Source organism: Lipophrys pholis, assembly GCF_963383615.2.
Source record: "Lipophrys pholis genome assembly, chromosome: 16".
NCBI classification, from domain to species: Eukaryota; Metazoa; Chordata; class Actinopteri; order Blenniiformes; family Blenniidae; genus Lipophrys; species Lipophrys pholis.
The window spans coordinates 20963993-21108171 of NC_137634.1; the positions used below are offsets into that span (position 1 = coordinate 20963993).

General features: G+C 41.5%; 1 protein-coding gene across 1 annotated transcript; it reads left to right on the forward strand.

Annotated features, from left to right (window-relative positions):
- Positions 1 to 10030: 10030 nt before the first annotated feature.
- On the forward strand, positions 10031 to 119038 carry rtn4rl1a (reticulon 4 receptor-like 1a). The gene is made up of 3 exons (XM_080483784.1): positions 10031 to 10617; positions 115134 to 115588; positions 116256 to 119038. Exons 1-3 carry the CDS (start codon positions 10605 to 10607, stop codon positions 117153 to 117155), a joined length of 1368 nt encoding a protein of 455 aa, XP_080339910.1. The 5' UTR covers positions 10031 to 10604; the 3' UTR covers positions 117156 to 119038.
- Positions 119039 to 144179: the final 25141 nt, after the last annotated feature.

A 144179-nucleotide genomic window follows, 5' to 3' on the forward strand; every position in this document is an offset into this window, starting at 1 on the left:
AAATTTGACTTTGACTTTGATATGAACGTCCAAACAAGATGGTCTTGTTTGGACGTTCATATGAGTGTCAGATTCATACATTTGTACAACAAATGTACAAAGGTACCAAATCTGTTTGATCTAAGATGGTTTAAGTTTTTGTCAAATTGACAGAAGTACACATAGACTTTTATACACTAGATGTATTTCAAGGTTACTACAAACACCATACCAGTGTTTTGTTACAGTTACAGAGTGTTACATTTATTTTGACACCATGATTGGTAATACAGTCCTTGTAGCTCCAGAGATAAACTCAGTTCAATTTGGAAATGTAAGTTTGGAGCATAAGCCTCCAATAAGAGTCCAGGGATGAAGAGGTTAGCTGAGGATGAAGAATTTTGCTTATCGAGGTGACCGTGGTGTACACTGCCTCTTGCAGAACAACAGCTGGGACTGGACCCAGAACCCAAAGTGATTAATCAGTTCGGAAGATGAACGAATGAGTATGTGTGACTTAATATATTGTTTCCATTACAGATTAACAGCTTGATAGTTGGTCACATGGACGATGCCTCTCTTATGCCACTTTACCATTTAACAAAGAGAAAGTCAATATGATCATATTAATCAAACATGCCTCAGTTGATTCTTTTGAGTGTAATTGTGTTTATTTTTTCAACATTCATACAATTCTGTATGAATGTCTGCAAAGAGACTGAAAAGGAGGCCAGCAGTGTTTCTTCCTCTGTTCTGCCCCCTCCACAAGGACCGGATTCTGACTTGCTGGCCAAGTGAAGAAAGCCGTGGTAAGTACTTTGACTTTTTCTTCTGTTTTTGGGATCCTCGGAACGCAGCAAGCGGCTCACCTCAACGCAGCACAGCGCCCCACCGCTCTTCAGCTGAACGCAAAGCCCCACAGTTCTGGTTCAAGACGTCGAATCCAGACCAGGTAACGGACAGGCGAATGCAACGTTCAGGCGCACCGTCACGAACATGATTCTCCGCACCTTCGCCTCAGACACCGGAGAGCCGGGTGTGCTCTAAAAGCCACTCGGATCTCTGTGTGAACAATCCAAGGTATCGGAATCTTTCTCGTCAGAACCCTCCGTCTTTCTTCTCTCTTTCATTAACGCCGACTTCGGGCACACGTCCGTCACCGCTCACTAATCGAGACAAGATAAAAGTGCTCACACACACAGTCGCACGTAGCAACCAAACTGCTACAGTTTTGCCGATGGATACCTCCGTACGGCAACCAGAGTTTTAACTGTATGTTCCAACATCTAGTTAAACTTGTGCTTCTCAGAAGCGGGTAAAATATAGCCGCCCAGTACCTCATGTGAACACGGAAAGCGTCTTTCCATCGTCACGGCAACAAGCCGCTGCGAGAGGCCCAGTGACATCATGCTATCCAGAAACAGCTCGTCAAATGGTTCTAGTGGCAGAGTGGGTCATTGCCATGTCTCGGAGTACAGCCGCCCGGTGGTCACACCGAGTCTTCATGTGCATCGCCGGGCGCCCTGTCATTACACTGACCCTCTGACGGCTGCCTCCCCCTGGTGGAAGTTTGTAGTCATTACACCCATTCTAACTCAATCGCTCTCTCTCTCACACACACACACACACACACACACACACACACACACACACACACACACACACACACACACACACACACACACACACACACACACACACACACACACACACACACACACACACACACACACACACACTCACACACACACACACACACACACACACACTCTTTGTATATGGCGTTTGGTGTTTAGTAGATTAGATTTCCGTGTTCGATGACGTTTGCTAATTAGATGTGTTGATATATAAATTGATTTCAAAATTATTTATGAATTAATACATTTTTGTTAATAAATACCTGTCAGTTGAATTGAACGATTCCTAGTGATTATTGTGTATTTGTTGTTGACATTCACTGGTTTGTAACAGTCTGTGCTCAGATCTCACACCTTCTCTTTTATTGAAGTGTTATATTTTGCACAGAAATATTAACAAACATAAATAAACTCTTTTTAAACAAGACTGATATTTTGGTAAGTAGCTATTTCCGAATTCTCTGGTGGCGCCAGTTTTATTATGAATGACAAAATAACAAATTTATAAAGATTCATAATTTTTCATTAATAACTTAATTTGATAATTAATTTTTTTAATTAATCAATTACTTTAGGAGTTGTTAATAAGTAAATGACAGTTTACTTCCATTTATAATTTAAAATTTTAATAAAATTACTTACAGTAATCTGTTACTTACAGTAATTTATTGCTAATAACCAAACATAAATCCCAACAATCCACACATGAAGTGAACCCTCCAGAGCAATAGTGACCACCTCTCATCAGAAGATTTCTTGTTAACGGATACCATACCTATCAACATTCTCTTTATGCAACACTGGACCATCTTCGCCATCACACCATCTCCCAGCTCAGGATACACGTGACTAAATCATGAAACATTCACAGAAGAATTAATCCCAGGAATCTTAAAATTTGGCCAAACATCATTTCAAGTGAAAATTGTATTGTACTTGCAACGAGACTGAAAAGGAGGCCAGCAGGGTTTCTTCCTCCATTTTGGATGGGGGCGTGGCTTAAATTGGAGGTGACGTCATGGGGCGTGGCTTACATTGGGTATGAAGCCACTGGGTGTGGCTTGGATCTAACGGTTTTGATCCCAAAATGAAAGGTTGACGACATCACTTGATATTGTAACTGAAGATTGTGCCTTTGATGTGAAAAGAAGCAGCTATATAGACACACAAACTCTCTCTCACACAAACACAAAGAGACGGTCAGTTTTTACTACAGCTTCATATCAGCTGAACATATCGGATCTGCTATATTCTGTTTGTGTCCATTTTAAGCACAAATATCTCAACTGCAAGGAGGTAGCACCTGCTGACACAGTAGTGACCACGTTTATCATATTTAAAAAAACGTGTTTGAGAAATGGATCAAACTCACCATCCCAGACACGGAGGAGGATTTCGCCAGGACCCCTACTATGGTACTCAACCTAATTTGACTCAAGAGGTTATGGCGATGCGCCGTCATATCGATGCGCTGATCAATACACTTAAACACCGCGACCATGAAATTCAACACCTGAAAGCTATTCGGACGTACAATCACAGCCAGAGTCAGGAATTTCTGCTAATTCAAAACAAGCTGGAGATAAAAATTTCCAAACTGAAGGAGGAGCTGAGGAATGAGAAGGAGATGCAAAAACTCAAAGACAGCTCACACAAGGAAGATCTCCAGAGGATGGCTGGACTGTTAGAGGCAGAAAGAGAGAAGAAGACTGGGGCCTCTTCAAACAGCCAGGAACCTCAATGGAGAAAGAGAGACTTCAAAGAAGGAGTGACCAAGTTGAAGGCGACGCTAATTGGCAGAGAACACACCATTTCTGAACTCCAGAAGACAAATGAGAGTGTTCTTGCAAGGGTCGCTCACAAGCCTGAACAGCTGAGTGACAGAAATAGCCTGGATCTCCAGAAAGAAGAGGACAGGAGGGTGGAACTCAGAGCTCTGGAGATGAAGCTCCAGGAGGAGGTAAAGGAGAGAAAGGCTGAGAAGGAGACTCTCCAGTCTGAGAAGGAGACCCTCCATGCTGAGAAGGAGTCTCTCCAGTCTGAGAAGGACACACTCCAGTCTGAGAAGGAGTCCCTTCAGTCTGGGAAGGAGTCCCTCCAGTCTGACAAGGAGACCCTCCAGTCTGAGAAGGAGTCCCTCCAGTCTGAGAAGGAGACCCTCCAGTCTGAGAAGGAGTCCCTCCAGTCTGAGAAGGAGTCCCTCCAGTCTGAGAAGGAGTCCCTCCAGTTTGAGAAGGAGACCCTCCAGTCTGAGAAGGACACACTCCAGTCTGAGAAGGAGTCCCTCCAGTCTGAGAAGGAGACCCTCCAGTCTGAGAAGGACACACTCCATGCTGAGAAGGAGTCCCTGTTGTTTCAGAGTGAGAACCTGCTGGCTCTGAACAAGACCGTCCAGTCTGAGAAGGAGGCCCTCTATGCTGAGAAGGAGGCCCTCCAGTCTAAGAACATGACCCTGGAGGAAAAGAAGGAGGTCCTCCAGTCTGAGAAGGACACACTCCAGTCTGAGAAGGAGTCCCTCCAGTCTGAGAAGGAGACCCTCCAGTCTGAGAAGGACACACTCCAGTCTGAGAAGGAGTCCCTGCAGTCTGAGAAGGAGTCCCTCCAATCTGAGAAGGAGACCCTCCATGCTGAGAAGGAGTCCCTCCAGTCTGAGAAGGACACACTCCAGTCTGAGAAGGAGTCCCTCCAGTCTGAGAAGGAGACCCTCCATGCTGAGAAGGAGTCCCTCCAGTCTGAGAAGGACACACTCCAGTCTGAGAAGGAGTCCCTCCAGTCTGAGAAGGACACACTCCAGTCTGAGAAGGAGACCCTCCATGCTGAGAAGGAGTCCCTCCAGTCTGCGAAGGACACACTCCAGTCTGAGAAGAAGTCTCTCCAGTCTGAGAAGGACACACTCCAGTCTGAGAAGGAGACCCTCCAGTCTGAGAAGGAGACCCTCCAGTCTGAGAAGGAGTTCCTCAATGCTAAGGAGACCCTGCTTGCTGACAGAGAGTCCCTGCTGTTTCAGAGTGAGAACCTGCTGGCTCTGAACAAGACCGTCCAGTCTGAGAAGGAGGCCCTCTATGCTGAGAAGGAGGCCCTCCAGTCTAAGAACATGACCCTGGAGGAAAAGAAGGAGGTCCTCCAGTCTGCAATCAAAACGTTGCTGGCTGAGAAGGAGACCTTCCAGTCTAAGAACAGGACCCTGCAGGATGAGAAGAAGGCCCTCCAGTCTAAGAACAAGAGCCTGCTGGCTGAGAAGAATACCGTAGAGTCTCAGAACGTGACCCTGCTGGCTGAGAGGAGGACCCTCCATGTAGACAACATCATGCTAGAGAAGGCCAAGAAGGTCCTAGAGAAAGAAATCCAGGCCAAGAAGGTCCTCGAGGAGGAAATCCAGGCCAAGAAGAACAAAAAGAAAAGCTTCTGGAGGCTGTTCTCCAAGAACAATGGCAACAGAGAGAAGAAGGAGGCTAGATTGACGAAGGAGTCCAAGAAAGTTGCTCAGCAATCCTAAAGTAGTTTTCCACATAAGACTTTATCACAAATGACTGTTGTGAAGTTAATAAAACAGTCATCCTGTGCTGGTCAGTCTGTAACAGTTATTCTAGTGTATTTCCAGCTGGTTGGAGGCTGTTTACCTTTGCATTCAAATAAAAACAATTGATAAAAATCAATGTTGCCTCATTCTAACAGTTGACAATCATCATTTTACACCAAAGACCAACTACTTTTATTCACCCTTTAAAGTAAAAAAGGCAAAACATTAAGTTCGATTCAGAACATGGGGGATGGATTCAGGAGAATTAAAGGACAAAGGCCATGTTTACACATACCCAAGTTCTTACAAAAAGTGATATTTCCCTCTCTACGTTTACACCTAAAGAAATATTTTACATGGACCAGCTTATACATCTGGTTCAGACCGACTATGAGTATTCCAAACCAGTAGGGGGCAGTGCAACGAGAAGCATGAAACCATGATAGCCAATTAGAGTCCTGGAAAAAACACGATGAAACGAAAGGCGCAAGTTATTTCCTTCTATTTCAGCAAAACTGTTTGTTTGTTTGGACCGATAAACAAATAAAGCAGAAAAACAATCACTGCTTTCACTGTATCTATTTTCATCACAGTGTTGAAACCGCAAACACCGGTCACACTCAGATGACACCGACGATGTTTCCGTTGCATATCGTGACGAAAATCTCCGCCTGCTGTTCTTTAGAGGCAAACAGAAGCCACGTTTACACGAACCCAGGTTTTTACAAAAACTGACATTTCGCCCTCTACATTTGCAAATAAATCTTAATTGACACAGATCCGTATATACACCTTGTTCAGAGCTACTATGAGCATGCCAAACCTGTAGGGGGCAGTGTAATGAGAAGCAAGAAGCCAATCGGAATCCTGGAATAAAACAGCATTTCACGAATTGTGACGTAAATATCTACCTACCTGCCTTTAAATACGTGTTAACGTGGGCAAAAACTTCAGTGTGTTTCCTGAGAGTTTGGTGAAAGGAGTAAGTCACCAAAACTGAAGTGTTTTTTGGGCCTAAAATTTAACAGTGAATCCTGACAGTGTCCCTTCCCCACATGTCTGCCTGGAGACAATCCTGTCTCTGACACTTCCTTTGACTTCGTGCTTGCTTTGTGCTCTGACAAACACGGCCATCTGAGGCCTTCTACAGACGGTGTGTGTCTTTCCCAATCATCCTCACAGCTGAATTTACAACAGCTGGACTTTAATGAAGCTGCAGAAATTTTGCAAGGATAATGAAGGCTGTGAAAACTGATGCACACGTCATCAGTTTTTGATTTTCAATGAATTTGCAAACAATTTAACAACTTTTTTCACCATGTCGTAATGGTATATTGTGTGGAGAGTGTTGTAGTGGGGAAATTGATTAAATCGATTGTGGAATCTGCATTTTGAATGTCTGCCAGACACCATTTTTATTGCGTCCTGTCAGCAGATCAGCTTCAATACGTGTAGAAATGAATTAGCTTTTAAAAAGGTGACATTTCACTGTATTTTGCACCTGAAGGTTTCATTAAAATTGTGGATTTATTTTGAGATTGTAGTCATTTTCAATAGTAATCGCTTGTTTTTTGTGAAAATATAGACATTTTCATTACGAATACTCTGCGCCAGTTTTAAAGAAAAATGTTGAAATTTAAATTGAGAGGTAATTGTGGCACTATTTCAGCAGTCCAGCCCACTCAAGAGGAAACTAACTAAACTAAAATTGATTGACAATCAGGATCTAAAGGATTTTTGAGCTTTACTACAAATGTATCCTACATTCATGTTAAACTTAACAATGCAAGATGTTCAATTAGAAATCTAGAGGCTTATTTGCTTTTTGGTAGAACTTAATTGTACCACGATGGGTTGAGAGGATCTACTAATATTTCATTTCTGTTGTGCTGCAGTGAAGCAAACTTCCAATTGACATCCTCTTAAAGTAGGATAATAAGTTTGGGTGAAGTACTGGTTTTAATCACTCTATATTTTTTATATATTAGCAAAGAATACTATTGCTTATAATGTATCCTTTGATATAAAATGTGTGATTTCATTACTACTCAAAGTTACCAGGTGAACACAGTCAGTCACATAGTTTTCAGTTGTCTTAACAAAGCATTTGTTCACAGTAAATTTATATGTTCTATTTCCACCAAATGGATGAGAACAATTACATAAAAAAAAACATTTTGTTTCCTTGGAGTTTTTCCCTTAAAGGCAATCATCTGTTCAAGCGGCATGCCCTGTGAACAAATACATCTTTATGTTTAACACTGACGGCAGTCACGTCCAGCCGTCGTAAATCTCACGTTTAATGTCGCAACTGAGACATAAATCATAATATGTTGTCCCGCTCATTTATAAGTTATCCCACTTTGCACTTGCAGATTAAAAGGAAACACAGTAAATCTGATAAAAAAAAATCAGAGTTAATTGAAAACAAATTCACTGTCTTCGCAAACACTTGCACACACACACAAACACACAATCTTGCAAACAGTCACATCCCACACTCGTGCATTTCATTTGCACGTTTACTCCAACTCCTCGTTTTTCTCCAGTTACAATTAGTTTACTTCATAATTCAGCCAACATTGAGTCATCTTTGGACTGGAGTATGCATTTAAGACAATGCTCACATGTGATTAGAAAGAAATGGGGGAAATTTAGGCTGAATGATATTTAATCAAATAAGCACACAAAGCATCCAGGGAGAGAACGGCTCTCCAGGGACGGCTAAATATATCGGCGTATGCCAGAAACAAAGATAAAAACATTTCAGGAACACATGAAAGCTGTAATTACACTCCCCAATGTTTACCCGTGCATTTGATTTGAATGGTTTTCAACACATTCAGTACCAGTGCAAAGTGTCAACAGGATTGAAATTGCAGGTAGGAGTGGGTCATAATTGCGTTTTTCTTCGTAGGTCGGGCAATTAAACCTGCGGTTGTCTACTTTTTATACGAAATGCAGGACTTCACACAGCGATCATTACAGCTGTGGTATAGGCCGTCTTTCTGAGATTTTCTGCAGGACAAAACTGGTCTGCTCGAGCAGGGGTGTCAAACATAATGTCCAGAACTGGTCCAGAAGAGGCTCCAATCCGGCTTCTGAACCCACCTAATAAATTGTAAGAAGAAAAAAAAGCTTCAAATTTTTTATTTCGAGTCACATTTATTCATATGTAGTACTTTAAAACAACGACAACTGAAACTAAAGTGATGTCCTTAAATAGGTACAGACATAGGAACCAAAAACCATAAAGTGCAAGGAATAAAACAATAAAATACGGTAAAATGATACAATGGCAACAGTAAAAACAGGAGCAGAGTCTCAAACTTGGTGAAAAGCCAGGGAATAACATGCACCTTTCTTTAGAAACGAGCCATGATAGTGAGCTGTAGCTCAGTGCGACCGAGAGTTTTTAAAAACATGCATGCAAAATGCAAAATGCAACAGTTATCGATGATCTTATGACATTTCACTGTATATTTTGCATTGCTACAATTAGCTATATGTTCAGATTGCAGTGATTTTTGGTATTAATTGTTCAGATTTGGGAAAAAGAAAAACATAGACAGTTTTCTGACATTAATAATTGCCACCTCATCGTTAAAGTTGTAATTTGTTTCATGACATGATTAAAAGTGATCATCCAAAAACATGGATTTATGCAACATAATCTAGAGGTTGATGTAACAAACACAACATTACTTTATTGTGTTTTTTTTTTCCATTACAGCAAGTAAAATGAGTGTTCAGTCCAAACTGTGGTGGTGAATATGTGAAAGGCTGCGTGCTGAAGGCGACAGGAATCCTGTAAGCAGGAGGCTTCTGGCAACATTAGTCTGAGGAGTCTGAGCAGCAAAACTGTGGCAGATAGGATTTCTGATCTTTCAGCAGAAATAAAGCACAAAGTCAAATCATCCCTTCTAGTTTGGAATGCAATAATAAAAATAAAAAATAAAAAAAAGTCACTGAGAAGATTCAAGCTGAAATACAGGACTTGGTTTTGGGACATTTCGGTGCATTGTGCAAAAAAAGAGGGATTGTTTAAAAAAAAAAAAAAATGGCATCATGAAGAAATTATAAATTATAAATAGATGTTTAATTGAATGTAGCCTTTCATCACAACATATTTAAGAAAAAACAAAGCAAAAGTTATTATGTAGGAATTGTACTAGTCAAAAAAAATGTAAGTGTAATTATGAGTGCGTGTTTGTTTTGTGATGGACTGGAAACCTGTTCAAGGTATATAGATATGCTGTTATGTTGCTGGTCTATGTGTCTCCTAATTTAAACTGTATTTGGAAGCACAGCCATTAAAATAAAACTAGTCAAAAAAAAAGATGGTTATCTGAAGTTTGTAGTCTATATTTTACTTTGAGAAATGTCTGTGTCTTAATTGGATTCGTTTGCAACAAAACTGGCTGCGCTCTCTTTTCGGTCTCAGAATCTCTAATTCTGACTCATTATGCTGGCATTGTAAACCTTGTACAAACGCCACACTACTCCATTCAATTACGGCTATGCAAATTTAAATCTGCATTGGAGAAGCAGTGAGAGAAGATGAGTGAACATAAGAAGAGCATGAAGAGGAATTTGAGAAAAAGGGGGTTAAATTAATTATAACCAAAAGGATTTTGTATAATAGTGTCCTTGTCTGGATTGATGCAATGTAATTGAATTGGGGTGGAGATTAAATAATAAAATAAAAGAGAAGAACGAAAGAATGTTTGCGTGTGTGCATGGAGTGATACAAAGAGGATTTTGGTATAACTGCCGCGTAAACACGCAGAGAGAGAGAGAGAGAGAGAGAGAGAGAGAGAGAGAGAGAGAGAGAGAGAGAGAGAGAGAGAGAGAGAGAGAGAGAGAGAGAGAGAGAGATGCTCTGGCTTTCATCACTCACATCTCTGGCTGTGGGAGGGAGGCTGGATGGAGCCTCGCAGCTCTCGGTAACCGAGACAGTAGTCGGCACTGACTGACTCACACCGGCGATGCGCACACGGAGCGTTTTTCTTCCACTGTACCTGATCTGCAGCTTCACCTACCGACAGCAGGACTGACAGGAACACATAAAGGAACTTTCCTCTCGTTTCGTAAAACCCCTCTCCCCCACCCAACCATCTTTGATTGAATCTGGACCTTCAGATGAAGTGAGAGTGTTTCTGGCGCATTAACGGCAGATGGCGGTGAGTTGAGGGAGAGCCTCAAACACACCTGAGTGTGTCGGGACCGGACAAGGTGGTTGTTGTTTTTTAATCCCCTCACATCTGACTCATTGAAAAGGGGAAAACTTGGTTCGGATCTTCTATTTTCCTCCGTCTTTTTCCTCATTTGATTGAAAGAAAAACAGCCACCGAGGAGAGAAGTGCGGTGAAAGGGAATCAAAACAACCAAGTGAACGGCTCTGGACGCGCACAAGGATGCTACTCCAGCTCAGAGACGACTAGACGGTCCAAACAGCCGCTGCCAACATGTTCAGGCGAGGTAGGAACAGGACCGAGCTGCTGTTTCATTACAGTGTCTATAAGTGTGTTTCTGTGTGTGTGAGTTTCTACAAATCCTTGCGGTAGTTTTGTTTTGTTTTTGAAAATGTGGCCAAATTGAGTTGCGGATGAGTCTCGCAGTGTCTTCGCTCCTTTAACAACTTCCCAGTCGCCCATTATTCGCTCTGGCGGTCAGGGCTGGAGAGACGAATTAAATATTTATCCACTTCATGTAAAAATTATTCTTAAAATAGCGAAGCGCTGCCGCACTGCAGTTTGTAGTGACTTGGACGCACGAGGACGGCGGGTGCTGCGCGCGTGTGTGGTTCAGAAGAAGGAATAAGACAGAGTGTGGATGAGATTTTAAAAGAGTGGTAAAAGTTCACGATTTCAGCAATTTTGGTGAAGTTTCACACATTTACACACAGTTACGCGTGTGTGCGTAATGATGGTTTTGGGTAAATCTTTGTAACAAAAAAACCCAACAAAACACAGCCGAAACAGGTGAGCGGTGTATTTTGACTTCTGTCTGCATTGTCAGAGATGGTGGCCCTCCCACTGCCCGCCCTCTTCCCGGGGAGGTCCAGAGGGAATAAAACACCATCACAGCACGCAGCAAGCGCCCGCTGTTTACACCGACACTGACACGCATCTGTGTTGTGGTGAGAAAGAGGTATTAAGTTTTTACCACATTGACCTTGTCTGTATCAAAAGCTCCCACCCACAAAACCAGCCGCAATAGCCCCCCCCCCCCCCCCCCCCCCAAAAAAAAACTGCCCAATATCTAAATTGTGATATATATGAGACCATGTACATGTCTTGTGAAGTCCAACAGTGCTGCTGTATCACAAGAACAAAAAAGCACAATAATAATTCAGTGTGCCAGTATTAACACTTTATCAGGCACTCATCTTAATACTATTATAGACTGCAAAACTTTGAGACGAAAATCATCATCTTTAGATCTAGAAAAATCCTCTGGTAAGTGGAAAATTGACAAAATTACCCATATTTTGTCATTTTCAGTGAAAAAATATGTGACAGATTATTCAGAATTTCTGTAAAAGATTGTATACACATGAGTGAGTCTCACTATCCGACAATATAATTACAAAGGAGCCCAAATTTGATTTACTACATGCATTGAACATATGTTTAAAGCTGATATGCACTGACACTTGCACCAGACAAGAAGAAAAGCAGTCATTACTAAATATGGTCACTTGGCTGAGAAATGGTTAAAGGGATTTTTTCAGAACTACATATTTTTCAACTATCCCCCAAAAAGTAATCAGTGATTATTTGCGGCATATTACTGGGATCGTCCCCGTCTAAAGATTTGTCAGCCAAATCCGATTTGGATGCTCAATGTGAATATTCATATCAAACAATGCTTTATTAAAGTGAACGTTTTTTTTGAAGAGGTGGGACATTCTGGGTAACGTAAACAAGCCAGTTCTGCATCTTCATTCACAGATATTATTTATGTAAATTGCATTCAAAATAGGTCTGCCCAAGTCCAACCCACAGACCAAAAACCAACCTGGCAACACTTCAAAAGTAGCCCAATTCCTTGGGAAACCGGCAGACCTGGCAACCCTGCTTCAATCCCTCCTAACAGCCTTTTATCTTTCTAATCACCATCAACAGTACACATTTATAAACACAAGCAATCATTTCACTCATTTACCTTCCATGTTGAAGGAAAACACACACACACATACACACACACACACACACACACAAACACACACACACACACGCGCGCGCACACACACGCACAGACAGTTCAAAAAGAAGTATTTTTAGCGTGGAGTGGTGGTGACTCATCTGCCAATCGCCCCCCTAAAAAACATAGTGAATGTGGCGGGGAAGGCAGCTTGTCAGGGAACTGTTTTGTGACGAGCTCGGTGCACGGCTGACTGAACCCCGAGAACATAATAGAAAAGCATTCTTTAATAGAGACACTGGAAGTCTGTCATTTGTCATTTCAGCGCGGCCCCAACGCAGAGAAAGGAACACGCATACGTCCGTGCACATGCACATCATAATCTATTAGCTCACTCGGTTGGCCCGAGCCAGGGCACAAGCTGGGCGATCTCCTCATTAAGGGTCGGACCTAATGGGCTTGACAGAGGGCTGATTAGTGCTGTCATAGTGTGTGTGTGTGTGTGTGTGTGTGTGTGTGTGTGTGTGTGTGTGTGTGTGTGTGTGTGTGTGTGTGTGTGTGTGTGTGTGTGTGTGTGTGTGTGTGTGTGTGTGTGTGTGTGTGTGTGTGCGCGTGTGTGTCACATAGCAAAAGGAGAGACTGGGAGAGCTTGCTGGCTTGAGGGAAACCAGCTTTAATTTTAATCTTCCTGTAATTTCAGACGAATAGCACCCACCCGCACACGCGGCAATAAGGCAACGGTGACGGCTGATGCGTTGCCTTGTATCTCCTCCTACAAATATGAGCTTGTCACAATGATGAAAAAAAAAAAGAAGAAAAAAATTCAGAGTAATTGTGCAGTCTGCATGAGATACAGTTATCTATGTCTGTCACCTTTACCCACAGTATCTCTCTGCGGCGGGATAAAACAAGACAGAGCGAATGAGGAGAGGAGGATAAGTGTTTTTGTGTAATGAAAACTCTCTCTCCCTCCCTCTCTCTATCTCTCTGCTTGGCCAGCTCCTGCTGCCAGCTTCAGTTTGAGGGAAGAGAGGCCTGGCAGGCTGAGTGGCTACTAGCTGGCCACTTTTGGGAAGCTGCCGAAGCTTTGTTTCCCAGCTTGTTTGAAGCTGGATCTGTTTCCCTTACTTGACTTTGCTTCTCCTTCTGCCTACTTATCACATGTCTATTATTTTATCTGCAGTTTGTCACAGTGACATTGTCAACTTTAAATCGTCAGATTCAAATAAAAAATGAGTGTCTCTTTTACTGGAAATCACTTGCGATGAACAGAGGATTAGTTTTTGATCAATCGAATACATTTTTCAGAAAATGAAACTAAAATCCAAGTGCAGGGGACAGTTCTCACATCAGGACCAACACCTGTGGCTACAACTTTACATCTTATAGTTTATGTCAGTCATGTGTCCATCTTCTGTCCCACTTGTCAAACTTCAGGTTAGGGGTAGGAATATATATAGTGAAAGCAGGGAAAACCAGTGCATCTCAGGAAAAGCACAGAGAGACAATGCATACAGGCAAGTCGGAGCAACACATTAACTTCAAATGCACATTTTTTAGACTGGGGTAAAAAACTCATGCATGCACAGGATAAACTTGCAAACACACAGAAAGCCTCCTAAACTGGGGAACGTCTTGATGTGAGGAGCGCCATGCAACTCAATATAATACACATACAATTGCAAAATGCAAATAACAATTGTTATTGTAAAGCTTATTGTTGTTTAGTCACTTTGTACAACTGTTGTCAACAGACTTTCTCCAAAGCACCTCGATAAATCAAATCCGAAGCAGGTATTAGAAGATAAACAGATTTCACATTTTAATCTGTTCATCTTCTAATACCTGCTTCAGGTTTAACATTTTTTTCGATACCTAACGTGACTATGAAATGTCTCAATATTTCAATTAGCGGAGAGGTCATATAGACACTTTCACCCAAAGCTGAACGGCAGAAAGCAGTAAATCTTGTAGTTAGATCAGTGGTGTCAAACATAAGGCCCATGGGCCAGTCGGCCAGTAAGAGGCTCCGATCCGGCCAAACCACCAAGAAAATAGTACAAATCTCAAAGAAAACATTGATTAAAGAGTAGCGGACACAACACTGAGATACTGGTGAGGCCATGCTGTCAGGGTGAGTTTGTAAAAACATGCATAATGCAACAGCTATAGGAGAAGATCTTCGGAAATCTCAATGTACTTTGAAATGTTTTCGAAAGTTTTACAAAATATTGTAAAAACTTGGGATTCTTAGGTTATTTTGTTGAGATTTTTTACGGGTCTGGTCTGATCCAGTTCAAACTGAGCTGTTTAAAATGAATTCCTGGTCATGATTTCACAAGTTGAACCCCCCCCATTCTAATCATATCTCACAGCGAGGTCCAAGAAGCTAAAGGGATGGTATTTTCAAATCTGAAGGACAAACACCCCCCACCCCCCCCCCCCCCCCCCCCCCCCAAAAAAAAAGAACCTTTTCAGAAATATCTTAGGAGTGGAAGCACACTCCACTTTTTTTTTTTTTCTTCTGAACTGAGGTGGCGACCTTCGTGTTGAAACTGATGGCCGTATTGATCACTGGCTGCTGGTTTGAAGGTTTACAAAGCATCAAGATTTCAACACTTGCGGCTACGGAGCAGGGGCAGACATGTTTGGTACATTTCTTCAAATTCTTCTCTTGCATCTGGACAAAGTCGGCTTTCATCAGATCTGTTTGTCCTTGTCAGAGGCACAGAGTCAAGTAATTGTAGTTTAAAAAAAAATTGTCTTTATAAAGGAAACCGACAAGGCTTTGATATTCATCTGGGAAAGAAGCAATCCCCGTTTTTTCTTCCTTTTATCAGTCTTTTGCCCATTTAACTGACTTCTTTTCCATTCAAACAGAGGTAAGCCCATGATTTGGTTCAGTAAACAGCATAATTGCCAATGCCGGCGAACACAAGTAAGAAATGTGTCAAAAGCATCTTTAGTCTCGAGGGGTGAATCAGCTCTATTGATCAGAAATATCTTTGGATCACTTTGAAGGACAGATGGCATTGACAGAATCGCAGTGAGCACAGAGTCAGGACTCAAACATTTGGCAAACGGGCTGGAAAAACCATTTATGTGCTGATGGTTGGAAGAAATAGAGGTGGTTGGATTTAAGTAGGTCAATGCAACAATGGTGCAACTCTTTGAATTGTGATTGATAAAACTGACGCTTCTACTTGAATTCAATTGTTTGCTAATATGGATGGAATATTACTCCCTCCATAATGCTTGTGGGGAAATGCGTCTTAAAATGTTGTAACAGTGATTTTTATTTTCCAGTTTTTTCAATTCGTTGACAATTCAAGTTATTAGTTATTAAAGTCTGACAAATCAATGTGCCATATTTTCCAGACTATAAGTCGCACCTTAAATGTAAAATTGTGTAATAAAGAAGAAATATACATCTATAAGACACATTTATTTAGCTCAAACGGCTTTACCTATAATATATTAAAAGGAAGTCTCCGTTACTTTGGAAGATACGTTGATGAGCCAGGGCCAGGAGCTCACCTTTATTTTATTTTTTGACTTTTCACAAATCCTCCCTGCGAATCAGTTTGACTATTATCTGCACATTTTATGACATTCAGTTCAAATTCTGCAACTTTTTTTCTTCTCGGCAACATTTTACCTGCACTGTCAGTTGAATACGGTTGAAATTGAGCTTTAGTGGTCCTAGGTGGTATACGTTATTGTTTTTTGATATAGAAGTTGCTTCCTAACAAAAGTAGCATTACCAGTCAAAAAAAGTGCAGAAAATATGGTAGTTATATTTATATTTTTGAACACACTCGCCTCAGAGTGAGAAGGTCATGGGTTCAAATTCTGACCGGGCCCTCCTGTGTGGAGTTTGCATGTTCTCCCTGTATGTGTGGGTGTTTGCTCCAGGTACTCCAGTTTCCTCCCACAGTGCGAAAAAACATGCATGTAGGGTTAATAGGTGACTGCGTATGAGTGTGTACGGTTGTCTGTAACCACAGATTTTCCATACATCCATTCAGATTCTGCGTCTGCTGACAAAGTGTGTGTCCGAACAGACGTCGATTAAGATGCAGGATGCGCACCAGGTTGGACAGGTCAGAAAAAAAATACAAAAAAAATAAATAAAGAGGGCAAAAGCAAACTCCACAGAGAGAGAACTGTTAAATGACCCAGGCTGTCTTGCTGTGAGGCGACAGTGCTGGACACTGGATGCACAAATGTTGTGATTCTCATGCAAGATCTGATGGGACGCTTTTCCTCCAGTGATTAATGGTCTAATTTAGGGATGTGTGTTTGCAGCGAACGTGAGGAAAAACAATGTCCCGGGGAGGTGAAAGTCACAATGAATCTTCCTCTCTGTTTTTTATGTTTGTGTTATAAATTGATCGAGCCGGGACGTAAACAAGGTTTGATGCTTTCATTCTTCACCATCCTCTGATCCACACTGCAGCCACCGCGCAGCGCTACATAGGGTCGGTGGTTTTCATAGAGTTTGAGTCACATAAGTTCAATCTATATGGCTGACAGCATGATTTCATAACTTCAGCTTTTAAAGGCACATCACTGTCTCCTCTTCTTTTCTTCTTATCACGACTTCTTGATATGATTTCATCCTGTCACTTTTATTCTTGGCCCCATCAGTGAATATATATGAAATATATATATATATATATATATATATATATATATATATATATATATATATACTGTGATCCTCGAAAAATTTGCAATATCTGAAGCCCAAGAATGTTCTGTGGTATTACTGTCTGCCATGATAATCTGTAATGAGCTTCAGCTCTGGACTGAAATTCACAGATCAATATCAATATACGATGGTAAAATTGCAAGTCGCTGTTCATTCAGGATACGGCCTCAGCTTTGCTCGAGGGCCAGCGGTTTTCTCCAAGTCCAACTCTTAATACTCTTGACTTTTTATGAAACTACCATTTCTGCTCAACCTGAGTTTAAATTAATAAGAAATTTGATCCAGGTGACCATGTGATTGTTTTATATATTACACTTTCAGTCGTGAGCTTGGGCTCGTACAATGGCACTACGTGTGCGTGTGTGTGTGTGTGTGTGTGTGTGTGTGTGTGTGTGTGTGTGTGTGTGTGTGTGTGTGTGTGTGTGTGTGTGTGTGTGTGTGTGTGTGTGTGTGTGTGTGTGTGTGCGTGTGTGTGTGTGTGTGTGTGTGTGATTTAAATCCAACTGAACTGCCCTTCACCCCGCAACCTCGAGTCACAAACATGCAGATCACAATTCTTGAGCAGAGTATTCAAAATGTAAATAATGTAAGACCGATTAGCACCGTTGCCTCACAATGACAGGACCACCGGTCTGATTCCAGGCTTGAGACATTTCATTTTGGAGTTTTTCTGTTCTTTTTTTCTTCATGTTTTGAGTTCTTTCACTTAAATCCAGATTGAAAAATTCGATCTCTCAATCTGTAATAAGTGTAATTTTTATCCATCTGCATGAACCGAGTTTGCCCAACCGTTCTCCAGAAGGCAGCAGGGTTGGTCTCCACATTGATACGAACACAAGATGTGTGGATGGATGTTCATGAAAGAAAGCCTTTATAATTATTGTCTTCATTAAACTTGCTTCTCTTAGCATGAATTTAATCTTATCCAGAGTTTAATCTCATGCTGTGAGACACAGAGTATCGTACAGAGAATCTGATGACAGACTGGGAAACAACCAGTGTCACATCTTTACTATCTCTCCCTCCCTGTGCTGACAGTTTCTATGACACACATACATTTTGCCCGCAGGCCATTGTCAAGACTACAGTCGTACAATTAGAAACCACTGCTGCTCTTTTGCCTTGCTTGTGTGTGTGTGTGTGTGTGTGTGTGTGTGTGTGTGTGTGTGTGTGTGTGTGTGTGTGTGTGTGTGTGTGTGTGTGTGTGTGTGTGTTCACTCGTGTCTATGATAGTCTTGGTGGATGATAATAACATATGGATTCGTGACAAAATGTTTATTCGGGTCGTGAAGCACCAAATGGTGAAGTAATTGAGCGCTGAGATTGATCCAAATTTGCTCTCGCAGCACTGACGTCCTGAGGCAGCGGACAGATTTTACAGATTAGGAGACGACGTAGGAACAGGGCACTTTGTGTAGATCCTGTGGATGTATTCCATTAGAGGGCGAAATCATCTGGGGAGTCCATGACTGGGTTGGAATTCATATGATAATCAATTACATCTCTAATGCAAGTCACAGTGGAGAAGAGGATGAAATGCATCGCTCCACACACACACACACACACACACACACACACACACACACACACACACACACACACACACACACACACACACACACACACACACACACACACACACACAGTGAATGTCCATGAGATGGCTGTGCATATCAATGACCTTTGCAACCCCCCCCCCCACCCCCCCCGCCTGAGCTCAAGGTCAGCCACAGACTGCTCCTTTCTTCTGCTGTATCCGGAGTGTGGTGTGGTCTGCCTGCTCAATTCTTCTTTATGGTTAAGTCGCACAAGAATTTCTTTCAGAACGTGCAAAGCATTTTCAATGGATACGCCACGTGTTACCACGTTAAAATAATTAACAGGCGCTGATGTTTTACACCTCCGAGCTTCTAAACTGGTGAAGTCTCACAAACAACAATGGGAAAAAAACACTTAATGAGCAGAAATTGTTTTGATGCTAAATAAACAAACACCAAGTGCTACAAATTATGCAGTGCGGAGCATGAAATGGCATTTCACAATGGCCCCTTTGGTGTTTTAGTCTAACTTTCCTGCCAAGTAAAGCTTTATTATGCACTTGTACATTAAAAAAAAAACCTAAACACACTGGTTTTGCTCCTTCATTAATGTTTTACTAGGTTAAAGTGTAAGGTTATGGAGCCAGCCTGCCCTTGTAAAGGTAAAGTTATTTTATTTTTACATTGTTCAATCTGTCAGCTGACCTGCAGAAAACAATAAACAAAGCAGAAGTAATTTATTTCTTCATTTGCTCTAATTAGTCTCATACTACCTCTTTAATTTGCCACTGCAGTAAAGTGTTTGCTGGATTGTTGGGAAATATGGCACATTAATTTGCTCATGAATCTCTGTGGTTTACCTTCAGAGCCGGCTGCACACTCAGCAGGAAGGTCCTATGTGAATAAAATGCCCAATCAAATGAGACGTTATTCCCTATCAGGAGTCCCGTGAAGGTCTGTGATTGCAGGTTCGCTCGGCAACAGCTGGACCTACTTGTGCAGCTACTGCGTGTGTGTGTGTGTGTGTGTGTGTGTGTGTGTGTGTGTGTGTGTGTGTGTGTGTGTGTGTGTGTGTGTGCGTGCGTGCGTGCGCGTGTGTGTTTGAGCCTCAGGAGTCGTCAGTGTAAATGTCAGTGCCGGAGCAGTAGTGAGGAGTTATACTGTGGACCGGACTGATGCTGGTGCAGATATGCAGGGAAAAGGGAAGAACAGGACATAAAGTGCCAGACAGACGCAGATACAATGGACACAGACATAAAGTGAGTGATTACTTGTAAACGGACTTCATCTGCAGGATATAGGAGTGCCCACGCAGAGAGCGGGAGAATGAGAGCTGAAGCTGGGGGAGTCCATTTTTGTGACTGGTTGAACCAGCAGCATCTCTTCACTCCACAGGCAATATAGAAACAGTTTGAATTAAAGAGTCACATGACAATATACCGTATTTTCACGACTATAAGGCGCACATAAAAGTCTTAGATTTTCTTCAAAATGTGCGGCGCGCCCTATGGTGCAGTGCGCCCTATGTGTGTGTTGTTGTTGTAAAGCGGACGTAGTAGTGAACACCATGAGAACGTTAAAGGGGGAAGTGTGGGCGTGGATTGTATATAAATGAACGGGTATGTGCGTTATGCAGAACATCGTTGTTTTAACAACCCTGAAAAGTTCGAAGATACACGCTTATGAAGCACAGTTTAAACTGAAGGCCATCAGCTACGCGGAGGAACATGGAAATCGAGCAGCCGCGAGAGAATTTAAGATTAATGAATCGATGGTTCGCAAGTGGAGGAAGCTGGAAAACGAGCTCCGACAGGTGAAGAAGACGCAGCTGAGTTTCCGCGGACATAAGGCGAGGTGGCCCGAGTTGGAGGAAAGACTCGAGCAGTGGATCATCGCACAAAGAACGAGTGGGAGAAGCGTTTCCACGGTCACCATTCGACTAAAAGCAGTAACGCTAGCAGAAGAAATGAAAATTGAACATTTCCGCTGGACATCGGTGTGAACCGGCCGTTCAAAGTAAGGCTGCGCGCGGCGTGGGAGTGATGGATGACCGATGGAGACCACAGTTTCACTAAGAGTGGAAGGCAGCGCCGGGCGAGTTACGCCACAATATGCAAATGGCTTGTAGATGCTTGGGCTAGCGTGTCTGCTGGCACTGTTGTTCGAGCTTTCGCAAAAGCCGGCATCATTTCCAAGGAGCCGCACGGCACGGAAAGTGACTCTGACAGTGAAGAAAATGAACCTGGTTTGTTTGATGGAGATTTAGCGCAGCTGTTCAATTCAGAAACAGAGGACGAGGAGTTCGATGGGTTTGATTGATGACGATTACAGGTAAAAAAAATGTTAGTACTTTGTAATCAATACTTAAATAAAGCACAACCAAACTCAGTTTTGCTCCCGCTCTATTTTTAAATACGCACACTTGTATGCTTGTGTTGTTGTAATGCGGACACCATGAGAACGTTAAAGGGGGAAGTGTGGGCATGGAACCCGCGCCCTATGAGCAGGTGCGCCTTATGTGTGTGTTAAATGCAGTAATGGCACACATAACTGAGACAGCGCCTTTTAGTACGGTGCGCCTTTTGGTCGTGAAAATACGGTAGATTGGATATAGTCATATTCTTTTAAAAACCTGCTTACACATCCGAAAGAGTCACTATTTGTGAAATTAAGGACCTTCACTCAAATCAATTAAACCGCTTCCATCACCTAGATACGTTTTTTTTTAAGTATAATTTTTGAAGTTACTTTCCTGCTCCCCATTTGAACAATCCTACCGTACACATCCTTGGAGCAGTGGGTTGCCGCAGTGCAGCACGAGGGGATCAGTGCAGGGCTTTAGGGCCTTGTGTGAGGGTCCACAGTGTCGGTGTTAAGGGTGGAAACAAGTAGTGGCTTTTGCTTTCTCCACCCAAATGTCACTGCAGGTTCAGGGAATCAAACTAGTGACCTTCTAGTCACAGGCTCCCTTCCCCATATCTTAGTCCACAACAGCTAAAGAGCTTAAAAAAAAATCCCCTGAACCCCCTTAAAGGTTGTGGGTAGGGATTCAAACCCCGGTTCAGGTAGATGGTAGTGTGAGGTTTTACAACTGTACCTAATAAACTGATCAGTGACCAAAGATGCTTCCAACACTGAACCAACTGTTCTAATAGCACAGTAGTCCTTCAAGTACCCAACTGAGCGGTAATTCGTTGCATGCAGGCACAGAATTGATGGGAATATAGTTTCTCATGACTATTATGCAAATCACAACGTACAAGTGGCTGATTGTGAAAAACAGCTGCTTATTCTTCAGGTTTTGACCCTCTTATAATGATTTATTTATGATTGTTTAACTGTCACAAAATGTACAGTGAGTCCTCATTTGTCTGAGACGGCTTTAAATATCTTCCTTAACATTACTGGGTTTGTTGATAATGAGAAGCTCATGTGAGAAATAAGATCAATCTTGTCTATAAATGAGTGTGGGGCCACTGCAATGACTATTATATAGCTTTATTTCTTCATTTTATGGTAGTTTTTGAATTTTCTCAGTATCTGACTTTACAAATATGAATGTTCGATCATGACGACATATTTGCAAAAGTCCTGATTCACATAGGTTTGGATGCATATTTTTTCGAGAGAATGCGGTAAACCTGGAATAATTATGAACATATGAAGACATACAAGTTAATTTCAAACAGTGTAAACAGCACTGCATCCATTGCACTGGAATAATAATAATAATAATAATAATAATAATAATAATAATAATAATAATTACTTTGTTTATATAGCACTTTACTGAAACATGGTTACAAATTACTTTACATTAAAAACCACAATAAAGAGCGGCGTCTGACTGCGTGCTCTCGCACAGTTTCTCTGAAAACTTCTTTCATTTTTAACTCAATTCTAATCTCAACATGGCCGCCACAACCCTACGTGGTTTGGTCCGTATCTGGAGGAGGATACAAACGCAGACATAGTGGATCTATGTGGATGTGTATCTAACATAGTGCATACATGAACAGGTGTACGCTAGAATAAATTCAAGATACATCATATGGTTACTTTTTATTGACAATTTCCCAAACTCTGCACGATCTGTTGGTAGTGGAGGTCTGATTAGCTCGCCAGCAAGGCCTCATTGCTGTGCTTATTTAATGAGGGCTACATTTTGACTATGGACGGTTCTATTACGGCAGCACTTTATTTTGTCTTTATGTGTCTTGCTTGTGTCCTGCTGGTGAAGTGGCACTGATTGCCAAGAGGACGGATTTAAGTTGGTCACAACTCGAATGAACAAAAGGAAAAACCCGACTAATTAGACCCCCGTCCCGACATATTACACCCTGTATTAGAATGAAAGCAAAAGTTGGACTGAAGTCGCCCTTTATCAGCGCATGCTTCTCAGAAGATTCATCCTGGAGAAACAAACCCTTTGTGTCTAACTCCTATGCAGGAGAAACCTCCTCCGCCCCTCTCCCCTCAGTCCTCCTCTCCTCCCATGTCTTCTCCTCTGTAGCCGGTTCGCTCTGTACCTGTTGAATAATTGATCGCTGTTTTGGTTTCCGATAAGGCGTTTGGGGTCCTCGGCTCTCAGCAGTGTGGGCTTGCTTCTTCCCTCTCGGCAGATCACACAGCTCAGTCCATCTCTCCCCCCCCCCCCCCTTCACTCTGCTTCTTTTCTTATTCCTTATCTCATCCGTTCTCTGTTGGTATGCGGTGCTCACGTTCTTTTCAGCGTGTTGCGTTGTTTTAGAGCAAACAGCTGCAGGTTCCTGTTCTTGATCAGCTCTTGACGTCCATCGTCTCCTCCTGAGTACAAACGACCATGCAAACACAAATAAAAAGTAAATGGGAAAAGTTTTTTTTTAGCATTTTAGCGGTTTATAGCAGCCATGTTCCCAAACTTGCGGGACTGGAGTTGCACCCCAGTGTTTACTTGACAACAGGAAGGCCTCTTGTGAAAGTTTCAGCTTCTGAAGTGGCCGATTCATCATCGCAAACACTTCTGAAAATGTCTGTAAAAAAAAAAAAAGATTAAAAAAATCGGCTTCTTGCCAATTAGCAGAATTTACAGACTTTCCCTAAACTGTCAATCACATCCTGAAGAGTTTCAACCTGACAGTGTAATTAGTAGTGTTTCGAGACTGCGCTCGAGAGAGAACAGCAGCATTAGTTGTTGTTTATTCCACAAGCCTTAGGCTGTGTTCCCAATATCATTTCAATGGGACTCTGTGTTGATGCAATGTGGGTACCAATGCAGAGGGCTTTTGTAAGAAAATCCACAGCTCGAATTCTATGTAATGCAAATGTTTTATAAAGTGCCAGCAAGACACGAGGCGACATAAAGTGCTTCAGAGAAGCGTAGATTTACATTAGAAATAAGACATTAGGGAGACATTAAAACTGTATTGAGGACGATACAAACAAGGTGATTCAAAGTGCTTTACAGCAGCGTGTTATGCATTTCAAGTAAGGCATTTAGAAAACAATCATACCTCAGTTTGAAGACAATAAAAACTGAAGAGATTGTGTTAATAGTTAAAGATTAAAAAGGGGTAGAAGCAAACATGAGTTTTAAAACTAAATGTAAATTAAATGAAAGCATTCGTGGATGAATAACTTAATAGGCAAATATTTTACAATCTGTATTTTCACACACAGGAAGCATCGGTACCTGCATTTAAATGAGATGCAGCAGGTAGTTTAAACTGTCTTTATGTGGGGGATGAAGCTTAAACTTAAAGCTGCACCGGGATTTCAGGCTTAAATTACAGATTTTAATGGCTTTATTCTTTGAGTCCACAAACATGTTGATTTATTTTACAAGTGAAAGACAAAAATCGCACTGATCTGTTTAACTGCATCATGATTTGTGCCCAATTGAACAGGTAGAAGTCAATCAATCAGATTCTCAAGTAAACGGAAAATAGTAAAACTACAAAATGGACTTATGTTCTCATTAAAAACTGGCATGTTGTTACAGAAGAACCTCGTAAGATGTTAGGAGGGACGACTGCATCAATAAACCTGTGACTTGGCATTTTTTTCTTCTATCAACATTTAAGTTTTATATGTGTATTTGTTGTCTGTTATACGCACAACAATGTGATTGCTGGCAAATGTACCTGGAAAACACAGACTTAGGAGTGAGCGATGCATTTTGTAACTACCTTTCGACTGTTTACTGTGATGGATCGACTCATCCTTCTGACTGTCACTAAAGAACCTGCAATATGGACTCCATTGAGCTTTGCACTTAAAACTCCCAAAATAGTTTCTCTCTTATAATTGTCAATGGCTGTAATTCTTTCTCCTGCTGCTCGATCTATTCATGCTGAAGCGGGGTACATAGAGTTACTTGAGAGCTAAAAGTCATTTTCATTCATTATTTATGTTGTTTTGTCTAGACCCTGAAAACACTTCTCATATAGAGTGCTCAAGCATCCTAAAACGTGTATTAATATGCATGCACACAATCTACTTTGCAGCCTTTCTGCGTTCCCTTGACTCTTGGAGCTGTCTGATTTGCAGCTGTCTCTCTTTCTCTCTCTCTCTCTCTCTCTCTCTCTCTCTCTCTCTCTCTCTCTCTCTCTCTCTCTCTCTCCCTGATGTCTCTGTGCAGTAAAGTGTTAAGTGTCTGTATTGGCTGTTACTCAGCATGTGGGGAATTGAAGGAGATGGGTTAAAGAGGAAGAAGAGTTCATCAAACCCCGGACAACAAGTCAATTCCTCCTGATTTACCACATCAGTCCAATCTGTCCTGCAGAGATCACACACACACACACACACACACACACACACACACACACACACACACACACACACACACACACACACACACACACACACACACACACACACACACACACACACACCTGCACGTACATAATCAGACACAGACACATGCTGACTTCCTCAGAACCCCCTTTTTTCTAACATTTTCCACCTCTCTCTCTCTCTCTCTCTCTCTCTCTCTCTCTCTCTCTCTCTCTCTCTCTCTCTCTCTCTCTCTGCAGTATACACAGGCAGGAGAGGCAGCTCTAGCAGCTCTTGCATAACTATATCACTGCATTAACGAGCCCATCTGCCTCTGACTGGTGTTCGTACTTCTAGTTGGAGTGCTGTTTCAATGAAATACTCTTATTACACGGGCTCCACCACCACTAAGACCACCTCAGCCGTCCTCTTAAGCAGGATCACCATCTAAAAACACACTCAAGCGGTTTGATTTACTAATTGCTTCTCTGTCTCCGACCCTCTTCGTTCTGATTTAACGGGAAAAGGGAAGGTCTTTGTAGCTGTAATATAAGCATAAACACATTTTCTATAATTTCTTAGATTATTTATTTTTCTAACTTATTCATATAAGGACAGTTTGAAAAAAAAGACAAAAAACTATTCATTGGTCAGTCCACAAACTAAAATGTTTTTATTGAATGATATAAGATATTTCATGTTTTTGTATCAATTTCTGGAAAAATGTGTTGCAGTTTGAACGATGGCATGGCAGGTTTCTGTCCGCACACTGCACGCCTCAGCTCTCCTCAGTGTTTCTCAGCCTTCTGGGGACATTGCATTGATTGCATCCACTTCCTGGTGACCTTTTCTCAACTCAGCCATAACTACAACTGGTCCAACACTTACTCTTACCTTAACTTTACTGTCCTCGTCTCGGCATTTTGGCTCAGGCCAAGTGCAGTATCTATTCTTATCAGGTCATTACCTGTACGCCCCCTTCCTGGGGAACAGTGTACACTTTGTGGGCCATGCTGGCCTCGAGTTTAGAGAAGCATACTTGGAATTGGAGGTTTTCAGGTTAGGGTCCCTGGATGCCGCTCTGTGGCAGCCCACTGCTCCAAGCATGTGGAATTAATAAAGTTAATAATGAATTGGATGGGTTAAAGACAGAGAAGTTATTTCCCCAAGGATTAATCAATAAAGTATGTTTTTCTTATTTTAAAGCAGCTTTTCGACTGCAGGAACCTTCACCCAAGAACTGGAAAAAATCTCGACAGCTTTCTGCGTTTCTCTGCTTCGATCACATTGAGGACTTGAGCTGTTCTGGTGATTTGGATCCGAGTTGCTATTAGAGCTAGTCTCCCTTCCAGTGTTGTCTCAATGAATCTCTTTACAATACAATAAAGCTCAATCAAAAACAACACAAGTTCAATTTCCTCAATGTGTAAACCCCTTGTAACGAGGATGGCAGCCTCTCTATTGCTTTTATGGAATCATTGTTAGTCTTCTTCCTATTGCCGCTGCTAGATTGGAGGTGTATTACATTTACATTCATTGCTTTCCCCTTCATCAAGAGCCTGGAACACTGCCTGAATTTAGGATAAGCGCAAGCAACAATGACTAATAAAAAAATCTTTCGCAAGTTTTGGGGTCAAAATGAGGCTTGACATGAAATAACTGAGGCTCAGTTTGCAGCGTTTCAGAAAAGAATCGCGTTTACACGACAACATTTTGAAAACGATACTTGTTTTCACATAACAGCAGATATGGTGCAAATGATGTAGTTTTCATGCCACTAGTGCTTGTAATGAAACCACACACAAACACGCACATGCACGCGCACGCACACGCACACACACACACGCACACGCACACGCACACGCACACGCACACACATTAACAATGGTACAGTTGTGTGTGTGTGTATACACACACACACCGTCCCCCCCCTCTCCCCCCCTCCCCCCTTCAGTGGCTCGAGGACCATTAATAAGCACTGTGAATGGACACCCACTATTTTCACTTAAAAACATTGTCGTGTAAATGGGATCTAGGTTTAGGCTGGCCTTAAAACATGCATTCAACAAAATAAAACAATTATGATTTTCTCTATAGAGCCCCATAATGTAATTATGTAAACAGATTTTTGTCCCTTCAAAAGCAACACACACACACTCCTCTACCCAAAAGTTAGTTCAATTATCTTCAGCATTGCAGTTGTTCCGTTTTTACTGATACCGAATCAAAGTCCTGACTAAACTCCTAAAATAGCCCTCAGGACAACAAAATACCAAGAAGTCAACAATGAGCCTGGCATGACAAAGCTCCTGCATAAGAGTACTGGCACAAACCACACAAAGACTCTGACGCATGTAATGGCTGAATTTAGATGAAGTATTTGGTGGGAGTCTGTGTTTGACGCGTGCACCAGGGTGATGAGCGGAAGTACAAAGATGGAGTGATGTGAGAAAACAGGAGATGAGGGACGTGTGAGAAAGTGTTGTTTGTCTGCTGCCACAGCTTGTTTGTGTCTTCGGTCTGCATCTCATTATAACACCGAGACACGGTGCGCGTGTATTCACAAGAGTGTGTTTGTGTGTGTGTGTGTGTGTGTGTGTGTGTGTGTGTGTGTGTGTGTGTGTGTGTGTGTGTGTGTGTGTGTGTGTGTGTGTGTGTACGCGTGTCACACTTAGCCTTATATAACAATCAGATGCTCAGCTGGGGACACTGTACGGATAAGTCCCAGGATGGCCTTTTATTTGGAGCGAGCTTGGAGGTTTTTTTGGAACACAACTAAAAAAGTAATCAGAGGCAAACTTTAACAGAGACAGAAGAAGTCACAAATGAGTACTCACACTAATATTCACACACACTCCTGCACAAACCTGCAGTCAAAGCTTAATGATATTGAATTCACAGTTTAGGAATGACACTTGTTCTATTCCAGTCCAACAAGCTCTTCCTTTTCTTTCCTGCTGCAGCTGTTTTTAACAAATAGAAGTCGAACCTTTGTTTTCTTTTAGCTGAGTTTCATATGTGTAACTTTCACCAAAACACATAGGACCTGATCTACTAAAGTGTGACAAAAAACAAACGGGAAAATTCAACAGATGATGTGCTAACAGGACACACTGAGGATCTTTCAAAATAACACACCAGGTCCATTTAACAAGTTTTTGTTAAGGCTGTGTTCCAGATCGTACAAAATACTGGGAGGAGTTTATGTTGACTGATCAATGCACAATGTGAATTGCTACTTGAAATCCCTCGTGTTGTTTATGATTGGTGTGTTTTTAACCATGTTTGAAAAAGCTGCTGTTTCATCAGCTGGCTTGTCATGAATAAAAAACTTCCCAGTATGTCTTTCTAGTGCAAACAGGGCCTAATGTACGTGAAACGCTCATTTGAATACTCACACAAAGATGGAAAGTGCAATCTTTTTTTTGTGCAAAAACTTCGTACAGGATTCTAATAAATCAAGCCCGTAAAGTGAAGTCCTCAGTGCATTGTGTTTGTTGATGGCATGATTAAAATACGGAAAATGTGTTTCAAGGGATTAAATTCAAAATACTGAATCTACGCCGTTGCTGGCGGCTCCATGTTCAGCAAATTAGAAATGATTTGTGCATGATGGGCTCAAAGTAGTGGCTGTTATAATCCATAGTGAATTTCCCCTTTTATGCAGCGAGCTTTGATTTTTATGTTAGTAATCATTTAAATGGAGGATTGTAGCTGGAAATGAAACATCTCACTTACAGCATGTTCACAACGGAGCGGTGCGTTTGCTCTTGAATTATGGGCAGAGTATTACAGGTTGATATCGTAGGAATGAACCCGAATCTTCACACGGACCCGCTTTATGTGCTGAGACAGACAACATTAAATATAGCGAGCTTTAAATAAAAGTGTCAGGACGGTATAGCCTTTGTTGATAGAGCTGCTTTATGGGTGTGCTGCTGTCCTATGTAAGTGGTGTTTATGGGAAGCGTGTCCCTGGAGCATCTGCCTCCGTGGGCGTCGGCACAGTTAATGTTGAGGGTTAGGGTCTGTTAGAGGATGATTGCCACAACACAGAGACGGACGCGTGCTCGCTTCACAGCCGAACAGAGCATTACAGCGGTAAGAGGAAGGAAGGGTGAACGTCGCAACAGTGCACCCTCTGAACTCCCTCTCCCCCTTTAACCAATACCGCATTAATCTTCTTAAGCTGTCAACATGACCTAAAACCCATGATGCACAAGTGTGAGGAGAAGAGGAAAAAACTCCTGCCAAGCAGACAACAGCTTGTGACTAACAGTGAGTTTAGCACCGCTCACCAGGCTCATAACGGAGTTGGAGCACCATCATTTCTTGCCCAAATTTAATTACCGCCATGAAAAAGATGCTTACCTCAGTTGTTTGTGCTCACTCATGAGTCAGCCCGGCTCATCACCTGGAACGTGTTACCTCTCTGTGAACCAGGGCGGGCCACAGATAACCAGCTTTCAACACGCCATTTCTCCTCAAGCGTTCTCAATTTAATGGGTTGCCGTCCCCACTTTCTTTCGGTTCTGATTTTGTTTTCTCAGTTTTACCATGTAATGAATAATTTCACATGCCTGTGTGGAAACCTAACCAGCACTTTTGGCACTTTTTATTTTTTCATTCAAGTTGTCAGATTTATTTGTTTTCAGGTCTCCGAGAATCTTTTTTGAATTCCATTTTATATTTTTATTTTTTCAATTCAGACAGTTATAACCGGTGCCCCCACACTGGTGTAGTGGTACAGACTTATGCCTCACAGCAAGAAGACCCTGGTTTGAATCTGGCTTCAGAGTGTGCACGTTCTCCCCGTGTGTGTTTTCTCTGCATTCTCTGGGCTCTTTCCTCAATAAATGAATTGGGTGGTACTCCAACCTCACAACAAGCATACACAGCCAATTTGATTTCACATTGTGCCTGTGAAAGATGAAATCTGCCTTGTGATGGCCAGGTGATTTGTCCACAGTAAGATTGCAGAATAGATTGAAAATGAACTGTTACACAAAATACTGATGCAACTGCGTTAAATCATGTTTATATGTAATATGCATTCATGCTCATCATGGCCAATCAGATGGAGCCCTACTGGCCACCCAATAAATAGATGTGTGTCTGAGGTTGCACATTATGGAGGAAGGGATGAGTGATGTGTGAATTAGGGGCAAGAGAAGGAGCACTGTTATGTTGAAGAACAGATAATAAAGCCACAAAGGCACTGATATCATCAACTCAAGTGTTTGTCCATCTATCGATCTCCTATACCCAGGATCAGCACCCCCATGGTTACATGGGGCTTTTCAGCCCCTCTGTAGTAAAGCTTTCACAACATTTTCAGAATGATTCATATTTCTTAGATAAAAGGAAAGAAATGGCTAAAATTGCTCAACACAGCTAAAAATGGTTAAAATAGTCAAAACGCATGAAAATGTGTAAAGGAAAAACATTGAAAATGGCTAAAATCGCTAAACAGGAGAAATAATACTAAAATTGCAGACAACAAATTACATTTCTGAGACAGCCTGATTAATAAAAGGAAAATAAACATGCAGAATTGCTAAAACTGTTGAACATTCTTTTGAAATTACTACTAAAAAGTGAAACTGGTGAAACTGCTCAACAAAGCTACAAAAACAGTTAAGCATCTCATACCATGTTTACCATTCCAAAACATGTAACATCAGTGCAACAGGAGACACAGTTTTTGCTCATATGGCCAAACTTTACGCTTTTATAAGCTGCATTATTTCCATTTAAAAGGTTGAATTTGATTTGCAGCTCTAGATAAATTTCATTTGGTGAAAAGTGACTTTTGTCCATAAAGGTTGCACAACCCTGTTCTAAACAAATCATAGTGCTATACTCAACAACATTATCTCATGTTCCCCTGTATTTTTCTTTTTGACAGAGCCATATAGTAGATGAATGGATGGAAAGTACATGTGTGATTGTGTGTCTTTTTATTGTGCCTGCCGAGGACCGCTGGGCCGTTTCCCTCACTGTGCGCTGAGACCGGCTGCAGAGAGAAAGATTGATGGACTCATACCATTTCATGGCACTAAACATTTAAAGAGAATATCGAGGAAAAAAAGAAAGAGAAAAACTCAGTAAACTTAGGTGAGAGTGGAGATTAAAAAGCTATTTTAGGGGAAGAAACAACAAATCGATGTTAGGCAGGCAGAACCAGATCAGAAGCTTTTAGCTCCTCCGTTGACATTTGCGTTTGTCCTCAAGTTTTTTTTGCCCTTTTGCATGCTATCTGTGTTTTTGTTTGCCAGCGACATCATGACAAAAAGTTTGCCCATTGTCTCGAATGCCCAGATTCAGATCGGCCACTGGCTGGAATGTTACAAGAGACAACAACAGACAAGTTGTGCTTTCGCAGGTGTGAGTTCAGGAAAAAGTGTACATGCAGAAGCTGTGTGAAGCATGTGCCCCCACCCGACTCCAACTCCACTGGGCGAACATGTGAGGGAGGAAATAAAAGAAACAGTGGCGGTGGCGGTGGCGGTGGCGGTGACGACCACACACATGATCTTCACAGGACGTTTCACACCTCAACTCGCACCTGTTATTTACTGATATAATGACCTGTACGATTGTCACAGAATAACAGATGTCCACCTAATGATAGTAATAATAATAATAATACAGTGACTCCCAAAAATCCACCATGACCTGTGTTGTTGCTATGATCACGACAGTGCTACTGCCCCACTAAGGATGTGGGAAATACACTGCGGCACAGCTGTCATGAAGATGGGCTGCCTGCCCAGCTACACCAGCTGTGCCAGCCCAACCATCACTGAATCACCTTGGGAGGGAAAGAGGGACGGAGGGAGGAGGGATGAAGGTGAGGAGGTTGGAGTGAGAAGAAGAGACGAGGGGAGAGGAGGGAAAAGGGTGATGGATTTAAGTAGGAAGAGATGCAAAGGAGGAGGGGATGCATGTCTGAAGTTGGCGAAGAGGTACGGGAGGCGAGAAGAAGACGAACTAAAGCAAAGTGGAGACAAATGAAGACGGGGTGGAAGGTGAGCGCTGTGAAAAGAGTGATGAAGGTGAGAGTGATAACAGGAGCAGAGGAGATGTGAGAGAGAGAGAGAGAGAGAGAGAGAGAGAGAGAGAGAGAGAGAGAGAGAGAGAGAGAGAGAGGGGTAGAGCTTTACGAGGGAATGGAGAGCCGAGGTGAAGGAAAATGGCCCTCACTGTAGAATGATGAAAAGCATGCAGGGCATAGTGTGAAAGAGATAGACCAGCCAGGAGGAGAGGATGATGTCAAACATGCTTTAGGTCGATTTCTCTGCTGGTTCGATCGATAACCGCCGCAATCAGTCTTGTAATACCAACAGCGGTGTGCAACTTGCAAAAAACAAAACAAAAACAAAAAAACAGCACGCTATATTCAGCAACTTTGGACAAGAGTTTGGGTACCCGCTTCAATACAAGCAGTCATTCTGGAGGTCTGACTGCAGCCAACGTTCAGCCGCTTCAACGACACTGAATGTCAGCAAACATTAAACTGACGGTGAATCTTCTCTGACCTTTAGTATAAAAACAAACATCACTGAAGTGCATTTTTGTCTTGTGTTTGCTATAGAGACACAAACAGCCATGTGAAAAAAAGAAACCATATTACCATTGAATTTGAACCTTTATAATTTATTGAATGAGTACATCAAGAACTGTTGTAGCAGTATTTACCATTCAAATAGAAAACAATATTTTAAGGTTGTTGCACATGACTATACACCAGCTTTTTGTCATAAATCTGCAAACTGTGGTAGAAGCATGCTTTCCGGTGATGTAAGGGGGCATGGTGGCAGCAGGATGCAAAAGAGCAATAGATAGCACGAAAACACAATATTAACCCACGTTTAGTCAAAATGTACAACTTGACAAGAGGCGAAATGGTGTGTAGCGTGAGTTCATAGCTAATCACTATGCAGAGGAGATATATTTAAGCCCACCACAGTAATTAGAATACAGCATCTCAAAATTCATTTCCACCGTCTACACATATTCAGAAAGTTGCGTTTTCCACATTTTCACCATGGCAAAGTCGGAGCGTTGTCAAAAACGTCCACCTCGGGAGATGTTTTCAAAAAGTTGACTGTCGTTTGAAATCCATCAGGTGTATGTGAAACAAATAAAGCATTCTTAAAAATGTATTCAAAATGTCATTTACTCTTATTGCCCTATCAGCATTGCTCGTCCAAATATTCCAAAAAAAGCAGCAAGTTCCTCTGGATGTGCTTCGTTTTTTTTATGATTGCATCTAAATATCTATGTTATTCTTCTAATGCCTTTTCTCTTCCTCTTCTCCCTCTGGAAATGTGTGACTAACCCCATGTTCGGCGATGACTCTCAAAGCAAATCATTCGTCCCCGTGGCAGATTTGTGCTGCAATGCTCAAGATTTAGGGCAACCAAGTTGAGTACATTTGTCTATATTGTAAAGACACATTATGGTTTATCTTCACAGTGACTGATGATGAATCTGCTCCCGGTGAAGAGTCAGTGATACATGAATATTAAACATGGCTGCGAACATAAATAATGTTTTTATTGCCAGGATAAGTATGTCCCATCAGTTAAAGTGAGTACTTTTTGCTTAACCCAATCAGTGAGCAGTAATTCTTCCAAGCATATGCACTCCTGGAAAAAGTCTCATTTAGTATTGCACAGAATCTGCTTCACTACCAGTCATTAACTCAGACCTTGGAAGAGTTGATATATATGGACAGCATCCAGATTTTGCTGTAGAGCTCTTTGATTTAATCCAATAGAAGGGTTGGTGTGGCTGCCTGTATGGTGGTGTATAGTGGTTCGTACTCTCATCTCACAGTGAGAATATCCCCAGCTTGAGTTTGTGTTTTAAGGGCTTTTGCATGTTCTTCCTGTGCATGCGTAGGTTTTCCACTGTCCCAAAACATGCAGGAGTGTCAAACACCTTTTAGTTCAGGGACCACATACAGCGTGTTTTCACCTTAAGTGTGCCGAACCGGCAGAATAGGGACATAATAATCTTTAAATTTAAACTTTGAAGGTTTTTCTTTGTTTTGGCGCACTGTATACATGATGAAAATCTCTACATTTTTGAAAAACCAAACAATTACTCGCAAAAATGACTGCGATCGCAACATTAAGTCAACTTTAATGAAACCTTCTGGTGCATATAGTAAAGTGAAATGTCCAAAATGATTGTTGCATTATGACAGTTCTTACACACTTTGAAGCTAATACTAGTTTGCTCGCTGTGATCTCAGTGTCCCAGTGTTGTGCTGTGTCCTTTACCCTTAATAAATTTGTTTAAAAAAAATAAAAGTATCTTTTCTTCAGATTCTTTGCTCGGTGGTTTGGCTGGATTGGAGGCCGGTTTTGGTCCGAAGGCCTTATGCCTGGCACTCCTTTAAAGCATATTTATGTCTGTATATTACCTCAGTGTGTGTGCATGCGTGTGTGTGCGATATAAAAGCTATATGGATGAATGTTTTGTGCGGCCATGTGGGCTGCAAAGAAAAATAATGGTTGTTTTCAGCAATAATGTGGATCAAAATTAACAAGGTGCAATTATTTTAATCTCAGAAAACCCAGGACTAATATATTTTCATTATCTAATATAAACGTAATGAGCAAAAAAGGAGTTTTAACGCAAAGAGGAAAACAACAACTAATGAAATAACAGCACTAAAAATAATGACCCCATCTAGATAACAGATGTTTGCATTCAGTCACAAACGTAAAAAAAAACATCTTTATAAATATGACACTAACACGGAGTCCCAGTTTGCCCATCTACCTCTCAGGATGTGTTTTGGTCTGCATTTCCCACTGCCTGCTCCTACCTGCCCTGTCTCTTCCCATCTGTCAGCAATGCTAGTCTGAGGGACCGCGGACGCTCGGGCACGGCAAAAGCTCAAGACAGCTACATCTTCTCCAAATGTCATTTCACAAGCGTTTCCCCAGACACGTTCACGGAAGAGGTTTTCCGTGTAGTCACTTGTGCATGTGTGCTGCGTGTGGGAGTCGAGTCTGCTTCTAAAAGATGGCGTGTTTTTTGCCTGGATCACTCGGAGTAACAACTGATTAGGTTTCATGTGTATTTCATCAGTGTGTCTAATAGATTACCTCTGTTTGCAGACAGAGAGGAGAGAGGTAGGGTTTAAGGTAAACAAAGTATGTTGTCGTCGAAGCGGCGGAGTCGGGGATGGATGGACTTAATACCTCCTTAATCACCTTGAGATGTCCCCAGAAAAGAGGGTAATAACATGTAATCCACTTCTTCAATCCCCCCCTCCCACTGCTGCCAGTTGTTTGGATGCTTGTTTGATATTTTGATAGCGACATGGGCACTTCAGAAAAAGATGACAAATGGCCTTAAATGTGAACACTGCTCAAATCCTCGATGTTGCTACTTGCTCCAACCCCCACCGCAACTGCTGTACCCCAGTTTCCCTTTCTGAATCCAATCCCTCCGTGTTAACCCAGGAGCCCCCTGTGGTGTGGAGAGGACGGAGCCCCTACTACCTTAAAGGGTTAGCGTGGTAATACCTCCTGGAATCGGAGGCAGTCGGCCCGGCCAGAGCAGAGTTAAGCTGCTGCTCGGCTCACATGAAAGGGGAGAGACCATCCACAGCAATCACCTGGAGAGAGAGAGAGAGAGAGAGAGAGAGAGAGAGAGAGAGAGAGAGAGAGAGAGAGAGAGAGAGGGGGGGGGGGGGGGAGACAGGGGAGCGACAGGAGAGGGGGGGGGGGTGGGTCTGCCATATATTCCCTTTATCACAAGAAATTTTACGGTTCAGATTCGTGATTCTGAGGGGAATTTTATGGGTTGACCAAAGATGGGCAGCTTCAATTCAAAAGCAGAGCTGTCTCATCACTTCCTCAGGGGTGTGTATGTGTGTGTGTGTGTGTGTGTGTGTGTGTGTGTGTGTGTGTGTGTGTGTGTGTGTGTGTGTGTGTGTGTGTGTGTGTGTGTAGGTAGTTTCTGTCAACCTTACCTTTCTTTACTTTAAAGGTATGCTCCATTATCCTGACAGCTTATTGTTTATCAATCCTGCTTTGTACGAGCTCATTCATGCACTGCTGCTGCCGTCCACTCAAGCCCCTCCATTTTTAAGTGAATGCTTTCTCCGTGGGGGAAAGGAAAAAGGAAAAAAGAGATCAATTCAATTTGTGTGAAAAAGTTGTTTTGCAAGTTGTTTCTCCGTTCCCGGATATCAAATACGTCACTTTGATGGCGACACGCTTGGCAAACGTACCCGCCCAGTGAGTGTTACGTGAATGGTTTATCAGTCTGTGCACTCTGGAGGTTGTTTCATAGCCTCACAGATATATTATTGCAAGACGATGCTGGCATCATTACATGTCAGTGTTGGAGTAAACACAGCAGTTACATTGCATAAATGAAACATGTTCGCTGGAGATTATTCATATCCTGTTTTAATTATGAGATGGTTTCACTACACGATAAGCTTCTTATCTGACTGCGAGCATCAGTCTATTTCCAAATGAGCCACTGATATCCACACGTGTTCAAAGTCCACAAAGATGTGCGAGCGCTCACACAGGCCCACACACACACACACACACACACACACACACACACACACACACACACACACACACACACACACACACACACACACACACACACACACACACACACACACACACACACACACACACACACAGGCAGCACCTACAGCAGCCATTTCTCCTGAGACTGGTCATTACATGCAAATGCTTAGCATTAGCGTAACGCCCCTGAAAATCTATTTTCTCTCACAGTGTTTTACTGTGACTGAGTCCTAATGAACCGCTGTGTTCTCCATGTACATGCGCAGGGTTCATCCGGTTCTCCGGGTGTTCCAGTTTCCCTCTCATAGTCGAAAAACATGCGCTTGAGCTTAATTAGTGACAAAGAAATAGATGTAAGGATAAAAAGATAGGATTCAATAGAGGTAACTGTCATAGACCTGTTCAAGAAGGCAGGACTCCAACATCATGAAGGCTGCCGGGGACAGTTATGTTTAGCCTTTATATAACAAAATGAAAAACTGAAAGACAGAGATTTAAATATTAAATCTTTATTATATAAAGTATTTCTACAAAGACAACAATAGACAGCAAGATGTGAAATGCTTTCATACTGAAAAGCAAGAGTCCAAGGTTTTCAAAAGTGCGTTCTTTAAATAAATGAGGATTTATTTATTTTTCTTTTTTTGCTTGACTGACATTATTCTGTGAATCTGGTGCTACACACCTAAAATCTTTAATTCCTAGGTCAGTTCCAGTGTTTTCCCGTCCAGAAGAAAGGATAAATAGGATGGAGTTAGACCTAAAATGGTTTTGTGGATAGAAGCGTGTACCAATAAATCAGATGCGGACGCCTACAAAAAAAGCAATTCAGCTTTGAACTAAATGCACAGCGGTGAGTTAAAGATCCCCAGTTGTAATGAATCTTAGTGTGTTGTGATACACACCGACCAGCAAGCGAAGACTCTGAGGCATTCATGGAAATAACCTCTCCATAGCCAGTAACATGTAAAAAAATTTACTCGAGCTGCACAAATGCCTCATTTTTTCATTTTCATTTATATTGGGACATTTTCTCATATTTGAGACAAAGACTGATCAGATGTTGCTACTGTCAACCAAATGTGATCGATCGACACCTTTGCAGGCTAAATGGACAATAAGCATGATCATGTCTCTTTTAATTGGACTTTTGAAGTCATGCAGTCGGAAACATGGCACAGATTGCCTTTATTTTGTTAACATCAGCATCACCTTTGCTTTAAATATTCACTGCGTCTACCCACACTTTTGGAAGAAATGCTCATGCTGACTTAACAAAATGCAGAGAGACAAGGTGATGAGTTCCTGGGAGAATGGATTTCCAGATAGACACTTAATCACACAGAGGTGCAATACACTCAGTGTAATAATTGAAGTTTTCAACACGCCGCGGCTTTGTGTCCTCTCAGAGTACCTCTGTGCCTTTCAGGTTCCTTAATAAATCCTGCATCAGTGGCAGATGTCTGCGTGTTTCTAAACATAATTAGTTTAACACGGGTATTGATGATGTATCTTCACCATCGGTAATGCTCCCAAACAAACACCCAATCATGAACGAAGGGGGAAAAAAAACGAAACCCAATCCTGCAGTATTTCCAGAGTAGTTAAAGCCTTCGGAATAATGTTTCTCCATCCGGCAATGTCAAGTAAATATATCGAAGGGCAAACTGCTTCATACTAAAGCCTCCATTTGTGACCTAAATCCTTCAAAAAAAAGGGAAAAAGTGGCAGAGGAGTGAAGGCATTAATTCCTGCCTTAATAACTTGACTGTAATGTGGCATTATGCAGCCACAGTTCACAAACTGTATGTGTACTCGTTAAACGTTGGACATCAGCCCACCCGCCTGAACTGAGAGAGTTTTGCTGGTCTTCGTAAAAATAATACAACTGATGTGGGGAACAAGCTTTGCGCTGTTCAAAACGCTGCACATTGTAAAATTATACCATTTATAGAGAGGATAACGCAGTAGATATTTTATTCATGAATTTCCCCCCAACGTACCAATATGATTTCAATTTTATAGCAACATTTTCACCTGCGCCTTTTACTGGTGTAACAATTAAATTTAACACAAAGGATGCCAAATTACAATAAGCCTAAATTGCCTATAGCATCATAAAACTGAAAAGCTGTGAAAAGACATAATTACTAAGCTGAATTTAAATGAAATTGGAGTGGAAGGAGGTTTCTGATTAATTTCCCGAATGGAGTGGGACCTCGTTTGATCACCAGAGAGTCGACAGCGAGCGCGGCCCCACAACCAGATCACGCGTCCCCGTGACACCTGATGACCCACATGTCCTCAAACAGTTTCACCTCTGGTCCTTTGCGCTGCATGGATGCGGTCATAGTGCTATTTGGAAGGTGTAAGGAGCATTATGTCAGCAAATGTTACATGCGCTGAAGTATTCTCAGAAGAGCGGTTCGCTGTGCTTGTTTTCCGTTACAGAACAGGCAGCATCCCAAAAAAGTGCTGCCTTATTTTTAGCCTTTCAAACTCCCTGAGTCAGATTCTCATGCAGACACACGAAAGAGTCCCGGCTAGTGAATGAAGTTCACTCCGCTGGGTCTGTTCATTGACTCTGTCACCATGGTATCTGGGATAAACCAGTCAATTCTCCTTCATCTACAAGGAGGCTGAAGAGGCACTGAGCCTGCCTACGGACGGGCAGAATGCATTATGGACGGACCAATTAAGAAACGGAAACAGAACTCTGGATAAGGATGAGGAATTGAAGCGAAAGACTGAAAAATGGGAAGGAAACTGCACAGGGACTCTGCATAAAGTCAGATTGATGATGTTTAACAAAGAAGAAATGGAAAAAGACTGATGTGAATAGATGAAAAGGAAGCGACCTATCAAGCAAACAGAAAGAGATCGATGTAAATGAACAACTTTAAAGTCAGCAGTGTATTGGAGCAGAGAGTGGATTTTTGCAGGGATATAAGCTCAGTCCAATAACCATCACTCATCCAGCGGGAGGGGAGGTGGTACAGTGAAGGGGTGGCTGCTGTTTTAGAATATATAAGCACAGCTGTCGCCTACAGCTAAAGCAGAACGATTACAGCTTAACTCCATAACATCTGCTGCTCCCTGGTCGCGGAGAGCAGGCCGCCTCAAAGTACCTCAGAGAGAGGAATTAAAAACAACCGGAGTTGCAGGGCAGGGGTTGTTTCCACTGTGTCATGGGGTTCAGGCTATCTGTGTCACTTATACTTGTGATATGCGTTGTCCCACTTTCCACAGGCTTTAAACCCACAGGCACATTCATGCAGGTCTCCTCTGAGAAAATAGTGGAAATGGAAAAAAAAAATGTTGACAGATGGAGGGAAGATCTTGGGCCGTGCAACGCCGCACTGAGAAGCGAGCGTGGACCAGTGGAACCGCACGTGGTCGTGTGCACGCGCGTCTTAGGTCTGGCCTCATTAGGAGCTTGTTTGGGGAGGACAGGGCGATGCTACCGTGAGAAGAAGGATCAAGAGGGAGCTAACAGATAGCTTGAAGTACAGTGGGGATTGAAGGAAGATTGAAGGCGAGTTTCTGCAAAGACTGCGAAAAGAAGAACATCAAAGAAATGCAAGAAATACAAAGTTCATGAGCTCACTTACAAGCACAGGGCCATCCATGTAGACTTGAGTGAACTCAACCTTTAGAGTCAGTGAGGAAATTGTCGAGATTCAAAGACAATAACATCTTCTGAATCATTATAGTGATTGCACATTGCATATAGTAAAATATGAATATAGTTATTCAGTTGAGAAGTGGAGGAACTTCAATAACCGAGTGGTTAGACTATTCATCATGTGGTTTATGGTGCTGAACAGTGTTCTGCCTGAACAAGTTCATTGAACGCTCGTTCATGAACTCGTTCGTATTCTGGGCGAACGTGAACTGAACGTACTGTATTTCTGCCTGATGAACGTTACTGTGAGCGCACTCATTCTGGCGTTTGTGAAGGGCGCTTTCAAAGTTCAACGTTGTTTAAGAGAGTGCCAGATTTCCATAGAGCCTTCCAGTCGAAAACCCGGCTAAAGTACACCGCAAACGGCTGAAATTTGTGTGGCGTTTCCACCGCAGAGGGCAGGGTTAAAATGTTGGCGGGGTTTAGAGACATGTGATGTTGTAACAGTAAACTCAGCCGGGGCGACAGATCCGGACCTTATGAATCTTCTGTTTTTGTTTACATACTCCGCTTTTCATTCGTTGTTTAGTTATTTTATTTTTATTTTTAGCAGCCACAGAGCTGCGGCTGCAACTTCTGTGTTGGTTCCGAGAGAGCGAATGTCGCTCCGGAGCGCACTCCGGTGTCACAAAGCCGGTCGGTGCCACTTCCGCATGGAGGCAGAGATCGCGGACGCGATGTCAGGACAGACACCGGGGCTCGAGGCTCGGACTAGCTCCGGCATCCCGGTGCACCGGCAGATTCCAGCATCGGGGAACCGGAGCTCCGGGGCGGCACGCGGCAGTCCGTGCAATGGAGCACCAGACAGTGACGCGACGTGACTCGATGAGTGGACTCGGTAGATCATCGATTACGACTGTGGAGTCTGCTCCCGAGTCCCGGTCTCCGTCCCTGCCTCGCGTCTGCTCTTTCGCAACCAACATGAAAGTTGCGCAGCAAAAAACTAAACCAAAAAAAAACAACCAGTGCAAAGCTGAATATGTTTACAACAGAGGATTCATACAGCCGACGTGTAGTAAATTACTGACCAATCAGCAAACGGCTCCTCAAAATCAGACCCGTTCCATGGTCCTGAATATCCAGACGAAGGGCTAGCGGAAAAGCGTCCACCTTCGGAGCGGTATTTTCTGAAAAATCCCAAATTCTTGCGGTGGAAACCCGAACCGTAACAGACTATACCAGTCCATTCCCGCACAAGTGTAGGGGTGGGAAGCTGCAGCTGGCGACTAGTGTGGACCGAATGGGTGGCAACAATGGGGAAATGCCAGTATTCTGAGGGTAATAGCTCTCAGCAACATATTGAAAAAAAAAGAACTATGAACTAGTTCATTTTTGGAACTGTGAATTCAGTTCAAAATTTTGAATTATGAACTAGTTCATTTTAAAATTTGTGAACTGAACTTTGAACTTGTTCATGTAGAATCTGAACTTTCCCAACACTGGGGCTGAAGTCTCAGCAATTCATCCACTCCATGTCGAGCAAAGGGAGAACATGCAGAGTCCATCCAGACAGAGAGGCTCTAACCTGGGTGTTTTTGTTTGGTTCTCTCAAAGGCGGCAATAGAAGAATGTGTAACGTGCAGGACTGTTCATCGAGACACGGCTGACTATCGAGCTAATTAAAAAAGCAACATGGATTTAAAGGAAAAAATATTTAATGCCTCTTAAGCTCTATTTACACAACGAAGTCTTCAAGTGAAAATGCAACACTTTTGATGTGTTTTGAGTGTCCGTTTACACAACAACTGTGCCCGGAGTCACTGAAAACACAACTTTTCGAAAATGCTGCTACCGTGCGTGCGCACCACGGCCATAGTAAATAGTTGTTCTGCACATATGCGAGTAGAGGGACATTAACAACAATGTTTTCCTCCAGCGTGTCATGACTCCCAGTCCATATTCTCCTGGGTCTTGGTGGTTTTATAGTTGAGAGTCACCAGTAACAGCAATCCAGTTTGGTCATCTGTCCACTAAAATGTCCATTGAAAGGGTCTTAATCTCATACAGTGGGATATAGGGACTTTAAATGTGTTGGTTACATCCAAAGGGGAAACGATACAACCTGGACAGATCACCAGCTCATCACAGGGACTGAAAGAAAGAGAAAGTCACCCTTGCAAGCGTGTCTCTGACTCAATTAGGAAGATGTTATAGGAAGGAAATCCAAGGCGCGGGAAGAACATGCACACACCACTCCTCGACCTATCTGCAGAGTGTAATTTTAACACGTGGTCTAAATGCAGGGATACACGAAAATAAATGCTCTCTATGGAAAAAAAAACAATTTCGTCTAAAAGAAAGTTACGAGTTTGAACAGAGTATGACACTTGAATACAAAATGGAGCCCAAAATGTCAGCTTTCTCTGATGTTCGATGAACCGGCTGTGACACCCCCGTCCCCTGGCACGGGGTGGAAAAGTGAAGATTAATCAGCCACATGAGTCAGTGTGAGACAGAAGTTAAACCTCCGCGCAAGTAATTATTATTTTGGTGTGAGCTGGTTTCACTGCATAAAAGCAAATTAGAAGCAAATGAAAGCAAATGAACAATGGTCTTGAGTTTGAAAAACATGTGTTTAAGGTTATTGGTATCATGAAACTGCCTTCAGAGTTACTCATCTGGGATCAGCCCGAGACCCCCGCAAGCCAACGTTGGATAAAGCGAGCAACTTGGGGGTTTAGTGGCTTGCCCAGGAACACTTGAACACACAGGGAGGCAGAAGTGGGGAATCAAATCACCAACTTGAGATCAGAAGACGCCGCACTTGACCGCCTGAGCCACATCCACCCACAAAAAACATGTTCGAACACGAGTTTCACTCATGGCAGGTTCAGCTGATAATGTAAGCATAAGAAAAATACTGCCGTTCTGTTGTGTCATGACTTTTACGCCTACATATTTTCACAAGGGTCGCACATGCATAGTGATCACAAGAAGGAGTCGGAAGGAGTAAATAAGGTCAATAGTCCAGAATCAATTTGCAGCAACACATTTTAGCTTAGGTTCTCATTCATCGCAAGTCTTTAGCCGAAATAGTCAAATAGAGTATTAAGACAAACAAATTAGGATTTAGGAGGGAATTTCTCCCTTTTATGTGCAATTAGCAGCAAAACTTCAGCCATTTACCAAGAGACTTGACCCTGTTTTGATGCATTAAATGAATTCAAATTGATTTCTGCTGGGATGTGGTTTCAGAATGCAGGTCCAAATGCTGCTTCAGTTTTGATGGCTTTCTCCTTTCACACCCCGCTGCACAAACCACACCGACGTTTTCATTCTCCACTGTCCTTCAGTATAATAAAATCATTTCTCTGGGTGGTACCTGTGTTTCACCCAGCTCACTTAGCACATCTAAACAAAGTTTGTTGGTCTTCTGTGGTGTGAAATTAAGTCAGTACACATTACAAAGGCATTATATCGCTGTTTATTGTTTAGTATAAAGAGATGACAGACAATGCTCTAATATTTTTATATTTTTTACATGATATTCTAATAAAATGGGCCACTTTTGGGTCGTGGCCCACAAGTTGAAAGTCACTCCTGTAGTCTTGAAATATTGTAATTTATAGCACCTAATCATAATATACTGGTCGATGCAACTTGAGTGGAAGTTATTATTTTGACTCTGTATGTTAAAAGTTTGCTTAGACTTTGTTTGTTTTGCCCCTCGAACAAATAAAAAACAAAACAATGCGTGAAACTTTCAGACAATTTAACATATTTCCTTTAGTATGCTCTTTACTGCAATTGTAAGCATTTTCAAAAATGCAACAATAATAACGTAATATAATGACTTTTAGTGCTATCTTAACCTTTTCCTATTGTACACATTATACTGGCACTATGTGCAGTCAGATCAAATTCCAAGTCTGGTTATCTCTGTCACAGAGGCTAAGTAGACGGTGAATTAAAAACCACTGCAAGAGAAAAGAGAATAGAGGAATTTGGAGCAGAATTGATGAGGTGTAAAAAGAAAATGGGGCTGCGGTGGCTTTGATGTTTTCACACAGCATCCCTGACAGCCATGCTGCAATGGGACTAAGACATTTTCCAATTATTTAAGCTATGAATGTGCATGAATATGGAGAGTCTACCTACTTACTGGGAAGCAAACCTCAAAATAACCATTTGGAAGCAAGTAAAAGTCCATGTATGAGTGAGGCTCTTTGGGTTGGAAAGTTTGCTCAGTTGTGTCCTTGCATGTAAAGAGTCATTAAGGGAGTTTGATTGCACTTCTTAATGAAATTTTAGCAGGTAACTCAGGAACAGTGTGATTCACCTTTGTGGGTTTAATTCTATCAACAGATTATTTAATTCTTCCTCTTTATTGTATTTCTTTGGAATGTTTCCATTAGAAAAAGTTGTGAAATAACAATGTGAATCAACCATAACATCTGAATTAAAAGAAAATATAAGGGTAGATTGATTATCTATATAACTACACATTTCCATGGAGAACAGTATTATATATAGGTTATTTAACTTGGTGTGAAACCAAGTCAATTGATAAACAATGTAGTGATATGTACAACATGTGTATAAATGTGAACAGGATATTGTTTAATTGTTGTGAATTCATTTCAAGTGACACATTAATTCCTCACAAAGCTTTTTCACTTGATTCTAAGCAGCTTATGAATACTAAATACCCTGACTTGAAGTTGTAAAGCTACAGCTACTTTACAACTTTGTAGTTTCATCAGGAGCAAAGCTCGAGTGCAGCGGACGCTCAACAAATTAAGATGTATCCAATTGGTATGTGCGTCTACAAAACATCAATGGTTTTGGGTCTTTGGATGTTTCAGGTCTTAAACCCTTTGATGCTCTCAACCTGGCAACCTGAGAGGGAGTGACCTACATCCAAAAGGCATTAAACCATAGTTTGGCCATTGTGATGCACATCAACAGCCACAGGTTTCTGGGTCGCTGCTGGACGTCCTCTGATGACTTGTCTTTTAGTGCATCAGTGATGCCCTGGAGGATACAAATGTAACATGCCCGCCAACCCCCTCCTAACCCCTTATACAATTCCTGTCTTTATTCCCAGTAGCTTCTTCTATATCCTTCTCCCAAGGCAATGGCAAAAACCAGAGTGACCATAAATTCAGATACTTCACGGCCCAGCATGAGAATGCCTTTTGCCATATATCTTCTGGTAATGTAACTCATTTTCTCGGTCTTCTCTCATTTACTATTCATGTCCATGGGGGTCCGTATGAGCTTGCTGGTCTTGGATTGCCACTGTGTGTCTTTTGTGTCTGGAACTCTTCATTCTTGGTTCTGCAGATTAACTCAGTGATTACTGTTAGCCTGTAGCAGTCATCTTGGCAACAATCATCATGTGCTTTATGACATCTGCTGAGGATATGCTCCATTGTTCTTTGCCACAAAGGGTACATTTATGTTTCAACTTTGCCCCACTATGAAAGATTAGAAGGGATGGGCAGATCACCCAGAAGGGAAATTTGACCCTCAACCAAGAGAACTTGAAGTGCCTTTTGCTTGTTCCCATCTGTTTCAGGAACCCTGCTGCTCCCTTCTCACTATCAGGCCTGCACACAACCCCCCACCTCTGGCTTTCACTTCCTCCTGGGCCAGGTCCTGCCTGCCTTTGCCCTTGGCTTTGTGGTAGTGGTGCGTTGGAAAGATGCCTAAGCCCGCCTGGCAAACAGCCACAAATCTCACCAATGCTTTGTGAGGCTGCCGATATTCTGCCTGGCCCGCCGCCTTGTTTACCCTCTACTTTCTTCCAGTCCTTTCCTCCGTGTCAACCTGGCAGACTCTCGGGTCACTGGGCTCCATGTTCTCCATCCAGCACCTCCCTCGCTTCAGTAACCGCAAACTCCTCACGGCAGTTGAAAGCATGAGGTTAGCGTGTTGCTCCTACTGAAGGAGACAATGACAATCAAGTTTTTGGGGGCTATCCGAAACACAAACTGTGATAGCCCATGTACAAGCCCCTCAACTGCAAATACTGGGAATTCATGATTTTGGGTTGGATAGTAATTTCAAGTTGTAAGATACTAATACATTTGCCTTAAGTGTGTTGGAGGAAGGATTATTTGAAACAAGTGTGTCAAACTCATTTTAGGCTTGTTGCTCCTCACAACGTATCCTGTTTGCATTCTTTAACACCATGGTATGGCTTCGATGCTCTTACTATTTCATTACCAATGAGATAGCTGGCTTTCACTGCCGCATCTCTTGGAGGAAACAGTGGAATAATTAGAAACTGTTACTTTTAACTTATGCTATCATCGAACCCTCATCTGAGCTGATTTTGGCCCTAGGGCCATATGTTTGATCCCCCTGATCTAAAACTCAAAGCTCCATTAGGAGCAGGATATTTTAAGTGTAATGTAAGTTAGTCACAGGAGTTTTTGCCTCATATTGATTGGATTCGGGTACCGCCAGTCAAGAAGGAAAAGTGGTCGATGAACTTTGTCACTTCAGAACTGGAGACATGGATTTTTTTTAAGCTTGAAGTATACCCTAATGGTTAGCCTCGCTACATCATGGAGGATCCAGTGGTTTTCTGGGATGGATCAATCACAATCACAAACAGCCATATTTGTCAGTAGTTCTATAATGCAGTGATGTAGAAAACGTTTGAGAACTACTGCTTTATTGAATTATTTTTCTCTTATTTGCATCAATGTAAGATAAAGGCACAGTAGGGATAATTCAACCTCTTTAAAACACCAGGAAACACTCTTCTACAATAGATTTTTATTTTATTCTACTGGCCCTCTGCACACACAGACAGGCAATACAAATACATCCATTTACAATCCGATCCATTATGTACATCCCTTCATGTAATACACTAATCCATAAATCCATCTGTCTTTGAGCCCACTTTAACCAAGTCAGTCAAAAGGAGCTGGAGCCAATCCCAGCTAACTCTGGGTAAAAGGGACTACACAACCTGTGTAAGTGCCATTTTTCACAACTGTTCCCTCTAACGGTGAGTGCCATTATGGCCTGTTTTAGGTGTTTATCTGCCACACTTATTGTGCACTAACACACAGTGAATTTGTTACAGCACAGCTATTGATAGAAAGATCATAAAAACATTTTTCACTACACACTTCAGCACTCTGGCAGTTTATGTGCTTGATATTTCTTTAACAAATCGAAACATCACCATTATTTCTACTGTGTGGACCTGGTATAAAAACATGCATAATGCAGATGTTTATGAAATTTCACTATATTTTATCCCAGAAAGTATCATTAAAATTGGCTTGATGTTGAGATTGTGGTAATTTTTGGTAGTAATTGTTTGTTTTTACTTAAGGGTTAATATCACACAATCTTACCAGTCTCGCCCACTCAAAATGAAATGGGGCTGTGTGTGGCTCCTGAACAAAAATGTGTTTGACAGCCCTGATTTATACAATACAGCTGCTTTGATTTCCTTTCAAAGGAATCTGCTAGATAAAGTTCAAGGTTGTGAGCACCTTGGCCAGCAGAGCAACTAATTAACTGAAATCAAAGGTAAAGTTTTGTGCTAACTTAGTGGAGAAAAGAAATGTAAGAAAATAACAAACACATTTTATCACGAGATCTCAAGTCAATTTAGGGTTCGTCTCGTTTTTATGAGGCCCCTTTGGAAGAAACGATTGCACACCGCCCATTTTGAGTAGCCATTCAACACGTCGAGCTTTTGGATTTTTATAGGACACCAGAGCACCATGAGAACATGCAAACTTCAACATCCAAAAAAAAAGAAGAAAAAAAAAGAAGAAGATCTGGAACACTCCCTGAGTCGTTATGAGATTCCTTTGATAAATGGCTGGAACAATATCGAAGTGAACTCCGGGAAAGCTGTGCTGACACTGCGTTTACCCTAAAACCCCGTGTCACTGCGGAGATGCCAGCCACAGTCCACAAGATTGTGTGGATTACAAAATATCTCACCGCACGCTTTCTGCTCTGCCTCTGCTCAGACAGTTTGAGAAAACGGGCTAATGCCATAGTCGGGCATAATTGGAATAATCAGCCTTTTAGTCACAACACTTCAAAGACACTGGGTGGCACTTGCAGTTCCTGAGGAAGATAGTTGCTCAGACTTTTAGTGGCTCCACTTCGTCTACGCATGCATGAACGCATACTTGTGTGTTGTGTTTGGTCCACAGATGCTAAACTCAGCTCAGCGCTCTGCAGCTGACTGAATCTTCTTTACGTAACTCTGTTTCATATTTCATACTCTTGCTATTTCAGCTTCTGCGCTTGACGTTGGATGCTCGGTGGATGGGAGATGAAGAAATGGCCGAGTTGTGATAGACATGTTGTGAGAGAAGAGGGGGGTAAAAACAGGGAGGAGAGGGAGCGAGAGGGTGAGAGAAGCAGAGGCTGACAGCCGACATGGGAGTGGGCTGAAGTGACTGAATGAAATACTCAAGCGTACACACAGACCTGGGTCAAACCACATTTACAGAAACTTTCCATAGTTTGGTGTGACTTTCTGAGATGCCACATTTAGGAGAGTGGAGAGAATTCAAAGGCCATTTCAGCACACTTTACTGTGACTGACTAAGCGCCTGATTTGACCCGACGGTTTGATCCGCACTCATCTGCTGAGCCTGAACTGAAAGGAAACCTATACACGCATAGGTTACTCCTGTGTGACTTGTTTGGCCTTTTATGTAGAAAAAAAGTCACAAGTGCAACGTGGCATGATGCCTATAATCCAATAAAAACATAAGCAGGAAGAGGCATAACCTTAAATCCTGAGTGATTATTGTTCATCTGTCAGGTTCATCCGTCTGATCTCATTCGCCAGGATCAACACCCCTGGAGTCTAATCTCACGATAATCGCTCTCTGTTTAGAAACAAAAATATCCCGGTGTTTAGATCAAAAGTTTTTGTTTGTGGTTTGTCGTAATAGACTCATTTTTTTTTCCCCCACTTGTGCCCTAATCAAAAACAGCTCTTCTGAAATACTATAATATTGGCGATCTAATGCCTTTGCCTGAGATGCTTTCTCATCATCTTTTAGTTTCCATCGCTGGGAGCTTCATATTAAATCGTTTTCCCATACGCCTCAGACAACAGCCAACCACACACACACACACACACACACACACACACACACACACACGCAAACAGAAGAACCTCAGACACAATCTAATCCTCCTTTATTGTCCCAATCCACATATCCTTTCACAAGGCCGCGGGAAGAAGGCAGTTATGCAAAACAAGCCCAAAGCACTAATACCGATACACACCGTATATATGTGCAAATCTACACGCATACATAGAATCTTCAACTCTGTGCCAATTATTTAAGTGGTATAATGGAGGATTTCCTTGTTATCACCATATATAAATTCCAAACTTATACTAGATATGTCCCTTCACATCAAAAAAAACGATTTGCTCACCTTTCCCTATTTTCATCACACACAGCCGCGCCACAATCAGACAATCTCAAGAACATCAGCACGTCAATACTGACAAACTATGAGCGGTAGCAGCAATACAAAAAAAAATCCATCCAAACTGGAAATGGCATGACAGCCGTGGCAGCACATCACAGCAACCCCAGCACACTCATTTTGTAAGTAGCCTGCAGAGACACAACAAAATGTGTGAAGTCTGTGCCGTCCGGGAATATGCATGTACACAGGTGTGTGGCGTGACGCGAGAAGAGGCAAAAATTCATAGATCAGAATTTAGCACGCTGAGCTGAGCTGGTCTGAAAAACAAGACTGGTCAAGGTTGGAAACTTGGTCTGCAATCAGTGACAATTTTAGTTCGATCTCCTGTTAGAAATTTCAATTTGAAATAGTTCTTTGAATTACAACTTCCCCCCCACCAGGGAACAACTACATTAACGTCAAGAGAGGCCTTCTGATTTTAATTTAAATCCGCAGAACATTTTCATCTGCTTTTGTTTATCAGCAAGTTTTTTTTTTTTGTTGTTGCCTATTCAACTTTGTGATTGAAAAAAGACTACACAAGAGATAATAGCCTTTGCCTGGATTCACCTCATTAGTGTACTTGATGAAAACAGCCTCCATCAATAATGCGCTTCACATTTCGCTATATCCCCTTTGAGACTCAGACACAGGCCAGGATCTCTGTCGGCTGTGGCTGCTCTGTCCGTTCTTGCACGTCCACTGAATCACGCTCTGGAAATCTTCGCTATTACTATTGACAAATGTAACTCGTGTCCAGATTTCGCCACGCCAGCACAGACACAGCTGGCGCAGCCACTCGCCTTTCTCCTCCATCCTCCCCATTCCTGTCAGATTCCACCTCCGTGACAAAAACTCTCCTGTTTTCAAATCTGTGAGGTCTCAGACACTGACCACGACAGACTGGTTGCATTGAACGTGAGAAGATGGCAAATGCAGTCGTGACCTCAACCACCTGAGTCACAGCCTTTCGTCCAGCATCGCTCCAGAGATACAGCAAAAAAAAAAAAAAACACAAAAAAAACCCCTTAAAATTCTGCTTCAGTGTGACCAAAGTTCTTCCATCCAACTTTTGCTGTCAGACATCTTTGTGCTCAGTAAACATTTTTGAGAAGCTGCTGAACACGTTCCACTGCAGGTCAGCTGGACCACATCCACCTCTATACATCTTTTATATCACTTTAAAATCACTGGCAATTAAATGCCCCGTTTACACAACGACTTTTTTAACGTAAAAACTGAAAACATTCGTTTGGTTAGGACAGTCCCATATGGCATGAAGGAACGTGTCCAACTCCTTATGACATTTACAGCATTTACTGTCCTGAGGTAATCCTATTTTAAAACAATTTCACTGGTGTAAAATAAAAACTGTGTTCTATCTTATAGTGGATGAACTTACTCCTTGCGTCCCTTGTAGCCGAGGCGTCATTTGAGATCACATCCTGCCACACTTCTTCACTACTCTCACCACCAAGATCCCTTTTCCATATTTAGTCTCAAGTTTTCACATGTTCTTGTTTGAATAATCAACATTTTTCTATAAAAGAGTGAGGCGGAGTGCAGATAATGATGACATCTGAGAAAACCTTATGTTCTTCTTCCTCTGGCCATTCTAATCCAAAAGTAGAACTCACACTACTCCTCAACTGTAAATACTTCCAGAAAAATGTTAATTACTTGTGTGAATGTGTGAGCTGTTGTCTGTAAGTCTTTGTTTGCCCTGTAATTGATTGGCGACCTTTCTAAAGTGTGTCATCGTCAACTGGATCGGCTCCAGCCCCAGCAACTTTCACTTGGAGGAGGTGATATAAAAGAGAGATGAATGTACTTGTTTTTGCCATTTTGAGTGATTAATCATCATTAATACCATTGATGAACAACAATCCTTTGTCTGCGATCGCAGAATAAATGAGGCTCAAACAATAGAGCAGCAGGTTTGCTTGACAGAGGTCGGCTGAAGTGTGGGATGTGTTGAAGCTCTGTTTAAATATTTTCATGGGAAAGGTAGTTTTGCTGAGACTATTAAATATTTAGACCTTATAAAATCTCACTTGCTGCCTGTAAAGTTTTAACTGAGGTGAAAGATGTGTTTACTTCACTACCATAAACTTTATGTGTTGATCCATGTGAAATATAAATGGTAAAACCGATCTGTTGTCGATCAGCCTGTTTCTCAGTTTCCACATAGCATTCATTGTAAGTGAAGTTTTTAGTAAGAATTATCAAGATTATATTGGAGGAACAAATATTTGTAAGTAAGAACATAAATGAAGGAGCTGTCTCGTTGCAAAAAAGGACAAAACTGCAAACAGAAGGAAACTCTTTGAGGGCGATAATGATGATGATAGTTCTTTCAGCACTCAAGGGTTATGAACAAGGCCAAACCCATCTCAGTGTCTGACAGAATTTTCTAAATGACCTTTCCATCGCTCAAAGAGAGTTTCATCAGGTGGGAAAAAGAAAGGAGAGCTGGTGAAGCACAAAGTCTGACGCAGACTTCTGTAGATCAGGTGAACCTCCACGTGTGATCAAAGTAGACGACGATCACAATGCAAGGCAATCGGAGAGCATCGACTCTCCTACTCGGGCCAGCTGCTGTACAGTATTTTGATTAAAGGGTTTTATCCTGCGATAAGGCATAAAGAAGATATTCTCCAGCTCATGAGTTTCTTATTCAACTCAGGATCAGACTCGTCTGACATTTGGGAGCAAATGTTTCCAGACGTTGAACTTGCCAACTTTTTATTCATGTTGTGCAACAAAAAACAGCTTCCCTTTCATGTGTTTGGTCTGTCATCTCACTTCAGAGGACAGCCACTCACATATACAAGGCTGTCAAACCGTGATGTCATATCTTTTGAAAAAGGTTTAAACAAAGTGACAATGTCTGAGAATATGGTTTTACACAACCTGAGTGTGAAGAGAAGGAGCAGCTGTGTGACCTGGATCAAGACCGTGTGAATCTGCCCTGAAATCTACCTTTAAAATGTCCTATAAATGTGAAAAAAAGGGAAGCTTGGTCGAAATTTTGAAAGGTCCCAAACATGTCAGGGCTGATGAGAGTTGGCAGCTGAGTGTGGCAGTTTCCATCAGACTCGGTGACATACTCTGGCTGTTGATCTCCATTTACTTGAATCTGGACAGCAGATTCACAGCAAACACGTATTGCATGTAATCTCTCACAATTTGAATGACTCTCCCGAGGCCCTCCGCTTTATAGTTTGCTCTCTTGACACCATCAGAGCCATAATGCTGTTAGTTAGTGTAAAAGTAACATTTCCTATTGCTGCTGCCTCGCAATGAAAGCCTTGAATGACCAAAAAAACCAAACTGTGGCTGGTATTTATTAAGTAATTGTGAATATTTATTGATAAATGAACCTTAAAACAAGACACTTATAGACAGTAATAGAATCAAATGGGAGATGCATGTAATTCTTAGAGTTGCAGGAAGATTTTAATTCATAATGTTAATGTGTGCCTTTGTTTGGCTGCATTAAATAAAAACAAGCATTTCCTGTGCTATTAATTTGTTGTGCTGTTTTAAGGTGTTTTGAACCAAGTAAAGTCTCAAGTCTTTGAAACACAACCTGAAAGTCACAAAGCAAGTTTTTTTTTATTTTGTATTCTCTTCTTGCATCAGTGCCTACATGAAAATTACAAGAGCAGAGCGGCCAAAGTCACACCAAGTACTTGCTTTTTTTAAATGTAAAACAGAGCATCTGCTGTCCAGTTTTAAGTCTGAATCAGAGCAGCTGTAGCCTCATGATGAGCGCTCTGGTCAACGCTGATCCTGAGTGCAACATTGCAGTCAGAGACATATTCATAGAGCAACGAGGGTTCACACACAAACCTGCTAAACCGGTGGGGGAAAATCAAGCTTAACTAGCATCAGTATAACTAAAACTTAAGATGGTATTTCAGTGGAAATTTCAGTGAGCTTGTCACTTGGGTTTTGCACAAAAGCTGTGCTTCTTTTCTCTTTTCTCGCTCATGTCTGAAAAGAAGCTGTTACTATTTCCCGAAACTTCTTTTTACAGGAACAGGAGTTGCTCATTGCCCCTGAGCTAAGAAAGCATCATGAAAGATGTCAGACTCTTAAAGCTTTATAGGACGCCTCTGCTGCTGTGTGTATGATCGCAGTTGTTTTCTTGTTGCAACTTCGTGAGTCTATTTGTGTTCAGAAAACTCACACAAGTCATAAAGCATCTTCCTTTCATTGAGTTAGCTTCAGCTGGAAATTAATGAGTGAATGAGGCATTATTACGCTATGACCCTAGCTGGTGTGTCAAAGCGACACAATAGTAATACAGCCTTGTGCTCATTAACTAAGCCGGTACACCTGAAGAAGAAAATCAAGTAATTTGAGTCATTTCTCAAAACCATCTCTGCTGTCTATTCAGTCCACTATTCACATACATCATGAATGGCGAGTCAAAGCTAAGTAATCATCTAAATACCATTTTCCAGTCAGTTGGACAAGTGTTTATTCAAAAGTCAAGTTGACATGTATTAGATGTTTTATTATTTTGTCTACAGCTACTGGCACAGTAGGCGGCCCCTCGGATGTGTTGTTCAAAACAAAATGGGTGGTATAAGAAAACATTTGCCCTGAATAATAATACAATAAACAAACACATTGCAATGATCTCAAGTCTGAAAAAAAAAAGTACCAAAATGGCAAAAGTTCTTTAAATAATTAAAAGTAGAAACCAGTGCTTGGATAAATTATTCATGGTTGAGACTGATTTTCACAGTTGCAGAAAGATAAATGGGGTGGATTCACTAGAAACCGCGGAGCTGTTTACATGTTTAGACATTGTTACACTTCCTTCACTGACTTATGAGAGTTTTTTTTTTTTTTTCCTGATGAATTTTGGATGCAGCAGTTGTTTTACAATGTGCTTATTAATCATTGATGATAGTTTGGTAGAGTTCTCTTAAAGGTAAAAAGTCCTTTCGATTGAGCATTTTGAGGTCGTTAAAGCAAGTTTCTTCTGCTGAATTCAAGTTTTAGGTCGACGCTTTGTGCATTCAGGTCTTAAGTCATCCAGTTGTCATTTCTTAAGTCTGTAGCTCCCGTTCCTGTCACCAATAACCACCAATGCTACTAAATTAACCAGCAGTGAAACTTGCACACAAAAGGCTCATTTAGGTCACCCTACCACATAGATTTTACTGTTACGCTGAAATTCATATTGTGGATGCCACTGCACAGCGGGGATGCATTAGCACTAAAGATGTAAGTCAGATCTGATGAATGAGATTAACACCAAAAGAGAAAACCCAGACAGAGTCTTGAGAGCCACCGGGCAACATTTTCCCGATATGTGAGTGGATGTTTTTGCGTGTGGCTGTCTCCTTTCAAATTGCCATCAAAGCTTTGTGCCATCGAATGGTTAAAAAATGTAAGAGTTGAGAGGCGAGCAAGAATACATTCACAGATGGGGAGAAGGAAAAAAAAAAAAACCGATGTCCCTCCGCTACCTCATCAGCATCCTACAGCGCTGTGGAAAAGGCCAGTGCCGCTTATGCACGAGTGGCATGGCGGCAGGCGGCAGGCGGCCTGTGCACACATCCCTTTGAGGCAGAGCCACAGCTTATTCCTTTGTTGCAGGGCAGCTGTAACATTTTTTCCAGATAGTGGTTGCTTTTTGGTCAGAGGAACTGAGACACTTAGCAGAACAGTAACCAGGAAAAAAACAAAAAAAACACTGAAGTGACACAAGGCGTACCGCCGTCGCATTGAAACTGCAGCCATGCATAAAAGCACTCTGTGGACAGAACATCATACGACCAACAGGAGAGCCAGCAAGGCTTGAAGTCAACGGAGACAGAGTGTTCCCCCTCCAGTGCCACCATCAGTGAGACATTGATTGAGAGAGAGCGGCTCTGATGTGTCGGTCGCATGGGCTCCCTTGATCCTGCCTTCGTGGTGCGGACTGCCAAACAGCTGGAAAGTGTCCTATGGATTCTACTTAACCCTAACATGCTGATTTGCTTCCCAGCGCGGCAAAGCCTCGCTGAGTACAAACCCTTTGTGGCAGAGATGATTACAAAGTACAAAACAAGGTTTCATTTTGTTTGCAGCACCCCCCGCTGCGGTGGGTGATTGAACAGTGAAAGAGAAGTCTGCACATCCTGATGAGCATTTGAAATCGTAAATGCCGCATAATGCTAAAGGTTTCCAGCCACCTACATGCACGGCATTCATTACAGCCTTGTCTTGTGATATAATTAAACAGAATAGACGTGTTCTCTCTCATCTGATGCATTTGCGCTCACATTTTCATCTCTGTTAACAACGGGTGATTCATTGGCAAATCACTTCTGTCTGACTCAGTCTTTTCACTAAAACTGGCACAATACACACTCAGGTACATGCGAGTTGAAGTTTACTGTGTGGACAGGAACTACTGCAAACAGGCAAGTATTTTACTACACGTGTATGTATTTGCTTACTCAACTTTGTGTTTTGACACAGTGTGAACCACATGCACCAAATGAAGGATAATTATGCAGATTGTACTTATGAAAGCAGAACCGCAATTACTCATCAACATGGCAGCCGAATGTTCCTTATGAATCATGTGTATTTTGTAACTCGCGCGCTTGTGGTTCAGCTATTGACATATATTGTGACATTTGTTCTTTGTTTATCCGAGATGAGTCAACACAGTATTTTTGCAAACAGCTCAGATTTGTACGCATCCAAGTTTTTGATACTGTGTATCCCCCTCACTCCTTTTGGAAAAAGTCTTAAAAAAAAATCAAGATTTAACCAAATGCGATTTTCTTTTCTTTTTTTTTTAATATAGTAAGACACTGCACCCTGGTGAGAAACAACTTCCTCTCCCTCTGTTTTTTTGCACCCTGCAGATTCATATGATTCAGCATTGGCTCTCAGCTGAAGTTCACCTCAGTGTTCCCCTCAGAGGAATCAAATTCAAAGCTTGGCCTTCCTTTCAAATGCATGCACACTTGGCTAACATGTATTTGTAACACACTGTAATCTATTCTTCAAGCTATTTCCAATGTTCTATTGTGCTAAAAAGAACGTGTTTGGGTTATTGTTACTCCACTTTGCTTGGTTGACCTTCGCTGTGCAGAATGATGTATGCACAGTTTGATACCACAAGGCTGTTTTCACATTCATCCCTCCGAGCAGGGACGTTTCTCACAGCTAACTCTAAATCTCAATTTGTCATGCGTGTACGAGCGTGTTTTTGTGGCTGGAGGCCGATTATAGTCGGGCAATTTATGGAGTGTGAAAGAGTGACGCGGGGACACGAAACATGTTTTGATGTTAAGATGATTAAAAATCCCTATAAGTTGTGGACGTTTTAATGAGGTCATTCTATAAGACTGCACATTGGTGTAGTAGACAGCAGTGGAGGTTTGGCTGTGTGTTGGGCTTGGGGGCCTTTCTTTGCATAGTTTGCGCACAGTCCACAAGCATGGCTCTTCAATTGAAAATGCAAAACTATCGTTGCATTTTGTGAGGCCGTTTACATGACAGCGGTGCTCAGAGCCACTGAAAGTGCAACTTTTTGCAAACAAGCTCCCAAGGTGGAACTTTTGCTCCGACTCCGACTTGTGTAAAAGTCGGGGGAACGCAACTTTCTGAAAACACCAGAGCTCCATTTCTGTGTCAACAGGGGGGCTGCTGCTGTGCATCTGCACCACGGCTGTAGTAAATAATTCTTCTCAAATACATGAGTAGATGGACAATAACAACAACAATGGCGGCTTCCAGAGTGTTTGTGACTCCCAGTCCATATTCACCTGGGACTTGGTAGTTTTATGGTGGAGAGTCACCTGGAATAACAATCCAACTTCGTCTGTCTATACGAGTGTCTGCGTATTGCCATTGTTAATGTTTATAACGGATTGTTCTGTGTCTGCATGTGTGTGTGGTTTTATCATAAAAACAAACAATAGCACCCACTAGTGGCCCTACAGGAAAACCATGTTGTCCTTAGCCATTTCCACCATTTCTGTGTAAACAGACATCGTTTTTAAAACTTTAAGTATATGCGAAATTGTGTGGAAATGAACAAGCAAAATTATGCCTTTTCACTTCAAACATAGTCAGATGGGTTGGGCTCCTGCGACCCCAAGTTGAATAAAGGGAAATAGATAGATAGATAGAGAGAGAGAGAGAGAGAGAGAGAGAGAGAGAGAGAGAGAGAGAGAGAGAGAGAGAGAGAGAGAGAGAGAGAGAGAGAGAGAGAGAGAGAGAGAGAGAGAGAGAGAGAGAGAGAGAGATAGATAGATAGATAGATAGATAGATAGATAGATAGATAGATAGATGGGCAAATTGATGAAATAAAGGTAAGCAGTGAGGGTGCAGCGAGTGGAAATAACAAAGAGACAGGGGTTTAAGTACTCAGGTCAACCGTCCAAAACAGTGGGAGGTGTGAAAGCAAGGTGAAGAAGGGTACAGGCAGGTGTCAGGATGAATCTGTGATAGAAGGGTCCAAGCTGGGTCGAAAGGGAAAACTCTACCAGACAGTAGAGTGGGAGCAGCTCTGTTGTGTCGTTTAGAGATGGTGAATCTGACCAACAGGCGAGGTGCTTTTCATTGGAATTGAGCAATATTGGCAAGATTAAGAATGAGCACATTCGAGGGGAGGGATCATGTTTGGTTGTAAAGTGAGAGAGACGAGGTAGAGAAAACAGGAGTTACAAGATGCAGTCCATATTGTCTCCATATCTCTGTGGCAGCGGACGACAAATTCAGTCTTTTATTAATCAGCTCGGGCGTGATGCGTCCCTCGAATGTGCCAGCGTAGGCATTTAGTACATCAAATAAAAAGGAAAAACTGTCCTTGAGCGAGACACTGGATCTCCAAATGTTTTATTAAAACCTGAAGTGACTGTCCTGCTTGTGCATTTAGGGTATTTGAAAGTAAATTGCAGAGTATGTGTCATCTTATTTTTTTTTCCCCCTTTTCAAATTTTCTTGGTTGTCAAAACTCTCACACAGTCATCCCGTCCTCGGGGCATCCTGCTGGCTCAGTTGGCTCAGCAGTTACCATGTAATAGTGATGTCCTGGTTTGTCTGCGCTGTGACATTTGTCTCGTGTCAACCTCCGGCTCTTCCTTTTTGTCTCACTTTACAAAAGTCTGTGAGAAAAGAAAGAAAACGGCTATTAAAAGCCACATTGAAACAGGCTTTATGTGCTTCACAAAAACACATTTTCATTCGCCTCTAAACATTTCTCCAACACAGGACTCCGCTTAACAAGCAACTCAAGTTATTGTGGCTGTAACAAGGTGCTGCAGCCTTTTCACTTCTCTCTGTTGCTGTAATGCTCCACAAGGACCTTGCATTTAGTTTTGCCCATGCTGTTGTAAGCGGTGACCTTTTTAAGTCTATTTTCATCCAGCGGATCTGTGTCTTTGGTGGTTAATGTGCACGTCTGGTGGAGCAGAATGCATATGCCTCAATAAAACCGAGAGAATGACACAACAGTCATCTCACGCTTGCGTTTACCGTGCACTTCTTACACTCTGTGCTCACATTGTCCGACAATTCACACGATTCATGTTCAATTTGGTGCGCCCCAAAAGTACCTGGTCAAGCTTAAAAGGGACTGCTCGATTACTCAAGAAGAAAGAAGAAAGTCGCTCTACTTGCACTGTTGTGCAGGTCATTGAAAACTTATAATTGATTGTAATTTACTTCAATAATAGTTACTGAAAATACAAAGTAACTAGTTCCTTGGGGAAAGCAACTTTTGCTCTACTATTTTTTCTCTCCTTTAGTGAAGTCTGTTTTAATAATGTGCACAAAGTGGTATTATTGTAGTATTGCCTTCAAATATTAAAGTGCAGATGGCACTATTTTTTGACCCATATTATCCAGCTTTTCAACACTTTCACATGGTCTTGTTGATCCAAAAACATTGTGTTCAAAGTTTATTGGTCCAAAATCCAGCTTTTCCTCGATTCTCATCCATTTGAATATTGGATCATAGGAGCTGCATTCAGAATCTGCTGTGTCAGTGTGAGCTGGACTGGCTCCGCCCATACATGCCCATCTTGGGAAGAGGAGGAAGTACTTCCTCTCGTGGTGCCATGTGCCAAAGCAGAGCTGCTTAATTGTGCGAGAGTCAAAAGGGAGAGCCTACCTTGATTGCAATTGGCTAAACCCCCAATGACACTATATAGGGTTTGATTTCTGATTGGCTGGTTGGAGCAACACACTTTTTAAAAATTTAAACAAGCCAGGGAGAGAGAGGACAGACTTTCTTCACTTCTGGGGCATCATTCCAGGTATGGGGACAATTATTACTGTTAGAAAACCATTAGAAAGTGAATTTTACGTAATATGACCCCTTCAAAAGCATGTCCTGATTTGCTCATCTCGATAAACGTTGACGTGATTCTGTTGGATAGAAGAAACATTTCCTCTAGAGTTGGTGGAGGAAGCCGTAATAACTCCACTAATCCCCTGACGTTTCCCCTCATGCTGACATGAAGGTATTTTGCTGATTTAATGACCTCATTTTGCAAAAAAGAACACCCTCCTGTCTGTACTGTACTCTGTGCCTTGTTGAAAATTAGTAAAGGTTAGCCTGCTCCGCTAAGAAAATCAATGCATCTGATAAATATCAGCTCTGACATGTTATCCCGAGCATGTTAGCATGCTGACATTTAGCTCAAAGCGCTGCGTAAGAACACACTCGCAGAGCTGTTGTTCACTATTTTAGTGACCTTTATAGAATTGATGATTAATATTTTGATGAAAAAGAATCAAGTGCTACGTTAATAATGTCGTTCATCATTACGTTCAGCCAGAGTTAAGTTAAGGCGAAACCTGGCCGGCTTCATTGGGACCTGAGGCGAGTTCATCCCATTCATCTCTCCTCTGTGCATATCAAATTCATAGTTGCCCTCTCATTTTCATGTGAATAAATATCCTTTACATGACTCTTGAACCTCATTGACTCCTGTCTGTCTTCTTTTTTCCAGCTCTAGCTCTCTCCTGTCCTTCCATTGTATCTGCTGCCGTTGCCCTCAGCTCTTAGCAGTCAGGTAGACTCATTATTGCAAGGCCAGCTGGTAATTAGCGCTGTTTTAACAAGCTTGTGAGCTGCTCCCAGTCTCACGTGTCTCTGTCTCTTTTTCTTAGACCGTCTCACACCTCTCCCCCCCCCCCCCCCCCCCCCCCCCCCCCTACAGGCCCCTGCCCGGTGTCCCAATTTCACATTACAGCCAAAATCGGATAAACAGCGCAGATGTGAGTCGCTGTAGTGGATGTGGCTCAACGCTCTGCATCCTCTTGTGATTGTTCGATTATCATGCTACCGTTGTGCAATCTGCAATTAAAAACAGAGGAGGGGAATTTTCATCACATCCGCTGCATCGTGTCATATCATGATTTTGTTTGTCTCCTATGAGCCACTCGCTTTATTTGATGTCCTGCCACTTTTCTTTTCCAATTTGATCTAATCTAATCGCCCTGCAACGTTACTTGGCTTCATCATGTCTCCCCTGACTAATCTCCCCCCCCCCCCCTCCCTGTGGCTCCTCCATCATTCTGCTTGCTATGCGACTCACACAGACCTGTCTAATTACAGTGGAACAAAAAGAGAGAGAGAGAGAGAGAGAGAGAGAGAGAGAGAGAGAGATGGAGCAAGAAAGAACAAGACACATCCCTCTCTCCACCCCCCCCCCCCCCCTCCCAAGCTTTTCTCTTCTTCTCTCTGTGCTTACTTTCATTTTACTCTCCGTCGTCCCACTCCTCACAAACACACAGTCTAACGCAAACACACTTTGAGTTGTGCACTGTGAAAATATTGTCCAGATGGGCGAGGAAGCGTGAGCTGTTGTCGTCAGCAGATTTGAGTTACTGCGCAGAGAGAAAGCTCCCAGAAATCAAAACAAAAATCATTGAAGGGAGTGTGTGTTATCTTAAGTGTGTATGTGTGCATGTGTGTGGCTAAACTGGGATAAAGTATGTTAACTTGCACTGTGCATTTATGCATATTAAAAATCACATAATCTAAAATACTAAATGAACAATTTTTCACAATAGATAAACATAGAATTTGTGTGATTAACTAGTTTAGGCTGCCATGATTATTTCATACCTTCTTTAGAACCACTGCTGGTTGCAATGGGGAGGAAAAAAACAAAAAAAACATGGCCCTCTCACAGCTGGTATAAATTCAGAGAAAGAAAGCGCCATCTCCTTGTACTAAATCGTTATCGAAACACTTAACAGGAGTCACATGTTGAGCTCATATCTTGCAGCTCTTGCACACACACACACACACACACACACACACACACACACACACACACACACACACACACACACACACACACACACACACACACACACACACACACACACACACAAATTATGGGGATTCATCTGAAATACTATATAGGGGTAAACATTGAGTCCCCATGATGATAATCATCAAATCGGAGGCGCTGACACGTTTTGAGGTGGGACTGATTTCAGGTATAGGCAAACATTAGTTAAGGCTGACGTGAGCGAAAGCATCCAGGGAGAAAATAGAAGTCAATGTAAAGCGCTTTGAAATCCGTGCCACAAAAGTCACATTCCTTTTGTGAACTGACAACCTAGAAAAATTCAGCAGAATCATGTAGGAGCTATATAAACGTTCACTTCTTCTCTCCTTCTCCCACGCACACACACCCACTGAAGTGTCCTTGAGCAACGGGCAGTATCTGTGGCAGCTCCAGGGATCCTGGACTGTTCTGAGCTCTCCTCTCTGACCCTCCTGAGCCGAGGAGAGGGCCAATAGTGATTTTTTTTCACTTCTTTACTACAGGAACTGAAAACAACTGCAGCAAAAACCGAGCTCCCGAAGCTCCAAAACTCATCTAAAATCATGTTTGATGACAGATCGAGATGCGTGTCCAACCTGCTGTTATTGCCTTTTAAGCTTAACAGACTGAGCTTGAGCAGCTCGATTAGCTTGGCCTTTGTCTCACATGGGAGACCTCAATTAATTTAGGCTGCTTGGCCAGGGCTGGTTGCCATGCCAATTGGTGATCAAATCACACCGGCGCTTTTATAACCTCTGTTCTTCTTATTGCTGCCGATACGCTACATTTAGCCCGACATGAGGCTGTTATTGTGTTTCTTGGCCACTGTTTGCTGCAAACAGACACGATGTTCTCTTCATAATGCCGCTCATTTGTTTTCACCTGGGAGGATGAATCCTGTAAAAGAAACTAACTACCTGCTTGGGAGGTCAGGAATAATCAAAGCAAGTCGCTTTCCGTCCTTGGTGGCTTTATCATTTTCCTTTTTTCCCCCGTGAAAACCAATCATCGAGAATTGAACTGTTTGCTATGTATTTTTGTACGTTTCCTACGTTCAGCAAAACTTGCTACGTCGTCTTAAAACTCCTATTCTTGCTTTAAATATTTTGTAATCATAGGTTTGAGGGCAAAAAGCTTCCAGTTATATAAGTAAATGATTGAACATGCGTGTGTTAACTATTTTTGGGGATTATATTAAACATTATTTGAGCTTTTCTGGGATATTTGCTGTTGAGCTTCAAATGATTGCCCAAAGAAAGTTTATTCAGGTTGCCAGTTAAAATCTAAGGTTCGATTTACATGACAACAATTCCAGTGAAAACACATCATTTTTGTGTCAGAAAAGTTTAGCGTTTACACAGGAATGGCAGCAAATACCATGGACGTGAAGCGTTTTCAAAAAGTGGTGTTAAACTTTTCACTGACTCCGTGTTAACGGGGCCGAAGTGTGAAATGTTGGTGTGAATTTGGGAGCTGTATTTGTAGAAAGCCTGCCCTCAGCATGAAACTGAGGCTGTATGAAAAGTACTGAGAAATTATAACACAAGCATTATTACTTTTACATTGATTCAATTCCAAGTACAACTATTCTCAAAACACATATAAGTAAAGGTATTTGTGTCAAGACTTGCTAAAATTATTAGTAACATTTCAACCACATTTAATCACATCGTTAGATGCACTCATTCAATTCAATTCAGCAGAATAAAACATGTAATTTTGAAGTACATTACAAGCAACTTATGACTTTAAAAGCACTAAAACAGATTACATGGTGAAAATTCTACTCAGAAATGAAAAAAAAAATCATGTTCTAAAATAATACCATTTATTTGCAGCAGAGTGAACATTTGTTATTCATGCATTCTCCCTCTGCTTCATAATAGGGTATGCCCACCAACTGAATGACATTTGTATCAAATATATTTTTTGGAATAACATATATACTCCAGCTATTGTTTGCTTCAATAGCAGAGTTTAACCTTCCTGTATCAGAGACAGGAGCCTCTGTGGGACAGGCTTTTAATTTTAAAAACTGATTACTTAAACCAGTCTAAATACCGTATAACAATTACTAGACTATCAAAAAACATCCATCATTTGATCGTCATCTGATAGAGCGAGAGAGAAAGAAAGAAAGAGAGAGAGAGACCTCTATCAAAACTCCTGCAGCCAACCTGAGAAATGATGAAGGCTTCAGATAAATGCCTTATTTAGAGTGCTCTGTCTGTTTCCTGTCAAAGTACCTCAAAATCCCTTGGAGACAGCCAAAAACACTTGCAGACATCCACTGCCTGCGTTTATCTCTGGAAACAAAAAGACAAAAGTGGCGAGTAAAAAGAACCTGTTTCTGATTGGGAATCTGGTTTTGTTTGTCTTACAGGAAGCACTTGTCCCAAAATTCAAGAATTAAAGAGAGAGACGCTACTGGCTTCCGAATAGATTTGAACTATTTGTCAAAACACGTTGCAGTTTTATTAAAAATGACAGAGAATGCGTATCAGCCGCTTCGATTTACTTTAGCAGATTGTGACCCTCATGTTTGATTCGGTACCCGTTTTACACCAGATGCTCTTTCTGATGCAACCGGAGCATTTGGGGGTTAATAAGGGTCGGGAACACCCGGCCGCGGGAAAGGAACAAGTGAACTACTGATTCTAGACCTCCACTGCCGCTCATTCTTAAAACATGAATGGCGTGAGAAAGATTTGTAGAAATTCAAAAATTCAGTTTGTAAGTCGTGCAGGGGGGAGTAGTGGTTAGCGCTCCAACCTCTATGTCAAAGCTTTTTCCGTGCATTTCCTCCCTGTGCACACACTGGTTTTTCTCTGGTTTCTTCCCACAGTCCAACAGTTTTGTATTGAATTTAAGATGAATTGGTAGATGTGGATGTCAATATGTGTGATTGCACTCTACTAGCCTCCATAGTTAGTTCGACTCCAGCGCTCTGTGACCTTAAATTGACTAAAGTATAGAAGATGGATCGATCGTATTAATAGATAATCTTGTAGATGACCAAAATTCATCTGTTTTCTATATTGGCTTTATGCAAGTCAATATTTACATGAGAACTCATTGGGAATCAAATGAAAATGTATTGAAGAAAATCGGAAAGTGTAATACTCACTCAATCTAAACATTTCGCACTAAAAAATGTTTGTGAAAGATTGTCAATACATTTACATTCAGAAATTCTACTGTAGAGGCCAAACCAATGCTGCCCCTGAGATACTACACCATATCTTCCCCAAACATCCAGACGTGTACCCATTTCCCCAATACCTGCCAAGATAAATAAGTGTACATTCTGCTCCGACACCTACAAAACCATCATCTGACAGTGTTTCACTGTTTATTCATCTATTGTGTGACTGTTAAAGGGTTAATGTTGCATGGAGCCGAGTGCAGCTTAGTACAGGCAATAGTCATCGTACCCCTTCAACAAGTTGCTGGAGCATCCAGAGCACACATGCAAAAGTCAGGGTGTTCTCGCTCTGAGGAAAGAGTGCTAAACACTTTGTGGTTCTTATTTATCACAAGTGCGTGTTTTAGCGTCTGTAATGCATATTTATGGTTTTGGCAGGGTTTGGTATTACTGTCATAGCTGCTGACATGAGCCACTGATAAGAGCGTGTGTGTGTGTGTGTGTGTGTGTGTGTGTGTGTGTGTGTGTGTGTGTGTGTGTGTGTGTGTGTGTGTGTGTGTGTGTGTGTGTGTGTGTGTGTGTGTGTGTGTGTGTGTGTGTGTTTGTTTGTTTGTGAATTTCGCTGTGATGGCAGAAGTGCTGAAGATGAAGGTTAAGGTTGAGCTAATGGTCGTTAAAGGCCCCAGTGTTTATCTTGTCCTTGTCAACATGAAATATAACCTCTCTCTCTCTCTCTCTCTCTCTCTCTCTCTCTCTCTCTCTCTGTCTCTCTCTCCAAAGTCTGTAGCTGTGTGTTATTGCTGTGGGTCTCGGTCGTCTGCTCACCTCTGAAAGCCGGATTCGTGTGTTGCCACCGCAGCGGATCATTGGGAAATTTAATTACCCGTCTGAAAGCTCTTTCAATCAGACAGATTACCTACTCTGCGTGTGTTTATGAGAGCGTGCATTGCCGTGCGTATAGGCGTGTACGGTCAATGCGTGTTAGCGCAGGCTGCCCACTGAACAGCACTTGTGGGAACCGAGAGAGGCTGCAAGTGGAGAGGTTTTCTTTCTTTCTTTTTTTTCCCCTCACACATGCAAGAGTAAGATTAATAGAAGGTGTATTTGATCGATTTCCATCACGCAGAGACTGAATTCTCACAAAGAAAAATCAAAAGAAAACCGAACCTTTGATATCCCAACACCAGACTGTTATTTAATAATGCTGCATGATACTAAGAAGCTCACAAAAGCAAAAGATTCCGCACCTTAGGCAAATAAAATGCTCGGACGTTTTAAAAAGATACAGCTGGATGGAAAATCAAACACAAATCAATTTGGTATTGAGGTCTCAGGATTCGTTTCTTTATGTGGTAAAGCACTTTATTACTCTTCCTTGGGTTTCTTTCAGCTTTTTGCTGAGGCTTAATCCTTTTGTCATGTGGACTGACTATATGATGTGTTGCCCCCCCCCCCCCCCCCCAACTGGAACAAATAATTCTAGTGAATGTTAAAACACGATGAAGCCAAGGCGTTCGGTTCCAGTGCAGAAAATCGTGCTATGTGGAAGCAGCACTGCAAAGACAATGAGAGAGGGATTTAGCGCTATTGTTTGCCTTTGCCACCAAAGATTTAGGTCGTTATAATAATAATGACTGAAATTTCCCCGTCAATGGTTGCTCACAGGTATGCATTGTACGTATTGCATGATTGGGGCACTGAATAGCCACAGCCTTGGGGATGGACACTGTGTGCACTGTTATTGTTGTACGACCTCACTGATGCAACACGCTTGATAAGATTGCACTCCTTCTGTTGTTTCTTTCATTTCTAAGTCGATGGAAAAAGTATCAGTCTGCAAACAGATGTTTATATCCCTTCATGGCTGAATAAATCCTCCTTTTTGTGCTGTGTCTGAGACATGTAAGCCAAAACCGTTGGTAAGCGCTGCCCTATTTCATATTTCTTTTGCATCAACTGTTTAGGTTAGTCAGAGAAAATAATGGCTTTGTGCCCACACAGATCTTCATTTGAAAACCCACACAGAGTTGTATCCCTCAGGAGCCATGACCTCCAAGTCACTGAGCGTTATCAAGAAGTGGACAGCGGTCAGTAATTTTCTCAAAATGACAAATGGTAAGCCTACATGTTATAATCTAGATCTAGAGACTCAGAGATGCAAGTGACATTACGATAAAGCAACATGATGATTGTCCGTGAGTTTAAAAGTGTTTGCTTCTGATCGTGCTGATAACATTTACCTGTAAGGTTTAGACTCCTGCCCTAGTATCAGGCCTTTTAATCCCCCACCGGCCACAAATCCACAGAGGCGACAGCCCTCAGTCCTCTGAAGTCAAAGACAAAAGGTTACAGTTTTCGGAGGCTTCGGATGAGACGGCACAAAAAGTTGAGGAAAGAAATCGCATTACCTTCGCCTCGAACTCAGACACTGTGTTTTTGAGTGTTTTTTATTCTTTTTATCCTTACCAATAAATCATTGTAGTCATAGGAGGAAGTGAATGTAGTGCTGTATGTTGCTTTATCTAAACAGGGGTGTCTCTAAAACTTTTAATTAGATTTTTGATTGAAGTTGGTGGACTGATAAACCTTGAAAGGAACAACAGTTGATTAAATTTGTGATCTGGAAATAATGCACTGTTGAAAAGACTTGATTTAAACATCCCGAGATTAAAAGTACTGATTTTCAATAGAGACATAGTTTTGTGTTGATACACCTTACATATTCATTTTTAGTAATGAAATACTGTTTTGATTCTAATCTAATACGTAGATAAAGTCAAATAGAAACGTTGGAAATTACGTAGTTTTCAAAATCATATACACAGAAAAGACACTATACGTAAGCATTAAAAATAGTGAGTTCGACAACGAAGCTGGATTGCTATTCCAGGTGACTGATTTGTTATCATTTTCCCTCTTTGAAGCCCACTTATCGCCTTCAAATGGTTTATTTAAATGCAGTTACGGACAAACACAATTTCATATAACGGTAGAGAATATACTGCTGATTCAGGCTCCCACTGATCCATGATTTTCTGAGCTTGTAAAGCTACATTATTAATATTTTTTTTTAATAGCAATAAAGTACTGGAGTAGATCCCAGCTCTGTGTTTGAAGTGCAGGAGTCTGGAGTACTCTATATGCAGAACCTGCAAACTCCACACAGAAAGGCCCCGCGATTTGGCTCCAACCAGGAATATTTTAACCATGATGTACAGAGGTTCGATATCTCTCGGGAAATGTTCTGGTGGTCTGTGTGTGACGTTTACCGAGTCCAGCCGAGACTCAGACAACAAACACAAAGCCCTTGCGAGCAGAGACGGAAGGAACAAGCTGCACCACGATATGAAAATGCGTGTACACCGTCACCAGCTGGATTACCAGCAGATGAAATTCAGGAATATCAAATCTGCTCACTGTGCCTGACTGATCTACTGTTTGCCTGCTGCTTTGCAACTCCGTGTTGCCTTGGGCACACACAGAAACAGTGCGGATCAAAGAGTAAGCTAATGTGCAATGTTGCAACAAGATTTTAAACAAGATTGTTCGCGACTTCTCATTTGATAAAATAGCATCATCTCATGACGGAGTCGGAGCCAGAAATGCATTCGTCTATATCTGAGCAGGCTCCCACGGTGAGGGAGAGCTACAAAATATGATTGACACGGCAGACGCAGGACAGAAATAGAGCAGATCTATAATACAAACCTCAAAAGAAAAGTCTAAAGTGCTACAAACTGCTCAAGATGTGAGGCTATTATTAAAAAAAAAAATTGAAAATTCTTCTCTGGGTTTTCGACTTCTGTTTTAACGAGATGTATTTTAAGGATTCTAGTAACAAGTGCTAACATATAAAAACGGGCAATGATAAGCAGAAGGCTCTCGAAGTTAATGAGGTTCATCGTTAATAATTTGATGCTGAATTTAGAATCTCCTCAAGTAGCCTCTGGAGAGCTCCAAAACTCCTGAAGGTACACTTACCCCAGTTTGGGAATAGTGGTACTACATACAATGTGCTCCTCGGTATAGAGAATATTCAAAAAAAAAAAAAAAAAAAAACCTTCAAAGATGCAGAGGCTCCATATCAGACTCCTCCTCACACATTTTGTGCTTCAAACATCCCAAAACTTTATAGTAATTCCTGCTGCGCACTGCTGAGTTGCAAAATTTGCCAATTTTCTCACTTTATTTTTTCTATAAATGTCAAAAGTTCCCCTGTTAAACGGCTGCTTGCTACGTTGCTGCCACTGCATATTTAATTCCCAGAAGGAACTGGCTGGAAAAAACCCCGAGAAGGATATTGAATAGTCTAGTAGCTGTAGGTTTCAAGCTACATGCTTACAGCGTGCCACTCCAGCAACAATAGCTCTGTGCGGGATGAAGGCATTAACAGCCGGGGTAGAGCATTACTCATTCATGAAAGTTACCCATTCACTTTCTTAGCAAAGATATTCTCAACGAATGTTTCAAACCAAAAAGCCCGTGTCACAAACCAGACAGGCGGTTTCTCAACTATTTTAACAGGAATCATTGGCTCCACTTGCACATAAAAACAAGATATTCCCTGCCCCCCCCCCCCAAAAAAAAAAATGAGAGTGATTTTTTGACAGACGGGTGAGATGAACAGAGAAAGAGCCCAAGCGAGTGCGGCGAGAGACGAGACAGTGCTGGGAATTGTTAAGAAAGGGATATTATAGAATTATTATTGTTCCGAACATGCGCTGTTGCATAATGCAAGAGTGGAGGCTTTGATTCCTCTAACTGCCTGCATGCCTTAACTTCCTGCTGTACAGATGCTGTCTTTCAGCTTAAACCAGTATGCAAATGTTCTGCTGGGAATTAAGTGCTTTTTTTTTTGCTTTTTTTTTAACAGCATAAAAACACACTTATTATTGCTCAAGCCTGCCTTCAGTTAGCACTTGTACTCGAATTAATTTGCTTTACAACCCGTCTCCAGCCTCAGCGCAACCATTATTCAATTTTCACTCTCAAACAATGGCATATTTGCATTGTTTCCCGTAATTGTTTCCATATTCATATCCCCATTTTTTTCATAATTGTGAAAAAGCAGATTTTCTCTCGTCAGTATTCACGCCTTTGCCGTCCACCTGCAGCAGTGAAGCAAACGGAGAATGGACCGTTGTGTTGAGATGATGAAGCCTGACGTACATATTTGTGTCTGTATGCATGGACTTCACGGGCTGTAATTATGCACATGCTCCACCGCGTTGCTCCATAGGCGTCTCGCATGAGGTTTGACCTGCAGCAAGTCAGTCTGCAGTTCTACCCGTGCGTCCTCCTGCTGTACACTTCAGTGATGTACAGCCAGAAGCAGTCATAGCTCAGCGCTGGGGTTTGATGCGCTCTGCAAATGAGTCACATCATTGCTGGTTCCTGCCCGTCACAGTGAGCCTCGTCGGCTCCGCCGCCGCACATCCAGTCTTTAACTTACTGCGGCAGCTTCTGAAATCCTGTATGTGCTTTTACACTGATCCGTCTGCTGGTATCGCCGACTACCAGGTTGGTGTAGTCTCTCTGAAAGTACTCCAAGGAAGAGTACAGACTGAATAAGTTTTCAGCACAACATACTTCAACATGGGATATGGCGGTGGAAAAAGGAGATGCAACATACATTTTTTTTGGGAAAAACGGATAGAAATTTGGTTATCGAACTTATTTATTCTCTTGTCTTCTGAAGCAAATATAACAACAAAAAATTTGCAAAAAAAAATGCAAATAAACTAGTGGCAACAAAATTAAGTAGCTTACAGTAAACACGCTGAGCACTACGCTAAAACAAAAAAAAATGAAAGATCGCTGTAAGATGGGTAAATATGATATAAATGCTAAATTTGAAAAGAAAATCACTTAAAATTTGTAAAATTATCCATCCATGCAGCATGTAAATTTCACTTGATAAATCTTGAAACACAATTTTAAATATCTCGGATTAAGATTATACTGTAAAATCATGGACTTAAAAATAAATAAATGACTTTTAACACAAACCACATAATCTATTATGTCTAAAAATTAGATTTTCAACTTTTCAAAGTGCTAAAAAATTTGCAGCGAAAAGGTACACAATAAACCGATAAACGGGAGGACTCTCATCAAGCGGCGATCACACACTAAGCTCCCTACATATTATGATGCCCCTTCAAAGTATATAGCAAATATCAAATGTTTCAGCCACAAACTCCTCTCCAACCCGAGCTACTAACGCTCTCTATCCAAAGGGGCGTGGCTTCAAAGGGGTTCAAGAAGGCCGCCAATCAGTCTCCCATGCTGAGCAGCTGTCGTCCAGGTCCACGGCCACACAAATCAGGCCGCGTTTACACGTACCTGGGTTTTTACAAAAATGAGCATTTCCCCCTCTACCTTTAATAAAAAAATCTTCATTTACACAGAACTACTATGAGCAGCTAAACCTGTAGGGGGCAGTGTAGCAAGAAGCATGAAGCCATGACAACCAATCAGAATACTGGGAAAAAAAACGCCACGTCACAAATTGTGACGTAAATATCTGCCTACCCCTCTTTAGCTGCGTTTATGTGTAAAAGCGCGGCCTAAACGCAGAGAAATATCAGCAATTTTTCAAATCCCCGGGTACATGTAAACGTGGCCTCAGTGTCTGGTCCTTCTTCAGCCATGTATGCCCATGGCAACCTGTCGAATCCCCCGCACAGCTGACATCAGTACAAGGTGAGGGGAGCCTGCTGAGGGCAGCACCCAGAACAATACACCGGACTTAACGCCTGAAGGCAAAATTTAAAAAACCTTAGAAACATCCAAACTTCTGAAATCAAATTAAGGTCTTTTTGTAACATTGAAGACACATATTAACAGTAACAACAACCGTAACTCACTTATTTTTGATTGACAAATGAGGAAAACCTCAAAATAAAAGAAGAACATTACACGTTACATTTGTAAGTAATCTCGTGACTGTGTAGCTTGCAATGTAGGCTGACAAAAATATGCTATTTCCTATTGACTCAACAACGCCAATCACATTTAATTTGAAGCTTCCCTTTTCAGGGGTTTTTATCCCGGATCGTTTCCCATAAGTCTGAGATCATTGCTAATTAAATGTCCCGGCTTGAGGAAAGAGGTGCAGCCGTGTTCGAGTTAAAGGATCGATCCCAGTTGAGACACGTCCCTAATGACACAGAGGGCAAAGCTGGAGAGGAAGATTCACATGAAAAGACATTTGAAGAGTGCACTTGTAAAAAAACAGAACAATAATTTGATCAACACTAATCAACACATCTTAATAGTTGTAGATGTAGAATCACAATTAACCTCAAACACTTGCCACGTGACTGTGAAGAGGAAACTATGCACATGCAATGTGAAAAAATGCAAACGCAGCACAAAAAGTCCACCAGCCAGACTCAAACCTGGGGAGATCTCGCTCTGAAGTGAGAATATCGAACCACGATATGACTGTGTTGCAAATACAATATATTTTCCAGACTACATTTTTTTTTTCATATTTACATAAATCAATGACTGTAAAAGTATTTTAGCTGCATGAAAAGGAGAAAAGCTTGCGTCTAATATCAAATTAAAAACATTGAAACCCTTTAGATCATAGTCAATGAAACTAATCTTCAGTGAGAAATATATCAGTCTGAGCCACAGGCCCTGTTTACACAATGTTTTCAAGTGATTGATGTTTTCAATGTTTTCAAACACAAAAGTTCCACGTGGAAACGGGGGAAAAGGCAACTTTTAAAAAACGCCTAGGCGACGGAGATGCTGCTACTGCACATGCACACCATGGTTCTTCTGCACATGCGCGAGTAGGTGGACAATAAGAGCAATGTTTCCTCCAGAGTGTCACGACTCTCCGTCCATATCGTCTTTTATAGTTGACAGTCACTTGTAATCCAACTTGGTTGTCTGCCCATATGAATGTCCGTGTACTCCCATTGTTATTGCTTATGGCGTACTGTCCTCTGCACGCGCGTGTGTGTGGCTTTATCACAAAGACAACCAACAGTACCCTCTAGTGGCCCAACATGGAAAACTACATTGTTGTCAGTGGTTCTGCCGTTTCCGTGTAAATGGACATAGTTTTCAAAACGTTGCTATGCAAACACAGTTTTCCGAAACGAAATCACAAAAATGATGCGTTTCCACTTGAAACGTTGTCGTGTAAACGGTGTGTGTGTGTGTGTGTGTGTGTGTGTGTGTGTGTGTGTGTGTGTGTGTGTGTGTGAGTGTGTGTGAGTGTGTGTGTGTGTGTGTGTGTGTGTGTGTGTGTGTGTGTGTGTGTGAGTGTGTGTGTGTGTGTGTGTGTGTGTGTGTGTGTGTGTGTGTGTGTGTGTGTGTGTGTGTGTGTGTGTGTGTGTGTGTGTGTGTGTGTGTGTGTGTGATCTTTGAATTTTATTTTTGCATTGCTGATGCAAATGAGAAAATTGTGATTTTTTTTCCTCCTACAAATCTTTGATAAACCCCTTTAGGCTAATTGCATCAATAGTTCTCCCTTGAGAATTTTGTGCCATTTACTTCTGTTCAGACAGCACTTTTTGAAAATTCTGCTTTTGCAATTTTATTTCTTGAAAGGCTTGAATAATTATCTCAGAAACGTTAATTGTGCATTTGCATGCGATGGTTAAAAACAAAGCTAAACAAAATACGACAAAAACCTAAATAAAAACATTTCAATGGTAAAAAGACTAAAGTTATTAATGGAATTCATGTGCAAAAAAAAAAACTATTCTATAATTTTTAAATAAGCAGGAAACATTTAAGATGGAGCTCAAAATAAAGAGACCTCCAAGGGATTTTACGTTCACATTTTTACAGATTTACATTCCTGTGCTCTTGTGGATAACTAATATTGTCAGTTCTTTCCTGTTCTTCTTACACAATCTATAAAAAAAAAAAAAAAGAATGTTAAATCTCGAAGGCCATGTGCTCCGTACTTCTGCACCAACATTGGTCACATGGATGCAGATTTCTTCGAGTAATCTGAACATTTGGGACTCTTCCGTGGAGCTGAGCGATGTGGAGTTTATAGAACACATGTTTCTTGAATCCCTACAGCGTTGCAAATTATTTCCATGTCATTGCATGTCGGTTCAAACTTATGACCGTGCTGGTACTGAATGTTCATTTTGCCGCGTGTCACGTGTAATTACTGAAATGCTCATTGTAGCGCGTTTACCTAAAGGCCTCATACCCGCCAACATGTTTACACTTAATTATATCCAACATTTATCTACATTCAGTTGTTTCCCTCTTTTCTCCCACCATCTGATCATTATTCAGATGTCAGCTCCTCCATCTTTTATTTATGCTCTTCCCACTCAGCCTCCTCCTGGCGCTCTCCACCTCTCACCTCCTCGCTGTATGGCCGTCCAATAACCAATGTCACACTTCATTACGTGAACATGTGAACGTGTGCAGGAACATCCTGCTCTTACAGGTATCCTCAGTGTTCACCCTCAAGTGTGTCTTTGTGTTTAGCCTCATGAGTTTTGTATGAGCTTCACACACGCACTGGTCTGCTTTTCCACATAACTTCCCGTCTCTCAGAGTCCCTGCAGGGTGAATGGAGCTGCATTTCTGGGGAAAAGTGGCTAGTTTTACTGGACAGCTTTGATTTCTGTAGAGAATTATCCTGCATGCTTTCAAGGAATGAATTTGTGATGTTATTTTTTTTTTTTCTCTCTCTTTCATAAGTAATCTCTCAGCACAGCAGCAGCAGCAGCACATTTAACAGGACACCATGTGCCTCAGCTGTTGGGTTTTGCTTTGTCATTATAGGGACTTTCCATGCTGGCATTATTAAGCATTATCTAACATTTTATCATACCAGTTAATCTTACTTGACTAATACCCGCATGCGTCATCTATTATATCCTTCTGTGTTTAAGGCTTACGGCTTTATCGAAGCGTTTTTTTTATTTTATTTTTTCTAAGTTTTCTATTCTTGGTTGAGAAAACAACCTCGTGCACTGCACAGAGCTCGTCTGTGGTTTGAACTGTGTGCTGTGCCTGCAGCTTGTGCAGGATGAAGTCAGGTAATGTGCTGCACTCACAATGGGGGAAGCGTTTGATGCCACTGCAATTAACATTCACCATTAGATGCACTTGTCATTATGAAATGTGAAAAAAAAAAGAAAAAGAAAAAGTGCCTGTGTGCCAAGAGGCTGTGAGTGTGTGTCTGTGCCGCAGCACACTTACAGCACATTGGAGGCCTCTTGTAGGATTGGGAATTTTAAACTTTCCAATTAATTTCTCCCTTTCATGATGACTTAATTTTATGTTAAAATCTGCACTCTCCACTCACTGCAGTTTTATCCTGCTCTAATTCCCGTCACTACCTGACGAGCGGTTGAAAGAAAGAAGAAAAAACCCCACAGTAAATCCTATTTTTCTCTATCCTTGATAACCTCTAACCTTGGCTTAGTCAGAGAGAAGCCTTCTGGGAAATGAAACATGAAGCCAGTTATTCGACTCCTCTGTACAGATCCCCGCACACTAACATTCTTAAGAGACCAAGAGACACACCTACAGCTCATATAGGGGCCGACCTCTACACCTGATTGACTCCTGGATTGGCCATTTACACATAAAGATGATCCTGTGACCCTGAAGTAACACATCTACTCCTCCACACCTCCGCTCAGTCGTTGGTATTGATGCAGATCTTTATCTGACGACTGATAATGGAAGGCCTGTGTGAAGAAGAAGTCTTAAAGTGGGGGTGGGGGGTGGGGGCGTGGCGACTGTCATTCCCAGGAGAGCAGTTATTCTGAGAGGGAATGGATGGTGTGTCACATTGTGCTGCGTTGGGCAGAAACAGCAGTTTTAGTAATGGCAACCCACTGACCTCCCCACTAATGCCTCGCACCCCTACTTCCACAAACATTTGTAGTTTGACCGGTGCACAGCAATACACTGCTCTGCGCTCGTGGCTTCATCTCATGTCAATAGCTCACGTAAGTGGACGAGTCAGAGTTTCCAAACCACACCAAAGATCGCTTGTCATACACTGTCTATGGATCATCACACCACTGCATTGTCATTTACCACCCGCCCATCCCTCGTGTCTCACTGTGCAATCTATACAAGTGTTTGTGAAGTCTTTGTCGATGTTATATTTAGCGTTATGCTGAGAGACTTTAATTCCCTCACCTCTCAATAACATAACTTGTCATGTACCACGGCAGCTATCTGATAGGTGCCAATTATGTGCGGGAACTTTCGTGTGTTTTTGAGAACAACTCGAGTCAAGATCTAATCATTGGAATGCATTTTGAATTATTTCAAATGAGATTTTTCAAACAATCACAAATCTGCAAATGTGGTCCCTGATTAACCACGAACAGGGTGTGAATCAGCATAACATCACAGACTAAAAGTTTTGATTTCACGGTCTCCAGCTGTGGAGGAGAGATATTCACACACGCGAGGAGCTAATGCCGATGTCCTACTTAAGCAGAGAGAAACATATCTGTGAGTGAGTTCTGTTGAAATGACATCTGTTTAATCATAGTGATTTATTAGATACTAAACTGATGTATTTTTTTTTTTAACCTATGGTCACATTCCCATGGTGGTCACCTATGATCATCATCATTATACTATGATCATTATGAACGGCCTCCCTCACAATAGTGCTTTCTCATTCAAGGTGTCCTTCACATCACTGTTACAATTGTGGGGTTTTTTTGAGGGGGAAAACAAAATAAGCTATTTTATCATTTTAAGTTGTTGCTATTATCCATAACATACATTGTAATTCAATTTTAAAAATGTACAACCTTCATCAAGATGACACCTCTTTATCAAATCTACTCAACAATGACATCTCTGAGCAGTCAGAGGCCAACTGATAAAAGTGATTGAAGCAGTGCAAGTAAAGAGGAAGAGTTGACAAAATCAACAAAACATTTCTAGTAATCCAACAATATTGTCATGGTAACACAATAATTTTAGCTAATTTAAATGTAATATTGACAACAATAACGAAATATCTCGTCAATGATGTAATAATATAGTATATATATATATATATGTATAATTGAGAGGAATTGCTGCATATTATGTATCCTCAATGAATGAATATGACGACTTTAAACTACTATGACAACAAACTACACAAATACTGAGGGAAAAAAAAACTTTCTCGCCAAGAAATTGGGTTGTAGATATGATATTATTAATTAATATCTGCAGCTTACATTTACACAATAAAAAAAATGTATGTCTTTTGATTAGCGTTTCATATATTCATACAATAATTTATGTTTCTTTGTATTTTCTCTTTTACTTGTTTGTGATACCCAATCATGTATCTGGATTTTCAGTAATAAGATAGAATTTTATCAAGAGTTATAAAATTTGAGAGGAAGCGGTCCAACAATAAAAACAAATCTGCAGACACTATGAAGAATTTACTTCAATAAAAAAAGTTGTATCTCCACAACTTTTTACCCTTCATATCTTAAATGTACTCTGTAACGTTTGCCCAGCATGAAAAGGCTTCTTTTGTCACTATTTTGATGGTAGATTTTTAGTTTTTGGACAGTTTGTTTGACAATAACATTAATGTGAAAACCTGTTTCAAGATTTAATCCATTCCCAAGTGCACAATTTTAGTAAGCAGTAAAGAAATCGATTAAAACATAATGAAAAATTAAGAAAGAAAAATCCCACAATATGTCACGTGGGGTGATTAAAATAGCTCTTTTTTAATGGTCTGTACCACCGAGAGTCTGTTCCATCATCACAATTGACCATTTATGCCAAAGGAAAGCTTGAGGTAGAGAAATAAAATATTTTAATCACATATCTCGGCAATTTTGGAATCGATCCGTCCGTGCGTTGTCTTTCTGGGCTGCTCATCAAACACAATCCTCCTGGAAATTAGCGGGACGTTATCAAAGAACTGTACAAATCTTGCGACAATAAAAAGTAAACGCTGCTTCAAACTAATCATTACAAGAGTCCGAAATTACAGTCATCTTGCGAGAGCGTCTATTTTCCTCGTCTGATTCTCTTGAAAACACAGACAATCAGAGCTGGAGCCTCATTTACAAGACCAACAGTGGGTTTTTGTCCCCACCTCCGTTCGTCCTTGTCCCTTTTTTTCTGCCCTCCTGGCTTCAGCAGCATGTCAAATAGATAATCAATAGCCTCCTGTGCCTTTCTTGCCCTGCATGCTAGATAATGGTTAGTGTTGCCAGTGTGCTGAACACACCTCATTAACCACTGGTTGCAGTAGTTTGGCTCCTTCCGGTGCAGCTCCAGCCCCTGGTCAACACTGAGACTAATGCATGTGACAATCACCACAATGACGCACATATTTCAGGCCTGCCACCGCCACCGCCACCGCCACGTGTGTCACGCTATTCCCACCACACCTGGACTCGCTCCACACAGGAGCAGAAAACCCATCAGCACTTGTTTTCTTGCTTGTAAACATACATACTAAAGAACGTATATCTTTCTGCAGCAGGTACATCTGATATCTCACGCAACGCACCTTCACGCATGCACACACACAAGATGTGAAAATAAATAAATAAGTGAAATAATGTATGTGGGAGTGTGCGTGGGGGGGGGGGGGGGGGGGGGGGGGGTGAACAGGAGACAAAGAGAACGGAAGAACGGACAGAGAGCGACAGTGATGCTTGTGTGAATTGTAAAGACGGATGGAGAAGCTCAGAGATAATCCACAGACTGTTGTCAGCAGTTCTGCCTCGGCGCATTTGTGTGTGTGTGTGTGTGGGGGGGGGGGGGGACGACAGAGAGAGAGAGAGAGAGAGAGAGACCGACATAATGAGCAATCTAAAGTCATGCAAATACACACCGGTCAGTACGTCAGGTCGATCTGCTTCGTAGCAGGTTGGACCCACTTTTCTCTTGGTGACTGAACATCCATGATGTGATCTCTTCTTCCACTCCATCCCAGAGATGGAGAGAAATCCGTTAAAACGGGATGGACATCAGCAACAGCTTTCATGTTGTTTATTCCTTTTTCTCTACAAACCCTGTTGTGTGTGAAAATCTCAGTACATAGGCAGTTTCTGAAAGACTCAATCAACAACCACGCCATGGTCAAAGTCACTCAAATCACCTTTTCTTTCCCATTCTCATCCTCGGTTTGAAGAAGCTCACTTCAGCATGTCTACATCCTCCTCGAGTTCCTGCCATGTGATTTGTTGATTTGCACTAACGAACAGTTGGAGAGGTGTACCAGATGAAGTGGCTGGTGAGTGTATATACTAGAGAGCTGTAGAATAAATAAAGCTGACATTCTGTTTATCGGCCTGAAAAACCTGAGTCATATCTAGACAAAGACTGCCGACAGTTCAGATCAAACACGGAAACAGCCAATTACAAGACAGAGTTACAGCATGGAGCAACTAATGAGCAATCAGAGATTATAATAATTATCCACAGTTATTACAGAAGAGTTTTGTGTGTGTTTTTTTTTCCTCTTTCAGTTCATTTTGTTAGTCTCTCTTACTGTCTCTTCACCCTCCTCTTATGGCAGGTTTCAAGTTTTTTTTTCTTGCAGCTAACCCCCCCACCTCCTCCTCCATTGGATCAGCTCCCTCACTGGAGATTGTGATTGGCTCGAAGCCTCGCGCTGCATTGTTCCTGTGTCTGATAGAGACACGCTGAGGCGTCTCCATTGCAGATGCACAAAAGTAGACACACCTTTGAATGCACGTGCACACTGGCAGGTTCATTTTCCATTTTTTCTCACCATTGTCACGTTATTGAATCAAAACCAAAAACGGAGTCATACCTGCTTCTACTCCCGGAACTAATTATGCAAAGCAGAAACATGGAATCAGGCCCATCAAGTCATCACTGCAGTCATCTTGTTCATCTTGTTTCATTTCCCGCAAGTGATAACATTTTGCATCCAAGGCCAGCCCTCAGCAGAGCAAATATCTAAGTCAAGATATTGTTTAGTCTCTCAGGTCATTTCGCGGCGATGTCGGGATACGTTTTGAAATTGGAATCGCTCGGGGAAAAAAAGGCATGAAATGTCTTTTTGTATTTTGATCATTTGAAGAGATGATCTGATGATCTGTGTTTCCTCCCAAAAAAACAAATCCCTGCCGGAGTCAGCCAGTCAATCTCTGCTCTTCTTCCAACATTAATGTTTGCGAGGTCGAAGCACCTGTGAGCACAGTACGGAAGACGCTGCCTCTGTCACAGCTTCATATGAGGCGGTGATGATTTCTCCTCCTGAAAGCGTTGATTTGTTATTACTTTCAGCCCAGAGTATTATCAATCTTCGCATGCAACTCACAGGGCTGCATAAAAGATGGATGAGGCCTTTCCATTCTTGTACCAGAGAGACGCCAGAATATCTCAGAAACAGTCACTATCATCTTGCACTGGTGTCGCACCATGTGCAACCAGAGTCTGTGCAGTATTGATCCGGGGCAGATGTGGGGTCAGTTACTGCTCTGGCTGATCAGACCAACACAGGATTGTAGTGCTCGTTTCTGAGATATCATAGCTTTCTTCTTGAGGATTGTTAACACCAAATAATGTGATAATGGCTCATAACATAATACCTGCCAATAATGGAATATTTTATTTCAATGTGATAAAGCCACTTGCCAATAGTATAATATGATATTTTAGCTATTATTGTAATCACATTTTGCCAGTAATATAATATGTTATTACATAATTAGAATACCATCAAAATAATTGAATGTTATAATCTTACTCAATAATGTAATATTATGGAAATAATAATCCTTTTTTTTTAAATCAGTTTCAATCAGCTTTAATCATCTTTCAGGACACCCAAAGTCTGTGTACATAATAGACATGTTAAAATACAGTTGAAACACAAGAACAAAAACTGTCATAGCATTAAAGAAAACATTCAGAGATTCACAACAGACCAACATTGTTAAAGATATATTTTAAGGTAGGATTTAAAAATGTCTGGGGATTGGATGTTTTGGATGTTGGATGGGATCGAGTTCCAAACGTTGGTTACCGAGTGGCTGAAGGCTTTGGACCTCATGGTGATCATTTGCTGGAAAGGTAGAGCTGGGGGAGGAGATAGATAATGAAGAGGGACCGAGGACAGAGCTCTGGTGAACACCGGAGGAGAGTGGAGATGGCTGGGATGTAAAAGATTTTGATTGAAGGAACTAAGTGCGAGCAGGGACGTATGGCTTGAACCAGTCCAGAGGCGTGTTTGACGTTTGACGTCCCAGGTTTTGTGCAGGTATTATCAGGAAGGTAATACATTATTATCTTTATTACATTTAAAATGGGCGAAAACATTACATTACTGATTGTTACAAGTAGTTATTTTTATTCAGTCAGTAAATAATTTCTTTGTTCATGGATCATTGTTATGAAAAGGCAATACAATTTCATGTTGCCATAGAAAATAATGTGATGCATTATATTTGATTTACTCGACAACAAATGTCAATGTGAGGCCAGTAAAACGTTCGCATGCCGAGATGCAATCACAGATCAGTCCTGTAATTAAAGAAACCAACAACAACTTTACTTCTTGATTTTTAAGTTGAGTTTAAACCACAAAACCATCATTTGAAGTCGCTGAATATCAGCACAAAGGAAGCAACAGAAATGTCCCAGCAACACTCAGTTTGCATTTAACTGGCACTTTCTTTTCCTTTTGCTCAACAAAAGTGATAATCATCCCTCCGGCCTGTAGAAAAGCTCTCTGCCATCTCCTGCAGGAGCGAATCTCAGAACGATGTGATAGGAGGTCAAGCTAATGTTGTACAACTGCACCATGACTGTGCTTAAAAAGCAAGTACCACATAATGACAGCGATTATGCAGAAAATTTAAGGAACAAGATTTCAGCAGAGGTTGCAAAATAACAATAAAATGCAAATGCCAGGATGTTTTATGTCGAATTAGTAAACCCTCACTACAAACACCACTGCATACATATTTTTGTCTTACAGTAAGACAGATTTTTTATGTGTTTATCTTCAACACAAAGAAATCAACACCACGGTCTTTGCAACTTAAACAAACACATTTGTTCTAAGCTGCCTGTGCGTGTTGTTTCGTTCCAAAAACAACCAACAGCTCCCACTAATGGTCCAACATGAAAACTACACCATTTTCCGTGTTCCTGCTGTTTCCGTGTCGTTTTCAAAACGATGCTCATGAAAATGTGAACATTTTCTGTAACGAAAATGCAAAAATTAAGCATTTTCACGTGAAACATTGTCGTGGCAACACAATGTCCACAATGACGACACTATCATTACAGTCTGCCCTAAAATGATTACATTATCCACACATGTAAATTTCATCCTGAGTAGACATGTTTTTAAATATATTCAAATATTTTCACCATAGTTCCCTTTACCTAACTAAAAATGGCCTATGTATTCCCAAATGTCTTGTTCTATGTGTTGGCATGTTAATGCATGCAACAACCAAAAAAAAGTAAATTTTTGGACATTAGAACAATAAGCAGCTTCAAACTCATGCCGGTTAAATACAATTCAAGTGAAGTCTGAGACACACAACAGGATATAGATTATGAGCCAAAGCCATACACTAAACCTATTTCAGCTGTTTTATATATAGTATGATTTGTTTGACCTTGACTTGTCAAATTGAATAAAATGCATCACATTTTAGCTGAATCGGGACTTTCACTGCATTCCGACATGGAGAGTATATACAGCGGATGAGCAGCATAAATTAAATGCAGAGATGAATTATTTCCAAAGTTGCTGCATTGAATTTTTTTTTCCAACTTATCAGTGCTGTGAGGCTTCGTAGAGCATGTTTCACTCCACTGTACATCAGATGGCCAACGAACAAAGCTCCTCTAAGTCGTTCTCTTTACTGTACATTACATTACCTTACATAATCCCCTGCCTGCACTCTCACCTTTTCCTTCAAACACCTCTAGTACCGTCGCTACACTGACTAAACCCGCAGATTATTTCATCGTAGTGAAATGGAGAGATGACAGGTGAAAGACATGCGATATCAGCGGGACATGGCGGGAGATTAGGGACCGATTGAGAGAGCGGAGGAAGAGGAGGACATGCACAGATGGGTTTGGGATGAGGAAGGAGAAAATGACTGCGATTTGGATTTTTCATGACAGACGAGGCGAAGGGAAAGAGGTGGGGAGTTAGGAGGCAGAGAGAGCAAGGCTACGTCAGAAAGAGATGAATATTTCATCAAATTCGTGAAGACCTGGAACACAGTGAGAGAGAGAGAGCGAGAGAGAGAGTGAGAGAGAGAGAGAGAGAGAGAGAGCAAGCGAGAGCAAGCGAGAGCAAGCGAGAGCAAGCGAGAGAGAGAGAGAGAGAGAGAGAGAGAGAGAGAGAGAGAGCCTGGGTTAAAAAAGCAGCAGAGGAGCCAGTTGTACCAGCTGTTCATGATTTTAAACTTGAGTCTATTTTTAGTGTGTTTACTAAGGAAAGACTTTAGCATCATTAAATTGGAAAAGGTTTCCAAGCGTAAGTCGAGCCCTCCAAACCTAAAACATTATGCAACTCGTTTACCTTCAAATAAACTGCTTCAAATTTATTTTAGTGCCACAATGACTCTTAACTGGGTTTTTTTCTTGTTTTGTGTTTATGACTTGTTATGGCAAAGTTAAGCAAAAACAAAAATATCCACAAACAGAGATAATATAACAAAACCCAGACTTATTGTATATGTTAAAGTGCAGGTCCAACACTTTGAGAATTTGAATATTTATAGAACAAAGTCGCAAAAATGTACTGTGGAATCCACTAGCGCAAAAATAAATGACACACACACACACACACACACACACACACACTCACACACACACACACACACGCACACACACACACACACAGGAGACAGGAGGGAAATAGAGAGAGAGAGAGAGAGAGAGAGATGGAGGAGAAATTAATCATTTATGGGCAGGTTTCCAGTCTTTTCTCCAGCTTTAGCAGGTTGGTGAGCTACTGGTCAGCCAACATGGCAACCTGCTGTTTAGCTGCGCAGAATTACTTCCGTGGTCGTTACATTACTAATTTACTAAGTCTGCAAACAACTTTCACTTTCTCCATCGAGCCATCAGGCAACTTTTTAAAATAATCTGTCCCCCATCGTTACGAGGTATGTTGCTGCTCTGCGGCCGGGTGGCTCAGTGCGGCTGCACCCGCTACTCGTGTGACAAAAGGTTAGAGAGTAAAGGGAAAAAAAAACCCGGAAGTAAACAAAACTGCATTAATTGCTTTATTTTAAATGAATCACCACAATTAACGCGTTAATTTTGACAGCACTAATTATAATGTAATTATTTACAGGTCCGGCCCACTTCTGGTCAAAATGCGCTGTATGTGGCCCCTGATGAAAAATGAGTTTGACAGCCCTGATCTATGGAACGCAACATGGTATTCCAATCATGTCAACAGGTTGCAGGAGCTGAAAGCACGGCTGATGTCGGTAGATATGTAGAGAAAACAGACGCAGAGTGAGCTTGAAGACAGAAGCGCTTTGAGATGTTGTTGTGTAAATGTGAAGCTTTCTTCTTACAGAGAGGTTCTGGTGTGGGAGCCCTTCCCGGTGGAGTTTCCACGTTCTCCTTATTGTTCTTCTTACTCACAGTTAGAAACATGCTAGTTTGAATGTGAGTAGGTGTGGCTGTCTGTCTCTGTGTGTTTGTCCTGTGATGGACTGGTGACCTGTTGAGGGTGTAAACCTGCCTTCACACATATCCTGCTTTGGATGGGTCACTCTAGAAGGTTGAACATTGGTAGTATCTCACTGTTTTTAATATGTTTCGGATAGCATTTCCCCACTGATACAAGTTGCTGAAAACACCAGTGAGAAGACGCTGGGTGATAATTTTCTGTGTGTGTGTGAGTGTAATCAACCCCGCACACTCTCAGACATTCCATCCATTGTTATTATTCCCATATTGATTTCAGAGCAGCTAAGTTTTAATGGTGTCACCCAATGTGATAAATCACTATTTTATAACTAGCTAGTAAAGAACTTTACACACAGAGGCAGAGATTAATGTACAAATAGCCGGTGCAACTCAGACCTGAGCACATCCTCTTTTCTCTCTTCTATTGTGCTTTGTTTTTCCACCTCGCTGATTTACACACCACCGCTCATGACAACACTTTGCTCCTCAATATTTTCTCCCTTCCCAATAAGCTCCTTCTCTCTTTGCCTCCTTTTCCCTTATTTCCTCTTGAATACAGTTACCTCCTCTCACCCCTGCACACTCTCGCAGGTTTATTTTGGTCGTGTACCTGTTAGCTCAGCGGTGTATCGTGGTTGTCACCGTTTGCTGCCCACCCTTCTCCCTGCCTGAATAATTTCTTCACCTCATGCTTTTCACTTTTTGTGGATCTTTTGTTTCCCCTCCTGGTTGATCAGTTCAGCCTGCTGGCACACCTTTCTGTTGTTTATCTTCTCCTCGCCCGGTATGTCTCTTTTTTTTCCTAATCTGTCATTTATACTTTGAGCTGAGGAAGGCTGCGTTTTGGCACCATCCTCGGTGCCGGGGTTCATCAATGCTCCGGTGCAAGGACTCAGCCTGAGAGGTTGCGACTGGGGTTACTGCCACTATGGAACTATAATTACCTCAGCTGTCAATCAAACAGCAGTGTGGCCACGCATGCATGACCCCATACACACACATACACTCTTGTGAAGAAAGGTGGGATCCGAACATTTATCGGCTGGAACTGCTGTTTGTTTGTGAGCCGACCTGGATGCTAAAACAAACAAACAAAAAAAGGCTGACTTATGAGTAACTAAAAAAGAGAATTATCTGGTGTGTAGTATGCAAATGTATGGTAATGTTTGCCTTCTTGTTTTTGCATGTATCTGCTTGATTTTAGTTTTAATAACAGCTCTGTGAGGCAGTTTCATACACGCTGACTTGTGCAACACTCTCCAGGGTTACCACAGGTCAATTAAAAAAAAGAAAACTCTTCTACATATGATCGTGTTGCTTGAGGAAATCTTTAAACCAGAAATACTGTGCTAATTAGAAGCTCAGATGACATTTTTGAAGGAAATTTCCTATAAGCCTGCGCAGGGATGTCGGTGGGTGTACTACAGAATAAAATCAAATATCTGTAGGCCAAGGATTTGGTATTAACTTAACGGTGTGGAGGATTTTACACCGAGAAGCATCTTTGGGGTATGGCAACAGTAAATGGGGAAATATACAAAGGAAATTAAATCCCTTCGCGCACATTTCTCAACAGATTGGGAAAATAACCCGTCAGTCATCAGAAACATCCATCATGCCAAGTAATAATTTGTTAAAAATGTCATTCTCATGTTTGTTGTTAGAAAAAAAAAAAATGCAATTTCAGTTGCCATCGCACACGGGTGCAAAACAAACCAATAAGCAATTATTTTTTTTTTCATCCAGCAACAGTTTCCAGCTGTGACAAGTTCTTCAAATGTTTGTCCACATTTCAGCAAAGAAGGCATCTGTTTCCGCTGGAATATATTTAGTTTGTCTATTTGGTATCAGGTGTCGACTGAGTGTCATTTTGCTCCCGTTTGCAGCAACCTGGTCTCAGTTTACTCAGCCACGATGCAACAGCTGGGAAACAAAGATGTATTTTTAATGCTTAATCAGGAAAGTACCTATATTTGGTAACTTGTGCATGACTTTACTCAATACATCTAAGTCATTTCTAGTGAACTATTTTGTAAATAACTCATTGTATTGTTACACAGTAGTACTCAACGAAGAATAGGCAGCCTTGAAAAAGGAATTGAAGCCCATTTTGAGAATTTCTTTTACTGAGAAATTATGACATTTTTGGTGAGTTTTGCATCACTTTTCAGGAGCTGACTGCATATTTGCCATGTAATAGTGATCCTGCACACTTTTGAGTTTTGAAGTGAACAAACATAATTCAAACAACATTTCAGGGTTAATTTATCCACGACCATGTATATTTTTGTGGGTTAAAATCAGTTTTTGGTCTTGAATTGGTAATGACGAATACGGGGAGTATAGGACGGGTAGAATAACATTGTTTTGCAGTGATGTTAATGGTACTAACAGTGCTGCTTGTATGCTGAGTGTGGATTCAGGCAGAGCTGTGCTAAATATTTCAGTTGATGCCCTCGCAGGCGTTTGCTGTGCTGAGAAAAAGAGACTATTGATGTGGTTAACGGCTGAAAGATGGATGAGGAAAGATCAAACTGAACCAAAATAGCAATAATAATAAGGCAATAACGGTTTCTAATCTTTGTTTTTCTACTGTAAAATCGCACCAGGGCGTTCAGCGAACGTGTCTCAAGCTCAAAGGTTTTTGGAGTGAAATGAAAAAACTGAGCGAGTCCTCAAGTGCTGAGTGATGTGGATCCCAGCTGAGCCAATGTGGTAAAAGGAATCTGTTGTTTGTTTTAACCCTAATCTCACATGTGCTCCTCTTATTATCTCCCTTATCTAATCTTCCTGTTACTTAACCGTGTTTGTGTTCAGCGTCCCCGTCACTGAACTGCCCTCGATGAGAATACGTGTTTGTACAACTCCGGGATTTAAACCCAATAACCAGAGCAAATCTGATCCACAAAGAAAGCGTGTTTTCCACCCCTACCAGCCTCTTCCCTGTTTTCTGCCTCAACAACAAGGTGGTTTTAGCCTCATACGCCAACACAAGAACAGAGGGATGGCTGCAGAGGCCGGGCTATTATTTCCAGCTCGCTCCATGTCTTAATACGCCGAGCGCTCTGTTTTGATATGTACAATAAACCTACCAGAGGAGCACCGCGGGAGGTCTGAGCAGCACTGGGAGTGGCGCGGTAGGGAAGGCAGCTTAGGAGCTTATGGACAACCAACACAGCAGCGGTAGACAAAACATAGCAGGGCCGGACCATTGTGCATTCAACACCCGGCCTCCTGCCAAGCCCAGCAAATCACACAGCACTTCGCTCTCATAACAGGTGCAAATGTTTATAACTAACAACAAATAAAGAAACGGGAGCACAAAGAGAGCTTCCTTTAACTGAGTGTCGGCCTCTGCAGCCACACTTATTGACGATATTGAGTTTAGAGGCCGTAGTTAACGATTTTCACGTTTGTGTTGCAGTAAATCTCAATCTTTTACATGGCTTCGTTCAGCTCAGGGTCACGGGGCACTGAGGCTGATCCCAGCGGACTGTGGGGAGGTGCGGAGTACACCCTGGAGAGGTCACCAGTCCATTACAGGGCTCACACAACAAGACACTCACATTCACACTTACAGGTGTTTTGGAGTGTAAAATTAAGCTCAAATCCACGTTTTTGGACTGTGTGTGGGGATAAACCATCCATTTTCGATATTGCTTTATCCTGTTCAGTGTCTCGGGGTGGCTGGAACCGATCCCAGCTCACTGTGGGTGAAGGCAGGTTAGAACCTGGACAGGCCGCAGAGAGACACAGCAAAACACACAGTCACACACTCATGGCCAAAATAGAGTCACCAATTAAACTCATATGCATGTTTTTGGGAGGTCAGAAGGAAATGAGGACCTGGAGAAAACTGAAACGCGTAGAGAGAGAACATGCAAGCTCTGGAGGAAACCAGAGTATCTGAAAAGCAAACTCATTATGAGAGCAAACACTTAGCCACCGTCTGCATTTAAACCATCCTCATAGTTAAGCTTGACTTGTGGCCAATCCCAAGTCCACTTTGCTAACTTCTAGGCCACCACTCCTTAAATTGAAAGATCAATCCAAGTTCTTGATATTGCTTTATGTGTACTCTCAATACAACCAGTTCCACAGTTAGAACCCTTTGTACAAACTACACCAAGTTTGCATTTTCTCCCTGCGTGTCTGAAGGTACTCATACTTCCTCTCGCCGTTTGTAGGACATGTTCCCTATAATATGACTAAACAATTAAAGAAAAATGTACAGTCCATATTTCTCCTCAAAACTCTTTGCTTTGCTTTATCATGTTTACTGTTGAGATACTTTAATCTGTGTTTGCTACTTCAAAACCTTTGTTGCTCTTGCTGGTTTCAATATTCTCCAATTGCATGCTGGAGTTTCTGCGGGTCCTCGGATTTCCTCCCACGGTCCATGTGTTGAAGGTTGATCGGTGACTCTAAAGTTGACCGTGGGTGTGAAAATGAGTGTGTGTGACTGTCTGTCTCTCTCTGTGTTTGGACTGGTGACCCGTCCAGGCTTCTGGGATCAATCTCAGCTCCTCACGACTTCAATTATGTAAAATAAAGAGACGGATGAATATAAAAAAGGAAGCATAAACAGGAGCTAAAAGTTCCACCCTGCTCATGTGTCCTCACCCATTTATACGCTCCCGTTTTATATTATTGTAAGAATCCTGTCATTTTTCCCCCCTCTGTCATCCCAGACTCTTCTTCCTCTCCTCTCTCCCTGTTTTACATCGCTTGTCCTTTAATCTGACTTTTTGGAGAAGAGGAGAGAAGAGAGAGCGTCTCGGGGAGATTTGAGAAACCCATAAAGTAAAGCGGCTCTCTTCCAAAGGCAGCTAAGAGGCTCAGGGGAGGATGGCAGTCGCCGTCTTCTTCCAGAACATGTGCCTCAAAGCGGTGACATGGTGTCACAGAGAGAGAAGAGCACAGAGGGAAGAGGGAGAAAGTGAAGCAGCAAAGGGAGGCGAGGAAAATAAAAGGGGGAGACGGAAAGAGAAAGATGGAGAGAGAAAGAACTTGGTCAACTTGTCATCCATTATAGATTGCCTATTATTCATTCAGGCCCATCCTGGCTTGTGCTGTGCTGTTCTCCCTCTTTCATCTTTACTCTCTTACTCAATCTGTGTGTGTGTGTGTGTGTGTGTGTGTGTGTGTGTGTGAGTGAGCGTGTGTGTGTCTGTCTCTAGGCAGAAAACCCGCTGTGCAGTATTTTAGGATCTCCATAAGGCCAATTCTACCGCGTACAGTTGAGCGTAGCACTGTGCAGTTCCTACAATACGTGGATCATTGATCCGCTGGACAACGATCCCGAATAGAGAAATAAAAGAAGAGGCAGGAAAAAGACAAAGAAAACTAAACTCACTGCTACTTCTGCAGATTTGCCAGAACATTTCAGTGTTTCTAGTGCAAAGTAATGCTGTAAATTCCCCATATCGGGATAGATGTTTTAATCAAAAAGACTGTGCAGTGGATTGCACTTTCACCTCGCATGCAGACGACTCTCAGTTTGGGTCTGGGCTTTGGGAGATTTTTCCAGGTACAGTCGAAACTCAAGCCAAAAACCAAAACCTCAGCTGGACAAAGTTATTCTTAATTAAATTTGAGAAATGACCTTCCTAGCTGTGTTTCAAAAGGTTAATTGAAATGGGTGCACTGCGTGTGTGTGTGAGGACGCCACACTGGCAGCAGCACCTTTGGCTCTCCTTTTGTGGCACCAATAACTAAAAATAGAACATGTTGCTTAACGTTTAACACACAAATCAACATAACAAAAACAGGGATTATTTCTCCAGTTGTACTTTATTTTTGAGGGTCCAGATGTTTTGGTTTGTTTAAGATGTTTTTTTTTTAAGAGATCATCCATGTATGAACAAGCATAGATTTACTTCTGCATGAGTACATACACATTTCTTGTTATCTCTTAATCTGAATATATTTCTGTAATGACCCTTAATTTGGAATAGTTGTTTTTTGCTTGTTTCAGGGCTTTTTTCCCCCCAATATAACAAAGGTTTATTCTTGTTTTCACACGTTTTTGAAGCACTTGGGAGTGGCTCAGTGTGCAGTCTGCAGCTGTAAACCAGCTGCACGACGTGCGAGAGAGCGAGAGAGAGAAAGAGAGAGAGAGACTGATAATGTCGGAGTAGAAAGCTGAATATAGCATCAGTTGTAAATCCCAAACGTCACTCCTCTGTGTTTAGGTGTCAATCATTGTCATTATCAGATCTTCTCTCCAGGGTGTGTGAACCTCTTCGCAAAAAGCTTTTTCTTTCAGAAACACTCCCCTTCTGTTGGTATTGACAGGTCCACACATACACACGTGCATATCCATATATAAACTAACACATTCACAGAGTATATGTAAGCTTTTCTTTTAGTTCATGACAAAAAAAAAAAAAAGAAAAAGCTGAAATATGAACATTTGATTAATGATTTTTAATTGTTTCAGTTAATGCTGTGATTACATCATTGACATTTGTTTTCATACAGTGAGCACATGCATTGTGTTGTTAATGCTCTTGGGAGCGTCTCGGTGTGCAGTCTGTAAAACAGCTGCACCCAGTAAGGAAACAGTTGTTAATGATGCTGCTTTAGAAAGCTGAATATAGGATCAATGCACAGAAAGCAGGTGCAACAAATCCTACACTTTAATCCTCTCATGTTCAGGTCTTAATGATTCCCATCATCAGACCCTGACTCTTTTCTTTTTCATTTCAAAGACCCTTGATCGCATTTTAATTCTGCACATCCACAACTAAAGCAGGCATATCCAAATGTGAATTAACATTCCTTTTTAAAGCATGCATTTATTTCCAACAAACTTTTTGAAATATCTTTAGATATTCCTTCTATTCTTCACTAATAATATATTGGGCTCATAAAGTATTTAATCAGTTAATAACATTCAAGTGTGTTGAAAGTAAGATTTACTTTTATTTCCACGCACTGAGCATCACATGTTTAAACTCTCCAGTGACTAGAATGATATAAGATAGATTTTGATTTTATGGCTGTAAAATTGTAAAAAAAAAAAAATCTTTCAGTTATTCATTTTTATTGTGTGAGAAGCACAGGTTAAACATGTGTGATGAACAATTCATTTCCACTCAATTTATTTTGACACTGTATATGAACCAGCATGGATTTACACGTTTTTGAAGCTTTTCTGTGCAAAAACCAAAGTGTAAACTAATAGAGTTGTGGGTCTGCAACTGGTTTATTTAGTTTACCTAAAAAAAAATAAGATTTGAACTCTTTTTATTTGATTTACCATATCAAAACGTACTGCAGTGACCTCGAATAAGACCTACTAGACCTGAGTGAGCCTTTCACACTGTGGCAAGTATTCACATCTTAGTATTACAGATTTACTCTGGAGAACAGACGTTAGACATACTCTGCGTGGGTTTAATGGAAAATATTGCACTCAAGTGTAAAATAACACTACATTGGCCAGGAATGTAAAAGATGTCTGCATTTTCCACCTACATATGTTACACTGCATTTGTTTTCTAGACCTTTTATGTTACTGCATTAAAACAGTGAAGGACGAGAAGCGGATTTTCTCATACTGCAGGTAATGTGCACGTCCAGAAAATAGCCTAAAAGAAGACAACTTCCCACTAGACTGGTCGAGGCAGTTCTGTCATAATTCCTCTTTAAGAAATCATTCAAATATTTCCCACTACAACCAAAGCAAAGCTGAAATATGTAGGTAAGAGTTATGCCCTCCTTCTTGGTATGGAGCTTTGACTCTATCCTGTGGCTTTATTATTATTACCTTCAACCTGGTCTCCATTGCATGCTTTACACAGGACCTCCTGGTAGGGTAAAGGTGTGAATGGAAGAGGAATGGATGAAAAATTGTAAATAACCCAGTTAATGTTAAAGCTCTGAAAAAAGGGATCATTTTATTAGGCGATTATTCCTGTTGTTTTATTGAGCATTTGCTATTTAAGTGCCTATAAGATTATTTTTTGAACTTGTTGCTCATTTTATGTGCAAGTGCGTCGTTTAAAAGGGAGGGAAGGGTAGAAGGAGAAGGGAAAACAGTGTTAACAAACCCAAACAAGGAAATGAGAATCGATTCGACTTAGATCATGGTGAGGACACAGAAACTCATTCTTACCACAGGAGAACCAACTCATAGGAAAATGAAAATCAGCATGCAATCATGTGACATTCTTTACTGTAAAATAATGTTATACGGTATAACTAATAGCTGGTTAAATGTAATTAAATTGACCTCCTCTTTGAAAACACTCTGAATTGGATCCAGGAAGTTCAATCCTGAATATAAAAAGCTGAGTTTAGTTATTTAGCTTTAATTACATTTTCTTTCGTGCAGTGGACACAGATGACTGTCGTTGTTCTGTGAATACAGAGACAGTCTGAAAATTGATCAAAGAATGGGAGCCTGGGCTGTTCATATCTGTATATGTTATACTGCAAGTTAGAATTTAAATTCTCGGTGAAATCTGACTTTTATTTGCTGTTTGTTTAGGTTAATTTAGTTTCAGGCGGGCTATTAAAAATATAGTATATCAAGTTAACTAATTCATTGTTTCTGTCTTTTGTAACGTTCTTTTAAATTTAAAAATCTTCCCTTCTGTGATCTTTTGCTCCAGAAAATGTCTTAGGCTTCTTTGACTTTTAAGTGGGTGTAAACACACACACACACACACACACACACACACACACACACACACACACACACACACACACACACACACACACACACACACACACACACCCTAAAACTCCTCACAGCCACCCAGTTTCCTGTGTGCATGTAAATGCTGAGAGAGAAGCTGTCATCCAGCTGTGTGTGTGGACTCGGAGCTCTGCGTTGTCAGCCTCTGCGTATGAATGCACCAGAATTTCCCCAAATCTTTTCATTCAGGATTCCCACTCTGTCAGGTAGTTTTCCTTCCAGCTGTCTAATTAAGGCCGGATTTGCACCCGAGCTGAATGGTGACTGCAGTTAATTACACTGAGGGACAGGAAACAGAAGTGGATTTGAGGATCAGGGACATGTCTGCCTACACACGCCACACGCCACACGCACGGTGACACAGCTTGCCCACGGCTGCACCCAGCACCTTCCCGCCCTCTCTCTTCTCGCCTCCTTGTCACCAAAGTCCTTACACAACGACCAAGATGTCACGGAGGCCCAACACATAGCTTAACCTTAAGGGACCGAAGGGGAAACAGGAGAAAACACTCTATTCTCCTCCTGAACTCCTGTCACACCATGTCACAGCGCACACAACAAAGGAGTCGCTCTGGACGTCGGAGGCGAGGGAGCATCGTCCAGGTTGTGTTTTGGAAAAGCGAAAGGTTTGTTTATGGCACTTCAATCCAACATTTTTGTGTCTTGGTTGAATTTTTCTGTCCTTTGAGTAGCAACTCTCCCTCATTTTCTTGCAATTTTGTAGGTTTGACATAAAAATCTGCTCCACACGAGTTAAAGGGAGCAAATCTAAAAGAAGTGACGCAGTGGAAATATCATGGAAAAACTTTCCAAAACATTTCACTCTCGATGCATGAAAGGTGACAGACCTCAATTTTAAAATATAATAACTTTAATCACTATGAAGGGAGCAGGGTTTTTATATATTTTTTTCCATTTACATTGCCATGTAAACGCAAAGTTTTCGTCTATATGGGGTCATAGAGGAGGGTACCGTACCCGAAACAAATGCTTTTTAGTAATTATATAATGCACAGCAATAACTGTCTTTATTCCCGAGATATGAGTCATGCCATTAGTGGACTACACTATTTATTATATGTAGTTACTGTGGTTAAATAAAGAGCTGTTGAGCTCTGAAACATCTGCTGAGTGGGAAAGCTTTCACTTGAATAAAGTCAGCCCACACCAACATGTGAATCTGTGTAACATTTGCAAAATAAATAAATAAGTCACATCCACACATTGTCAAACAAGACATTCTCAGGTACGAAGTACGCTGATGGAAAACTTTAAAAAAAACAACTAAAAAAACAACAATATGCAATCACTTGTTTGTTGCATTAATTGCCTTTACATTCCATTATTATCAAATATTTTTAATAAATATGTCTCTGGGAGAGTGCAACAATGGGTCACGTTGGCTGCACATCACATCACAAAAAAACGTCTTCTACAAGAAGTGTTGCCTTTCTGAAACAAGTAGTTAAAATTGGAATCTTTTACAATTATGTAACGTATGAAGCCACTAGGTGTAAACTAACTGTTGACACCACACACACAACAGAACAGTACCCTATAAACATTGAGGACACAGACATTTGTATGGACAGACAATGAAGTTGGATTGCTACTCCGGGTGACCGTCACCGATAAAACTGCCAAGTCCCAGGAGAATAAGGACCGGCAGCCATGACACTCTGGAGGCAAACATTGTTCTTATTGTCCATCTACTGAGCATGTGCAGAAGAACTATTTACTACTGACGTGGTGCACATGCGTAGTAATAGCATTCCGGAAAAGTTGTGTTTTTCACCGTTTCCACGGATATGAAGTCGGAGCATTTCATGAAAAGTTGTGTTTTCAGTGGCTCCGAGCAACAAAGTTGTCCGTTTTCACTTTAAAACGTTATCATGTAACTGGAGCCTAAAAATCTTTTGAGAGCAGTTGTTGTTTCCTGTCATCATTCCATGTTTTTTGTTTTTTTCCATTTGCACGTATTTCAGCACAGTTACTTGAAACTTTGGTTTGATTAGCAGGAACATTTCCTTGACAGACATCCGGGTGCAAATGTGACCGGGTTGTAATCAATCACACATAAAAAGTTTGGGTTTTATATTTAGGAACACCCTGTACACTTACAGTATGTAGTGTATGACAAGAGCTTTTTTATTTATTTGTCTCGTTTCCTTCTCTCGCACCTGAGAATACCTGGTGTTAATTACATTGATGTAAAACGGTGTGAGGGTGGGCCAGAGGCCTTATGGCATGGAATGTAAATACCAACCCAACACAGCAGGAAGCTTGGGTGTGTGTGTGTGTGCGTGCGTGCGTGCGTGCGTGCGTGCGTGCGTGCGTGCGTGCGTGCGTGCGTGCGTGCGTGCGTGCGTGCGTGCGTGCGTGCGTGCGTGCGTGCGTGCGTGCGTGCGTGCGTGCGTGCTGATTCCATGTATGTGTGTGTGCGCCTCCCTCCAGTGTGTCCATACCGTTATGCTTATTTTGCCACCTCAGAGTGTAATCGCTGTGTGTGTGTTTTGTAAAGCCCACCTAGCGAGAAACAGATAATGCGCCGCACCACAGGTAACAACTCCCTGAGCGGTGAATACATTAAGCTGAGAAATCTATGGAGTTAAAGAAGTGGACAAAAATGGCTTCAAAATCCAATTTCCCAAACCTGCTCTACATTCAGAAGGGAATGCTTTTTCCTGAATACCACACAAGTAAAAAAAACGTTTTGAGCGAGAAAGAGAGAGATTTCTTCCCATCCGTCAGCACTTGTGTCATATGGCACATTTATGAGATAGGCATGTAAGATTGAGAACAGGATGAGTGTGAGTGCACGCATTTGGACACACGCTGATGGATTCAATCATGTCTCAGATCTACAGGATCAGTGTGTGGGAAATGCAAACGCCTGTGATACTCCAAAATCATTGCATAGTTATGGGTGGATATCTGGGAAATTGGTGTGGGCATTTGTTTCGCCACTCTCAGCTCTGCGAAGGCTCATTTAGGGGTTTTGAAACATTTGTTTTTTTAATCTACTTCACTTCAAAGAGGCACATAGAGAGCTGGGGGCCTTCTAGCATATGGGCTCTAATTGAATGAGAGACAAAAACAGAGATAAAGCAATAAAGCACGGGAGAGAAATTTGGGACCGTGTGTGTGTGTGTGTGTGTGTGTGTGTGTGTGTGTGTGTGTGTGTGTGTGTGTGTGTGTGTGTGTGTGTGTGTGTGTGTGTGTGTGCTTCTTCGGGGCTGCCATAAGCTGGCAGGGGAAAAATGACATTTAGAAAATGCATATGCACACACAAACACAAACAGCCTCTTTACTAGTTGGAGGAAACAAAAAAATAAAAAAAAATAAAAAATGATATAGCTACCGGCTCTTTGTCTTAGGCATCCAAATCAGAATTCTTAGCCACGCCATGTGGGTCAACCCCTCATTCAAATACAAAGAGACTTTCAGTAAGCAGAAGAGTGGAGAAAAGAGGAGTAAAAATAGGGGTCAGAGTGAGGTTGTTACAAAAATGGTGAGAAATGGAGAGGACTTTGTCACCGAGGTGAAGGTGGATCGAGTGGACTGACTGTATTAGTGAGTTGAAAGTGAGGACAGAGTCCGAGACAAGCATGTTTAAGTAGTTTCCAGCTTGCATGCCTGCATGAATCTGATGTGTGTGTGTGTGTGTGTGTGTGTGTGTGTGTGTGTGTGTGTGTGTGTGTGTGTGTGTGTGTGTGTGTGTGTGTGTGTGTGTGTGTGTGTGTGTGTGTGTGTGTGTGTGTGTGTGTGTGTGTGTGTGTGTGTGTGTGTGTGTGTGTGTGCAAATACAGCTTTTTGTGTTTTCCAGCAGGTGCTCCAGTATGTGAACCTTCGGAGTTGTATTTGTAAAGGTGTGTGTGGCCTTGAGGTGGAGAATCAGAGCATTTATGAAATTGTGATGAGAGGCCCCGGTTCTGGAAAAGATCATGGACAAGCTTTGATGTGGGCACACTTCTCTCCTTCGTCACTCGCCTCAGGTGAGGCTGAGTGAAGTCGCACTGGCTAAAATAAAACACTTCAATTTACCAAAAATACTAAGTTCTCATTAGATCATCTCTGTGAGCATCACTTTGAGCCCAAGACCGACTTGTCTTGGGATGTATTTACAAAGAAAGCCACACAAATGTCATACGAATGCAAATCTATATTGCATTTCAGATATCAAGTGGAAATATTGCGCCCTAAGTGGCTTCCTCTGAAGATTCATCGAAGCCCAGTTCAGACCCAGTCATAATCTTTACCTTAAAAATTATTTTCTTCAAAGTCGTACCACATATTTTCTCATTTGATCCTTGCAGTCATGCAGATAGTTGATCTGCCAGGCCTCTGATATGTTCCTCTCTTCAAACTCCTCAAGCAGCTCAATACAATTGAGGTGAATTGAATTGGGTTGTTGTTTTTTTGGTAATGTTCAAAGCAGTGAAAAATGACATCTGAAAACCTCCACAGTTGACACATCTTTTCCCGAAACAGCGTCCCAGTTACCTGGGAAAATCCTCAGACCTCGCCGTGAACCACGTTCACGGCTTTCTACCAAAAAACAAACAGTGACACTAAACTGAGAGCAACAGCAATCAACCAAAGATAGATGGGAAAAATCTGGAGAGCAAGACCTCAATGGAAATGTAAACAAAGTCCAGAAAGGTAAAACCTTGAGAGTGAAAAAGAAACTGAAGGGAAAAGAAAAAGGAAGGGATATTTTGGGAATCGTGATGTAGCGAATAGAGAAACTGAGTGATTAAATTAAGACGTTTGGGTGTGAGTTTATTCAACAATGAGAAGTCTGAAGCAGATTCTGAATAATGCAGGATGATGCCTTGCCACAATATATCTGGGGTGAACCTATTTAGATGTTTTCACAATGCAGCCTTTCTGATCCACTTTAAGTCAATTAAATCAAGTCAAATAATTTGAAAGAGCAGAATTTCCTAGTGCTTTTCTAACCCTTGTGTATTAATCTGGTTATATAATGGACATGGACAGTGAAGTATACCCTCAAAATAGACTACAAGGGGTTTTGATGGTATTATAGCGTGTAAAGAAAACAGATAGAACCCAATCACTGTGTTAATAGTGTAAAGTTTAAAATATTAGTGTTATAAACTCAAAACAGATTTTTTAGTGGAGATTCTTTGGGTAAAAATAAAGAAAAAAAGTAGTCAAGGTCAAAATCAAGATTTAGCTGAGAAATAAACAGAGCGCATCTTGACCAGAAGCCAAAGGAAGACGCCAGCGGCCGTCAGGAAACTAAACCAGACAGCAGAACAAGTCGGGGGTGAGACATTTCCAGATTATTTCAGCCTTCGCCGCAGCCAAACCCCATGATGAATCGCTCAGTTTAACCAGCAACCTTCAGATTAGCCAGATCTCATGACGGATCGGGCGGGTTTTAACTGACACGCTCTTCTCACTTCATCCATCTCTCTTTAGCTGATGGAGGAAAGCTGTGACACCTCCCTCTGTTCTCACCTCATACATCCTTCTTCTTCTCCCCTCTCATATTTCCTGTCTGATGTGTCCTCTGCACTATTTCCCCATCATTCTACCTGAATGCGTTTTCCAGGAGTGGCACGGCGTCAAGACACGTCGAGAGGAAAAACCGGGCCGACGGGGAGACCGGCGCTCCTTGTTGAGCTAATACCACGCCCGTGACGTTGCGAGCTTATCATATCAGTCGAAAACACCATCAGAAATCAGCAACAGGGTGACACTCCAGATGAAGATGGAGGAGTGGCTGATGCAACAATTCCATCTCAGCATAGCATACTGCGTGTGCGGCGTCGCTCTCAAGCCGTTAATCATTTTGTCGCTGTGGGTCTCACATTTGTCAGCCGTTGGATAACGCGGGTTTGCAACCAAAGTGATCACATCAAGCTCTGTCACTTCTATAGTGGCTACAGTCACGCTCCGGGGGGAGTCTGTTTAATGAGAGAACTGATGCCGATCGCCCCGTCTTGTTTTGTCCAATCAGGCTGAAAAATGGCCAGCGCATGTCTGTGATTGGCTCTGTCAATGGCAAGACTGCAATAGCAGTGTGTCGGCCCATAAATAAATAAAAAAAAGTCCCGTGACAGACGATCCCTCTGTACGGAAGAGTATTAAGGGCCACTCAAGAAAGAAAAATCATAGGAGGTAAAAAAAAATAAAAAATCATTGTGCACTTCCAGAAAAAAGTAGAAATTCAATGTCGGGATTTTATAAAAATTTTATCATGCATTTAAAAGAAAGTCGAACTCGCCAGTGAAATGACAGCTTCTACAAAATGCATTGCAGGCAGTTTAATGAACTGGTGAAACTATGCTTCAGAATAGGCTTCAGCTCATAAACACAGTGCAGTTATCATAAGTATTAGGACTTTGAAGAGACAGTGCAGGGTGCAGCGCTCCGTCTCTCCGTCCACACTGACTTCTTATGGAGTATGAGAGACATGGGCAATGATCCCTGGGATGCTCGGAGGGTTTTTTAATAAAAAAAAGTATTATTATTAAACAAGGAAATCCGGTGTAAAATCAAATCAGTAAGCGACCCTATTTAATTATAATGATGTGATTTAATGTGATTATTTCATCCACGGGCAAATGCTGAGGGATGGACCAGAGGAGACGGGACGTTTGTATTTAGACTTTTTTTGTCTCCATGAAAAAAAAAATATCAACATTGAATTTTGATTTTTTTCTTGAAGTGCATGATGATATTTATTTTTTTCTTTTCTTGAGTGGCCCTAATACCCTTCCATACCTCGGACGTGTCACTACACTGAAATCTTGACTTGTCATGTTGGATATTAATATACGTGGCCTCTCATTTTGTTTTCCTCTCCTTTTCACTCTTCACTCAAATCTGAGTGTTTGATTTACACGTGTCGTCCCCGAGCATGACAGCAAATTCCCGCTCTCAGGGCCACAAATACAAATACTGCGGAAACAAGGTGCAAGAGAGCAGACAGTCATGGCCGTGAACGATTTATGCAATAATAAGTCCTGATGTACTTTTAACAGTCTTTGTAATAGAGACAGATGGGAAACTAAACGAACAAGAGGGAGGAGAGCGGAGGAGGGTGACAAAGGGTGATTCATACCTGCAGTGTGGAGCAGAGAGCAGGGAATGATTTAGTCACAAGAAGAGGAAGAGAGATTTTCCTTGTGCTGAGGGAATTGGACAAACAGCTATTAAGAGGAGAACCAGCTCGCCCCCATGCAGCACTCTCTCTTCGTCTTCTCTTCTGGACAGGCTCATTGCTTGCTGTTCTCCACTGAGGATATCTGCCAAAGAACATTCCAGAGCTAGTGATGCCAAGACGCATGAGGGCGATGAGCACCTCAACTCTTGTAAACGTGGACACACACACACACACACACACACACACACACAAACACACACATCTGTACATACCCACCATCTCCGCAGACACAGATGCCTGCCGCCGGTTCAGGGTCAGTCAGCTGTGAAATCCCTGTGATTGGTGTGTATTTGCTCCACTAGAGGTATACGTGTGTGTGTGCGTGCGTGCGTGCGTGCGTGCGTGCGCACCACACCGCATCTGCATTTATGCATGTAACTACGGGCTGTTTCAAATGTGTGCATTGGTTGACATTTCTTCAGCTACTTTTATGTTTCGGTGCAGCAAAACATGTTTACTGCTTCAACCCATTAAATGTTCTAAACATAATGGTCTTTTTTATTTGCATATTTTTTTGAAGTCACAAGAGTATTTTCAAACCATATTCCATGTCAGGACTTTACAGAAGAACACACAGCATCATTATGAAGCATTAAAAAGGAACTTATTCTAAATTTCTGCAGTGACAATAACCTAATCAACCAATCATACACTGAATATTTTCTTGTTGCACAACAGTGTTTTGCCTGTACAGCATTTGTGCTTCTGTTTCATTAGAAATTGTGTTAAAATCACCAGAAACACAGCTCTGGAAAAAATTAAGAGACCACTGCAAAATGATCAGTTTCTCTGATTTTACTACTTATAGGTATGTGTTTGAGTGAAATTAACATTTTTGTTTCATTCTATAAACTACTGACAACATTTCTCCCAAATTCCAAATAAAAATATTGTCATTTAGAGCATTTATTTGCAGAAAATGACAAATGGTCAAAATAACATAAAAGATGCAATGTTTTCAGACCTCAAATAATGCGAAGAAAACAAGATAATATTCATTTTTAAACAACACAAAACTAATGTTTTAACTTAGGAAGAGTTCAGAAATCAATATTTGGTGGAATAACCCTGATATTTAATCACAGCTGTCATCACAGCGTCTTGGCATGCTCTCCACCAGTCTTTCACATTGTTCTTGGGTGACTTTATTCCACTCCTGGCGCAAGAATTCAAGTAGCTCAGCTTTGTTTGATGGCTTGTGACCCTCCATCTTCCTCTTGATCACATTCCAGAGGTTTTCAATGGGGTTCAGGTCTGGAGATCGGGCTGGCCATGACAGGGTCTTGATCTTGATTGACCTGGCTGTGTGGCATGGAGCATTCTCCTGCTGGAAAAACCAATCCTCAGAGTTGGGGAACATCGTCAGAGCAGAAGGAAGCAAGTTTTCTTCCAAGAAAATTTTGTATGTGGCTTCATTCATGTGTCCTTCGCAAAGACGAATCTGCCCAATTCCAGCCTTGCTGAAGCACCCCCAGATCATCACCGATCCTCCGCCAAATTCTACAGTAGGTGCAAGACACTGTGGCTTGTAGGCCTCTCCAGGTCTCCGTCTAACCATTAGACAACCAGGTGTTGGGGCAAAGCTGAAATTTGGCGGAGGATTCCGGGTTCTCATCTGAGCTTTTTCGCAGGTTTTTATTTTCTGGTTTTCATTTGATATCTGATGAAGCAATGGCCCTTAGGAGATGCAACATTGTATTTCCTTGATTGAATAATGCACTGGTGCCAGCTTCACGTGTCCTTGCAAGCCTTAGCGCATTTGTTTTTGATCCCCGAGGAGGAGGAGTGGGAAGAGGAGGAGGAGGAGGTGCCACACCTCCTCATCAAAATCTGAACGTGTCGTCTGTTTCCATTTGACACATGTCACCCTGTCGGTCTGTGTTACCGTCGCAGTCTCAGGGAGGCAGGACAAGATGGAGAGCAGCAGAAGGAGCATCCTTGTACGCCCACTCACATCTTACCGCTAATAGGCAGGGCTTAAATGGGGAAAACTGACCTGCATCTTCTGATTATGCACCTGGAGTGTGTGTGTGTGTGTGTGTGTGTGTGTGTGTGTGTGTGTGTGTGTGTGTGTGTGTGTGTGTGTGTGTGTGTGTGTGTGTGTGTGTGTGTGTGTGTAAGAGAGAGAGGGATGGGCAAAGTTTTCTGAGTATAATTAGACCCTGATTAGTGTTGAGATAAGCTTAGCCTTTCAAATGACCCAATTACCGCATGCAAAGAGGGTAGGGGTTATTTTTGCATTTTTTGCTCTCTCTTCCTCTGTCCTCAACTCACACACAAACACACACACACACACACACACACACACACACACACACACACACACACACACACACACACACACACACACGTATATGCTCGCTCTCTGATCAGAGTACAGTGTGTGTATTTTAATGGGCTACTGTGTTGTGTGTTGAACAGATGTCACAGCGGCATAGTGGGGAGGGGGGGGGAGGGAATCAGACCACTGAGGCTGTCAGGCAGTGGAAAATAGACCACATCGGACCAGCACTAATTATAAGATACCTAGATACCTTAAAAAATAGCTTTCAAGCAGGCGTACCTGAATTTGTTAAACAAGTAAGGGACCACTGAAGGTGCCTCATGATAATGAACATCGATTTTTCTTTCAATTTAAAGCCTTTTGTTTCTAAGCTGGACAAAAGCAGGCCCGCTGGAGACCCGGAGGTTAAAGAGTGAACAGTTTCCACTCATAAATTGAAATTTAAAGTCCCACAAATGGATTTCGAGTATTTCACAAAATATACAATAGCTCAAGAGTCTTTCGTCTCATACAAACCTGACAATTTTCCTTTCCAGGCAGTCACTGATGCAAGATTATGTATGAGACTTATCCGGGTTGAGAGAGGTTGTCCTTCACTGTCGTTTATTTGACTCATCTTCATAAGCAAGGACGGTTCTGAAAACTGTCAGTGTCGGTGTGTTCAAGGACACCTGACTATCCAAATTTATGAGTCAGCTTAGAATTTTTTTCTGCTCTGTAGTTGTGTTTAAAAAGAGCTCAGATCGGATGTAACGGCTGTGGAAAAAAAAATAAACCGAGAAAAGAGAGGAAATAGGATAACAAAGCTCAAAGACACTGATAACCACAATTTCAAAGACAATGGAAGGTGACATTCTGGACCTTCAGCTGTCTTAAGAGCAAAATTCAATCCATCCTTGTGACGTCTTCAAATTGTTGCTTTTAAAAGAGAATCGTTTCTTATAGTATTGCTTGACTAGTTCATGGTTTGATTATTAAAATGATCCTATTACCCTCAGTAATCAGTCTCCATTTACACGACAACATTTTCAAGTGAAAACATAAAACTTTCGTAGTGTTTTGGTTGTCCGTTGACATGACGACGGTGCTCAGAGCCACTGAAAATGCAACTTTTTAAAACGCTCCTCCGTGGAAACGAGAGAAAACACTTGGAGGAATGGCACGTAGTGAATAGTTCTTCTCCACATGTGCTGTAGACGGACAGTAACAACAATGGTTGCCATCGGAATAGCAGCATGTCTGTGTACTTGCTATCGTTGATGTTTAAAAAACAAACAACAGCACCCACTATTGGCCCAACATTAAAACTACATCAAAATACAATCAATCGTGATTTTCACTTTTCTTCCATTGCCGTGTGAACGGACATTGTTTTCATAACGTTACCGTGTAATCGCAAAACTTTTCTGAAACGAAAACGCAAAAACGATGCCTCCTGTAAACGGGGCCTTACGCTACACGTAGGATCAGGAATAGTGTGCTGCCATTGCCCGATCTATTTCATGAAACCAACTGCCACTCCTATTTTGATTGTAAGCTTAGTTTGGATTGTTGTGTGTTCGGGGTCACGTGACTGGGGCCGAAACTTTCAGCACTACAGCGCAGTAATTCCTCGGCCACAGAGACTCGGCGGTGCAGAGCCGGCAGTATTGACCTGATTTGTCTCCAATATGAAGATGGATGTAATGGTTATGTAGTATATTACATGAGAGAGAAGGATTATATAGTGCAGAGATATTTCAGCTGTGTCTTTGAGGCAATGACGCCATTTAAATCTCTCATTAACTCTGCCAGAGATTTATCACCGTTTGAATGAGCAACGCTAAATGATCTTTGGGATTATGCTAAGCTAAATCAACCACTAACAAGAGAGGAGCAGCATCTATATTGAGTGTCTGAGCTAGCGTGGTCCCTCCTGCATCCCTTTCTCACCCACTGCGTCCTTTATCAAATCCAACTGTTATGTTTCACCTTTTTCAAACTCTGTTTCGCTCTTGAATCTAATCTTCTGGCTAAATACCGCCACTGCTGCTTAATTAGGGTCGAGTGCCTGTGTCTATATGGAGGCGCGACAGCCTGCGGCCTGCGTACACGTGCGCACCTGCGGAGCGCCGTGCTCCAGCTTGAGGAAATGTTTTCTCTTCGCCAACGGCTGTGCTAGGTGTCTGATGTGTAATGGGTTTGTGTTTATGTGACTCATCTCGCAGAAGGTTACAGAATTAGCAGGCAGTTCGTCGGAAGCCACCGTTGTGCGCCGTGCCGAGCAGACAGTCACACACCTACCTACGTATGTAATGGTCCACGCTTTGCAGTATATCCCTGTCATTCCCATCATCCTTTTTTTAGCTCCAGTCTCACTCGCTCTGCTCCCTTTCCCTCCCACACCGCTCGCGCTGTGCCTCTTTCCTCCTGCCTCGACTTTCATGTTTTAAGAGCTCCTCATTCCCTTTGAGCCCGATATTGCCCGTTCCTCCCCTCGCAGGCCCCCCTTCCTTCTCCTTTCCTCTGCATCTTTTAGATTCAGCACTATGTTACTTTCTCCTTGTGTTTGCCGGGATGAGTGGCAGGTGTCTCCTCCAGATGCCAGGTTGTTGTCGGGAGGGAGTTTTGACGCTGGTCTGACAAGCAGCGTGCGTGCGAGCGCTGGCGTTTTCTTTCTACCTTTTCCTTTGCTGCTCGTGTGTTGTTGTGTGCACTCTATGACTTGTGTGGAGGAATGAGAATGAGACGGGGAGGAGAAAAACAGAGACAGGACAGAGATGGCTCTTGTAATTGAACCCTGGCTGTGCTTGATGAAGCTTTCAGAAAATGTCTACCCGGCAAAGCTAAGATGAGAATTTAGACAAACAACTAGCGGGAAATGGACGGAGAGACGCAGAGCGAGCAGTGGGGAGGGAGAGAGAGAAAGAGAGCGAGAGAGAGAGAGTTTTGATTAAAAAGGCATCACTTGCTGAAATAGACAATTACTGAAATAAAGAGAGAGAGAGATGCATGTTCGCTACCCCAGAGGACAAAAGGACATCGTCCTCTGTGATGATGAAATCGAAAACCAAACCAAATGTGGACAAAATTACAGAATATGGGCAAAAAAAACGTTTCAGGGTTATTTCCTTGTTATTGTTGTTTTGGGACATTTTTAATTCCATTCCATCACTGTATTGCATCAGGTGCATTCACACATTGTTTGTTTGGTATAAACCAAACAAGCAAACCTCAGTACATTTCCAAATTCACTCTGGTACAGTTTAATCAACATTGAAACACACATCTAAACAGCTCAGACCCAATGAGCCTTTAAAATGGAACGGAAAGTCTTATTAAGAATTTTGAACCAAGGTTTTCTGCTTCATTTTAAAAGTGGTACTCCTTATGAAGCAGTTGCATGTTACTGTTACATCTTTTGATCTGGTATTAAAATACCAATCTGAGTGTTAAATAAGAAATTGCGAAGTCTTTACTCTTTTTCACTCCTTTTCTTTGGTCAAACCAGAGCTTAAAATTTGGAAGGACCAGTTGTTTGACTTCTCATCCACAAAGTAGGAATACTTTTCATTCTTTCCGATTACAGGTACACCGGCGAAGAGTTGAATAAATGGGAAAGAAAAAAAATCATGAAAATTACAACATTTACAGCAAATGTTTTCAAAACTTTTGTCATGTTTTGGTTGTCCGTTTACATGACAACAGTGCTGACACTGCGTTTCCCAACACTGCGCACGCGGTTGTAGTAAACAATGCGTGAGTGTCTTGACTCCCAGTTCATATTCTGGAACTTGGTAGATTTATAGTTGAGAGTCCCTGGAATTATAATTCAACTTGTTCGTCTGTCCACTAGAATGTCCGTCTTCTCCCATTGTTAATGTTTATAGTGTATTGCTCTCTGCTTGCATGTGTGTGGTTTCATTACAAAAACAACAAACAGCACCCACTAGTGGGCTTACATTAAAACGACATTGTTTTCAAAACCTTGCCATGTAACTGCTAAACCTTTCTGAAACAAAAAACAATTCAAAAACAGGGCCTTAAGATTTGGATTCATCAGACAATTGAATATTTCAAGGATTTTTGAATTGTACTCTATAAAAAATTTAACTCATTTACATATTTAAGTCATGCATCGATGGTAGAAATATTTGACAAAATAATAAACTTCTTATTTAGCTCCAAATTTTTTTGTTGATCTTGGTTCACTTTATTTCAAATCATTGCTTCGTTCTTCCTTCATCATCGGAAAAAAGCCGGACACACACAGCTGTGGATTAGTTTCACTCCCTTAGTATTAGTTCACTCTGCGATTCGTATCACGACTAAATAACTAATGCACCAAACTGAGATAACATCTGGAGTGTTCAAATCCCAGACGGGGAGCAGCGACCAAATGCCACGACGAACAGCTTCAGCGCCACAGCTGGTTAACTACCTGTGTGGTCATTGTGACAAGTGAAGAATAGGATTCGAGAGTAAAAGAAAAAAAAAAACAAAGAAAAACCGTCACAGAAATGCTGATTTTCCCAGTGTGTGTGTGTGTGTGTGTGTGTGTGTGTGTGTGTGTGTGTGTGTGTGTGTGTGTGTGTGTGTGTGTGTGTGTGTGTGTGTGTGTGTGTGTGTGTGTGTGTGTCGGGGGGGCAGTGGTCTTTGTCGGCCTACATTTCCTGGATGAAACGGAATCGGCTCCTATGAGCCAGATCAGATCACCAAACATCAGTGTCCAAAATCACTAACACAAATCCCCCGCAGCCGAGCACAACATCCCCAGCACAAGCTTTCCCAGAAAAGTGGAGATTATTTTCTAAGAATCATTTGTGCATTTTAAACCTTTATTACAGACAGTGGTGGAATGACTGGAGCTCAAGGAAAGAAAGATGTAACAAAGGTCCTCAGACAGACTCCCACAGCAGAGCCTGTGGTTCACAGCCGGCGTCGTAACCCTTAAACTGCACGCCACCGTACGGCGGCAAATTAATGCCCGTGGTTTTAAAATGGCGAGATCAACCATCACAAGCTGTGTAGTCCATGTATGCAGCGAGGGGGACATTGGCTGTCCACAGCTCTTCTGTTGTGTGTGTTTTTCTCTGATTGCTCCCTTTTTTGCTTTTCCCATGGTCAAGCAATCAAATTTGCAAAAGATTTAGCACAAGCAGACGAGGCAATTACTTTATAGCCCGCCGCCTAACACCAGGAAAAAAACGCAGCTTCTTAAGACCAAAACATTTGCAGTGATTTTTGTCAAAGTATCAAATGAGCTCTAAGACATTACACCCCTTCGTGAGAGAATCGTGAATGACTCCAATAAAATCAAGCCATGATTCATTTTCCTATTTAACTGCAGCACATAGGGAAATATGTCGTAAAGAATTAGTGGTGAAACAGATTTTTATGTACCCCAACGCTCCTTACTGGGAGCTGTTACAGGTCTGAAGCTTGGAGTAATGCCAGCTTTATGCCTCGGTTAATTGCTATTTTGCAATTAGTCTGTTTATGTATTCCGGCACTGGAGCTGATGGCAGCACAGAGTCGACGGTTACAAATCAAAGTGCTGACTTTTCGGTTTGAAACATATTCACGGCATCTGTAAACAAGGTATTAAGAATTTATTCTTGAAGCAGGGATATAGATTTTATTTTCAATGTTAATGAGGACAGCATAGTTTGGAAATAGTGCTTTCTAATAATTGTAGAATTTCTCTTCTATATCACCATTTTGATCATTCTGGAGGCAAAATAACAATCCACCCTCACACTGGGAAGATATGCGTATGTAAAAAGAGAAGATCTTCCTAAAGTGGATTTCCTCATGCAGTAATAGTATTAGTAGTAGTAGTATTTACAATATTATGAGGTCGGAATGTGGTTTAAGTTACCTTCTTTCTCCCTTCACCTGTAAAACTAGTTATTTATTGAGTTTTTGGAACTTGACCTGACCTGACAAAATATTGGGCTGCAATATTCTGCATATAGCCCAGGGATTATTATATACTGTCTGCTAAAACATGACACCAGAAGTAAGTACACCTGTGTAAAAAAGCATTGCTAATGCTAACAGTTTGTTCATTTAGAAATAAGAAGCCTCAGGAAGACCCAAGCACAGCCACAACAGCACGTCCTCCTCTTCATGCCTGATCACCAGCCTGCTACTGTACATTCCTGCAATCACCTTTTCTCTTGAATCAGGGAAAGTATTCGTCGGCCAGGCATTGTCACTCGTGCATGAAGAGCACGTCCAAGCTAATCCCACAAATGTTTAACAGTGTTGTAGTCAAGTTACAGAGGTACCAGAACCTCCAAACATGAATAAGCACAATATGCAGTTCGGCAGATTAGATTTGGTAATAATCTCATGGTTGATACCCATATACTAGGCTTGTCTACTGCTCATTCCACAAATGCATGTCCCACATAGATATGGATATTATATGTCTCCGTATTTTGTGTAATGTTTTATGAAGACATTTCTGACTATTTTGAGATGCATTTCCTCAAAATGTTTTTTCTGAAACCATGTGTGTTTCAACCCAAGATGAAGGCGAAACTAGATGAAGTCAACTCAGCCCCTCATGGAAAGACCCCAGAGAGGATAAAATCTCAAATAAAGCCCAGACCCACCTGTTAAACCTCCTACCTTCACAAATGAGAATATGGAAAGACATATAAAACTAAAGACAAGGAAATAGCATTCTACTTTGAACGTAACTTAAACAAATGGATGCTGGAAGGGCAAATGCTGCCTCCCAGGGTGAGATCCATACGGCAGTCATTTTCTTTTAAATCCCGTATCACTGGTTTAATCTTAGAATTTTAAACAGACAGATTCCATTATCACAGTGGAAAAGCAACACTGTAATGCAGTGACGAAAGCAAAAAGATAAATTATATAATTGGAAAGAAGGAAGTCAGATATAAAGCAATGATGAAAACATAAAAGTGTATGTGGGGTGGGGATTAAACACTGCAGGGGTAAACAAAAGGCAACAAGGGAGCAAAAGCAATTGGAAATGCAAACTAACGCTGGGAGCACTATCACAAGTACGTGTCAAGCAGTCTCGTTCTGGAGACGGTTTGTATGGGGGGAAAAAAAACAAAAACATAATAGGACCAGTGGGAAAACCCTGTTGGCGAGTATAACACTGTAAACGAACAGTAAGGATTTTGTGATGCAGTCAATAGTAAAGTAGTATAATGGAGCTGCCAGGTCAGATCTGACTGTGAACTCAAGTTCAGAAATTAGAACAATGCAAAGAGCAGGTTTACATGTAATTAGTCTACCTGTAGTGTAGAGGTAAAGCTGTGGAGTAAAGCAGGTGTAAACATCGTACAGAATGGAGTCACAGGAGCATGAACTTATGATGCACAGATAAAGCAGACAAACAGAGGAGAAAAGAGAGAACCGAGAGATAAAATCACTCAAATACCCTGCGAGACTTAACTCTGGCTGTATGTTACAAGAACATTAGAAAAATCAAACCTAAAGCCCGACTGTTGGATAAAAGAACCGAGTTGAGGATGAAGAAAGAGGACGTAGAAAGAGAGGGGGATCTAGAGGTCGAACTTTACTCACATGCAAAGGAGTGATTAGCATATTTATCAATAATAAATGAGAATTGATAAGTGTATTATCCATTATTGAAACCTCTTCCAGGCGCATCAACGTGGCCAAACTAAAAGATTCTGTCAAGTATGAGCCTTGTTAGTGCTTCATTTGGTGAAATTGTGCAAATCTAATTATCCCCTTAATTTGATGCAGCTGCAAAGACTTGATGGTTGAAGCTGATGGAGAAAACATTCGTCACCGAGTTATTTGCCAGTGTTGAGAATGATGTCAACACTTTCACTCCCACTGTCAATTACAATAACAGGTACCGAACGACTGATGGTTAATATTCACAGAAGTAAAATGACTATCATGATATCCCTACAATAATGTAAAACAAATAGTTTGCATTTCTATCATCATAGATTTGACAGAGAATTCTTTAACCAGACTCACACTCGCAATGAGACGCTTCTCTTTCTGAACAAAGTGAATTAAGTGAGTTAAGACTTTTTTTTTGCAGGTATCTGATCATAAAATGATGCTTGATTTGCTCCAAGCAAAACTTTAGCAGCAGGAGACCTCAGGGGGTCAGTGGGATGCTTTTTCTCACAATGAATCATTTTGAAGAAGATATTTTAACAAAAAGAAACAAGTGAAATGAACAGTAAAACTGTCTATCATCTTGTTAAAATGCGCATTTTTATAACTGAAACTTTTGTAAGTGTAGTGGAGGGGAACTCGAATCATATAATAAGCTTGAGTCTCCATTTACATGACAACATTTTCAAGTCCACAAAGGGTAGTTACCATGCCAGACCACGAGTCGGTGCTGTTGTTTTTTCACTACACACATCTATGCACAGAGAACAACATGCTATAAACATTTACATGGCGAGTACACGGACATTTGTGCGGACAAACGACCAAGTTGGATTGGTATCACAGGTGACTCTCAACTCAAAAACTGCCCAGTCCCGGGAGAATATGGACTGGGAGTCATTCCACTCTGGAGGCAGCCATTGTTGTTAATCGCACATGTGCAGAAGAACTATTTACCACGGTCGTGGTGTACATGCAAAGTAGCTGTATTTGCCATCTACGTGGAGACGGAGCCCGGAGACAAAGTGTTTTCAGAAAGTTCAGTTTCCCCCCGTTTCCACGAAGTTTTAGAAAAGTTTTAGAAATTTTCACAATAACATCTTATAATGTGATGTGTTGAGACGATGTGGTTTGAGCTCCTTGAAATGATATCCAAACAAATTCTATGCACTATGCAAGTGCGATGCTACATTTGTAATAAGGAGGTTTGTTGGTAAACAATGCTGCCTCACTACACTACACAAACCCCCTATTCCTGTGCTTGTGTAGGATTTCTCAGTCTTTCTCCCACAATACTCACACATGCTTGTGTGAGTGCTGTGATGGGCTGACTCCTTCAGTCAGATGGGACTGGCTGCAGCCACGTGCAGCACTAACTTGCAAAAACACCGAGGGGGAACCCTGAATCCCACTGGATACATGTATAAAATTTCACTGTTTTCCATGGACATTAAACTCAAATAGATAAAATTCAACCTTGAGGTGGTGCTCGAGGAAGTCATGCTCTCAACACGTCCATACTGAACAGACTTCAGACTGAACCACAGCAGAGCAGAATGACTGACTTACTGACAGGAGCTCCCACAGCTGTGCCAGTCTAAACTAAAACCAGCTAATGCCTTTAACATAACCTAAAGATCACAATATGAAGTAGTGAATACTTTACAACAATGAGTAATGAAACGTGTAAAGCTGCTTTAATCGTACATCATTTAAATGTTTTTTATGTTTCATAAACTGCTGATGAATTATTTATTTTTCTTCATGATTAAATGTGAAAAACACAAATCTATTCATAATTTAACAGTTGTTGCGTAACCATCCATATTTATAAGTATTCATTAATTCTCCATGTATTAAAGTGCTGCAGTATTGAGCTATAGGACAGGGCTGCCTTGATGATAGGTGCTCTGCATGGTTATTTTTTTTTCCTTGATGTAAAGGTCAGACTTGTCAAATACAGACGCTACATGCATCAGATCAAATGCCACATGAACAGAGACAGACGTGCTGACAAAGACACACATACACATTATGTTACCTATGGTTTATAAAGTATCCTGAGCTATACCAGACATATGTGCAGCACGCAGGATAATACCCCTCCGTCCTCTGCTGACATTTGAGAACATGCTGTTCTTTCCAGAGCAGCAGTGTCCAGGTCGAGCTGACATCTGTCCGTCACATCTGCCCATGTCAGTCACACGCAGACACACAAACACACACTGGGGATGCCTGATTATCAGCATCAGCCTGTCTTTAAAATGCAATATTGGCCTCCTCCCAAAATGCACATTTCTGCCAGTAAAACAGGCCGATTAAACAGTGCTTTAAATAGACCTAAAGACGTCCGAATTGTCTCTCTAAGAGCCTCATCGCAGCTTGTTAGCGTGAATCTCACTGCTTCATTTGAAGGAAAACGTTACGTAATTAGCTTGTTTTACAGGAATGCTGGTTTTGTTTTGCAAAACCTGATTTCACCCTTTGACGCATAACATATGCACAAACCTTCAAATGCACAACACGGGTGAAAAATATACGTACACACACAGCTTTAGAATATTCCGTGGACTAAAATAACTTGGCCTACCACTTACCTGACAGCTTGGCTACACAGCTTCAGTACATTTATTAAGCTTTACATAGGCTGTGACTCCGTTCTCACACTCCCCCGTGCTGCATGCCCAAGTGTCCTTGAGCAAGACACTGAACCTAAATTGCTACCAATAGATGGATTGAGCTCCTTACATGGCAGCCGCCACCACTGGTGGAACTGCGCTGACTGGTGAAATGCCTGAAACAAGCCAACAGTCTCCGACCAAATGCTTTAAGAAATGAATGTGGATCAGTTTGACAAGATGTTTGCCGCATACTCTAAATAGTAAATAATAAAATAAATGTAATTCAAAGACAGAAAATGAATATATCACTTTTGACCCATGTTGTACATTTATAATCTGCACATGTTTTTTCATGGCTCTTCAAAACCACCCTCACCAGTGAAGTCTATTCATTTAAATTCATGATTTAATGCCTTTCCAATCCAGAAACGCCCTCCCTATGATGGGGATGCGACTCAGATTTGTCACATTGAGACGAATCAAATGTGCACTCACACACATCCAAGATTGAACTCATGTCAGCACATAATGCCCATATTGTACGTCTTTCTCTGTTGGGAAATTACTCCCCAGATCAGCATGTCCCTCTCATATCTCTTTGTCAGTTACCCCGCTTTTTCTTCCCAACCCTGCAACACATCAAACACTGGAATGATCCGAGGCAGAATAGAAAGGAAAAAAAAACAACAACATATAAATAAATATATAAATGTGAGTGAAACAGGGAGAATCAGAAAACAAAAAAGTAATATCCACTTCATAGGCGTGCAGGCTGCAGATGACACGGCGCTTCATCCTGCACCTCCTCCCTTTCCCTCTTTTTCTTGGTTTACCTTATTGTGGGAATGTATTATAGGTGTGGCGCATGTTCACTTGTAAACAGGAGAAACATTGATTTTCTGTCGCCGTTAGAGGATAACCAAAGGATATAACAATGAATGTGTGTGTGTGTGTGTGTGTGTGTGTGTGTGTGTGTGTGTGTGTGTGTGTGTGTGTGTGTGTGTGTGTGCGTGTGCGTGTGCGTGTGCGTGTGCGTGTGCGTGTGTGTCACGTCGTCAACATCCGTGCAATATAAAATTGTGTATACTTTTATGAAAATGAGGACTGCGCAATAACAGATGGCAAACACCGCTTCACAAAGACATCTGTGCAGCGTTGTTATGTTGGTATGTACTTTGGTACTTTGCATGCGGCACCGAGAGGAGAGGGCCTCTTAGTATTCAGGTTTTTCAAGGTTTTTCGCAGAACATGAAGCGATGGTCCCCTGAGTTTTGGGGTGTTTGAATGAGTTAAGCATGATGGGTAGGAAAGGTTAAGGGTAAACACTTTGAGAGTGATTGAAAAACACGTTAGAAGAGTTGTCGTGAAAACAATAAATACTGGTTTGTGGATAAAAGTGTGTGCGTGCATGTGTGTCTTGTGCCGACATTGTAATTTGTCTGCAGTGAACCATGGCTATTGTTGTCCTTGTAAACTGAGCGCAATGAGTGTTTCATTCAAGATGTGTCTGATAGGAGAGTCTCTGCTGTATGAATTCAATTAATTCTGTTTGTCTTCCTCCCTCTCTTTCTCGTCCTCCTCTCCTCTCCTTTCCTCTCTCAGGTTATGGTGGGGTGGAGTTACTGCTGGTGCTGTGGGGCCTGGATCTCTCTCAGCCCTGCCCTCGTCACTGCATCTGCTACACTTCGCCTAGCACCGTCTCCTGCCAGGCCCACAACTTCCACGCCGTGCCCGAGGGCATCCCCGCTCAGAGCGAGCGTGTCTTCTTGCAGAACAACAAGATCCAGCGGCTGCTCCGCGGCCACTTCTCGCCCACCACCACCATGTTGTGGCTTTACTCCAACAACATCTCCTATATCCAACCGTCCACCTTCCACGGCTTCGACCGCCTGGAGGAGCTGGACCTCGGGGACAACCGGCACCTGAAGGCCGTCGCCTCAGACACCTTCTTGGGCTTGGGTCGGCTCCACGCCCTGCACCTATACCACTGTGGCCTGATCAGTCTGCCTCCGGGGATCTTTGCAGGGCTACATAATCTCCAGTATCTCTACCTACAGGTGCATGGATAACAGCTATCTCTACTGCATATAGCATCTGCAGGCCACAATCGCATTAGGGTGTAATCTGTCCATCAGCCTGGTTCAGCATTCACCGCCTATAATTTGGAGCCTGTTCAAATGCTCGTTGTCATCCTGAGTGTAGAGACAATACCACACACTTTCCCCTCGCACTAAATTACACATATTGTACAGCTTCTGTGGTTAACCTCTGTGGGAAAACAGGATTGAGTGTGTGTGATTTTATTACTGACATGAGAAGAGCAATATCTGGTATAATTTTTATAGGTATAGGTATAATTACCTTTTCTTTGTTATTGATGCGCAAATCAAGTGATATTGAGCAGATACAGGAAAGGTTAGAGTGTGATGCAACAAAACAAATTAAAGTAGTTCACACATTCACACACACCTGAACTGTAGGGTATTTCTCTGTATGACTGACTGTACCACAATAACACATTTCTTTGTATTTTCTAAGACAGACCTTTGTGATGCTGCAATTTTTTAGCTATATAAGTCAAACTCAAACTACAGATAGTTTGGGATGTTGTTCTTGGAACAAATATAAAATACTGTAAATCTGAAATTGTTGAAGTGCTCAACATGATGAAAGTGATGGTGAATTTTGCATCCATTTTAATTATCGTGTTTTTCCATCCCACAGGACAACCAGCTAGAGTTCCTTGAGGATGACCTCTTCATCGACCTGCTGAACCTGAGTCATCTCTTCCTGCATGGCAATCAGCTATGGAGTCTTCGCCAGAACACTTTCCGAGGTCTGGGCGTCCTAGACCGACTTCTTCTCCACCAGAATCGAATCCAATGGGTTGATCGCCAGGCTTTCCATGACCTGCGGCGTCTCACCACCCTGTACCTGTTTAATAACTCCCTCACCGAGCTCTCCGGCGTCAGCCTCACTCTGCTGCCGGCGCTGGAGTATTTGCGACTTAACGACAACCCCTGGGAGTGTGACTGCAAAGCCCTGTCACTTTGGGACTGGTTACGTCGTTTCAGAGGCTCCACTTCATCGCTAATGTGTGTTTCACCTCCTGAGCTGGCTGGGAAGGACCTGAAAATGCTGAAGAAAGAACAGCTGCCCAGTTGCATGTCGAGTGAGGGACACCCACACGGTAGCCCAGGTGGGGAGATGGAGCAGGGAGAGTCTCTAAACCACCTGAATCGCCACAGAGTTCACCACAACCACCATCAGCGGCCGTACTTGCCCCATGGGGACCAGTACAGCTTGCCTTCACCCTCGCCCCTGCCTCGGCCCCCAAAGGGAGGCCGCAGAAACTGCACCCGGCGGGGCCGCAAGGCAAAGTTGGGGCACAATGAAGTGCAGGTACTGCGGGACGGGGGTGAGAAAGACTACACTGCAGATGGAGGTAAATATGACCTGTCTGCATCCGCGCGGAGGAAGAACAAGTGCATCCCCAGAACTTCTGTTGGCCCACCGATCGGGGTGCAGAGAGCCAATAACAAAGCGGGGTCGCACCTCGCAGATTATCTGTGGTGTTTCTCATCAGCAGTGCTGCTGTCACTCTACTGTGTGATCCTACGCTAAGACAAGAAATGGACACTTTTGTGCTGGTGTTGCAACCTGACGAATCACTTTCCTGAAACGCCCTGGCCTGGCTCTTTAAAGGAGGCATGTGTGCATAACCTGTGTGTACATGACTGTGTATAAAGAACTTTTCTCGACTGTCCCTGTGGTATTAATGCAGGGATCTTTATGAGTCATAATCAATACGTGGAAGTCAGGGAAAACAATTTAGTTCATTGCTTTGATGATGTCACCAAGGGAAACAGCAGGAAAACTTTACTTTTGTTACTGTGACATCGATTGCATCACTGAACTCATCTACCTATAGAAACTGTACAGCCACATTAGATAACAAGCCACTAATTCATTTACATATTCTCAAGAGGAACTAACAAAAGGCATAACAACAGTTGATGACTCTGTGTCAATGTTCAGTCCTCTGGACACAACAGCGCTTTCTCAGTACAACCTCCATCTGTCACTCATGTAGTTATTTACAGCAATGTCTCTGCTCGCTCAAGACCACACCGACCAAGAAGCAAAACGCTGCAGACACAAGACGCAGCAGGAGAGACAACACTTTGTATCTACGGTGGTTTTACTTACATTTTAATGACGTCTGTATGCTTGGTGTTGGCTCTAAAATCTCTATGAAAATCCAAACTGTTGCAGATGTGATGCATCTATATACGCTCGGTTGTTCAAAGTAATCTCACTGACAGGCTCACATCTGTCCTTGCCCTTACCTTCCAGCTGAAAAGCCATTTAGAATGAACCAACCACTCTGGAAGCCAACTGACCACATCTGTGTAAATGTTCGAGAGGGATACAGTGAACGAACGATGATTTCTGTTACCATTTGTACGAGTGTGTCTTCAGTCAAAAGAGAAAAAAAAAGAAATCACTAAAGCCATGCAGGTAGAATGAAGCTAGATCTCAAGAGTGCCTAACAAGAGCCTGTTTCTAATGAGAATAACATATGGAATCAAGACACAATTTCATTCGCTCTAGAAAACTCTGTGAGACCAAGAGGTGGACGGATGCAGACTGGGGACGAGCTGAGGCCCAGAGCTGACTCGCAAAACTTTTGATTCTCCCAAAACTGTATGCTCTTTCCTCTGTAACGTTGGTGGAAGTTGTATGCCCTTCAGTGGGACGATCATTCAATCCTAATATCTACCAGAAGTCTGCAAACTTGTTGTTTCTTCTACAATGAGTGAAGAAGGCTAATCTACTCTACAAATCACAATATATATCTCTTTCAAAGGTTTGATGAATCACTAAAACTGGACAGAAACAAAGAGATTCTGCTCACCAGAAGCCAGGAACAACTACTGAATATTTGTCATGTTGAGTGTGCGCCAAAACAAATGGACTCGAGGATCTGCACACTCCACTTGGACAGTTGGATTTTTTTATGCTGCTACGTCTGAGGACAGAGTGTCCGAGAGCTCAATTCAAGGCCCGGGACTCTGCTTCAGGAAATAACAAGGACAGAGAGGACTGTGAGGAGGCAACATTTCTAAACTGAAGAGGTTTAAGCACACATACACACACCCCTGAAGAAAGAAAAAAAAAAAAAGCAGATCAGTCACCTTCACAGCCTTCCTTTCTCACTGGAAACTTCAAAACCCACGTCAGTCCAGGACGTTTGAATCACAGAGCAGAGCACAACAGATACCATCAAGGATTCGACCCTCCGCGTAAAGCATTTAAGAGTCGCTCGTCCAGACTCTCACACACTTGATTACAATAAGTGGAACCTGTACAGAAGCACACGGGCCATTCGAGTACCTTAAACTAGCCGGTGATGCTGAAAGGTGTGTTTCTGTCTTACAACATTGCAAGGTCATGAATTCTATTTCAAAGCAACACTTGTATGCAAAAGATCATGACATATGGACAAAAAAAGAAAAGAAAAAAAAAAAGCACAAGAATTTTGATTTTGGTTTGCTGGCAGCCCGAAAAATACCTGGAATCCAAGAGCAGGGGCCACATCTGTACCCTGCTTGTGTGTCTTTCCTGCTGAGCCCCGCCTTTTCATGTCTATCTATCTCGATGTCGGGAGACGTACAGAAGCCTGCCACTGGTGTCATTTTCCTGACATGTAGGATTAGAGATCCCTACTGGTGAACTTGTTTGTGCTGCTGTGAACCCAGAGGTGATGTAAATTGTGTCTGTTCATTTCTGTGAGGATGATTTTTTGTATTAAAAATAAAAAAAAAGGAGGAGAAAAAGGAAGAAAAGAATTGACAAACTAACTCTGTTGGGTCTCTGTTCCCTTAAAATAACAAGCAGGGAGCTTGAGGGTGGAAAGTTTTTTTTTTAAATATGATTATTCTCATTATTTCCTTTGTCTGTTCTTTTTTCTTTTGCTGAGTCATTCACGATAAACGATACATTGCACTGCCCCTCCCCCCTTTTTTTATCCCTCTGCTTTTCCCCTCCCCTTCTCCTCATTTCCCTTCCTTTCTCTCCACGTCGGTCCACTTATTCTCTCCTCCTGCGGTCCTCTCGCTTCCACCCCAGATCACACCTCTTTTGCCGGATTCTTTTCTTCTCCTCTCTTCCTTTGTGCAACCCAAATGTTTTGTATGTGGTTATCAAACAATGCCAGACTCAAAAGCTGTTTATAAATAACATTAAACAGAAAGTGTCCTCAAATGGCTGAGGAAGTCCACGTCTGTTTGCTCCCTTTTGTCGCTGCACATGCACATCTGTCTGCCTTTGCATGTGTCTGTGTGTGGCTAATTGACGTACCTCCAAAATGAGCCCTGAGGCTGTATGATAAGGAATATGTGTTGGGGGGGGGGGGGGGGGGGGGGAGGGGGGGGGAGAGAGACTGGTAATGGAATAAGTGTGCAAATTCACTACTGGGAGAGAAATACCCACATTTAACCAGGATAGTTTCTGGCCTCCTTCATGTCCTAGTTTCACTCACACACACTCAGCAGCCTTGTATAAAATATGTATTGGAGTGACGGTGAGCACACAAAAAGTCACGAATGCCACACACACACACACACACACACACACACACACACACACACACACACACACACACACACACACACACACACTTGTCGGGCTGTGTTAGCTGTGAGGTTGCGAGGGAGGTGTCTTGTGTCAGGTCAAGGTGAGGTCAAAGCGGAGCACTGGCATGTGCTACGTCCAGTTTGATCACTTGCACAGTGTTCATAGTCATGCATGTTGTTTGCACGTGTCTCTAAATGTGTGCGTGTGCATGTGTGTGTGTGTACAAAAAGTGCATGTCCACCGGTGCACTTTGTATGCCCACTGTCACGGCAGATCTTGCCTGACAGCTGGCCCGGGTGAAACGTGAAGGGCTGTGCCTCAGAGAGACAATATCACTGTGCCGCTTGTAAAACAAAGCTGACAATTGGATGAGAGAGAAAGGAAGAGAGAATGAATAAAGGATTTAACGGAAGAGGGGTGGAGATATCAGCGAAGGCAATCCATGAAGTAGTTATCAGTGGCAAACAGACCAGAAGATGGGGGAGAGGGGAAAGTGGCTGCAGCATTGGTGGCTGGCTGTGTACGGTCAGCTGCTGCATGCGTCTTGAATTAAGCCTGAGCTGCACTTTGCATGTGTTCATCCACATACAGGCACACTATGCGCGACCAAGACCAATTCAAATTGGAGCAGAGCCTCCGTGCCAGTGAGTTCAGGGAGATTTATGAAATATAAATCTGTTTCTAAAACAGAACCCACTTGGGTAAAGGCACATTAATTATGAAGGCACTTAAAAGAGTTATGCGAGTACAAAAAAGATGACCAGTAGTAAGGCTGAATGGAAGAAAAAGAAACAATATAATGAATATAAAATAAGAATATTAGGTCCAAACACTACCACTGTTTATTGTAATTCTTCTCAATGAGAAGAGAGGGTTAGGGTTTGTCTGAATGGTAAATGGTAAATTACAATTTACTACTTTAACATCCTCATGATACACACACACACACACACACACACACACACACACACACACACACACACACACACACACACACACACACACACACACACACACACACACACACACACACACACACACACACACACACACACACACACCAATGCTACCATGCAAGCTGTATGCTTGCACTAACAATTCTGTAATAACGCACAATCATGTAAAACCTGCCAATAATGCATATTAATAATAATAATACCCATAATGCAGTAACTTGCCAAGATATTTGATCCATTATTATTATACTATTTTGCCAGTAATCTAATCAATTATTGCATGATGTAAGTGGCTTTTTTGCAGTTTGCTTATTTAAAATATGTATAGTTAGGAGATAGTCGCCATAAGCATTCATTGATGATACAACCTGTGCAGCTCTCCCTCAATCATGGTTGTAAAAAATCTTTCACTATTTCTTTACATTATCAACAAGTTGTTATTGGTTGTTACACACAATATTAGGAGAGTTTGGGCTTTCAGTGGCACGTCACTGTTCTACGCAGCCATTTATTTGCATAAACTATGGTATTTGATGGAACTGGACTCTTGTAGTCATGTTTAGTGATGTTTTCTGATAAAAATGATCACAACAGAAACAGAGGATGCCCATTTGTAGGAGGCCACAGGCCAAAATCTGTGTATCACCCAATGTGGTATAAGCTTTTTATCTGAGTAGCCAACCTCATATAAACCTACCTTTAGGTCATCTAATGTCAGTTTGTTTTACATAATATGAAATGAATATCCGATTACAGGATAATAACACAAGGACTTCACCAGAGCACCCTGGCATCTCTTTTTTGCCCCCCCCCCAAAAAAAAAAAAAACAGCTATGAGGACATGAACCCCAGGCAACAACCAATAAAAAGATACCTATCTAGGAAGGACAGTTCAGTTAAAAGGAAGAGGAGGTGATAAAGGAATAAGGATGAGCAAATAATGACTAGCAAAAGAGGAAAGCTCATTGCAAAGTAAGAATTAGGCAGAACATTGGTCATGTGGAAAAAGTTAGGAACCAAACAGTGAGGAAAAAAGGAGCACCGACTAGAAAGGATATATTAATAAATGACCCAAGTAAAGAGGGATGGAACAATTTAAAATAGCAGTTAGGAAGGCGATAGGATGAAAAACAACAACTACAACAAAAGAGTTAATCAGAGGAACATGGGAAGTTACGAATGGAAGAAATGAAAAGGGAGGAAGATGCACAGGGAAAGAGAAATCATCCAGAGACACATGTACAGTATGCAGGCTTCATGATCAAACAGAAGAACAGCTCATCCACTAGTTCAGTCCCTAAGCTGAGGATCTGAAATAGCCGCATGTGAATATTTATATATGCCTATGTTCCCTTCCAAAGGCAAAGAGGCCAGGCAAAATTGATTTCTCTGTGAGAATCCCTGAAGAGTTGAAACTCAGCAAAAGAAAAGCTGAGAAGAGAGAGGGAGAGTGGAAGGAAAGAAACAAAAAGCACATCTAGAGGAGAACAGTGGGAGATTTTGTGAAACAAGCGGAAAACTAAGAAACTGGAGACACCTTGAGCGAAATGCAAATGTGTGATATTTCCAGCAAACTGATGCGTACAGCTGTTTGCCTTGCACCCGTCCTCTCTCCGGAGAAGAATGCAAGGATATTCACACTGGGTGGTTTAATTCTCATTCCAGTCGCCACCCAAGCACATGGCGTCTATCACGCACCAGCTCACATGCCTCACACAGTACCCTGCTGTAAGCACCATTTAACACCGGCCATCTTTTCACTGCCATAACTCCATCAGGCTACATTACCCTCATTATAGGCAAATATCTGATTTCAATTAGGAGGAAGGTCAAAGTGTGAAATTGTAATGGAGTCGGAAGATGTGCAGTCATGAAACCAGGAGTCTTTGCACTGCGAGAGATGACTTGAATTATCAGAGAGGTTTCATGCTTAGCAGTTTTGAGTTAAAACTTTTAGGAACTTGGGATATTGCACACACAGATGTGTGGAAGCTGACCTACTAACAGGACGCACTGAAGATCAAAATGTGAAAGGCACGCCAATTAGCACTCTAACATATAGCATTTGTATATACTGCAGAATAACCGGCACGTCTCCCTGTAATGGGAGGAGTATATGCTATTTGAATATTATTATAAGTCTTGCAAAACGAAAAGGAAATAAAAACGGGCTTAGACTTCAGTTGACACTTTGCTGTGATTGTAGTGAAAGGCATTTCCTCAACTTGCCTTTTGTTTGCAGACTTGATTAACTTTTATGACCGATCATCTACCACGGTGGTAGATCAAGGTTTGTTTGCTGCAACGTCCTGATATATTCAATGACTTCCTCCACCAATCACTCCTATGGTGAACACAAGGCGGAAACATTGAGGCGAAGCAGTTCCCAGCAGATCATTTTCATGTCAACAGTCTAATGTGAACAAAACCATGCTGCTGCGCTTAAGAAGAACGGTTATTCACAGTTGGAGACCGTGTTCAAATATTTAAATGTAATCCTTCACACAAACATGGGTGAAAATAATGTTTGAAAATGCAGCCGATGTCTTTATTATCTGTCATGTCTGCATGATGAATCAAACATATGTCATTGTGTTTTATCCATCAGTTTTTGGGGAGTCTTGCTGCAACTTTATTAAATGTTTCATCACTCTGGATTAATGTTTTAAATCAGCAAAGTCTGTATCTGCACTGCAGCACAGAGGTCTACGTTGTCTCAGGAAACAATATTTGTGTTTTGGACTAAATTTTTAATGCATCGTTTCTCCAACCAAACAATCTGGAAACAGATGTCGAAATTAATTCAAGCGCAGCTGGGAAGTGACAGTAGTCAGGCATTACTGTCACGGATCTCGTTTTCCATCTGAGAGACAAATCGCAGACCTGGAGTGGAGCTCGGAGAATGTTTGGGGGCATCAATAATAAATGACATGAGGAGCAAAACAAAGCAACAGTTCACCAAAGTGTATTTTGGACCAAACGAGAGACGCATTAGCAGCCCAGTGGGATCGTCCTCAGCCCAGTGCATTATGTTGAATTTTAGCGTAGATATTACTTCTAATTAATATGCTGAGATTCTTGCAACGTTTCTGAAAACAATTGGTCAGAGTTGTGATATCACTGAAAATGTTATTAATTAGAGTTATGAGGTCCTTAATCTGACAGAAGTTGTTTTAACTCTTACTGCAAGTAAAAAGTAAACTGTGGCAGTAACTCTTGCAACACTTTTAATCATCTTCATCAGTTCGGTTTATATTAATAAAGTGTGAACATAAATTAGATGAGCTGTCAGCAGTGTCATCAGTCTGGTGACTGATCCATTCAAAAAGTTCAGATGATGTCACATCAGTTGTCAGAAGAAGCTCTAAAATCTGGAAGTTTCGTTTTTTACATAAAGAAAGTATTTCTGAAATAAAACCAGGAAGAAATGTAACAAATAAGCACAGAGACAGAGTGAGATGCATTGCTTTTGCATTTTCCTGTCAAAAAATTTTACTTTTTCGTGGCAGCATTTTGATAATGAAACGCTGAAAACGATGCACTTGGCATGCCAACCCATGCGCAATGGTGGTATTTCCAATTGTTTTCAGAAAAGTTGCACTTTCCCCCATTTCCACCGAGACGTAGTCGGAGCATTTTCCAAAAATATTCACCTTGGGAGCTGTTTTTCTAAAAGTTTTCAGCGGCTCCAAGCACCATTGTTGTGTAAACAGACCCCCCCCAAAATGCAACAAAATATTTGCATTTTCACTTGAAAATTTTGTCGTGTAAACAGGTCCCGAGTCAGTTCAACAAGCAAGAGTTTATGGAAAGAGCAAAAGAACTGCTCTTCTCACAACAACAGCTTTGGATAAGGAGAACGCTGGGCTAACTCTTCGACCATTAAACAGACCAAAGAGAGACAGCAGCTCTGTACCGTTGAAACAGATCCGAAACAAGTACTTATGTCATACAGTCATAATCATTTGCCATGGCAACAGCACAGAAACACTACTTTACACAATGAAAAACTTTACACTATATTTTGTTTGTTGAATGTTTGGACCACATCAAATTGAACAAAGTCATGATCTTCGAGTCGTGCCCCAACGCATGACGATAGAACGATGTCCGAGGAGTTCAGAGGGCGTACGTTCTGTGGGTAACTATTTCTCCTCCAAAACTTTCAGTAAGTACTGAGTGAGCATGACAAGTTACTTGCCCGAGCGATGACCTCTGTGCAGCCGTCTGCAGCCTCAGTGCCAAAGTGCTTCCCTAACTCGACCCCGCGCCACAATCTCAAATTAGACACCAGTGTGAGGATGTTGCTCGCTGTCCAGTGATCTGTGTGAATGACCGACTCCGACATCCAGGTGCGAAAAGAAAAATGTCATCAGGGCCAAAAACCCACAAGTCAGAGCCCTGCTGAGAGTGATGCAATATGTATAAGCTCCTCCTACTAAAAGCTTTCCTGGAGAAGTTGTAAAAATACCTTTCCTATGTTTGTTTATCCCTCCCCCCCATGAACCCCACTGAGATCTTCTCTGCTAATGGGGTCCTATCTATTATTTCTGAACGCTCTGCTTTACTGGGTTTAAAACTATTCCTCGAGAAGACAGCGCTTCACTGTTAGCCCTCCACCTGTCATCTCAATGCCGTCCCGAACTTAATTCTTACATCATTATCCCTGATCTAATGGAAAAACTCATTTTTATTACCTGAAGCTCACATTGATTAAAACCTTCTTTTTCATTACAGACTCTAACAGATAATTGCGGGGGAGCATGTTGTGCTTTACTGAATTTCTTTTTACCTCAAAGTGGAAAACAAATTCCTCCATCCTCAGTCTTCCATCTTCTACACCACATTATCCCATTCAGGGTGTGAACAAGGGCAAGGCATCACCCTGAACAAGTCACGACTCCATCAGAAGACAAACACAGAGAGAAAGACATTTACACATCCGGGCAATTTCACAGTGACGAGTTAACCTCAGACCACCTTCAAAAATCTTTAACTTAGAAACTATTGCATAAATCCCACTGAGGTGAGTGGGAAAGTATTGGTACTTTTACTTGTACATAATTGATTTTTCATGGATCTGCAGTAAATACAATCACAAAACCTTGGTTTTACCGCCACAGGTCACGGCTTGGCGTCACAGACGTAACGACAGAGTAGAGTGAGAAGATAGAGCAGAAAACTGTATGTTAGTGGTTACTCAGCTGCTCGCCACAGGAAATCATTGCAGGTTGTACTGTAGACTTGGCTGTTTTTTAGACTGCATGCATTTTGAGCTGCAACTGGGATTTTAATCCTGCCGCCGATAGATTAACACTGGGCGCCCCAGTGCAAGGCCGTTTACCCCTAACTGGTCCCCGAGGGCTGCACAGTGGCTGCACACTGCTCCTTTGGGATGTGTTAAATGCAGATAACAATATACACTGTACATTTGTTGTATGTGGGACAAAGGATATCATTCTATCCAGAAACTTAGTTAAATCAGTACTTCTGGTTAAGCAAAGAAGGTTTTATTGGTTTGATTAGAGAAAATATCCTTCCACAGCTTTTAGACAGACACAAGCGCACATGGGTGTAATTCGAATATGCAACACGCACGATGTAAAGTATGTTCATGCAGTAAATACAGAGCTGATGTTTCACATCTATGCTCTAATCTCATCATTCTTCGAAACCTTACATCGAGCCTTGCTCAGCAGAGATTACACTAATAATAAACTCGCAGCAAAATTACTTTAGATGCAGGGCATAGCACCAGGTATTATGGAAAAACTTTGCACCTATGGCCCACATAGCGACTCAAGACAGTGCAGAGAATTTAAATGGACATCACCTAATACACGCCATGCAAGGGGCTCCACTTCCTGTGGAAGCAATTTGTTGCTCAGTGCTTGTCCAAGTACACATCCACAGAGCGAGATCAAACCACCACCATCTGGACTGGGCAATGACCCGTTCCACCAACCTAACCAAGCCTGCACGATATTAGTATAAACATGAGATATGAGGATTGAAATTGTGACTGAACTTATGGTAAATACACATAAAAATATGATGTTAATGTCTTTCTGCTTTGGGGTTTGCACCTTCAAATAGCAGTACTCTTTCCCTTTTTGAATACAATTCTAACCGGACGCAACTGTTTACTTGATTTTTGTGCTTCTGTCTTTTGCCACCAGTTCGGATGTAACGTTGTGAAATGTAATTCATTGTTAACACGGTCTATAGCAGCAGGGCTCCATCTGATTGGCTAAATATGTTGACATTGACATCAAAAATGCATCTTGCACTGAAACATAATCTATTGCAGTTTAGTCTTTTGCATCATCTGTTTATCCCTACGCCAATTCGGTGTACCCAGTGCACCCAGGAGTCAGGCCCCACTCCTTCCGGCTCTGGAGCGAGACATCTGGGTACCCTCTGCAGCGGTCCAGGAACCTTCTCAAAGCTGCTGTTTATCACATGATTGCCCCGGGGCAGGGCAGGGTAAAGGATGTGGCTGTCACCCCAAGACCTCCACCTCCAGGTGCCTTCCTGCAAGCTGACTCAATTTATGGGCCTTTTCCCCATCGTCAAAATCAACCTTGTTTTAGTCAAGTTACCCAGAACTGTGAGAGTCCACCCCACATTCCTGATATTGATACACATTGATAGTCATTTAAAATCTGAATTAATGGTTTAAACAAAAAAAAAATCTACTTAATTCTGTAAAGGCGACAAAACAGCTTTCACTTCAGCTTGTAGAAGCCAAACAATATTTTCATCATCATAACAAACAACGTATTACTTAAATTGGAGATCACAATTCTGTGTCCATTGAAAATATGAGGTCAAAAAAGGAGCCAAACAAAAACAATCTCTGCCACAAATAAAAAAACAAAAACAAAAGAAAAAGCAATTGAATTGATTGATAATGAATACCATTGAGACAGAGACCAAGATATCGCCCACAACAGTCCAGCGTTTGTCTCTGGCCAACATTAGATTATTTAGAGAAGCCCACATGTCAATATATGTAAATTCACAGCAGATAAAAATAAGAAGGTCCCTGTGGGTACATTTGTTTTGGATGCCATGATTCTACACTGAGTGATCAGAATAACAACCCAGACAATAAAAAAAAAAAATACACATCTTCAGCTGGTTTTGAAGATTATATCTGGCCCGAGGAAATGGAATTAACAAAAGCATATTTCATTCACAATCTGAAACAAACAACAACTTTTTTCTCTGATTAATAGTAGGTACCATGATAATGAATACTCCAAAAAGGTTCCTCTTATTTTAGTGCAAATGATTGAGTGCATTCTGAAAATGTTCATGATGAATGCACTTTACAAATTGTTATAGTAACCACTTGAAATTATTACAGAAAGATAAGTGCAATTTCATCTGCCAAAGTGTTTCTATCAGGATGTTTGATTTTTGCAGGTTTTTACAAACTTTGCCCGATATTATGGTTTTTATGCTCTTACTTTTTGCTTGGAATGACGTAATTAGCTTTCAGTGTTTCGGAACATGTGTTTATGAAATCTGAAACTTTGAACTCAAACTCATCCTGCGAAAGTCAATTTTGACTACGCTTATAAACAGATAAGAAATATCAGAGCTTAAAAATGTTCGTTGAATTTGTATCTCCGTGAGGCTGTTTCATTATAACGCTAAAGAATATTTCATTAAAGATAGATTTCCTAAGATAGAAGAATTGTTCCAAATATTTAATATTTTTCTTCATCCAGATGTCGTATTTTTTTCTATGCAGAGATAAAATTATTTCTATTATTTCCATATGGAGGATTATGACTTATATTTGAATCGTTGTTTCTTGAAGACGGTTTATGTTGATGTGTAATATGTGATGTAACATAACCTCGGAGAAATCCACATGCATTTTGGTCTTTGGTTTTAGAGAAACATTGCTTCATACAGATACAGAGGAGGAATACTGGTATATATATATATATATATATTCTTTTTTTCTTCCTTAGGAGTGTGTCTCATTTAGTTTGAAAACAAATTTTAAAAAAGCGGCGCTATTTTATTTCTATTGCGGCATGTTCAAACAAAACAAAGATCACTTCTTAAAAGTAATAATAAAAGTGAATGGAACTGAGATACAGCAGAAATAAAGTTGTCAAAGCCCTCGGTGTGATGACGAACTCAATCTAATGATATTACAAGTGGCCTCTCAGCCACTCATTATCACATTAGTTCACCCATGGAGGTGAGCTGCTCTGCAGAGCACTCACAAAACTATTAATAGTTATAAGGCCACTTTCTCAAGATCATTCTGACACGTGGGGCCAAGGATCAAACTGCCAACTGCTGTTCCTATTAGCATAAGATTACAGATATATCTAGGAGCACCTTAAGTTTCTGTACACAAAACAATGAACGGTTGGCAAAGCTAGAAATTACGGAGGGGTCTTGTGCACAAGTCTATAACCTGTAACTTTTAATTAAAAAGTAAAAAAGGGAAAGCAACTAAAATGCAAAAATGTCAGCATAAATGATTTAAAGACAAACAAAGTTAGAGCAACTGAAATGTCTATAAATGAAAAACAATTGATAAAAATAACATTAAAGAGGGCAAAAAAAATCTAATACAGCTAACATTTCTAAATTAAAATGGCTAAAAAATGAAAAATAAATTGCTAAATCCAAAAATAGCCAAATCGGCTAAAATTGCTCAAATAAATTTTAAATAATAAAAATAGTAAGAACAAACATTGAAACAGGTAACAAACAAACAAAGAAAATAAACTTAAAATCATTAAAAACAGTACTACAGATGAAATGCATGAAACAAGAAAAAACATATTTAAAAAGGAGAAAACTAACCCCATAGAAAATTGTCAAAAAGAATCTTTCAAATAGCAAAATCCACAAAAGAAAATTCTGAAAAGGAGTTCTGAATCTGCTAAAAAATGGCTGAAGAACAATAAGAAATTGTGCCATTTTAAGATAATACAACCTTCTGAGCCGTTATTGTCATTTTTAAAGATTAAAATGTTTTGTGGCTACAATAAAAGTTAATTTTGATGGAAAGTGACAAAAAGTTATTTTGGTCAAAAAGGTTGTACACATATAGGGCGTAACTTTTCCCAGTCGTAGTAGTTGCATAAAATATAAAAACATAACCAACCGTCATACTGACTGAGTTGAGTATTTTTTGTGGTTCTTCTAGCCTGGAGGATATTGAAGTCTGAACTTAAGTCAAGAGCACGACTGCTTCACAATAAAAGGCTCCAAACTTATACTTAAACAGGGTTTTCTCACTGTGAGGTAAAAATGCTGTTAACTACACCAGAAGCCAATACATCGCGGCAAAATGTAATCCCAACAGTGCAGAGCAGCCGAGCTGCCTATGAAGTTTAATTTGATTTATTTTATGACATTTTTTGTGTCTCAAACAAAAATAAATGAGCCATAATTCATCATTATTGTTTCTCATTAAGCTGATTAAAAGTGCATGTAACCAATATGAATGAAATAATTGCTTTATCACTGTCACTGTATTATTCAAAAGATAATCTGCATCAGGTCGGATAACATTCAGCGCGAGATTAAGTGGTAACAATTTTTAATCAAATACTTGGCAGCAGACGCTACGAGGCATTAGCATCACATTGATGTTATCATCTTTTTATATGATATGATGGATTTGATTACAAACATTTGTTTATTTTACAAAGCCAGCTGTTTTGCAGCAGCCTGATCATTCATTGGGAGAGGTGTTTCTGGCCACCTGGTAAATGTGTTTTACTTCTGTTGCTGGGCTGTAGATCTGCCTGTGAAGCTGCCAAATGCTCCACGTGTTCATCAGCTACTGTTTGATGCTGGGCAGGTACGAACACGCCGGGTTTTTAGAGTTCAGTCACTGGAAACGGCCGCCTGCTGTGGATCAAAATAACATAGCGGAGAGAGTGAATTTAAGCAGCTTGGGAAGAAAAAGCTGCAAGTGGAGAGCCCAACAAACTGGTCAAACGTAAAACTTTCTAAAGCCGAGGGTGAAGTGGAGATATAGGTGAAACCTCTCTAAGGTCCCTTTCTCACACTGGTATACAACGAAAGAAGTAAGACCAAATTCTCCTGCAGCGGCTTGAAGTGACTGTAACAACGCAAAGAAAAGAGGTATACTTCAACGCGATACTCCTGTACACGCGGTCGATCCGTGCAGAGCGGGAAAGTAGAGATTTGGTGTCTATATTTTTTGCAGATGATGTTGTTTTTAGCTCCATTACATGAGCGCCTCCAGCATGCACTGGAGTTAGTTCACAGCTGCGTGTGAAGCTGTCAGGATGCAGATCAGCACCTTTAAGTTTGAGCCCATGGCATGCCCTCTCCAGGTAAGAGGAGCGAACCTTCCCCAGGTGGAAGATTTTACATATCTCAAAGTCTTATTCATGAGTGAAGGGCATGACGGCTCATCGGTTCAGGCAGGCGGCAGAGTGTTGTGGTGAAAATTGAGCTGGGCTGTCAAGATCTGAGTTTACTGCTCGGTCTATATATCCACTCTCAACCTCGGCTTATGTGATAAAGCCAGGAAGTAGAGCCGCCATTTGTCCGCATTGGGAGGAGACGTTTAACGATACTTGCTGGGTAAATGAGGTTGATCAACTGTCCACCTGGGAAGGGGGTCCTGAGGCAAATCCTGCTGGAGGGATTATGGCCCCGTTTACACCATTTTCAAATGAAAACTTTCACAATGAATGTTTGGAGCCACTTCGGAAACACAGCTACTGTGCATGTGCACCACGGCCTTCGTAAGTAGTTCTTCTGCACATGCTCAGTAGAAGGACAATAACAAAGTTTACCTGTCCGTGCAAATGTCCAGGTACTCCCATTGTTAATATTTAAAGCATATTGTTCTCTGCACATGATTTCATTACAAAAACAAATCAACATCATAGTGGCCCAACATGAAAACTACATCGTTTTCACCATCTCTGCCATTTCCGTGTAAATTGACGTCTTTTTCAAAACTTTGCAGCGTCAATGTGAAAACACTTTTTTTCACTTGAAACATCATGTAAAAAGGAGCCTCTGTCTCTGAGTTGATCTGGGAATGGTTTGGAGACTTCTTAGCTGAGCTCAAGGAAACGCAGGAGAAAGATGTCTGGCCGTCTTTGCTCTCCAACAACCCCATGTCGGTTAAAAGAGGAAGAGATGGATGAACCAACAGAGTCCCTTCCCTCAAAATAACTGGAAACTTCAAAAAGTTTTTTCTTCCATCTATCCATCTTCTATACATGTTATATCTGGAGTAGTGTTACAGATAGTCCAGAAGAACTGGATAGAAACAGGGTGCACCCAGAAAAAGAGACGGCACTTCTAATGTAGACTCACTTAAGAAAGCATAGTCCACATTGAAAACAACCACCATGCAAACTCTTAACAGAACGGCTGCTGAATAAATGTTTTTGGATGACTGAATGAATTGATATATAATAACTATTGATTTGTGCGTCAGTTCTTCTTCTTGTTTTTGTATTGTTGACAATACAGGTAAGTTGTGTTTTTTCCCACTAAGCTGTTCTGTGTTTTCTGAACAAGGAAGCAGACTTTGTTCTATTTAAAGGGAGTAAAGTCTATTTAAAGCGCTCGGAGAACAGTGGAGGAGGGGGCATCATGTAGTCACTGGAGCCAAGTGCACCATATGGCTGACTGGACTGGACTAGATTGTGCTCCTTCAAGAGTAAGACATGATTATAAAGTAGAATCTGGATAGATCCTTTTAGTTCGGTGTGTATGTTACAATGCTGTATTTAGACTTACATACATTAGCAGATAATAGAGTCATAGTTGAGAAGATGGGCTGCATAAGAGTGCAGAAAACAAACCGGTTTACATCTGTGGCCAGTGTAAGACTTGTGGTATTAGCAAGGAGTTAGAAGTATTTCAGAGAGCAGTGGACCAGTGTGCTAAAGGGCCAATCAGGCCTCAGAGCACACAATACTGAGACTGTCCTTCTTAAAGCCGAGAATGACTTTCGTCTGGCCATGGACACTGGTCGTCGTTCAGCTGTAATCCTCTTAGCACAGAGTGCAGGTTTCAACTCTGTGCAGCTTCATTTTGATCAGCTGACTGAGACTGACTGACATTATTCATACATCTTCTCTCTTTTAGTCAACCAGTGGTTGTGCTGTATTAAAATCACACATGGTGAAGAGTAAATTCTGGCCCAGGCGTGCTTTACATTTTACATCTGCATTTGTGCTTTCCTGACCACCTGAACATGTCTCTGTAATTTAGAACTGAGAATATGTTGTAATTGTCATACACGGGGCTGATTGAAACAAGAAAATTTGAACCCTGGGATTTTATCAAAATCCATCTACCTTCTATCCTACTTCACATTACCATCAGGGAAGCAGGAAACCACACACACTTACACCTCGGGGTAATTTTGCTCTCACTAACTTAAACTATTGAACATATCTTATTACACAAAACCCACACGTGCACAAGAGGACATGCAACCTGGACCGTAAAATGTCCCAAGACCATAAATGAACCAGAATAAACTTGCTGTGAGAGGATAGAACAAACCGTAACACCATACTGCACTCCACAAACCGTAACACTAACCAAAGTCACTCACATGTCACAATTTATAGAGGAAAACTTTTCCCAAAATGTACATTGCTTTATGGATTCCTGGAAAAGGTTAAACCATGGGAGCAAACTTTTTTCAATTGGCCACATACAGCTCAGTCTGAGGTCAATTGTAGAAAAATATCCAAACTTTTCTTAGATTTAACAGAAATGTTGGTGAGTACACCGATTTCCTATTTATTTAATAAACTCTTTTTCAACAAACTGAATAAAAATCACCTGAATCTTCCTGAAGAAAAAATTATTTGATCTGAATTTGTATTTACAGCAGCAATTTTTTTCTCCAGACACCAGGACGTCCAGAGCCTTCGGGGTGGTTTCACAAACTCACCCACATAGTATGGCTTCATGCCCGTGGGATTTCACTATGGCAATAAGGTGGTTGCATTATAATGTGCATTGCTGCCAGCAAATATTTAGCTCTGGGTAAAATCATTGTGCAACTTCAATTGAAAAATATATATTAACTTCTGCTTTTCACATCCTGTACTACTAACTGTAACACTGTCAGTTATACTAGTTTGTATGTGTGCAGTTGGTATGATGAAATACAAAGTCACAGTTTTTCATGTCTCTGGTTGATCAATCTGATGCGCTTACAAGAGATTCTTTGCATAAGAAATAAAACAAAACATTGCTCATGCCAACACTTAAAGCAACGCAAATAGTGGTTCTACCGCCTTTGCTACTTGCTGCTGAGTTTGTGCTCTTACACACACACTGTCAACTGTGGGGCTTTATATAGACGGTGTGTGTCTTTTCCAATCATCCAATCAGCTGGATTTGCCACAGCTGGACTCCCATGACGCTGTAGAAACACCTCAAGGACAATCAGTGGAAACAGGAAGCACATGAGCTCAATTCAAATGCTTAACATGGGATTATCTTTGGGTTTTTTATTTTCAATGAATCTGAAAACATTTAAAAAATATTCTTTTTTCATGTTGTCATTATGGAGTAGTACTGTGTGAAGATTTTTGGAGTAGAAAATAAATCAAGTAATTTTGGAATTGGGCTGTAATTTAACAGAAAGTGGGAAAACTGCTGTGAATACTTTGTGGATCTACTGTACTTTCATAAAATCCTACTCTAGCAACTTATATCTATATATGTGATCATGTGAATATTTTCATCTTTCTATAGAAAAGACGTGATGAAATGAATAAGCTTCTAAATCAAATACAGTCATTGCCTTGTTTTCAAGAGTAAACTTACGTCTTAATTTCCAGCAAATGACACATTTATTTGTGATATCTGGGTAAGTATCAATTTTGAATGAAATCATCCTTAAATTAAAAAAAAAACCCACAGGTGTGGAATATTATTGATCTTATGGAATTTGAAGTACTTTAAGCTTTCAACATCATCCAGTTCAATGCAACTCGAATATGAAGGTTGTGTGATGTTGTAAAAGTGGAGAGAGAGGGAGGAAAATGGAGCAGTCCTCAGGAGTAGTCGCCGATATTCTCAGGAATGCTTTCAATTAAAGGCCTCTCTGTTTCCCTTATTAATTAAAGCCTACGTATTTGGAAAATTAAAACCACACAGAGAGAAAAGGAGCGGGTGGGAGTGAGAGCGGGAGAGAACAATAGCTTCAAGTGTAGGTGGCTTTGTGCCTTGAGCTTTTTTTGCGCGCGCACGTTTTCAGTGTTCACATAATGGCAGGCAAAACAGTCAGGAGGAGGGAAAAGAGCTGGAAATTAAAGGAAAAACAAAAGAGCTTGTTGTCATGCTTGTGCCTGTCTTCGTCTCTACAACTTCACCCGTTTATCTGACACGCGCCGTTGATTCTCTCATCCGTCAGGGTGTTAAATGCGCTTTCATGAGTCTTTCCTAAGACTCGTGCTTCTAAAACACCTTAAACAGTCTCAATGGGTTCATGTACGCCTGTCTGGATGAAGGCTGCATGTATTGGTTAGCCTTACAGAGCAGCAATGAAGTCGTATACATGTAGATCATCATATAACTGATGTTGCTATGGTATTTACTGATAAATCCTTTGTACTGATGGTTGCTCCAATATTTTTCATCAACTATCTGGTGGTCAGCTGAGAAAATATTATAGATTACTGGACGTAAGTAAGTACAACACCTTATCGAGGCACCTGAACTTCTTGACCATACATCCTATATTGTAGTAGAGTTTTTTTGTTGCCTTTTGAATCGTTTTTACATTGATTTCAGCGTTTGTGCCATTTCCATGTAAACAGACATTATTGTTTTCAAAATGTTGCTAAATATGAAACTTTTCTGCAATGAAAGCGACACGTTTACACTTGAAACGTCATGTAAACGGGGTCTCAAATGTCTCAGATCTAACTGCATGTGAAAGTACGTCCTACCTTTCCACCAACATCAGCTGTAATCGGCTCCAGTCCACAATGATGGGCAGATGTGTCTGTTGGTTGAGAGGCAGATTTTGGTGTGTTGGTTGCAGAAAAATTTGGAATTTCTTCCCGTCCTCACATTAACCACGGCGAACACTTGTGGGATCAGCTTGGCAGTGCTGTCGGTGACTAACCCAACCACCTTGGCTGACTTTCCACCAGCTCTGGTTGCAGAACGGGATGCCTCCCGCAGCAGTGTGTGACCAACAAGAGATGAGGGGTGCCAGGCTGGTTTGGCTAAGTAGTGTCCTTCCACATGCTACCAAAGCTTTTGCTCATTGAAGAAAAACTCATTGTTGAATAACCAATATGTGTTGTTTTTTTCACACTTCAATCATTTAATCCAACAAGAGTGAAACAGCAGAAAAAGCTTTTTTGGCATTCGTGGAGAGGATTTGGCAAATATTTATCTCTTTTAATGCACATATTCAGCCCTGCTTCTCATCCCACAAATACATGTTCCTTAACAATGTGGCACCATTTAAAAGAGGAGAATAGTTTTTGAAGAGTTGTCTTACTTAGATCCCGTTTCCACGTTTCAAGTGAAAATGCATCGTTTTTGCATTTTCGTTTTAGAAAAGTTTCACGTTTACAAAGCAAAGGTCTGATTTTGATGCCTGATTACACAGAAATGGCTGAAAAGCTGAAAACCACGTAGCGAGCATGCCAGGCCTGGAACAGTATTTCCCGAATTGTTGAATAAAACCAGTCCGTGTGTTTTATCTGCAGCCATTAGAGTTGCTTCTCTTCTCCTCCTTCTCTTCAGTCGTTCAACCAAATGAAAGCGTCACTGAACTTAAAATCTTTTTGGAGAAATATGTTGAAGAGAGCAGCAAAACAACAGACACATAGAGCAAAAACATGACAACCGCTCCAGGACGCACTATAAAACTATTTAACTGAGTTGAGGTTTCAGAGTTATTTTAATTCTTGAGCAATCTTCCAAATTAAATTATAAAATGAAAGATTTGACTGACAAAGTTCATCTCAGGCATTTTCTTGTCCTCTGCGCTGGGCCTTAAACACGCATATTTAAACTCTTAAACCTCAATGATCTGCAATGATCAGTCACTCACGATACAGCTGATCTTTATTCAAAATTCCTGCAGAGATCCCAAAGTTTTAAAGCATGCCGGATACGTCAGGCTCAACTCAGGGGATATTCACATAAAGTCATGTGGATATAAACTGGTATTCAGTTTGGAACCAGCAATTAAGTTTTATTCAAAGTATTTCTGACTCCGTCACAAAACAGTTTTTATGTCTTGTCCTAAACCTTGACCACAGTGAAGGTCAGAAAACAGCCACGATACGATCGCATTAAACTGTTTATTAGTTTTGTGTTAAAAAAAATATAGCGGCGCTCATTATGCCATCAAACACTGTGGTAGTTATACCTGACAAGGAAAAGGGGCAGGTTTATACAGTTTAGTCAGATTCAAAGGTGCAGAAAGAATTAGCAATGTATATATAGCACGAGATCCAAAAACAGGCAAGGGTGAAAACCGGAATGATGACTAGATGGACGTAGAAACAAGAAGGTTGGAATTCTAACTACTGACAAGACTCAGGGATCAGCACTCATATACACACAAGGAGTGGGGAGTTAATAAGGCACACCAGATACAATCAAGGATGAAGGAGTACAGCGGTGGACATGTTGGCAGGGGCACATCATCTCTTGAGAAGAGGGGGGAGTTATGGGGGAGGACAAAGAGCCACAACCCGATACATGGAAATACTGAAACATGAAGCTATCCGAGCATTAAACATAAACATGAATAAAACCAGAATCAGACCCCTGTAACCATGACCAGACGCCACCAGGGATAGATCAATAATACAAGGGTATTTTGAATACTTCACTGGAAATGTATTCAGTAATATTCTCACGATCAGCTTTATCCTTTCTTCATTTGTTGCACAAGCTGAAGCTCACTCAGAAGAAGACAGAAGTCCTGATGCTGAATGTGCAACACCCAACACAATGCAGAAGAACTTTCAGCAACTGAGGAGTTCACTGACCTTGGCGGCAGTGTCAGACATGATGGCGGAGCAGCCAGCGACATCAAGAATCTCCACAGCAAGGCCAGAAATACCTTCAGAATGATGAAAGTCATCCCAGTAGAGCACCCAGATCAAACTGAAACGGTACCAGAGCTGTGTGAGCTCCACCCTGCTGTATGACACGGAATGCTGGACAATGACCAAATGTGACCTTAGCAACTGTTCCACCTTTCATGAATAAAAGAAAAAAAAAACCTCAGACGGATCCTGTGTATTTTTCTGGCCTGAGACATCTTCAAACAACAACTTCTCACCCGATGCAACCAAGAGAGCATGAAGACCATCATCATGAGAAGGCGACGGAGACGGATCGGATATGTCACAAGGAGAGAGCAGCAGAACAAAATTTCGTCTTTTATCTTGTGAGGTTACTCCCTTTTCCTCATTTCTGCTTCTTTTTCTTTTACTCAGATGAAACATGAATATATGATATGATCTTTTCATCTGTAGTAGAATTTGTACGTGTAATGAGTTTTGTCAATACGTACAAAGATATTTGTAATTGAAAAGTCTGTTTTCAGCTTAAAATCCTGAAAATACAGACGAATCACCAGTCCAGCAGTTTCACAATTGCCTGTTTATTGTACACGTGACTTTTGCTACACTTCTGCCATCTGAAGGATTCGAAGTTATAAAGCCGGGGTTTTCCTGCCCTGAGCACAGGCTCACAGGCTCCCTCATTCTCGCAGACCACCAAAGCTGAGATGGTTCCGGTGAAAGTCACTGTATTCAAACATACATGGTGACTTACATTGAAAGCAAAGCATTTGGGTATCAAATCAATTTCATCAGCTATGAGGCAACAGCATTCTTATAAGTGCAGCAAGGTAATAGAAATGAAAACTAGTGAGCTGCTTTAATAACAGGAACAGATTTATCCAACGACCTGTTTGTTAACACTGCATTAGGGCAAGAGTCATTATTTGTGAATGTGGTGTAATTTTTAAGAAGACGTGTCATTTATCACTCATGACACACATTAACATATATTATCACTGGTAGTGTATCAAACACAGTTTATTTTAAGATATGTGCTATTTTAAGATATTGTTGCTCGAGGCTAAACTTGTCTATACCCTGCCCCACAATGTGGCGTATGCTCAAAAGCGCTGATGTATGGCGTCACCTTTCCTGTACCACCTGCTTGCACCTACTGCGGTACAGGGCAGCAGAGCAGTGTGCAGCCAGAATGAAGGTGCCTGTGAGCCTGAGCTCAGGGGAGCAAAGCCCAGGCTTTACAACTTCGAATCCTTTGGACAGCAGAACTCTAGCAAAAGTCAGGTGTAAAAAATAAAACAGCCAAATGTGAAACTGCTCGATTCGTAACTGGTGAGTTCGCTGTATTTTCAGGATTTGAAGCTGAAAACAGACTTTTCAATTACAAATATCTTTGTACGTATTGACAAACCTTATGACATGTACAAATTCTAATACAGATGAGAAGACGGATTGAAATACAGACAGACAACTCGCCATACGCACCCACAAATAGTTTTGCTACAATAATGCCCCCATACCCTTTGGTCATAACACACCCAAACATTACAGTGCAAATGATGTAAGAGACACACGAATGAGGATGATATAATAATCATGTTGAGCTTGAAACACTCGTGGATCCAGACATTCTGTAGATACTAGGATACAGTTTGTTCCGTATTCATTTTCTGCACAGAATACATTGTGTCTGCAATCAGGCCTGGAAAGGAGAGTTCACCCCTTCACCGCTGAGGAGGAACTACAAGCTCCAACCACTCGACCTTTGTCTTCAATGGAGCATAAACCAAATATAGGACACTGGGGGGGGGGGGGGGGGGGGGGGGGGGGGACTGTTTGACAGTCACTTAAATCTTGAGTGCGGAAGTTTAGTCTTGACCTTGACATCAGTATGCGTGACAAAGTAATCATGATTCACGGAGCACTTGAGATTATTTTTTTGTCTTTTCATTATTTCTTCAGATAGTCTGTGGATGATGAGATGAGATTACGCTGCCACCAACCTTATGATTAGTTTTTGGGAGGCTGATTAGTGATGATTTCGGATTCTGTTGTGTCGAAAGAGGACATCACATCTGGAAATACTACTACGCATTACTTTTATTTCTAAAAAGAAAACAAGGGTACCAAACATTACTGAGGGACTGAATCAATGGAACAGCTCAACTCAAGAAAAAACTTAAAAATGGGTTCGTTTTAGAGAAATGCATCACTCTCTGAGAAAAGCAATCTTCACGCATACAAACGTACAAAAGACCAACATCATTAATAATCTAAAAAGCAAGACATTATAAAGTTATTGAGTATTTCAGATTTTAGAAAATTCCTTGTTATGTTAGGGTTAGAATTTTCAAACACAAAATATAATGTTTTCCTATTTTTGCATTTATGTTAAAATCTGTTTATCATCATCATCATCATCATCATCATCATCATCATCATCATCATCATCATCATCCATAGCAGTAAAGGTGATTATAAATGCTAACAAAAATCCTCTTGGGAAATTTCGGTTTATTGCCCCATATTTATTGCCCCAATACCTGACAATTTCCCCGGTTGCAGTTGGAGTTCTCTTGTGTGTCCTCATGTGAAAATAGATGTGACACATTGACAGCTGATATTACAAACCTCAGCTCGCCCTATTTCTTAAGACCCAATTCCCTGGAAATGTCCATAACAAGCTGGTTCATATTAAACACAAAGGAGCTGTGAATTATCAGCTAAAATCTCTCAGGCAGAAAAAGGCATTCAATCCTCATTGTCATTCATAGCGATGGAAATGCTTTCTTTTTTTTTCTTTTCTTTTTTTTTCTCCACTGGACAGAGAAGCTGTCAGCAGATTATGTGGGAGGACAGCAGCGAGCTGACAAGATTTGTCAGTTTTCACTTTCTTCCTCCCTCCCGACGGCTCTCTCACACACTCATACATCCAAGCAGGGAAAGCCTATCTCCCTTACAAGCATTAAACCAAATAAATAAAAAGCCACGAGGAGGGACATTGGGATAAACATGCTAATTTACATGGAGTCCGCTTTTATTTGCCTCTATTTCGCAGTTCATCACCGCCGCCTTACTTGCAGTTTTTTGTTCCCTCCATCAAACCCACTCTGCTTCTCATTTTCTCCATCATTCTGTCTACTTTTGTCTCGCTCACCCACTCTCTAACTCTGTCACCTCTCCTTATGTCTCACATCTCAGTCTCCACCTCCCTCTCCTTTCTTGCCAGATGCCTATGATTCACGTTCGAAGTGTTTATGCCGCCTGCTGTTCCTCTCTTTCCTCCCACCCTCACACTCTTACCTCATCCTCACAGTCTTTCCTTCTCTTTCAGCTCTGCTCCTGCCTTTCCATCCCTTGTTCCTTCCCCTCCTCATCTCTCCTTCTTCTTCTCCTTCCTCTTCTTCTTAGACAACCGTCTTCGCCTCTGACACTTTGATCGCTGTAACACCAATAGGAATGGAAGAGACTGTAACACTCAGCCATGTCACCTTGTCATTCCCTCTGTGTGAATTCCCACCAATTTTTATGTCTAAAGTGACTTTTTGGGATCCATCACTTCCTCCATCATCTCCTCCCCTCTTTGTAACTCTTTCCTCTGCAACTACAAGGTATTTTTTTCATGGTGGGCTCAAGCATTGGCAGACATCTTCTCCCTCTACTGATGAAGATTATAATGAATAGTCATAAAGATTCCACTGGATATATATTTGCAATTTGTGCAATGTAACAACCAGGAGCAGCCAATAATGTGATCATTGTTGGCCTTTTTAAATGTTATAAAGCTCATATTGAATTACTTTCCAATATTGTAATGGGATATTTGATCCATTTTTGCAGCAACATTTTGCAAATAATCTAAGTTATTACATGATTTAAGTAGTATCAATAAAATCCATGCGAAATTATATAAATGCAGCCAATATTGTGATATAACATTCGGGTCACATTTCATGAAAAACAAGAAGCCTTTTTTTGCAGGTTTTGTGCAGTGTGATTATGAAAAGTAGGTATAGTAGACGGGATCATGTGCTTTCTTTTACTCTCTAAATCATGGCTGTACATTTTTCTTTACTATTTTGTTTCTTTGTTGGCCTTATTATATTCAAAATGGCCCAAATTATTACATGTATGGTTGATTATGTTCTTATGTGCAATATTACTGCCTGTTTTCAACTATATATGTTACAGATAAAGAAGTCTTGAGGGCACTGCAATGTCTAGTATAATAAACTTGGGTCCCGTTTACACGACAACGTTTCAAGTGAAAATGTATTGGAGGCTGTCATTGTTGATATTGTCCATCTGAACTATTTAGCACAGTAAATACATAGCCTGTAAAAAAGTTGCGAGTTTTCCATTTTCACTTGAAATGTTGTCGAGTAAACGGGGCCTCGTTGTCTCTCTTTTCTAGATTTTCTTGTTAGTTTCTACCAGTTGTGGTTATGAGAGGTAGGCATGCCGAACACCGTCAGCGGTGACAAGAGCCACTGAGCAAAAAGTGGTCCAAAACACGTCCAGAAGACGTCCTCAGACGGGCCAGAATGAACATTTTTTAAGACCTTTTTCTTGGATGTTGTCTTTATGTCTTTTCCGGATGTCTTTTCTGGACGTCATATGGACATCAATGAAAATAAGTTCAAAAAGAATGAGGACAGGTCATCAGTCTATCACAGTACACACACATAGGGGCAGCTTAGCGTTACCAATTACAATCACAAGCATGTTTTTGGGATGTGGGAGGAAACCAGACGGTGTGTGCAGGAAAACCCATGTACAAACAAGCAAACTCCACCAACACCTCCAACTGGATTTGAACCTGAGACTTTCGCTCTGTGAGGCGAAAGTGCCAACCACTGCGCCAATGACAAGATGAAAGGTTATCAAAGTGGCGAGTTTCTCCGTGGAGACTTAAAAAGTTCAATGCCTTGCGACCAAAGCAAAAAATGGTCATAACTCAGATATTGTGCATTAAACTTAACATGCTGTCTCCTCTTGCCTGTCATGATCTACTTCCCTCGATATTTTAATGACAAATCAATAATTATACAGGCAGTTGGACTTAACAGACAGCTTGTGACCTGTCTCTTTCAACTGATTCTGGGTGTCTTAAATGTCCAACATTTCTATGTGTCATTTGTCAACTAGATCTGGCTGTCAAATAGACGTCTAGATTACAGCCTGTTTAAAACGTCTATTTTCAACTAGTTCTGGCTGTCAAACAAACGTCCAGATTACGGCCTGGATGGACAGACGTGTCTTGGATGTCTATGGACGTTGCTTGCTCAGTGGGGAGAGTCACAAAGGGATGAAGATATATTTCTGTTGATCGTCCCCCAACAATACTGGAGGCTGTGGACAGTATATGCTGTGTGCAATGTTGTTCAGCAGGAAGATGTGTGTAGGAGATATCTTTACCACGTTACACAATGTATTATCATAAAATGTTTCAAGAAGTAATGATGCTGTCACAGGTTTGGCTGCCACCTACCCGTGTCTTACTGCCTTGTTTTGAATTTCACAGGTCTGACAAAAGCAGGTGGAAAAAGCTGATTTTCAGGCACTTAATGAGGCTCTGGGGACGTTTTGCCTAAATCCTGACTGTTAATAAGATGCCTGTCCTATGCAATATTGAATTTAACTGATGGGTCTTTGAATATTAATATAGTGAAGTGTGCATGGGTTATATAAGATGCATTTATGAAGCATGAGTCAGTAATAAAATGTGATATAGTTACAATTTGAAGCTATGCGCAACATTTTTCTAATAATAATGGATCTAAAAAAACAAATCAAATTACAATGCTGCATGCCAAACTATTACTCAACTCAGTAGGTTTAGTGACTTCAGCATTTTTCAGTTGGTTTGTTTTTCCTGCCTAAAACTGCATTTTTGGGGTTGAATTCAATTTCTACCTTCGGTGCAGTCTTCAGTTTGCTATTCCAAAACAATCTTAAAAGTCCCTCGATGTAGCTGAGGAAAG

Bases quoted from the DNA above. Each gene is read 5' to 3' on its own strand.
- rtn4rl1a (XM_080483784.1), top strand. The intron at 115,589-116,255 runs GTGCATGGATAA...TCCATCCCACAG, and splicing joins TCCAGTATCTCTACCTACAG to GACAACCAGCTAGAGTTCCT.